This window comes from Syngnathus acus, chromosome 15 (genome assembly GCF_901709675.1).
Source record: "Syngnathus acus chromosome 15, fSynAcu1.2, whole genome shotgun sequence".
Classification (NCBI taxonomy): Eukaryota; Metazoa; Chordata; class Actinopteri; order Syngnathiformes; family Syngnathidae; genus Syngnathus; species Syngnathus acus.
In genome coordinates, this window is record NC_051100.1 from 9977112 (window position 1) to 10090862 (window position 113751).

At 41.2% G+C, this 113751-nt stretch overlaps 4 protein-coding genes across 13 annotated transcripts; 2 read left to right on the top strand and 2 right to left on the bottom strand.

Annotated features, from left to right (window-relative positions):
- Nucleotides 1-5561: 5561 nt before the first annotated feature.
- On the bottom strand, nucleotides 5562-67595 carry LOC119134463 (signal-induced proliferation-associated 1-like protein 2). 6 transcript variants are annotated; one of them, XM_037271145.1, is made up of 22 exons: nucleotides 67447-67595; nucleotides 41522-43279; nucleotides 38674-38807; nucleotides 36617-36805; nucleotides 33178-33352; nucleotides 32907-33010; nucleotides 31986-32143; nucleotides 30917-31493; nucleotides 28088-28362; nucleotides 22816-23070; nucleotides 21603-21749; nucleotides 20110-20213; nucleotides 19942-20030; nucleotides 18878-19251; nucleotides 16891-17166; nucleotides 16074-16127; nucleotides 14861-14999; nucleotides 11456-11675; nucleotides 10137-10268; nucleotides 7991-8108; nucleotides 7784-7859; nucleotides 5562-7068 (listed from the first exon to the last, which is right to left on the bottom strand). In XM_037271145.1, the coding sequence occupies exons 2-22, from the start codon at nucleotides 43020-43022 to the stop codon at nucleotides 6922-6924; spliced, it is 5244 nt and encodes a 1747-aa protein (XP_037127040.1). In that variant the 5' UTR covers nucleotides 43023-43279; nucleotides 67447-67595; the 3' UTR covers nucleotides 5562-6921. The 6 variants fall into 6 exon arrangements, with proteins under 6 accessions (XP_037127040.1, XP_037127038.1, XP_037127041.1 ...); XM_037271143.1 differs by having other exon boundaries at nucleotides 67442-67595; XM_037271146.1 differs by lacking the exon at nucleotides 67447-67595 and adding an exon at nucleotides 49067-49086.
- Nucleotides 67596-68543: 948 nt separating this feature from the next.
- Nucleotides 68544-71020, top strand: map10 (microtubule associated protein 10). Its single transcript, XM_037272426.1, has one exon. It carries the CDS (start codon nucleotides 68645-68647, stop codon nucleotides 70910-70912), a length of 2268 nt encoding a protein of 755 aa, XP_037128321.1. The 5' UTR covers nucleotides 68544-68644; the 3' UTR covers nucleotides 70913-71020.
- Nucleotides 71021-71394: 374 nt separating this feature from the next.
- On the top strand, nucleotides 71395-75099 carry ntpcr (nucleoside-triphosphatase, cancer-related). The gene is made up of 5 exons (XM_037271165.1): nucleotides 71395-71513; nucleotides 72115-72277; nucleotides 72353-72455; nucleotides 73983-74192; nucleotides 74649-75099. The coding sequence occupies exons 1-5, from the start codon at nucleotides 71480-71482 to the stop codon at nucleotides 74715-74717; spliced, it is 579 nt and encodes a 192-aa protein (XP_037127060.1). The 5' UTR covers nucleotides 71395-71479; the 3' UTR covers nucleotides 74718-75099.
- A 2678-nt stretch (nucleotides 75100-77777) lies between these two features.
- Nucleotides 77778-102309, bottom strand: LOC119134475. 5 transcript variants are annotated; one of them, XM_037271161.1, is made up of 35 exons: nucleotides 101617-102309; nucleotides 101156-101245; nucleotides 100650-100754; nucleotides 99997-100113; nucleotides 96933-97079; nucleotides 96423-96614; nucleotides 95554-95637; nucleotides 95224-95342; nucleotides 94713-94827; nucleotides 94554-94631; nucleotides 94367-94482; nucleotides 93582-93744; nucleotides 90810-90931; nucleotides 90620-90713; nucleotides 90189-90338; nucleotides 89943-90086; nucleotides 89383-89633; nucleotides 88454-88577; nucleotides 87915-88073; nucleotides 87428-87580; nucleotides 86625-86836; nucleotides 86163-86343; nucleotides 85938-86090; nucleotides 85472-85816; nucleotides 85197-85307; nucleotides 81953-83842; nucleotides 81393-81497; nucleotides 81235-81309; nucleotides 81058-81144; nucleotides 80889-80980; nucleotides 80712-80797; nucleotides 80584-80647; nucleotides 80285-80496; nucleotides 78979-79131; nucleotides 77778-78892 (listed from the first exon to the last, which is right to left on the bottom strand). In XM_037271161.1, exons 1-35 carry the CDS (start codon nucleotides 102115-102117, stop codon nucleotides 78654-78656), a joined length of 7029 nt encoding a protein of 2342 aa, XP_037127056.1. In that variant the 5' UTR covers nucleotides 102118-102309; the 3' UTR covers nucleotides 77778-78653. The 5 variants fall into 5 exon arrangements, with proteins under 5 accessions (XP_037127056.1, XP_037127055.1, XP_037127057.1 ...); XM_037271160.1 differs by having other exon boundaries at nucleotides 89937-90086; XM_037271162.1 differs by having other exon boundaries at nucleotides 88454-88565; nucleotides 89380-89633; nucleotides 89937-90086.
- Between the last annotated feature and the right edge of the window lie 11442 nt (nucleotides 102310-113751).

Consider the following 113751-nt stretch of genomic DNA (forward strand, 5'->3'; position numbering starts at 1 on the left):
GCTTGAGGTTATCAGTGCTGACACATGGCTGCTCCCATCTGCCAAGTCTGCTGCTCTTCTGGCCTGAACCACTGATATAGTTTTTCTTGCCCATCCACTTATTCCAGCTTACTAAATCCAAATCATATACTGTGCAAGTCATTGAAGAGACAAGTTCAGAACATTAACTACGTCATCGTATTCACCCTACTGTCACGTTAATGGACACTCCTTTCACATCTGGACCTCATTGGGTCTATGAAGCTATTGTATGTCGCAAATGCATTCACATACAGAATGGATCGAAATAGTAATGGCCCTGCAAAATGGTGGAGCTGATGGGTTTCTCCAGATATACCTTTTAAGTATAAATGTGTGTGTGTGGATGGCTGTCTGGATGGATACTTTTGAAATGTGGGGAAGAGAAGTGCTGGAAGAGAATCCGAAACTGTGTCGAGCACTTCCGGTCATGAGAATGGAGACTTATTACGCAACATTAATCGTCAAGATTCATTGTGTGGCATGAACTTAGAGTAAATTCAATTAAGTAGGGAAGGAAAAGACACAGGGGAGGCGTGAGAACTTACATCTTGGAATGAAAAGTGTTTAAAAATTTGAATTTATATTAAATCCATCCATCAATTTTATTCAGCAATTATCTTCATTAGGGTTGCGGGTGAGTTGGAGCCTCCTAAGACGCGCACTCCGAACTGGTTTCCAGCCAATCTGCAAGGCATATACAGTCAAACAACTCACTCACATTAGACAATTCAGCATTTTTAATGAACCTAATATGGAATTTTTTGGATTGTGGGAAAATGTAGTAAAGCTCCGGATGAAGCCCTCATAGGTTAGCCAGAGCTGAGATTCCAAACCCAAACCTCAGTCCTGTTAGGCAGATCTACAAAGCACTCCTGGGTGGTGATAAATCAACAGTCCGAATGGGACTATGACACTCCACTAATGGCATGCCGTGGTGGCTTTGACGGAGCTCCGTAGGATTTTGTGCAGAAGCCTGAAGGGTGAAAAATCAATGAGGTATTAACCAATCTGTTCGTGTGCACTTCCCACTATACATTTTGATGGGAAAGAACCCGTAAAAATGACATACCGTAATTTTCGGACTATAAGTCGCACCGGAGTATAAGTCGCACCAGCTATAAAATGCCCAAAAAAGTGAAAAAAACCCATATATATGTATATAAGTCGCTCCTGAGTATAAGTCGCCCCCCCACCCAAACTATGAAAAAAAACCGCGACTTATAGTCCGAAAATTACGGTAGTATTTTTCAGTATCACCTGATTTGCATCTGACCTTGGGTTCCTACGCGTTGGATCAATCGCAGCTCAGGTTTAAGCTTTTATAGCTGATGATGGGTAAGTGGGTCTTGTTTGTTATTCACTACGATACATCCCGACTCTCACACCTTGCATTCACCCCGTGGACATCGATATTCCCATGACCCAGCCAATCAGCGCGCAGGCTGGGGCCCAGACTACTGCATAATCAATATGTTGGGAAAAAAATGTGGAGAGTTTGAAGATCTCCTCAGCAGAGCCCAACCCTTTTCCTCAAGAGGATGAGGAGGCCAATTGAGAATCGATTTCATTGCCCGTCGCTTGAAGGCTGGAGAGGACAACAAACAAGGACATCCATGCGCACCAAGATAATTCCGCACCGTTGTATCTATTTGTTCCTGTCTCTCGAACTCATTTACACTTTCACCACAAGAGACAAGCGTGACCTTTGAAAATGTTTTTCCCCTCCCCTTTCATTCCTTCTGATGTGTTTGAGGGCAGGTGGGCCAGCAGGGTGGCTGTCACTTAGAAGGTGCTGCCCTTCTCCGGCCTCATAATTAAGGTGCTCACCTATGACTTGATTGACGTGTATAGGGACAACCTGCTGGGAACTGAGAAGCGGATGGAGTGATGGATGAGCTTCTTCCTCTTCCTTTCTGTTCTGTATGGTTATCTGTCTGGGAGGGGAGGGATGAGGCCTGGCTGGAGGGAATTTCAAAGTGGAGAGATGACAGATAAGCAGTCCTGCTGAGAGACTTAATCCTGCTGTTGAGCCTCCCAGGAACACAACACTTGAGAGTTCTGTCCCGGCCATAGACAAGAGGGTTATGATTCAGCCTGTGTTTGTATGTTTGTTGGCAGTAAGACCTAAAGACTACTCAGCAAATCCTTGCTAAAGCCATAGAAGTCCGGACCCTGGTGGTTTCGAGTTTTAGCACCACTCAGGGGCGGAGCTACACGGTGGCCATGGGCGTCTCTCTGCCCCCCCCCTCCCTCAACTGAAGGACAATTTTAAAACCTGTAACTTTCCAGTCAGTTTCACATCTGTGCAGTATTGAATAATATTTCAAGAGCAAATTTACAATGAACTTGAATACATACTCTTGGAGAATCTTTCATTAGGGATGAACATCTAATTCTTACAATTGATTAACATGGCTTGTTTATCATACCATCATCCGGAGTCATGGATTCATGAAATAAAATACACACATATTCTCAATGTTGCTCAACACATAATACAAGCAGCCCAGTTCCCGATATATAAGTAGAGTAGACTATGAGAAAGAAAGTAAATGAAAGCAAAGCAACGGATAATAAAATGGCATTATCTGGTAAATTAAGCCCAGCAAAATGTTGCTTTTTAATTGCTTGCTGCTGTGGGAGCTGGGACTCACATTCACATGCACACAGACAGAGTGAACAGCATTGAGCCAAAGATAAAGAAAGAATTAGCTAACTCAAAACTACATTTCCCAATGGTTGTACAATTGCATAAAGTGGCATGAATGAAATTTATTCCAAAAGAAATGTCACAATTGAGATTCAAGCCAGATGAACATAGCGAGCGGAGCCATAAATACCACTAAGTCAGTATTTTACCTTTATGTGCAGAAAGTCAAATCATTTAAGTCCATTTAAAACACAACCATTTCTTTAGATAGGGGGGAAAAAAAAGAGGGCCTGCTCGGTAAAGGTTATTTCTTGAGGATTCTTGAAACAACAACCCCATCCAGAAACCGGTTGGGTCCTCCTCTTACCGATGCTCCACTGAAAACATCCTAACGTGCTGCATCTGCGTGTGGTTATGCAGCTGCACAGCGGCAGACAAGAAAGTGCTCCTACGGGGCTTTACGGCCAAGAGGATTACCGGAGGCTCCTGCTTTCCTTGGTGGATACACTTCTCACTGCCTAAAGAAGGCCATGGAGACTGGCAGGATTTTGTCATTTGAAAATAGAGACCAAGATAAAGCACATTTTTTTTAACATTCATTTGAGCTAGTATAACCTACAGAACCATTTTTAAATCGACTCTTTTGGAAAGGCTGAAAAAAGATGTGAGGAAATGCACAAATGTACACACCCTCTTATAACTGGGGATGTTAATGAATCAAATACATAATATCAGGGGTGTCAAACTCATTTTTTTCGCAGGAGGCATCGTAGTCATAGCTTCTTTCGGAGGGCCATGATGACTGTCAACACAAATAAATGTATGAGCACCTCATATTATATACAGTAAAAGCTACAAAACAAACTGACAAATAACTCGTTTTCAAATCAGTCGAGTAAAAAACTGGTCAAATATTTAAAAAAAAAAAAAAGATATTATTAAAAGTGAAGACAATTTGCAATTCTAGTAATGACAATTTGTCTTCGCGGGCCACATAAAATGATGTGGCGGGCCGTATCTGGCTCCCGGGCCTTGAGTTTGACACCTGTGCATTATATGAATATAGACATAAAAAGACATTCTGGCTCCAAAATCCTGCAGATTGCATTTTTAAATTTAACATTGATACTGATATTTGACACAATGCCAACAATTAACATAGGCTGACCTTCACCCGGTCACCAAATACATGACCTCACCTCTTGCACGCCCTCGCTCCCCTTTTGCGCTGTGCCAGCTGTGCTTTGGGCACATTCTGGGTAACATGATCCGAATGATGGTGACACTCACAGCAGGCGAGCATCTGCTGAGGTACAACAGTGTCCCCCCTCAAAAGCTGTTTATTCTTTGTGTGTGTGTGTGCGTACTGAGAGCTGCTGAGGTTTGTCCTGAAAACTGCTGACACGACCAAATATTAAAATCGATATTTCCTTGACTGTAAGGTCTCGCTATCTTGTTAGATAAAGATTTTAGCCAATTGGATTGAACTTTTCTGCTTGTCAGCATTTGTCTCACTGTGTCATCCATCGCCTGTCTGAATTGGAGTCCAGCTTTCTCGCTCCATTTGGCACCTGGCTTTGGCTGCCGCTTGAACCCCCTGATCAGCGAGCCCGCCTGCAAATCTCCCTCATCTGAAACAACACTGGCAACACTTGCACCTTGGGCCAGCCCGGCCCCCCATCTGCTGTCCTGGCAGTGTGCTCACGCATGGAGATTATCTACTTAATCTCACCGTTCCAAACCAGATCGCCTCCACATGCACGCACACGCCCATGCTGCCATTTTGGCTGGACTGAGGTGATCGCGAGGTTCTCACGGGAGCGTCCGCAAGCGGCTCGGGAACCTGACCGCTGCAGGTTTGATCCCTGGGACTTCATATTTGAAGCTTCCCATTCATGTCATCAGCTCTTTCTCTTTGCGCTAAATGTCTTATGAGAGTGTGTCAACTCCATCACACACGAGCATAATGGAAGAGCGAACGGGACCCGTAAAAGACAAGGAGACCCACTCTTAATGCTCCAGCTGCCTGACGACGTGACACACTAGCACACTCCGGCTGGAAGCTCCTGGAAGGAAGTGGCTGGCAAATTGGGTTGTTTTTCTGTGAACACTCAGAAGGGCTTGTGATTAATTATTCAGCAGGTTCTTGGTGTCCCTGCAGCAAACCCAACATCTGCCAATTATTTAAAGCCACTCACATCTCATTAACACATTATAGCTTCATGTGCATCTATTTTGCACATCTTCAAATGAACACAGATGACTCATTTAAACTAGTTTCCCCGTGTAAATAAATGCAACTTGCATTTAAGACACTTTGAGTTCGACACATTTTGGCTGGATTGTCTTCCTTAATCAAAACTTTAACATCAGGTATCATCAACAATGGTTGGCAGATGGATTGGCTGCAATACAACAGTACAATTGTGCTGCAAATCCATTTTTACGAGCTTCTGAAAGCCATAAAAAAAAATCGTATCCCCTGAAGAGATTAGCGTGGATGTTTCCATAACAGCAGTTTTATCAGAATAGCACATTTTCTTTCTATGAAGAGCACTTGCGGCGTCTTCATTGTTTTTCGCATAAACATAAAAAGACAGCGGCTACTTGGAAAACGACTTTCTTTTTACTGACTGATCTAGTTGACCCAACAAAACAATTTCTCTGTCATTTTTGTGCCTGCTCTGTTTCCAAAGTCTCAGTGACAATGTGAGATTCACATTATTACCTGTAATTTACTATATTTTGGGAAATTCGGGTCCATTTAGTTAGCAGCCAGACTTGTTTGTAGTGCATGAAAGAACAGATGAATATTCTATTCAGACTCTCAGCACAGTAAATTAATCCTTTCTATTCATTTCATGAAATTAAATGAAACTGTAAACACAACTATTTCCATCTACATTTATTTAAAAAAAAAAAAATCAGAAGAAAACACAAAACAACATCCAGTGTCTCTCCCTGCCTGGGAATGAGACAGAGCAACATGTTTAAAAGCATACAAACCAGCAAACTGTAATCTAGCAGCATCCAAATGTTGGAATCTCCAAAGTCATCATTTATATATTTAAATATATAGAGTTGTTTTTTTTTTTTTCCTTCGCCCTGCCCAACTACACATTTTACAACATACACAGAGCTGTATCTCTCCTTAGTGCAGAAAAAGAAAATGAATTACCCTTAATAAAATAAACAGCTTTAGGTTAAATAAGCTTAAATAACAGTGTTAAATACAAGACACTTCTGTGGCCGATATGTACAGAAATAAACACATTTGGCATTGTAATTGTGGTTCACTGGCGCTTGCTCTAATGCTCTTGAAAACCACTGCATAAGAACACATTTTACTGCGATAAACGACACACAGTCACACACACAGGCACGCTCGCACACACGCACGCACACACACGTTTCTATCAGTGAGCCACAGACAAGGCATGTGTTTAGAAAAGCCAAGAGAAACAATCCGATTTAACACCCAAGAGTTTTAGGCACAATCCTCTGCTTTAGAATACAACTGCTGAATGTTTGTGCTAACCTCTTTCATAGTTTTATTCCTAACACAGTTTCATAACTACAACTTGTTATTGCTAGGACAGTGCGACAGTGACTGGAGACTACCGACAATCGTGTGTAGGGAAAAGCACCTTTGAACATCAAGACCGCTGCCAAAATGTGACACGTCATCACTACACTGAGGGAACAAAAAGGTGAAGTTGAAATAACAAGAAAGAAAAAGGCGCAAATGAAACCCCCTTTTTTCATCACTTATGGAACCCAAACGTCTCAAGTTGAGGTACATTCATTATTCCTCCAGCGCTCCTTTTTCACCCAGGAGTTGATTCCTCTTGAGCGTATAGCACTTCATGAAATCCTCTTCCCGAAGCGGCTGCGACAGCGTGCGGAGCTTAAGTACAGCTGCAGGTACAGTAGACTGACGTGACATAGGTAGGTTACAAGTTGACCACAGTAAATGAGCTTTACATTCCACTACTGTAAGAGGATCTCGTGGAAGAATTCCTCCCCGCAGCCGGGGATGAGAGGGAATTTCCCAGAAGGAGTCTCAGCTGGCGCGATGGACAAACTGTTAGCCAAGTCTGTACTGAATACGAGGAGGCCTGTTCACATAATGCGAGTCTCTCCACACTTGAGCTCTTTCTATAGTCTTCCCGAGACAATTCACAAGTGTTGTGGACTGGGAGCTTTCAGTACAAAAGTGTGCGCCGTCCACCTCATCCACCGTCTCTATCTCAGGGCTTCTTGTCGATGCTGTGAAAGAACCACTCGGTGAACTTCCTGAGCTGAGCCGACGCCGTCTGGCTCTCCTCTTGCAACCGCATGTTGTCCTGCCTCAGGTGCTGTACCTCCTCCTGTAGCATTGCCTTGTCCTCCTTCTCCTAAACATAGTTAACAAGAACAAGTTCTGGTTTGGAGAGGTGTGTAGCGATTCTGGAAAACAGCTGATTTGCGATTGGTCATGACCTCAGCCGAGAGTCTTCGATTAAACTAACATGCATGTTTTTCAGTGTAGCAGGAAGCTGGAGTAAACAAGTAACAACAGAACTATAAGGGTAGTTGTGCTAACCACGTGACCACTGAGCTGCTGAAAGAGCATAATGCATCCTTCCATCCATTTTCTATAGCGTTTGTCCACAGGTTCAAGGGTAAGCACAAATAGACAATAATACATCTATGGACAAATTTGAGTCTTCAGATAACCTAAGCCGAGCATATAGGTACATGTACCAACATGGAAAACCCACACAGGGAGGCTGGAGGCGAGATTTAAACCGAAAACCTCAGAACTGTGAGTCAGACGTCCTAACCACTCGAAGGGTATAATTAAAAATCCTTAAAAAGAGGTGGATGAAAGCGCCTCCGTTACAAACGGTTTTCATCATTAAAGGGAGATATTAACATAGCAAAGCAGCCTTTTTAGCTCGATAAAAGTACACTTGGGAAACATGAAGGCCCAACACAAAGAGGCAAGCAAAGCAAGCTATTGAATGAAGGAAGAACCACGAATATATTCTGAGCTGAGCTGGCGTGGAGATAGCAAGCAAATGCGATGATTGAAAGCTGAAGCAATACAACATTTGTGGGTGAAGTTACCTTTCGGAGGTCATGCTGGAGCTGCCTCAGGATCACCTCGAGCTGGTTCACTTTGCCAGTCAGTGTAGATGGGGAGCTGCAGAGCAAGAGATAGAATACAAGGTAGAAAATCTAATTAGTCTCACAGGGGGGAAATTTGGTATCACAGGAGACAAAACAAATACTATTACTATACGCTATACAATAAGTGCTCATGTCGGTACGTACTCCGTATCCAGTGCCGCTCCTTCCGCCTCGACAACCCTTCTGGTCAGTTCTCGAGATAGCTCCAGCGCTTCGGCCCTCTGCATGTCCGTCATGGTGCAGAAAGACGCCACACGCTGGTCTACAGACACAATGGGTCAAATATTAGGTCAGAATGTTACAAAAAAAAAACTAAAACACATGCCCCGCTTAGGATAGAGCAACTCATTCAAGCAAAGTATGAATATGAATTAATGTTTTGGGGGATATGGGGGGGGGGAACGCAGAGTCTCTCAGAGCGATCAGGATGCAGACAATATGGAACAAGGTGGTAAACAGAGTGTTGAGTCCAAGTTTTCCTCTGGCAGCTGTTTGCTTCTTAATGGGTTGAGAGGAATCAGGCATGCTTCTTTTCTTGTATCAGGCCCTTAAGCTTCCTAAAATCCCAGTGGAATAGCCAAATTTAGCATGTTATGCTCGGGACCGCTCCGTTTTAGAGGCATAATGCTCTTTTCTTAAGTAAGCAGCCTCTCTGTCTTGCGCCGATGGTGTGAGACACACGATAGGGGAATCTGCATAATTCACACGAGAGATTAAGAAAAATCCTTCCTTTAATGTAGCGCTAATCCACTCAAAGACAAAAAGCTAATTGAGTCTGGAGGTGGATACTCAGATGAGTCAGGAAAGGGACAGCGAGCTCTCATTTACATATGAATGAATATTTTCTTGATATTACGCATGTGTTTGAAAGATTAAAAACACAGAAAAGCAGTTTGTGTGTTTTGGACGATGCCGCGTCCAGCTTGAATAGACATTGAGACAAAAAAAAAAAAAAGCAGCCGCTATTAGATTTGACTGGAAAAGACATTTTACAGCCATCAACATTTGTGCAGTCTGATTGAAAAGAAGCCATTGAAATGTCATATTTTTGTTGCGAAAATGTAGTAGGCCCCCACTCTGGGGTATGTCTCGGGGTCCAAGTGAGCAGTGGTGGTAAATGCATTGCTCCAAGCTAGTTAAGTATACATGTACATGGCGCAACAAGAGCCCCGAGCCACGTTCCGTTCCAACGACAAGCCTCCATTCGTACACGCCGTCGCTCTGGTCCGGCCGGGCTGCCTGTCATTCTCACTGTTTCCATTCTACTTAAATGATTTGCTGCAGGGCAATGTGGCAGAAAATGCATCAGTGAAGAATCTGAATCAGGGGTTCTTATTAATTATGACAAATGAATGGTCACATGCTACATTGCCCGCTCAGTCGACTCGGGGTCAGGGAAAGTTCAGGCGTGCTGGCGTTTCTGTGAGTAATGGGGGATACTCTGCAAACAGGCTCGTAAAAAGGGGGAGGGGGGGGGGGAAACATGATGCTGACCATGACAAAATGATGACACATGTCATCACTTCTTGAATGCCATTAAAATACTCTGACTTGGCACGGACCGGTTGGTCATTTTGAGAAGACAACATCGCTTGTTGTAAACTTGTATGAGATGCTTTTTTTAGTATGTTAGCATTATAATGCAAAAAAAAATAAAAAATAAGAATTTCACATGAGGATTGGGCCAAGGTTAAATCTTATTGCATGATCTAGATCTAGATGAGCATCCAGGAATTTATTTACATAATTTTGAATATGGACACATTACAACCAGCTAGAGAAAATCGGACTGGAACAGTATCATATCCTTTGTGTTTGTCTTTTATTTTTTATGATTGCTTAATGTGTTATTTTGTCCATTAATATAGGAGACAGGAGTCTACCACAATATAGCACTATTTTTGGTCTTTTCGGAGAAAAAGCTACGCAAATAATTTCCAGAAAACGATCATGCTGTATAATAAAAAAAGGGCCAGAAGCCACCTGAAGGCTGATTACTTGCTGAGCAGTGAAACGTTGGGCTTACATTGTCAAAAACAGCCTCCAAGCAAAATTGCTTGACAGGAATCAGAATGAGGCTCAGAGCAGAGGGTAAAAAGCAACCATTCCCAAAGGTTGCCTCCATGAGCACTTTGGAGAGACGGGGAAAAAACAAGCACTATTCTAAGCCTACACATGCAAGAGAGAAAGTTCTTGCAGACTGCAGACAGACAAACAGATAAGCTAAGCAGCAAAGAGGAAAGGCAGCCGGTGTCTAGGGGGCGCTAGCAGCTTGAGGAAGGCAGGTTACCTTCAAAGGCTTTTGCTGCGTCAACCAGGTGAGACCAGTCCAGGCCTGTGGCAGTCTCTGGGAGGGGCATGAGGCCCGGGTCGCTGAACTTGGACCTGTCTGCCAAGAAGCCGTCAGAGAACCAAAACTCATCTGCAGAGACAGGCCCAGATCAGATCAGTGTCTGGTTCTGGTGCTGAGTTTAGGCCTTGATTTGGAGTCACCCATCAATTTGCAGAAGGGCATTACGTGAAGGGTTAAGGAGGGAGAGGACATCCAGGAAGGTGCGGGGTGAGGGGATCTCTCATTTCATTAGGATGTATATTATCAGCAGCTATCTTTAAAATATGCTTAGTTAAACAGCTCATTTAAAATCTGGCATTTAAGTCAATATTGACTCTGAATGCCTCAAACTGCAAACTAATTTTGTGTGCACAGTTGGGTGGAGTGACATAAACTCATTTCTCTGCATAACAATTGCAAAACACAGAGAGAGGCAATAAATAACCTGTCAAAATGAATGCCTCATGTTTCAATCAATATCGCTCTTCCCTGAAAATGTCTTCAGCCAAGTCTCGGCGCTAAATATATCCATTCAATCAACAGTCCGCCATTCCAAAGAGGCATTTTAAGCAGCATGAGATGGAGACCGAAAGATCTTGAGTGGATGCTTCCCTTCTATTTAGCCAGCAGTTTGAGGGATTCACTCTTTACTAAATTGGGCTGTTTCAAAATGGAAATAGCGAGAGCCGCTGTTCTCAACCACCCTTCAAAACAATCAGGAATCCATCAGGATGACAGCTAGACAAGGCTAAGAAGCCAAGCACACCCTTCCCCCCCAAAAAAGCTGGTTTCTGTCTAGCCGCGACAGCCAGAGACGACTGAGGAATAATGTGGAAATGAGACATGAGGGACAGAGACGGGAAGCAGACAGTGACTGATGAGTGAACGAAGCATCACGTCTGACACACACCAGCACGGAGACATGGACACGTTCTCGTCGGAGCTAAGCTCAAAGACCTGCAGTGGTGCGAGCAGGACACATCACAGCTTTTCCACTAATCCATATTGAGACGATGCTGCGGCAAGCACGGCGGGCCTCTCGTAGGCATCGCGCCGCCTAACACACACTTTCAATTAGGTGGCGATGCCAAGGAGTTTTGCTCAAGTGTTTTGCTGGTGGGGCCAGTGAAATTGTTTTGATAGAAGTAGCTCTTCAAACAAGTATCTATAAGATGACTCATCTGGAGCCAAGTGAGAAGAGACACTTGAATAAGATGTGTCGCTTGCATCAAAAAAAAAAATAATATTTGTGTCTTCTGTACTAAGCTTGTACTTACTCCTCAGGTTGGACTGGGGTTGGTTGTGGATCATGCGAGGGGGCAGCGTGCAGTGGTAAGGTGGCGTGGTGCTGAATAGAATGTCGTTAGGCATGGCTTGGTCCAGCATGGAGCTGTGGGAGCTGGCGTAGGAGGAGCCCTTGCGGTTGCTACATACGCTCTCGTCCGATAACGTCCGGTACAGAGAATGACGGGGTGATAGACTTCCCGTCACAGACAGCTGGGTGGAGCAAAGAAAAAGGACAGCTTATCAGGAGGGAGTCAATGACAATCTGAAACACTTTAATCAACAATGGGTGATTGAGGAAATCACAGAGGGAACAACATCAGGAATTAACGAGAAGTAGGAAGCAGTACGCATGCCTCAGCTGCTTGACAAACAATAACTAAAGTCAACATTCATTGTTAATGCAATATCACGTAAAGGGACATGTTTTGCCAGCATACGACCTTGTAATTTATTAGTCGTACTAAAACGTACTGAAACATTTTGGCAGAGCGCTGTGTACAACCAGTATGGATCAACAAATTCAGCAATTGAGCCATATATAAGGCGCTCTGCATTATAAGGCGCACTGTGTTTTTTTTTAGTAAATTTGAAGTTTTTAAGTGTGCGGAAAATACGGTACTTTGTTTAAAAGTAACATTTCATTGTTTCCACATTTTACAATTAACAGTGGTTAACTAGTTTTCACACTTGTATTGTAGCTGGAAGTCACAACATTCTACTGGTATTAAAGAGACAGTATTATTATTCCCTCAAGTGACAGAGTAATTTGTTACATGTGACGTAGTCATTAAACCAGGAAATTTGTGATCTGGTGATTTTCCCCCCGTAGCAGAAAGATGGCGGCGAGACATGTCAGTGTTCAGTACAGTGAGGCCTACCCGTATGAAACAATTAGCGAATATTACTAGACACAGGATTATATGAAAAAATATATCTTAATGTGGTAATACTTTTTTTTGCCTATTATGGAAATGAATGGTGTTTTTAAAATAAATGAACCCTAAAAAAATCAAAACATTCTACACTGTCCCTTTAAGTATTTAATATGTTTTGAATTCAGAGCCTGCCTAAATCTACAATATAGTACACGAAATAGTTTCATTCTTATTGATTATATGGTGCAACAAGTTTTACAGCACTGTGATATGCTTCTGGCTCAGGCTTTTTACCAAGGTACAGCCAATAGTGCAGTCGACTAAATCACTTTTTGCTGAGCCGAGTGCATACTTGCTCGAGAAGGCATATACTGTGCAAACATCTTTGTGTGTGTGCGCGCCACAATAGACTGAGAATGGACTCTTAGAGGCCAGTAACCACATACATAAGAGTAGGTAGGAGAGTTGGAAAAGCATTTTCCTCCTGAGGGCATGTATGTATGTTCGTGAGGCAGGATACATAGAGTTTCAAGGCCGTGTCCAGAATTTTGACAGGGATCTCCTCTCGAAACACGCAAAACCACACAGCGCAACCCAATCCGTCATTGCCCTGTTTAGCTTACATAAATATTGCTGGAGTGGCATCAGAAGTAGCCACAAATGATATGCAGGGCTGTCAGCCAGATGAGTAAATGTCAGCCTACAGTTTCCCGACTTTAAGCATCAATGACTGTCATCCGCGCGAGCCAACACCCAACCGTCTCTATTTCAAAGACGGCGTTGCCACGAATCCCGCAGTGCGAAGCTAACAGACAGCGAGTGCATCTTGAAAGTGAACATACATTGGAATTCAAAGGAGCGGACGGACGCACTCTGCTTCCTTAAAATCTCTCACGACATGTCAAATTCTCACTCATCAAAACATTAAGCAGGATTTAGAACTTCCCTTCATGTGAAGAGAAAATAGCCTCGATCACAAAGCACACACATGGACCAAAGGTCAGTGAAAACATTTGTGATCTAATGATTTGCAGAAGCCACATGTTATTGAAGCTTTAATCAGAAGAGGTGATTTGGGAACCTGCGGTGTACTTTAAATACCTTTAAAATAACATTTTAAAGTTGTTTCCAGGTGGCAAATGTTATCGTAACAGCCCAAAATTCCACGCCTGGTTTGGAGTATCGTGAATTCTTTACCTCATGCGCTTATCAGCCACACTAACACATCCACCTATATTTTCCCCTGAGTTATCGGAGTTTTTCCTCAATGGACAAAGCCAACGAGCGGCATATGGAACCCCTTGACGTGCCACTTGGGAGGATGTGTTGGACAACCAGTTTCTTTCCCACAAGAGGAGCCGTGCGCTAGACTAAGCTGCAAACGGCCTTTCCTTTACGTCAGCCGCACAATAGTCAGCCTGTCCGTGGAAGGGACGTCCCGGCGGACATGGTGGTTGCCAAAGAAAATCTCTCAGCACCTGCTCAACCACACAAAGAATGGCATCGGGCGGCTGCCGGAAGTGACACATGCGCTAACCTTTTCTGTAATACTCTCCTTGATTACATAGAGGCCCAACCACGTCACATTGTGTTCAATTAGAAACGACCCAATGTTTTTTTCCAACATTGTCACCAGTGCAATGTGCCAGCTGATGATTGAAAACATTCACCTCCAACAAAAGAGCCGTATGTATTCATTAGGATTACCCAGTTTGTATACAGTCGTTTGGGCATGCGTCTCCCTCCCAGATTGCTTTTCCACATGTTATCAGGCAGAGGATGTGTGCAAACAAAGGCTTACAATTTCAACTTGCACTCTGAGAGCACTTTTGGGGATTTCATGTCCAGCTTTACTACGACATGGAGGGGAAATGAAAGAAAATGACGCAGACACATCTGTGTTATGTTCATTTTTAGAACAGAAAAGAGCTGTTTTACGGTGTAAGGCTAGTGCGTGAAAATATGACAAACTAATCAGAGCCCCAAGATGCTTTGTGCGAGAACACGGCTGTGTGCCTTCCTCCTCTCACGAGAGGAAGTGGATTTTGCACAAGAATTGAGTGGCATCCAAAAATAACCCAATTGTGCATCTCTAGGGTCCCTTCCAGGAAGATAATAGATGGAGGACAGCAGGAAGGGGGTGGTGGGGCTGGGGGAGATGATGCAATTAATCGAGTCTGTAGGACCCAGCAACAGCAAACATCATTCCATTCTGCGCCTTTAATCCATAACATCCCAATAGAGCGGACTCAGGCTCTGTTATAAATTGAATTTACCTGTCAATAGCAAGCGAGATAAAGGCTCTGGTGTTGGGAGGGAGGAGTTGTAGCCGCAGATGTTTGCCCTGCTTTTTCTGTCTTTGCGGTTAGAGGTTATCTGCACGGGTTCACGCTTTGAATCCAGGAAAATGGCCTAAGGGGGGGTTGCTCATATCTGTGCTTGATACTGTGTTTTCTCATGTTAAAGTTTAACAGGTTCCATTTGCACGCACGCCATGAACGATATAGATGGTGGCCTCACCTTTTGACCCCTGCCTTCTCCTGGTGGACTGTCGGGCAGCATCATTTTCAGGTATTCTTTCTTTGAAAGTCTCTGCAATGATTTTCCATCTCGCTCGGTTGCCTGAAGGTGGCAGGCGGCCTCCTGTGCATACAGCTGCCTAAAGACAAACAACAGCAGAGCCCATCAGCAAGGTCATGCAAGCCAAGTCCTGCAGGGGAGGCTTGGAGCCAGCCGGCCTGAGTTCAGCTTTTGAAGAAAGTATGTCAGTAACACACAAGGCAACTCGGGTGAATCTGATTTAGCATGCCAACATCAGGCAACATCAGTGTTGTGAAGGAGCAGAGCTGGAAAGTGTGAAGAACACAGCCAAGCACCGTGAGACGGAGGGAGGGAGAGAGGGAGGGGAACAAGGAAGGATTTGTAGATGAATGACATCAAAAATATTGCACTCTGTGGGAGTGTACAGACACCACTGGAGGAGGACATAAGAGGTGCAGGACCCAGAAGAGGGAGCATGTTTTGATTTGTGGGCGGCGGGTTGGGGAAATTCAGATGCTTTTAGAGCAAGCACTCGGATGTGAGCGACCTATCCGGTAAAGTGAGCTGCCAGTGAGGATGGCACAGTGTCAGCGCTGCTCTTGGCACTTCTGTTGGCACAGAGTTCGATGGCTACGCTGGGAAATTACCACACACAAGTCTGGCTGAAATGCTACACATTGACACATGCACATGTGTTAAAAGATGCATTATATTTTGTACTAGAACCGTTCTGGTTCTTGACCGTGTGGCTAATTGTTTTGGGCACAACTTTTCCACATTAACTACAAATGTATTCATTATAGCTTCAAGTAAAACATCTGCTACCGCTGGCTTATTCTGTGAACGAATAACAATAGAGTGTAGTGTTTACAGTATGTTAACCCGCCAAACACTCCACAAGCTTGTCTAACATTAATGTTATTACCCAGCTGGAAGCTTGCAGTGTTGGCTAGGGGGCTGACACAAGGACTTTGGGGTAAGCAGTAGTGCACTGTAACATTAGTCTGCAGAGACCCGGAAGAAATGTCACAGCCACTGATGCACAAGTCATTAACCTCCACTTATAGCAAGCAACCATCTTGTGGGAGTGATGTGGCAGTCGGGGAAAGGGTAGAGTGTGTGTGTGTGTATGGGGGAGGTTCACAATGGTTCAGAGCTAGGGCCAGAGGGTTGATTTCCACTGATTGTGTACCTTGCACGCTCAGACAGCATTTCGAGAAGGAGCGCTAACAAGCTTTCAGCTCCTCTGGAAGAAGAAGGAGCAAGTGGAAGAGAAAAAAAAAAAAGATGGAGTTAGGAGCGCCATTACAAATACTGACTAGTGTTACAGCGGGTCAAGAGAAACATCATTATGTTACAACAATATCAACAATATTACACCATTCATCACGAGACGGGCTTATGTAAGGTAAAATAAATAATAAACAACCCCTTGGGAAGGATAAGTGAATTCGGGGGCTTTTTCATAAGTCTGCAGAAGATGACTTGAGCACATGTGATCAATCACAGAGCGCTTAAAAAACAAATATCGAAGAGTAGATTAAATTACTTCAAAGATGGAGCAAAGTTTTGCTCTCGCAAGTCCCCAAGCCCATTTCATCATCGGTGAGTCTTTGCAGGAAATAAGCTTCAACCAGTACCGAGTGATGGCATCCTTTTGCATCCCCGCACGACTGTTGTGTACTTGTCATCTCATAGCAGTGTGTGGCTCTCTCATTGGCATCCACAAGAGACGGGCTAGAAACTGAGGCCGGCAGTCCACGGGGATACGTCTCCTCGGAAACGATCAATAACCACAAGTGACATATGCCAAGTGTATGATGTCCGCGGCTTCATTGAGCGTATTTGTTCCGTAGCTGTCTGTCTCAATCAGGCTGAGTTTGTGCACACAAGGGAGTCCACTAGACAGAGTGGGTGCTTAGATCGGAACGGGTCTGGCAGTAATCGTAACCGGTGATTCTCGTGCAAAATCATATTTCTTTCTCCGTCTTGTTAACAAACACACTCACCCACACTGTGACATGTTGGGAGGTTCCTCATTGCTGTGATCATCATCACCGTCATTATTAGTTGTCTTCTCTGGGAGATTGCCATCTGGCTGTGGACGTGTCTGTCCACTAGCCTCTGAACTGGCATCCAGGCCACAATCGGGGCCTGGCCCCGGCTGGGGCTCGGGCTCTGCACCTGAGTTGCTGGTCTGAGGGATGGTGTACACCTTGGTGGAGTCGGCGGACATACGATATCTGGCACCACGGGCCAACGGACTGCCAGAGTGATGTGAGCCACTGACCAAAAAGCAAAACAAAAGAAAACAAAAAAATGCAACTCAAAAGTTGACCATGCATGAATTGAGTCAAAATATGAACGCATAAACAAACATGAAATGATCTCAGCATTAAGATAATAAATAAAAATCATACAAATATGATACATGTAGAAAGATAATCTTCCTTCCTAATTAATGTTTAGATTCAATCCAAATCTTGCGTGCAACTTAAAGTTGGCATTAGCTGGCGATAGTCTCCACTTGCATATTCATGACCATCTGGACCACACCCCTGCTGTATTTGCCCCTGCTGCACTGTTGGTTTGAATGTTCAAAAACAATTACATGAAAAAGATGGGAAGCATCAGGGTGGTTATGGCGCGATGATGCTATGGACTAGTTCCTTATTCAGGATGCTCTTGAGTTGGGCTAGTTCCCACAAACACTACTAATTAGAGCAAATTATGCAAACATAATCATGTAATGGATGCCATAAACACAAGACGCCAATTCTATGTTTTGGCCAATGAGACCAGTGAGTGCTAGACTAGCCTTCTTCACACCACTCCTCTTTCCCAGATGGGCAGCAGCCTGGTGAGGGGCATTTGGACAAGAATGTGATGAAGCACTCCCCCATGTTGCTCCAGTCTGACAACAGCTCCAGCAACAATCCTCAACACAGCTGGATGAGTCAAAGTGAGTCGAGAGCAAGGATGGGTGAAAAGTGTAGCTTTATAGCCGGTAAATAAAATATCCTTGTGTGTTTTTTTTTTTTTTTTTTAACAGAATGGGGCATGGCATGGTGTCTTGGTGGCGAATGTAACGCGGGATTGTGTGGCGAACCGTATAAGGAGGAATCATTTGGTGTGTTTTATCTCAGTAGTCAAATCAATAACCCAACACGCTAGAAATAAAGCCACAGCAGACTCAAGTAAGTCCAAAGAAAAAGAGGAAATAAAAATCCAGGAAGTTTGAGTGGTTTATCTCCCTTTGTTTCTGGGCTTCCTCAAATAATTATTTTGTGTCCTAAATGTTAAATAAAGATGTACATATAACTCCAGCAACACGAGTGGTCACATGGGTTGCGCAACATTTACAAAACACTGATTAAATTAGTCAGAGAGATACAATGTTGCATAATCTAAATTCTATTAGTATTATTATATAACGCTACATACATGTGAGTACGGGAGGACGCAGATCATAGTTTGGTGTTTGGAACAAGGACATTTTGTATGTGATTCTCCTTCATGTTCATCCCACCTCTCAATAAGACCTTGAATTTTTGTCATTCAGTGATGTGCAAAGTGTTTTTACAGAAAAAAAAATTTGATTTGGTATTTGTCCTTCAGCCGCGAGAATTGCAACAAGCCATATGCCTCAATTTAAATGACAACACTTTCGGCATGAGTACTCTTCATGCTTCTATTCAATTTTTGCAAGCGAGTGAAAATCCAAAAGTCAACCGAAAAATTGATATTTATGGGAACAAGTAAAATACATTTGGAAGTGCGCAATGATGTATACTCTTAAAATGTCCATTGAATAGAAATCCTTAATACATATTACTTAGGCTCAAATTTTCTCACTTCATTAGTCATCTACACATTTCCCCTCCATTTGCTTTAATATGTCGGCCATATAAAACAAATCAAACAATGTGTGTTAACACAAAAAATAGTGCCATTGAAAATAACATTTAGAGCTGTCGTTTCGGTGATGTGCCGTACCTCGAGTGTGAAGAGATCTCGCTGAGGTCTCCGATGCTTCCTTCTGCCACATTACTCGCCATTAAAGCAGAAGCGTAACACTGCGGCAGGTATGGTTTTCCATGATCTTCTTCAGATGCTCCGTCTTCATGGTGCTCTGACACCCATGGGTGTCCCTGCTCCCCCGCCCTGCTCTGCATCAACACCCGAGCCCCCGGGACCATGCAGGGATTGGTGTCGATGCCGCTGTCCGTGGAGGCCCCTTTGATGTAAGTAAGACCCAACATCTCCGGGTCCATCAAATCTCCTGAGCCAAAATGCTTATCATCACTGTTGCTGGAGGCGTTGCTGGATAGAGTGTTGCTACTTGAGTGGCTCGAGTTTTTATCGCCCATCTAGGGACGGCAAGAGAATCACATATACACAGTATATCAGACAAGGTCAGGCAAACATTACAGGCGTTTTTTTCGAGCTAGCTCTACAGAAGAAAATATCAGCCTTGTTCCTCCTAAGTAGTCCTACTTGGGGTGTATAATGTTGTTAGCATCATGGAACTTAGTTTAAAGTACCGTGACTTCAACTTTGCTACCACTCAACTTAAATCAACAGCCATGTAATTTATTTTGTTGACTAGTACAACGGGCGAAATGTAATTTGGGATCTTTGGGGAGGCAAATTAAGATCACACCATGTTACATCAAAAAGACCAACGCTACTCTATTTTCTTTTTTTTTTTTTTTAAATAAGATGGTAACTGCATTGTATTGGGGGGAATGTTGTTTGGCGTCAAGAGACCAGTTCCACTTTTTATCCATCTCCCCTGGGGTGATATGACAACATCTGAATTATGAACGCCTTGGTTGTTGTTAATGCTGTCACTGGTTTCAAAGTAGGAACCCAGTGGTTTGGAAAAGAATGCACCACGGACAGAAGGGCTATTGTTCGGAATATATTCAAGCTTCCGGGTAAGATATCTGAGCAAAGAAGGAGTGATGAGATAGGACATGACTGAAGCCACGCAGAACACGGCTCAGAAGCAAATGAGTCTTAAATATGTCCATTACTTGAGACAATTGAACTTTTACCCTGGAGAGCTTGTTGGGAGAGTCTTTGCTTCCTTCTCGCTGCTTCAGAGGGTTCAGGATCTTAGTGGAGGGGATGTGCCACTTGGCCTCTGCGGACCCACATAACGAAACGTAAACAACATTATCCAACTCGAGACTATGGCTACCATGGTTGGATCGAGCACTCACCTGCCGACCTGGTCCTCTCCAGAGTGGGTTCTCGTTCCCTGTGCATGTCTCCATCGCCTCCTTGGATATCTTCCCCATGCTCATGAAGGATAGGAGAGGGACATCTGCAGAGAGAAACACCAGACAGGAGGTGGTGAGCATTGTTCTCCACAAGGAGAAAGGCTCAGAATAGATTTTCAGCAGAGGTAACGCAATTAGTGCGCAATCACCGGGAGCCGAAACACTTGAGCTTAGAACAGAGAAGCAAACAAAAGAGCTTTCAGATGACTCGGCATTCTTTGTCTTGAGAAAAAGAAGAGCTATTGTTTTTCCAGCTGGCTTTATAATTAAAGCGAGTAGAACTAATAGGGGTTCCCTCCTCTACACTGCCGGTCATGCTGTCCTCATGATTTTTCCCAGCGATCCTAGCTGGAGATCAATGGACTCGTCAATGTGTCACGTTCTGGTCTGTCAGCTCTGACGGACCACAGCAACCCGCATCCCTGCAAATTTAGTGCACCATTGAGGCTTCTGACAGGAATGTAGCAGCATGGAGCAAGGCATTTTGTCAAGGGCTGTAATCTTTTAGAGAAGTATATTGGTCTCTGGTGCATTCTGCTCATATGTCAGTAACAGGTTGGAAAGTGGTAACCTACTGGTCTCTGGATTTAACTGAAAGTATAATTCATTTTTTCAATTTCATTCATTTCCAAACCAGAATTTCTGAGTTCAGCAAGCCAGACAGTCAGCAATTCATTATAATGGTTTTATCATTTCGTTTCAGTGTTCTGTGAAAAGAAGCTGGAAACAGTCTGAAATTACACACAAAAAAACCCCCAAAAAAACTTGGCTTTCCAAGTGAACTGCCTCCACTTCAAAGCAAGGACATTGATCTTTTAGGGATACTTTTTTTTTTATTTTATTTTTTTAAATGCTCCTCTTTCCAAAGAGACCTCATTTCCTCAGTGCGGTTCAACTGACTCTGTTTGATTGACATGAGCCAACAAAGGAATTACTATACTGACACATGTACTTGAATGTAAAACACCTGTTGAACCCATTTTGCAAGTTAGTGGTTATACTTGGCAGATTTTTTAAAATCAGGATCCATGATACAGCAGAAAACAAGCACAGCAAGGCCCGTTATTTAAACTAATACTAGGAACAGCCTCAACCAAGTAATTTGTCCATTCAAATTCTTCGCTTAAAGCTTTTGCTTGAACATAACGACTATGTATTCAATGCAAATAAATAAATAAATAAATAAATAAATAAATAAATAAATAAATAAATACATGAACCAACCAACCAACCAACCAACCAACCAACCAACCAACCAACCAACCAACCAACCAACCAACCAACCAACCAATAAATAAATAAATAAATTTGTGAAATCACATGTATTACTATTGCAGGAGCAAAAGAAATCTGCTTTGATGACCACAAACCTTCAAATAACTAGGATTAAAGTATGGGTTGTGAAAAGGAGTACCATTGATGTGGTCACCTACCCATCATATCCAGGCTGTTGGGACCAGGAGCTGCTGCCACAAGGTCCTGGATCGCTGGAGGAGGACTGGTTACTAGGGGAGCTGCGGTAATGGTGGTCTCCCTTGTTACAGGAAACAACCTGGGGATTCTCCAAATCCTGCATCATTCTGCAGAGCAAAAAGAGGCCAACATCTGAGGGATAATAATTACTCACTTAGATTGCCCAGTGAGCTTTAATCCATCTATTTTGTGTAGTGATTAACCTCATTTTGGCCGCGGGTTAGCTGGAGGCTCCTAACTGACTTTGGATGGGAGACTGGTCACTAGCCAATCGCACTCACATTTATACCATGGGCAAATTATTATTTTTTAATTAACCTGAAAATCATGTTTTTGAAGTGAGAGAAGTCAGAGTTCCCATAAATAATCAAGTATCAGTAACGCTAGAGTTATTAATGTAAGCTGATCAAAATTGTTTTCCCCAAAACATTTTGTTTACAGAGTTCCAATGCAGCATGAATTTTAAAAAAGTCTATTTAAAAAAAAAATCAAAAAGAATGCAATCTCAGCAAAATTCTATTCTGATTTATATTTCCTTCTTCTAAATTCTCGTGCCCCATAGCTCTCCTCTGCTCTCACTCCTCCATTAGATGGTTTAGAGTGGAAGTCTCTTTGTTTCTGCAGTAATTGGCTGAGATGAGCTGTGCCGTGCCAGTGTCCCGTCACCTCCTCATCAGTAGACCGCAGAGGCGCAGGGAGCGTGGAGTGGGAGTCATACACAGAGTAAAAGAAAGAATGGAAAATGGAGTGCTCCCACTGACAGAGACTGTGATTAGGCAGAGGAGATAGCCGTTATCCCAGTACAGTCAGAACAGGCCAAACCACAGGGGGTCATTTTGACACCGTGAAAAGGTTATCATGACTGTGGGGCTTTCATTAGGATGAACAAATCACTGCTTTACATGGCTGGATGGAGATGTCCTAAAGAGGCTGTCAGAAAGATGAGACTGGGAGCTACATTCAAAGAGATGAATTCATGGGGACTAAAAGGTTCCATTCATATTTATATGATAGCTCAACATAAAAGTGCTACTTCATGAGTTTTGTTTTTCCATCCATCCATTTTCTACACAAAATACCCGCCATCCGCAATTGAATCTCTTATCCTGGAAGAGAAATAGGTGTTCATTATTTTGCAATGCTTTATAGTATAAAATCAACAAGTGAGTGTACCTGGATCCATCTGGTAACTTCCTGTCAAAGGAAGTGCTTCGTGGGATGGCGGCCTGGTGCTGTTGCAGGATCTGCTGGCACTGGAGGCGATCAGGACCCTGAGTGGGCGACCCTCTGGTCAAAGGAGTACCAGCCGTCGCGGGGACCCGATGCCAGGTAGTGTTCCTTCTGAAAGGTGTCTTATACTCGCAGGGGGTACCCTCACTGTCGACTTTGTACTCCACCATGGGAATGCGATACAGCTCAGAGCAGCCCCTGAGAAGAAGATGGTAAGCCACAAGTTTGTGTTTTGTAGAAACAACAGCATAAATCATTAACAAAACAACTAACTCATAATTGCTTCGAGTAAAAGCTGTTAACAATCCATACTGGAATATTTCCATCATCCATCTTATCCATGGCTTTTGGAGAATCAATGGAAGAGAACCGATATGCTTCTGATGACTAATTAGCTGAGTGCTAATAGTATAAAAACAGAGTGGCTTAGTGTGTTTTTTAGGGGAAAGAAGACACTCTGCAAGACTGGAGAGAGCAATGAAACAGAACATAAATATTATGCTAAAAGATGCAAAACTGCTCTGTGGAGGTGAGGCTTGAACTCAAGACTTGATTACTAACAATATGGAAGATCAAATTCTTATTAACATGCAAATTAGTGCATATTTAATGTGAGGGATATTTACAATAAAGTCAGAAACTGTGCAGATCATTTCCAAATAATATTTCATAATATATCTATTAATTAAATAATGTCTGTATTTGTTAGATGGATTTGTTTAACAATTTAATTAACGTTTTTAATTGATGTAATGATGTGACTAATACCTTGCTACAATAATTATTGCATCATGTGTTATCATAATAATGCATTAGAAGAATGCTGGAAGTGTTACAACATATCACAACTGCTCAAATACTGTCAAACAAAAAAAAGATGGGTCGCTTACTTTTTTACTATGAATACTCCCAAATCCTCATTTCCATCCGTGTGCTCATACTGTATGCACACCAACACTTTATAATTATTTCAATGTTTTATTGTGAATAACAGTGAACTTCTCTGAAGTAGCCAGACCTCGGATGCTGTTTCATGCAACACTGATGGTGGAGCCTGGGCTCTGTGTATATTTGTGGGTGGAAAGGGATTATAGGGTGAAGGGTCAGGGTTAAACATTCTAGATGTTGTGCAAGCTCTCCACAAGCATCTCAAGCATGACCCTAATGATTGCACTTGTACTATTTTCCACAATCCACTGCGGGTTGAAATCTATGAATGCATTGCTGTGGTCAGAAGTACAAACAGAGAGGCTTGAGGAGGGTGAGTATAAAGGGAAGACACTCTCATCAGACTGGCTGGCTGTTTACAACTGGCATCTGAGTGGTGGTGTGGTTGTGTTACACGACACAACATTGAAATCATCCCCCACGTGTTCACCCGTCTCACACCCATACGGCCAATGTCAACATCACGTCATGTATGCACATCCTCCAGATCTTAGGGTTTGAATAACTGATTGACTTCATGTCTAGTATGTCACAACTGAAAATAAGAGATGGCACAGTCTCATTGGTGGCAGGGATGGAAGAAGTGTCGGGAATGAGGAAAGGCGTTAAATCCTCAACAATGTTCCAATCTTTCTCCGGGACTGCTAACCCACTCATTACCTTGATGAACTGTGTGTACATGGTAATGCCAGGTTGCCACACGCAATTATTTCCTCAAAGGCTAAATGTGGTTAACAGCTTGTCAACAAGAAAGGTCTCGGTTTTTGTTCCTAGCTGTGCTTTTAACACAAGAATGATTAAGAAGTGACAAGGTATGATCTAATGTTACAGCTCAGTGCCTGCCAGGCTGACTGCTGAAAATAACCATCAAACTGGACCGGGGTTACTTGCTTTGAAATATATAGGGGAATTCTGTCTTTCTGTGTATAAATCATAGCAGAACAGCAGGAAACCAGCACTAAACCTGAGCTTTAGCATAGTGTTGGAAAAACAGACTGGTAGATGCATTCATTCGACTGGAAGGAGACGAACTGGTGTGAAATGACATGTCTGCTTCCTCTCAATCTGCACAAGCTAATGCAGTTTTTCTTATAGGCCTACCATATTTTCCTCACTATAAGGCGCACCGGATTATAAGGCGCACCTTCAATGAATGGCCCATTTTAAAACTTTGTTCATATATAAAGGCACACCGGATTATAAGGCGCATAGAATAAATAACTCAACGTTGCTCAAACGTTAATGCAATCACAATATAGTAACACTCGAAATAGTGAAAACAATAACAATATATCAATAACTCAACGTTGCTCAAACGTTAATATCACACAACACACAAAATAAACACGTAAAGCTTACTTTAATAAATTAGTCCTCATCCACAAATCCATATTGGTCCATATATAAAGCGCACTGGATTATAAGGCGCACTGTCGGCTTTTGAGAAAATTGGAGGTTTTTAGGTGCGCCTTATAGTGCGGAAAATACGGTACATTTAACCACATCGGCATGCAGTCGATAAAGAAGGATGACATATACAATTTGCTCTCACGTTGTCATGTTTTCTTTGGAGGAAATCATTTGAAAGTTTCAACCATTTTAAACGCCGTTGCCAAAATGACATTAGTGCTTACTTGGCCAGTTGGGGAACAATCAGTTATTGGTGCCTAACAAAATAGAATAGATGAGTGTGACAAGAGGACCTTGGACCTCAGTCAGGGAGCCGTCACTTCAATGACATGGCCAGGGATTGAAAGACATGCTAATCCATTCCCACAGTCCATGTCACAGCAAAGAGCCAGAGAGGTTACGACCTCCACCAGCTCTTTGTAGAGCATCATTGTCCTGAGGTTCATTAGGAAGGTGTGATCCAAAGTGAATACGTTTGCAAAAAAAATAAAAAAAAACTCTCAATGATTTCTTTGCCAAGAAATGTGAATCAAAGAAGGGCTTCAGTGTAGAAAGTGAAGGGATTAAGAGGAGCTATTTGTGATGCAGGTTAGGAATGTTTTTGTTTAGCAGCTTTTTCTTTCACAGAGTGTCATCATGGGAAGTGAGAAATCCGGCTTAACGTGAGTCCAGATGAAAATCCGTGATGGCGACTGATGGCACTTCAAAGTAAAGGTCACGAATAGCCATCTAAATGTCGCGAGTAATACTTGTTATCAGCGGGGGTGTAGAGCAGGTTAAGCCCCCTTTAATTTCAGATAAACAGTAAATCTGGGGATCAGAAGAACCTACACAACGATAGACAGAATAAAATTCATTCCTATTATTATGTTTGTGTTATTTTCCATTTGTACCTCATGGTCATCTTGCATTTAAATCCAAATTAAACTAATTTGTACACTTAAAAACCCTGTAACAAAAAAACGGTCAAATGAGCCATTATTTTCATGACTCTTATTCATTTTGACATTTCTTCTGACCAATGGTGGACAAGCCTCTAGCACTGCTACAATTGGCTAAAAGCATATCCTGCCCCCAGTGTAAAGAAATCTAGTTATATGTACGTTGTGTCAGAGCCTTGGCTTCAGACACAGCTATTATGGTTTAATAAACATAAACGGCTCCAAAAAGTGACATAAGATCAACCTTGATACGATAGAAATCCCAAATGAAGAAGCTCTATAAATATTCTCCTTTCAAATGACATTTGGATATAAATAGTGCGATCGCGGGTGTATGAAGCGGGTCATATTGTCTAGAGGGCATGAGACTCGTCCATTGTTGAGCTTGCCCCCATCGTGCAGCTCACGGGGGACTGACAGAACCCTTCAAGCCCTGGCTGAATTCCTTTCTTTTGAGATCATTGGGGAGAAAGCAGAGCACTCATTGTTGACTGCTACATTTAAGCAACTTTAAAACTCAGCCAGCAGAAAGAAAGAAAAAACTTGAGAGCCCTTACATCTCTCCACCTGACCTCTCGCCTCTTATTTGACCGAGCCTTGGGAATATATTCACAAGACCTCGAGATGGATCCTTTTGGTTCTCATGAAACAGCATTAATTTGTGTTTGACAAAGGAGAGAAATACTCTGGTAAAGCTCCAAAGCACAGCACCACTATTTTCTTCTATGGTAATACACACTAATCTGCCAAATGTATCTGTTTGTAAATGCCACATCGGGATCAAATGAAGTTCAATATGTAAAGCATCGTGTCACCTTGTAAGCTTGTATGAATAATTTTCTTTGGGCCTAATGCTAAAATTAAACTGGCACGAGCACTTTAGTTTCCTATGTTTTCAGAGGCTGGAAGAGTTTTTGTAGGATGATTGTTTTGCACATATTCAGAATCCCTGAACTGCATTTATGACTAGTGTATCATCGTTTATGATCACTGATCTTGGTAAGAGGATTAGACGGCAGTTCAGCTAGAGGCTGCTGTGTTGAATTCAAACAGTTAGGCTACCATTTTGGGAAAAACAATATGTTGCCAACAGAGAAAACTTAAGTCAAAATCAGTGATGAAGCTAACACTATAATAAATATGTATGTTTTCCTCAAGCTTTCTCATATTTTATTTGTAACGTAAACTGTTGATCTATTCATCACAGCAGTGATTCAAAAATATTGCCCATATCTGGACAGTAAATTTTCAGACTCATATTTCTTATTTGCAACAAACCACCAGACAATTCTGCCTTGCTTATTTGTAAGTGAAAGAAAAGATTACAAAAGAATATGAATGTGGTATACCAAAAACAAAACAAAGATAATATGAGTGACAAAATGGGGAGATGAAGCCTTTTACAAACATTGATTTGTTTCTTAAATACTGTTATACGCTTGGGTTATAGAGAGGGACTTTATTTGTCAGCCACAGTGGTGATTCTGATTGTCTCTCGCAGAGCAAAGGCAATTTCACACAGCCCACTTATTCTCATCACATCATCTGAAATATGTTCCTCTTTCTGGAAAAATGGCATCTCGCCACGGGTGAATGTTCCCAAAAACCCAGCCCCTCCCACTCTAATTGCTAAAGTGAACAATGGGGGAGGACAGAAATAAAAGCAATCTGCAAAAGTGAACCATAGCGGCAAGACTTGAGGGATTAATCTAAATGATCTCATTATTAGCCTGAAATGCTGATTGTGAGTGTATTGTTGTACAGGTGCCTCAACAAACAAAGACTCTGCGGGGAAGCAGCTGTCAACATCTAGTAAAAAAACAAGGGAGTATATTTCTCTCCACTAATTATCTCAAATATGGGAGGAAATATCAAGTTAACACAAAAACATGAGAATGAAAAGTTGCATTTCTTACCTTCGAGGGGTCCCATCTTCATATGGTTGGATGATAACCACCTTGACAGCCACAGAGGTGCGCAGAAGGTCAATCATCTGCTCGTGGGTGAGGGTGGCCACAGCCACCTTGCAGATCTCAACCAGACGGCTGCCCTGTCTCAAGCCCGCCTTCCAAGCAAAGCCAAAGGGCTCGACATCAGCCACGATCCCCTCAAAGTTGACGTGGAAACCCAGCTGGCCCAGGCCGTTGCGGCGTAAAGTCATCTCTATGGTTTCACAGCCTCTGGTCGTGATCTTAAACAGGAATAAAAGTCAGTCTGTTAATCATGTGCAATATGACGACAGTTATCTACATCTGAATATAAGAGCAATTATCTGATTGCAATGACTCTGTTTAGAGAGAATGGTGTATGACGTTACATTGATTTGGATTCATTTCATAATTGTATGCTATCAATAACGCAAAAAAATTCCAGTTGTTAACACGAACGGCCTTAAAACAAAAGCAATTCCATTTCAGTATCATTATAGACGTACAAAAAAAAAAGGTCACATATAAAATCACACCATCTATTTTTAACTTGACAACATAATTCGACCAAGCTATTTGGAGGTCTCACTCGAGCGTGAGTGCACTGCGTTGCTGGATACTTTCCCAAAAGTGTTTTCTGTAGAAGCACTGGAGAAGAAATCACACCGCACTCAATGAGCTTTAATCACTGGTCAGATTAGTTGTGGTTGACTGGCTCTATAAACCTCAGAGTGGCAGCTGGCTTCAGGGACACATTAACTCAGACTTTGGCCTGTCAACACTTGACCAGATTCTCACACTCGCAGAAATCCTACCCTGCTGTGCGAGTTGAGCCCAGACAACCATAGTGGACCACAACAGATCAACTGGTGTTCACTAAGTGAGACGCAGAATTAGTTTTGTGGATTCACTCGTTTGTTAATCACCCCATTTCCCTTTTAGATAACAGTCTAAAGAAAAATATGAATGAGGAGTTTATGAAACACAAAAACTAAGGGAAGACTGAGAAACTTGATTCCCAAACTAAGCTGATATTCTGCAAAAACTAAGTGGGAAAAAAAAATGAAAATATGAATTTCTAAAACTCGCTGAGAGGATTTTACGAAATACAATACTAAAGGAAGACTGAGAAACCTGATTCCCAAACAAAGCTAATATTCTGCAAAAACTAAGTGGGGAAGAAAAAATACAATATGAAGTGCTTTTTCCTGCACATCAGGGGACACAAATTTGTGATCAAGTTTTTTTACACTTGACTGTTTAAAAAATGAGTAACAGCCTGAAGTATAGTTAAAAATGTCAAAACCTTTCTTGTAAGAAAAAAAAAATTAAGAAGCTTGATGAAGTCATGTAAAGTTCTGTTTCACATTGTTCAGCAGTACTATTTGAAGATAAATGTTGACGTTAGCATCAATAGGTACGCTTTCATACCAAGAATTCTCCCTAGTGTCAGTCAATTAGTTTCATTGTGATGTGCCGTGTGACCCGAGATTAAACCATAAAATAATCACAAAGACTATACATGATGAATAAAATTTTGTGACCAAAAAAGAACGATTTAGATTACAACTCAGCAGAGGAGATTAAAATGTTATAACCCCTACAATCCAATTCCATGCAGATTTAGCACACCAATATGGACCAAATATTGAAAATATCAAAAAATAAATGCTCTACTCACTCTTATATATATATTTTTTATCCGTGCACACACTGAAAAGTCAAAAGAAAAGGACCACACATAGGACAGTGATGACTTGTTCAATAAAATCCAAACATGGGGGCCCCCGAGCTCACTGACACCCTGGAGAGCAGGATGTTATCACAAAGCTTTTAGTGGTGTTCTCACACAGGCTGCACAGGCCAATCTAGTACTTGCTTCACAATACATCACTTACTCTTCTGTCTGGAAACCATTCAAATGAAAACGGAATTGGATGAAGTTCCAGGACAAAAGACTGACACCTTCTGGATTGATGGGCAGGGTCACCAGTGATGCACATTTTATAAGGCAAGCACAGATTGCCACGAGCATCTAGTACTTATTATCTTTTGTGCAAGAGCTGGCAGAAATCCCACGGGCAAATGTGAGAGAGATTAGCATGGGCAATGAGGAGGAGATGGATGTCCTTTGGCTAATCACAAATGCTAATATGGCCTTCTCTGTTCTTTCATGTCATGAATGTACTGACGAAGGTGACTACTTTGTAGAATTTTGGAATCTTCTGAGACATTTACATTATGCCAAATCATTGTCCTTGGGCTGCATATATTTTTTTTGGAACTGCGCTATTGTTCCAATATTAGGATATAGAATGTTAGTTTTTCAGACCCAATAGCTGTGACTTTATTTCCTCCCCAAAAACTGGATTGTATTCTCTTGGATGCATCCCTCATGACATCAATCGAAAAAATTGCCCCAAATCTCATGAATGTTGATCGTCAATTCCATTCAATAATGTATTTTTTCCCGCTAATGGTTTTACTAAAGTGAGAGCAACACATCTAAATATGTGACCTACTTAATGGGCACCCACGCTGACTGTGAGTGATAACTTTGAGCCCAAAATAACTAGGAGGGTTAAAATCCTCTTGGGGCTCTTCATTTTGGAGCCGGACCCTTTACAAATCAAAGGTGAGACTACAGTGTTAGCAATAAAATTCATAAATGGATGGTTGACTCAGTGGAATGAGACGGAGGAAAGGGGGTTATGGGAAATATTAGTTTACCTCGTTAGTATCGAGGATGCAGTATGGAAGGAATACAATGACTTTAAAATGAAAGAATTATTGCAATTGAGACTTTGAAGCATTTACCTCCAATCTTTGCACCATCTCTCGGATATCTTCTCCACAGTTGTCATGAGCAGACAACATGACACACTCCCCGCGCTCATAGAAGATCTTTATACTCATAATCCCTGAGGTCCATCCAATGACATCGCGACAAGAACAATTGAATACCACATTTTTGGATTCCTCCTCAATGAGCACAATGAACTCGTTGGATATGCCGAGCAAGCAGTCCACATCCGCTGATTGGCCGAAGTCCCGAGCCCGAACGCTCCAAGTGATGGCTCCAACGCTGAAGACATGTGCATCCTTCCTAGGTTTCACTTTCTCCTTCTTCTTGGCGCCGAGGTTAATGAAGCTGAATTTGACAGCGGAGTCAATGGTAGCAGTGCTAACAAAGTTTTCCGCGAGGTCCTTTAGGTACTCCTGCCGCGTACGGGTCGCCATGGCTCGGAACTTCTCGGACTTATGCGCTGCATTTTCTCCATTTATGACTTTGGCAAGCAGGAAGTCCCTAAAAACTGCAGACTTTGGAAAGGTCACAGACTTTGGAATCGGGGGGCCGAACGGAGGCACGTCTTTTGACCTGGACACGGCGACACTGGAAGACAAAATGAAATACTATAACTGAGCGGCTCATAGTATAAAAGACAGCTATTAGAAATGATAAAATACTGCTCATTTTAATCTTGCTCTGTCAAAGGCTGAGGTTTATGTCAACACTAGAAATACTCAGGGAGAAATTTCAAAGTCATAATTTCCAGGTGTCGTGATAATAACTGTATCATTACTGTGCAGATCAAAAGACTCACTCGTTATTCTTCTACTGTCAAGTAGCCACGGCAGAAAACAGAACAATTAGTTGAACATGATCATTATTCTTCCAAATTAATAGCCGTGAAAAAGGTGGCACAAAGACATTTATGTGAAGCCAATCAAAAGATAAATGTACCCACTTTGCCTTGAGGATATTTAATTGCCTCTCATTCCAGAGTACTATGGCTGCAATACTTGTCGATTTGACACGTTGCCACACATACTGCTTTCATAGATAGCTTTCAAGGAAGCTCTCAGGCAGGCTTGTTTTATTTACCTGTAGCAGACATTATCAGTGCAGGGATTGTGGACTTTGACGATGACAAACACATGCTGGAAATGGGAACGGATGCTCTTTGGAGTAAAAGGAAGGGCCCCGGGCTCCTGGAACACTATGGTGACGATGTCATTGCCAATATGCCTTTTCCGCAATAACTAAAGACAAGATAGGAACAGCAGTTTAATACAAGAAGGGGAAAAAAATGACAATCGTTGTTTTTGTATTTAATGATCCTCAAATGACTTCAGGTTCTTTTAAACTTAGAGTATGAGGTTGTTCACTAATGTAAAAGTTCAGTAAATTCAGGCCTAGAGAACATCAAACCCCAACCTACTTCAAACAGCCTCTTTTGTTCAATTGTGTACTGATTCTGTATTTTCAGGATTAAGCAAATTTAAATCAAGCTAATATTTAGGTTGGTGAGGTGAATGTGAGCGGATGAGAGTAAAATCTATTTGTCCTGCTGTAAGTTTATTGAGGTTTAAATTAAGTGACATAACTTGGTAATATAAAATAAGAGATACAAATCACAAATGGGTCTCTGTTTATTAATGTCAACACAACAAAAGGTGTGTAAAAACACAACTATTGGACCCTTATGATGGCAGATTTATGGCACCAATGGTTGTCAAGCAACGGCTACAATCATTTAATTTCACTTGTTAGGATAGACAGGCAGGTCCTGCCCCTGGGGATGCATTGATTAAAATCCTACTATGAGGTACCGTTGCCATGGCAATGCTCGGAGTTTCAACTGATGGGTTGTTACTGTGGCAAAATGATCTCGTCGAGGCGCGGGGGGCAACTGGCAGGAGTCAAGAATGAGGCTATCCAAATATGAAGCTGCTTAGAGACTACAGTCCATCGCAAAGTGGTTTACCATACGGACTCGAAATTGATGCTTGCGAAATTGCTGACCTGTTGTCTGTTGTTGGGTGTGTAGGGGAGCATGGTGGATACATGAAACATCAGCTCGTAGTCTTTATAGGTGGTGTAGAGAGAATGTGTGCCTGTGGAATCAGCTGGAACAACAAAAACAACCCAGTCTTAGATTCGTGGGAAAATTTGAATTGCATTCACAATAGAAATGGGAATTAGAGCATTAGGGTGAAAAGGAGACAGTTATAATTATTCATCCATTGCTCTTCATATGTACCGTCAGTTTACACCGTCCAATAATTTATCTTACTTTTGTTATCTAGTTGCGCTCTGTACTTGGTGAAGCCTTTGAGGCGAACTCTCTGGCCCAAAAGATCCAAGAACTCCTCCAGTGCTGGTCCGGCGCTCTCGTTGTTGTACATCTCTTCTTCTGTGCTTTGGCCGGCCTTACAATAAAGTACGCCAACCTTGTGCTGGAAACTTAGCTGGAAAGAGAGACATCAACACACGCACGTACTCAGTAAGTATAATTTCCTGTTGGAGCTGCGTAGCATACAAAACACTTGTGCAGACTGCGTGATGCACTCAAAATGCCGAGAGTGGCCACTCGTCACATCACAGCTAAGGCGATCGCTTTCATAACCTTTTCTAAGAAAGAGCTGAACTTATTTTGTAAAAGTAGAGCTATAACATCACATGGGCCCCCATAGGTACTATGTGCACAATAACAAACAGTGAATTTTTGAATTAAACCATGAAATGCAAACTAAACTGTCATGGCTTTCAAGTTATGCAATTAATTCCGCTTGAAAACCTTTGTTTTGACAAATATTATAATTGTGATTGTAATGATCTTAATTATTAGAATACTGTTTGACTAAAGCAAAGTCTAGCTGACAGTCAAAATATAATACTCCACTTTTGTTTTGCTTTGTTTTTACTGCGGGTATTATTACTGGCCAGGTCAAAATGACATGCGGAGCCTCCTCCACCACCATCATCAATCTTTAACGGCTCACTGCTCCTTGAACCTGACCAAAACAAAGAGTCAAAGGGGAAATAATAAATGGCCGCCTGACTCAGTATTTTGCTACCTGTTGCCCGTATTCTCCCTTTAAAGGCATCTTCTTGAACTTGACCCAGGGTCAATACATCTATACAGAAAAAATGGGTTTCTGTGGATGTGAAAAGTAACGGCAACAAAGTCGAATAGCTTTTCTCCTCGGTTACAGGTCATCAGCTCCTGGTGTACTGCTGACACTGTTGTCATGGTGACTTTCTCTATCAGGCAATCTGCTGTGCACTAAAGTGGCAGCACTGACAGAAGGCTATTATACCATGTCAAGCAGTGGCAATGGCAAAATGAGGTTCCTTCCTTTGAAAAAAAATATATCTATTGGGATCACATCACCTTTTACTCTTGTTAAGACATTGGCCAGTGGCAAGGACAATTACGTTGGCCTGGTGGGAAATGGTCAGTGCTTGAAAAGTGCAAACACATAAATGCATTAGTCAGGCTCCTGGGATATAGCTTCCAAGAGATTTATCTGAAGTAGTTTCAACTCATGAAAAACTGCAGACAAAATAATCTCCCTCAACCAAAATATAGAAAAAAAAATTATTCTATTAATATCCATGATGGCAAGTGATTGATTTTCTTAAGCAAGAGAAGTGACTGAAAGAGTAGCCTCAATAGTGTTGTTGAGCCCGTGAACAAATCATATCTCAACCTGAAAGAAATCTTACAATGCAATTACTATTGACTTCTCGGGCTTGCCCACTTAAGTATCAAATAATCAATGTAAACCATGTTTTTGATAAAAATTTAATTTGACATGACTTTTATTTGTGGTTCAAATAATAAGAGTTCTGGTTAAGATACGAATTGAAGACGATGGCAGTAAATGAATAATCACTGTAACATCTGTCCTTATCAAAATTAAATGTACAATGTTAGAGATAATGTAACAGGGATGGTAAAAGAAAGAGGTTTGTCATTTTCCAGATGGGAGCAACAGATATTTTATATTTTACATGAGCAGTTTACTTAAGAATGTAATTTATGATATATAATCTCAAATCATATCCCAAAATATCTAACAGGCTAATGCGTTTGCCAGTTCATCTGCACACATGTAAAGTACATTTACGCTTTTATCTCCTTTTCCATCCTGGCAACCCAACATATTGCTTTGAGGGATTTTCTCTCAGCACAACTGATCATGTAAATACTGAAGACCTTCTCTCACTAGCCATGCAAACACACAATTTAATCTGATAGACATAGAAAACATGCACAAAAAAAAAAATGTTGGACTCCTTCCTGTCACATTGTTGAGGTGCTGAAAATCCAGTTTGCTCGCCTTATCAACATTTACACAGCAACAATAATTTTAATCAAACCAGGAATGCATATAAATAAAAATTCTCAAATGTAAAAGTGGTCATAATTAAACATCTTTCAACAAAGTAAAGCCGTGATTATAAGCAAAACTATTATTTTTTTAATTACATTTAATTCGCCTTAGAGGGATATCTTGACTCTTTCTGTTTACAATGTGGGGGGAAAAATCTTGATATATCAGAGGGAATGCTCATTCACATTTTAAGAGGCTGTCCCCTGACATTTGGACAGAAAGCTAAATGCTAACAAATGTAATTACGCCGATAAGTAGCCATATCTCTCATAGGCAGACAACCAAGTGCAATGCTGCTTAATCCCTGCACAATTCTTCCTGTCCATCGTGTCTAACCATGTTGTTATCTTGAAATGACCACTCGCATATTGATAACATCAGGTATCATCCTGCACTATTCAAAAAATAAATCCCATCACACAGGTTAGGAAATATGTAACTAATTCAAATTGTGTCATTAGGATTTAAATTGATGGGGGGGCTTGATTTTTCACCACTTTGAGCTACAAAACTGGGTGACTTTTTCAACCATTCAAATCTAGCTGGGGATTTCAACAACACTCTTTTCTATGGTGTATCAAATTTACAAGACATTGTTTTGCTTTACATGGCCTTTAACGACGGAATCAGATGAATATAATATTGACAGGTGATGTGAAATATAATGCTAAACATTGTCGGCTCAATATGGTCGAAAGTGCAAGTGGTTTGCGACCCATACGCCTGTGTCAGCGGAAACATTTTTAAATGTCTTAATAGGCAGATCCTCAGCGTCCTCACCTACGACACATTTTAGTACATTGCGTGTACATTACAGGTGTCAAACTCAAGGGCCGGGGGCCAGATACGGCCCGCCACGTCATTGTATGTGGCCCGCGAAGACAAATTGTGCATCAAATTCGTGTCATTACTAGAATTGCAAATTGTCTTCACTTTTCATAATATCTTTTTTTTTTAATATTTGACCAGTTTTTACTCGTCTGATTTGAAAACGAGTTATTTGTCAGTTTGTTTTGTAGCTTTTACTGTATATAATATGCTCATACATTTATTTGGGTTGACAGTCACAATGGCCCTCCGAAAGAAGCTATGACTACAATGCGGCCCGTGAAAAAAAACGAGTTTGACACCCCTGGTGTACATCGTGTAGCTTTTCTGTCCTTTTGAGTTGAATATAGTTCAGCAGACCCATTACTTCAGCTTCTGTCCAATGGCTTTAATGTTCTGTTATGACATTCCATGCCAACGTTGTTAATAATGAATGCGGAGGTACTCCCAAAATGAGAGTTAACATCCGACTGCTTAAACGGCAACTAAAAAGTCTGCACTTACTCCTTGTTCATCCAATTTGAGCAGTTGCTCCGGTACTTTAGGGGAGTTGATTGCCAGCCTCAAGCATTGGATATTTAGCTCTGGGATTACATATTCAAGCACTTCCTTAAGTGGCAAGCCACGGGCCGTCCCATGTCGTGCTGTGGATGGGATTGCATCTTCCAGAATGGCTCCTCGAAGGGTAGTCAGCTGTCAGGATACAAATGGAAAAAGTTCAACAATTACACTTTGTTTCATGTAATGCTTACAAATTTGTCACAACATCGGGTACACATTTTGACAGTGTGAATCAAAATTGAATTGTTTTGTTGGCTGGATTTTTGTGTGGTATCTCTATATCCCTGCACAGGTGTACTTAAAGTTTTGGCCTGAAACGTAATAGGGTTAGGTCACTGTGTGCGCTCCTTCCATGTAGGTCAGCAAGTCTGGAACACAATGATTTGATGATGGCTTGAAACATTTTGTACCGACGTCAAAATGGGTAGGCTCGTGCTTGCTGTTGCGAACCCCAGTTCTAATACAATTTCATTTTATGCCGTGCTATTCAGGGCAATGGCTTATTACAGCTCCAATGGGCAGCATTAACATCTCCCATTGTAAATAATTAAAATAGTCTAACTGAACAGTAGATGCTAAGTGGTATTTTAGTGTTACGATCATTAATGTGCCGGTAATGGTTGAAGCAAACAGCTTTAAAACACACCACCGATAACGATGTGTTGCTGTTTGGAGGATTACAGACACGTTTACACCTATGAATCCCCGCTCCTATCTGCACGGCCTGCGGATTTAGATGTCAGCAGTCAAGAGAGGGGTATGCTATGCTGAAAAGCAGATTACTTTAACAGCAAGCCAGAGTGGGACACAGAGGAAAAGAGCGCTGGGGCTTAATGATAGGCGCCCATGCAAATAGACGCTCCACTGGTTCGGGAGTTAAAAGTGCGTGCAACATGCAGGGTTCGCATGACCCAGATACATTGCTTTATCAAGGGAGTGTCGCCCAAACCTAAGAAGGGTATGAGATATCAGTGACATTTCTTTGCCTCACACATCTGTTGGACCTGAATTATTCATTGCCTGAGACCACCAAGCATCTATCAATGAGAGGGTTCCTCTGCCATCAAGGGACCATGAGAAGAAGCATTTCAGTTTGTGGATTAATAATGTTGTATAGGTGAAGGAGCACGTGCAAGGACAGTGGCAATGAAACAGCAAGACTGAACAATTCAGCCAAGACTGGCAAAGAACCATTTGGGTCTTTAATGTAGATTTGGGGAGCGTGAGCTTCCACTTCTTTTCATGACCAATGAAGCGTTTCTGCACACTTACGGACTTGTCACAAAGGAAGTGGCTATAACTCACAAAGGGTGTTTGGCAAGACATGTTTAGCATGGCAACAACAAGGCTCAGGCCAGAGACCTGTTGTTTACTATCAATAATCAATAACACCCCTAAATGAAAACAATTCTACTTTTTATTATATTTGATATGAAGTGGCCATCTTATCAATCGATTAAAATGAACAGGAATAGGTAATCATTAAACCAAAAACTTCTTATGAAACTGACCATTTCCTTGTAAAGTGAGATAAATCCTCCATTTGTTTATAACATTGTAGAGTAAATGTAGCAAAACAATTTTGCTCAAATTAAATCGATAACCATCATTAAACAAAACCTTGGGCAAAATGTCAGAACAGTAAAATGTCCTCTAAAGTACAGCGGGATGAATGCAATTTCACTATCTCCAGTTGAGGTAGAAGAGCAACAGTGTTTATTCAATACAAAATACATTGTATTCACTGTTGAACAAAACAGTGTCATTCTCTCTCCCTGTCTGAGCAGACGTTTCATTTTATCTGAGAACAGCCTTGTAACTGCCTGAATGACCTCAGTGACTCAAACATGTTGTGCTCAAGGCAACATAACATTTAAAAAAATGTCACTACTTTATCAGGAAATGCAGTAGGTATCTCTGCCATGTATTTGTAAAAGTTCCCGTCCAATTTATAACATGAGGTTGTACGAAAAGAGCAATTATCAGAGCGTTATGTTTACCTGACTGGTTCTGAAGGTGACTCGATAGTTGTACTGCATTCCATCTTTCTCCTTGCCGTCATCCAGACGCTCCCTGCGGACGCTGACTGCCACAGGTCCCAGATGGTCGTCTACACCAAAATAGTTTTGGTGCTCTGGAGACACATTTAAAAGAGTACCAAATGAATCTCTCAGTGTTGGCATGTTTTCCAGACCTTTCTCAAGGTTCTAAGAAGACTTCTTTGGCAAGTGATCAAAAAGATAAAACCAGTATTTGCTTTGACAAAAAAACTTCAAAAGTCAAGTTTTGACAGATTGAAGTGCGCAGAGGAAATGATCCAAAACGTTCCAATTGATTCACTCAAAATTAGAATACAGGAGCTCTTGGATTAAATACATGGAAAATACAGAATTTCCATTCACCTGGTGGAACTCATCACCAGCAACAAACTGTATTCTCATGTTGGATATGGATGGATTTTCTATTCAGATAGTAAGAGCTTAGTGTGTGCAGGTTCTATTATTGTTTTTACATCTGGACTTGATGAATTTATGATCCCGTATCAAGCATACCCATATGAGATGAAGTCAGAGAATAGTGAAGATTCTTTGGGCTATTCTCACGATAAGGTTGCTGCAGATGGTTTAAATATTGCGTCCATGTCCATGCATCTTAAATGCACACCTCTCTTATGAGCAAATCATATTTAATCATAAAATAAATTTACTGAGTCAAGGTAAGACATAGCTACCCATGTGAGTAATGCATGACATGTTAGGGATAGTGAACTGAGGGGGCGGCATGCTCGGTTTGGTCGAAGGCCAAAACGCAACTGAAAACTGATGGTGTCAACCGCAGCGGAAAGTTTTATTGTCAACACTTTTTGCTTAACGTGTCACTTGGCGTTGACAAAATGCCAAAGGTTACCAAATAGATAGCTTGGGTTGTCATGTCAAATAACACATCAAATTTGTCTTCCAGCCACCTTGCAATACATAGCCATTTCAACCCTCTGCAAGCTCTAACATCAAAAAATCACTTTTGTTTTTACATGTATTTACTTGGTGCGAAGTATTGAGTCCCTTTAGTTTAACGACTCCCAATATACATGCTGTGACTATTAGCAAGTCCTGGCCTTTGGCGATGGATAAACACTGTTCATTAGTGCAGTCTTGAGGAACAACACCCCTGCTGATGATGCAAATATGGCTTTAAGCAATCAGTGAGATCAATGTCCAACAGGCCAAGCTGATGGAAGCATTCACGTCATGCTTGAGTGAGTGTGCGTCTTTGTGCATGTGTGTGTGTATCTGAGGTGATGATAGACTTGTCTCGCCAGTTAAACACCTCATAAAAAGGCTACATTCGCAAACTGTGCAAAGGCATCATCTTTACAAAAAGAGATGAGCAAGAAAAGCAATCTGACAACTGAACATGCTACTTCAGCTAGATACGCTATACGTGGTGACCTGTGTTACCCGAAAGGTTAAGCACTTTCAACACAACCATTTCATGGGAGAGTGAGTGACGGGAGGGAGTCTTTCAGAGTCAATGATTAGCCGATGACGTTCAATGGTACATCTAAACAATAATTGTGCCAGAAGGGCTTTGAGTGACGTTACAAACTGACAGCTTTATTTAAAGATGGGTATTTTTTTTGTGGACATTCAGGCATCTGCCAATGTTAAAAGGTGAAGCAGCTGTTTTCTGTGTGGCCTAAGGTTGGGAAATTCAATCTGCTGAGAGCAGCCAATCCCAAGACAGTAGGGAAACAGATATGTATGGATATAATGATGTGACGGGTTGGGCTGGCATGAGTATTTACAGCCATGCTCACAGGTGGTTTAATGGGGAGACCTTGGCATGGTTTTGCTGACCCCGACGTTTTATAAGAACGGTCCTCACACCCCGACTGCCCCCCATGGAGAACAGCTGCAACACAGCCTCTCGCTCACTTCTTACTTCACACATGACCAATCACAGCTTCTCACCAAAGTTGGGCGCAATATCCAGAGAGGACATGACCGCTTGTCTCTTAAGTAAGAGAAACATACACTCTTGTACCAAGCACAAGCCACCTATTGTTCTAGCCCGAATATCATCTGGTCCTGTAGCAACAAATAACTGGGATGTTAAGACATCTGATATGATGAGCTGAGGCTATTCCATTGGGAAACTTGCTTTCCCACTGTACTTTTTTTAAAGAAGGAAATATATATTCCAAGGAGTCATTTATTTTCAATGCATAGCACAGTCTGCGGCCACCATTTTTACCTCACTGTTAATCGGACAAGCTACCCTCAAAAAGTTGACTTTTTACCTAATTCTACCTTTATGTTTTTGATGCAATTATTTGATCAAAAAACAAAATTTAATCGGGTAATGCTCCAAAGACCATATTTTCCGCACTATAAGGCGCACCGGATTATGAGGCGCACCTTCAATGAAAGGCCCATTTTAAAACTTTGTCCACATATAAGGCACATAGAATAAATAACACAACGTTGCTCAAACGTAAATGCAATCACAATATAGTAACACTCGAAACAGTGAAAACAATAACAATATATCAATAACTCAACGTTGCTCAAACGTTAATATCACACAACACACAAAATAAACACGTAAAGCTTACTTTAATAAATTAGTCCTCATCCACAAATCCAATCCATATATAAGGCGCACTGGATTATAAGGCGCACTGTCGGCTTTTGAGAAAATTGGAGGTTTTTAGGTGCACCTTATAGTGCGGAAAATACGGTACTCAATTTAACACAGTAAAACCTAGATTGAGTGAAGCACTTGCCAAAGGCCATCTGGTAAAATAATAGACGGATAGCACAACTGGCAGACAAACAGATTTCTTACCTTTTCCATAGAAGAACTTGTGGTAGTAGTAAGCACCAAGGTCAATGTGCTCAATGATGTAGCGTTTGACCTTCTCCCTATGGATGGGCTGGCTTTCTCGAGGGACCTCCAAGACAGAGACGCCAGCATTGGTGCAGTGAGAGCTTAGCGAGGATTCAAAGGAGCAGCTCTCCGACAGTCCGCTGTAGTTGGCACTGTTGGCTCTGGAAAGTGAAATCTTTCTCTCGCCTTCACCGCCGATCTCGTTGCGAAAGTGCGGGCAGCCCAACACCAGGTTATTACTCTTTCCGTCCCCGTCATCAGCATCCAAGTTCTCCTTTGGATTCAAGTCTTCCCTACTTCCTAGTGGTGATTCAAAGAAGGCAGAATTTCCACTACCGCATCCCATTACTCCAGCATCTGGTCCAGGTCCCGGTAGAGCACTGGCTCCAATGCCGGACAAGCCCCCAGCTGAAGCAGCTGAAGCTCCAGTAGTGATGTTCTTCCTCTGGCTCAAGTTAGCTCGGCTAGCAACCGCTTCACTGATGTTAAAAAGCACGCTCTGAACATCATAATGGGCAAAGCATTTTTGAAAACTGAGAGGTCTTCGATCATCCTCCAGAGAGAGTCTCAAAGCGTCGCTTTCGCTTTTAATTGTCCGCAATTTCCTGAACAAAGATGTTTCAGATGACTCTGACTTTAGACGCCTCATGAAGGACTTCTCCCTTTCTCTGCTATAGAGGAGAGCGCTATCTATATAGTCGTAGCCTGGAATGGTGACAAACTCCCCTCTGGCTATCTGGGCTGCTGTCTGTAAGCTGGGGGAGAGGGAGGCATCACAGCGCAACAACTCGGGAAAACCCTGGGGTGGTACACTGCGGTGGTCCAAGGTATCTACTCTGTAGCCCCTGAGCATGGTGAAAAAGCCATCCCCGCTTAAACCTTGGCGGTCAATCGAGGACGTACTTCCATATTCACGATGTAAAGAGGCCCCGGTGTTTGGATTGACTGCTGTCTGGTCCACTACGTCTTCGGAATCAATATCGCTGATTGTGACATCACTGTTGCTGCGTTGTCGAATAGGGTGAAGGCCTTTCAATGGTGAGTGGCTGAGGAGGTCACTCAATGAATACTTTGCATCAGAGTAGTCGACCTCCAAACAGTCTGGTTCTTCTTGCGCATGTACATCCACAGTATGGTCCTGCTGGCCGTTCTGGAATACCGGTATCACACTCTGATAGTTTGATGATGGCCGTCCATCCCAACCATCTTTTCTTGGTGGCCATTCTGTTACCCTGGCTCTGACCCCCATTTTAGGCATGGCTGGAGTACCATTGGTTTTGCCCGGTCCTTCAAGTTTGCCTTGCATGTTGGAGCCCGGGGGTCCCATGCTGCCATTGAGGGCTTTGAGTTTCCTGCTAAATACCTCCTCTGACTGCATGCCTCTATGGTATTCCTCTGGGCCTCCCACGACTCCCACAAACTTTGATTTATTATCCGTCACCGGGCTCAAAATACTCATATCTTGTGAACAGACACCTTGAAGAGCAGACTTCTAGGACTCTTCATGATATCACGTGACCTGCTCACTGGTGAGACAAAGAGATGGGATCTTTTTTTTGTGATGCTGTTGTCATACCTTACAAAAGGCCACTGGCACAACTACTAACAACATTTGGATGTGAAGGACACGTGTCTGTGAAGTTCTGAGGCACCGCAGAGTGGAATCTTTTTTCACAGCCTGCCGCCAACGTAGAACGACAGCTGGAAGAGGTTGACCTAAAGTAAAAGGACAGAACCACAGAGTGAAATATTAACACACAGATACCACACCGATTAACTGGGACATTGTTATAAAATCCATTACAAATTTATTTGTATAGTGTACTTTACGTTTTCATGCAAAACATGGGAAAAGTAGATACTATTATGACGTATTTTATACACTGTTAAGTGACGTTGGACAGAATCAGCGGTTGTTTTGGTTTGTGGGAGTCATAGTGTTCACCAAATGTAGCTGATCGGAGGATTTAAGAGGAGTTGGTACAATTATGGCTTGATAACTAAACAGATGTATTGTGTATCAACTTGTCCAATGCCTAACAGATGGTGCTGAAGTGAATTACAGTAACAGGAGGCAGATGTTCAGCTAGATGTTTACATGTACAAATATCTGATGCTGCCTGCAGGATCAAACATGCAAATTATACAGCAGAGATGTTTTTGCATATTAAAACAGTTTTTTTTTTTTTGGTTGACGGAAAATAACAATGGGTTGAATTGGACATGATGAATGTTCATTTTTCATTCATCTTCTGAACCGCTTATCCGCACAAGGCTCTCGGGGTACTGGAGAGCGGAGCCTATCCCAGCAGTCGGGCGGTAGGCGGGGTACACCCTGAACTGGTCGCCAGCTAATTTTATAAACAGAAATATATTATGAGCCAAAATTCCTGATGTCATTCTACTAGCATAAACTCTCTAGGCAAGTTTATTCTATCACTCCCCTCTCAGCTAACTAAAAAGATAAACACAGGAACAATATTGACATCTGTATCCAACAGTTTCATAAATAGTAAATGGGTATAATTACATTGTGCTTCTCTCTTTCAATACTATTTGCCAGCTCATTTATGTGTGCTTATCCTGTTCAGGGGTGTGGGGGTTGGAGCCCATCCCAGGCAATTGCAGGCAATTGTGAATACAGTCAGTTTTATAGGCAAAAATGACAATTCACTCTATTACTGACAGCCTGACACAATTGCAATTCCCATAGATCAATTTTAACAAACCAGGCTTACTCAAATGTGCCCAAAAAATCGATAGTGTTTCTGACGTCACTTGGCCCGAAATCTCCCTTGTTAATGTTTCTAGAGAAGAACAGTTTGTTGATGCACAATTTAAAAAAAAAAAAAACTTGTGTTATTAAATGAATGTGGTTTTTTTTCTCTTGTGTATCCATCTTGTTTCTTTGTGATATATGAAATGGGGCTTTGCTTAAAGCGAGTCCACAGGCCTCAAACTTTGCTCTTTCTATTGTTTTTGTTTTTCTGTCATTTACCAATAAGCAACTTTGAAATGGAAATGTGGGTCAAGTCTAACAGCCATAGACATTTGAGCATGTCTATCTACTTCAACCAAAAATACCGGATGATACCATTTTGACAAAAAATTCTAGAAATTGTCAGTCTTTCTAAAACATGTCACTAAATGTTACCTAACGGCTTGTCTTGCTTTAAACGACTTTGTTTACAAGGACCAAATGGTCGGTGCTATTTAACACAAGCAGTGTGTCATGTGGCAGCAATTTAGAGGGAAAAAAAAGCCTGCTCTGGGAAATATGTCTGTTGAGTGTCGGTAACTGATGAAAGCCAAAATATACTGTATAATAAACAATCCCGAAAACGCTTGGTTAATTTGGGATTAAACTGCTTTTATCGTTTCTCGTCATATAATCATCCAAATTAGATCGTCTTTCACTCCAAAAGCGATAAAGACAGTGCCACAGTCAGCCAGTAATGACACAATTGTACTCGAAAATTAACATATGAAAAAAATAGAACATCAACAGGAGATTCTGTGTACCAAACTCATACTCTCTAACGTACTAATCTAATTTGTACAAATATACAGTTTATAATGAATGCAAATAATCAGCAACAAAAAACAGACCTTGTCAATCTATAATTATTTTCTTGTAGATCAAGGCACCTTGAAAGTGTCTCCTGCTGCTAGTAAATGTGACTTAAAGAACAGAGGAGTCAGCCTCAATAATTTGCCTGCTTCACCTTGTTTATGTTGCCATGAAGGGTCAGGACAGGGTGAGGGGGCTTTTATTTCACGCGGGAGACGAGGCAGCCTAAACCAATGAACATGGTGGTCTGTGTCCCCCTTCCCTCCATTCTATTAAGTTATTTCTCTGTGACATTGATTAATGAACACAGTTGCAGCACGTCTCACAACGTCAACTAATGGAGTGCGTGGCAGGATCCATGGTCAGCAGAATCTATTGTGTGACTTGAAGGTGGCTCTGATGTTCACTGCATAGCGGCAGCGTGTGCTAGGGAGGTGGCCGGTAGGCACGCTACGTTCCTGACAGGCCCTTATTACTGAAGTAATGTACAGTTATTGGAAATGTTTAGGACACAAAGCCTGGCAAACTATGGGGCTGGATGGAGAAATAAGAATAGAAGTGAGGCAAAAGAGGGAAATGCATTGTGGCCTCCTATCTAAACGGTGATGATTACCGTATTTTCCGCACTATAAAGCGCACCGGATTATAAGGCGCACCTTCAATGAGTGGCCCATTTTAAAAGTTTGTCCATATATATGGCGCGCCGGATTACAAGGCGCACCTTCAATGAATGGCCCATTTTAAAACTTTGCCCATATATAAGTCCATATATTTGGACACGCCTGCCGTAGTGGCTCAATATTGGTCCATATATAGGGCGCATCGGATTACAAGGCGCACTGTCGGCTTTTGAGAGAGTTGGAGGTTTTTAGGTGCGCCTTATAGTGCGGAAAATACGGTATGCAGGACTGCGGCCCTCGAGGACCGGACTTGGACATCCCTGGCTGAAAAAGATTTTGACAAGGAGGAAACGTTGCAGTTAAAACGATAAACAGCCATCATTATCACTCTATGATTCCATCATTTAGTTTTGCAGGAGGAAGATAAAAGTTAACAGCCCGACATATTTTTTTGCGTCCTTCCTACTTTAGTAATGATAATGTCAAAAAAGGCAGTAACTAGTCAGATGCAATGTGAATCGAATCATTGCACTTTTGATTATCCATGTTTCAAGCAAAGTGGCTATAAAACCTTCCCCTGAAGAATCCTTAATTTCATTTTTATTCCCTGATGTCAGATAGACATTGTAATAAATTTAGAAGGAGGCTGCAGTACATCTCATCAGCAAAATCTTAAAATAATCCTCCGACATTGTGGCCTTAAAAGTTAGGCATATAACACAGAGTGAAGAAAGTCAATATATTCTCTCCACAATCTTGAGATTAATACTTATCTGTCAGTGATATGCCTTTTTTTTTTGTGCCAGAGCAGAACATAATGTCAGCCAGGTCTGACAAACTCCTTATTAATCACTTTTGCAGTATGACTAAGCAAGAGTAGAAGTCACCCAACCCCAAACTATTTTTTGATAGATTTTTTTTCTTCTTTCTTCATACATTCATCATCACTATTAATTTTTCTTCTTGCTATCTCCAAAATGAATGCATAAATCAACAACTATTCATTATGCAGTTCCACTGAGATTGATATTGCTGATAACAACTGCAAGATAGATTTTGGATCTGAGACATCAAAATGAAGAGGGAGAAATACTAGCATATTTGAAAGATTAATTTTTTGTGAACACCTACTCATTTATATATTGAGCATTCTCCCCAGTCCTTTTTGCCCCAGGATGAAGGTCAAACATGTTTGTTTAGCTCCTACTATGCTGTCGAGCTACTTTGAACCTTGAGGTCATCACAGACCTGTGATCACGACCAATTATGTTTATTAAAGCTATGTGTAATTGAGCAATATTAAACCTGCCTCAGTTCCAACCTGGCAGGAAATAGATGTCCCCAACATGTTTCGACCTCCGGAGGCAGAGGGCAAGTCTTGATGCAATCATCCTTCCCTCCCACAGCCAAATTAGGGTGCAATGTAGGTTAAAGGCCAAGATGATTACACCAATTTTCCACCTCATGGACTTCATCATATAGTGAATCAGGCAGCACTGCAATGGGAAGCGAATTTCCAAGACGAACTGTGCATTTATTATTGGCCTTTGATTGTTTCATGGTGACAGGCTATGGCTAGTCATAAATTTGGATCTGTCACACAATGTTCATCAAGACCTGCCAGGAAGGGGAAAATCCAAGAGTAAAGCAAACAAACCCAAGGGCATGTTGCTTGTGCTTCACTGACCATTTGACTTCTCCATAAAACCACAATTAAAACAATGAGCCACATTCCATGTCACTCCACAGTCGAGTGAGATCACATTTACACCGCAAATGGTGTTTACGTTTTATCCTACTTAGGGGTGATTTAAAAGTCTGTGGTGCGCTCTGTTTTAAGATTTCAACGGAATTAAGACTGTTTAGTAACTTTCAAATAATGAGTCCAAATTAGATGAATGTTTTCGTAAGAGTAAAAATGTGCTTCAACATACTTTGATGACTCTTTCAGACTGTTTGTACTTGATGAACTTGTTTCGGATAATCCTTTTAAAACCATCAGCTATTAGATCAAAGCAGACAAAAGAACCTCCTCGACAGGTAGTACGAGTATGCTAGATGTTTTAAAAAATACACTTCTCGCGGAGTTCACCCCTCTCTCGTCGAGTAAATAGAGTGGCACGTGGCGACTACCATTAGCAATGTGCATTTTTAAAAATGCCACAGGCCTTGCTCTGTCGCCACGCTAGCTGCCCAATTCAAATTGCATTAAGATACTTGCTGAACAGACTGAGAAATCATTGTCAAACATAAGCTCTTCTTTGTGGTGTCCTGAAATATGTAAGTTGTAATGTACTTTTCAGTTTTTCTCATTGCGAGTTTCCTATGTGCAGAATGCGTACTGGGAAAAAAAAAAAATATATATATATAAATATATATAAAAAAATTAAAAAAGTACCGATACTGGTGTCAAAATGTAACAATTACTGAAAAAGCTACTCAAGTTACTGTAATTTGAACTTTGTAAATTTTCATCTGGACTGAGCAGGTACCATGCAGTGGGAAAGGGACATGCCAGCTGGTACCATACGGAACAAATTTTAAGGATCAATATGGCTCTAAAGCCATCAACTGCCACAATCATATCTCAAGACCTCTGCATGTAACAAAAGACTTCAATTCAGAACATATATATTAATTCATGTGTGTCCTTTGTTTTTTATTTGAAATGCCAGCCTTAATATAGGCTATTTAATAAGGAACGGGAAGAGGCAAACTTGTAGGTTATGTAGTGGCCAGATTGTGCTCCAAAATAATCTACGAACTAAGCATTCTGACATGACATCATTTCTTTTGTAATTTGGACATGGCTCACCCACAAATGAGATCATGAGATGGGAAGACAAAAGACTCCTGGAATGTGTGTGTGCAGAATTGGTTGAGCTAAACAGAGGAAGCCAGCAGACGGCAGGCAGAGACATTTTGTTTACGTCGCAGCACATACTGACCTTGGCCGCTACCACGACCGGCAAAGATGAATAAGCAGAAGAGATAAAAAAAAACAAAAGTCAAAGCATACACTGACTGTCTCCTAATTCCCCCAGCGCCTGCTTTCACTATGCACAGTGGGAAATACCCACATTGGCTCATGCCCATTCCCAGGTGCACATGCTTTTGGGAGAACACATCAAACAAACGCCCTAGCCTCCGCAAGAGTCTTTCCCCTTGCATAAGGTTAAAAAAAAACTTTGCACGCTCTGTCTGCATAAAATTCATGGTTTACTTCGGAATCTTGAGGATTAGACAGGAATTTGGAAATTGACGGATGCCGGAATTGAGCTTAAATACTGCCCAAACCCTCGGAAAACTTACTGCAGATGCAACGACTGTGACGGTTGAATACAAGACGCGTGAGGAGGTAGATGTTAGCAACTTACTCCTGTTGACTGCAATGCAATGCCAAGATCACTGAAGAAACCAAAAGGGATCTCGCCACACCTCCTCGGTCGACAGTTGTGCTCGCAAGCATAAAACGTAACAAAAGCCAGCCATTTGTTTTTTCTTCAGCTCTGCGGTCTGGCCTAGTGTTTATTTCAAATAGACCCTATAATGGCGGTAGATGACAGGAACAAGTGTGTGCTTCCTCTGAGTGCTTTTTAGCCAGCAGCCGCTCGAAATCTGGAATGTGCTGGGTTCAGATGAGTCTGAAGCGCATGGGTCACCCGTGATTGGACTCCATTTCATTTGGTTCAAGGAACAGTAAGTATTTAAAGAGCTGAGACTACATTCTCACTGCTCTTTATTCATATAGGACATTTTACAACAGCCAATGAGACAACCTCAACGAAAATGGAAACAGTTTATTTGATTATCTTTGTTTCCTTTTTCAAACGATCAAAAGCCCACAAAATATCTTGGGAAATTTGTTGCCAATTGTACCTGAAGAAGTTGAATCTGTGGCAAGAAAGAGCAACGTTTTCAACATAGACACCTGACAAACAAAGAATGTATGTGCACAAGAGAATGAGGAACAGTCAAGAATTAATTGATTTTCACCTGAACGTAACATGAAATGAGCACACTCGTTACATTTTGTGCACTAAAAGCCTACGGAGCAACAGATGCATCGCACTTTATACTCGCATGACAACAAATACCCACTGGAGACAATTTGCTGGGCAGTGTCACAAGATGATCAAGATTTTGCAGGATTGTAATGTTTTATCTTATGAGACTAGCTTTCCCAACATTGTTTATGTACCTGTCATGGACTCGTACAACCAGTTACCATGTAAACAAAACACTAATTTCAGTTCACAGTGGAAGTCTCGCCCATAATTCATGCAAATTCTCATAGGTTGGACTACTAAGACGGATAAAGCACATGAGTGCATTTAAAAGACAAGTGCTCGTGGGTTTGTCTTCCATATTAGCACAAGAGTGGATGTGAGCAATGGGGAGTGTCAAGCCCCCTCCTGGACTGATTGAAAAAGATAGTCTCCTGTCCACTTGGCCGGCCAGCTGGCTAACTGCCCAGCGCCTGCCAGGCAGCACATTGCCATTGTTCTATAGTTGTTTCAGTGGGAGCTGGGAATTAAAATAAACAGGACAACAGATTTTGCCTGTTTACTCACAAGAGAACAAAGCATACTGCTGCCACATCAACGAACGTTAATGCCTTAGACTGGTTGATGAAGTCCATAATTCCAACAATAAGCACATGAACTGTTTTTAACGATGGTGAAGTTGAAGTAATTGTTACACGCAGTTGAATGTACCTGTATGTGACAGGTAGCTTTAGTATCACAACTAAATCACACATGCATAGTTTTGGAGTCACTCCCTGTGTATTCAATTCTTGCAGGATTCACTTCCTGTATGTTCACAACAGAAGGAGACCGTGTTCACTTGTGGCTGCTCGAGCAGAGCCCCTTCCTGAAAACAGAAAGCTCTGTGGCCCCACTCCAAAAGGGACCATCTGTCTCATAAAGAGGTGGTGGTGGTGAAGGGGGGGGGGGGGGGGTGGGCACAACAGCCTTCACTCCAATGGGGAGATTGAGAGGGGACATGCAAGTTTTGATGTGGTGGTGGGTCTTCAGAATAAAACCACTATCTATTTCGATCTGCAGACTTCTCCCCTTCTGCTGATCCCCAGCCGCCTGCTGCCCACCCAGCTACTTCCATAATGACAGCCTGTCAGCAATGCACTACCCGGGAAGGTGTGAGAAAGAGAGAGAAACAAGATAGAAAAAAAAAAAATGAGGACACAAATGGTGGGAACGGCAATCTCATTTTGCAAATAGGGCAAACTGTCAACAGATCTGTGGGAAGTTTAATTATTTCTTTAAACACAACACATGTTCATGTTCTATATATTTTTGTTGTTGGTTTGGATACTGCAAATAAATCGGATTTGTTTCATATGCCACTCTTGAGCTGCAAAAGTGGTTGCACTTGCAAGCCAAGTGATGCACAACTGATGAAGCAAATTACCCAGAACTAAACTGCACTGCTCTGGCTGACATGTACTGCACTACCAAAGGGCAACATTGACCACTGGAGGGGCATGAAAAGACAGCATTGTGTGAGCCATCAGATGAACATTAGAACTTATGCCCATCATTTGGACCATGGTGCTATTACGGGTGCACACGATAAGTGATTGATCGAATTTTGTGATTTGCGTGCAATTTGGTTCTCTTCATTCAATTGCAAATAGAGGGCAGTCTGAAAAAAGAACATGCTGTCGGCTTTAGGAATTTAAATTAATACTGCACAGAACTATGCAAGTATCTTTGGGCTCTATGAAGCAATAGTAATGGCATGGGGAGTTATGAATGTAAAGCGATTTTACAATCCATTTAGAAAAAACAATCAAAAATTGATTATTTTCATAATCACGCAAGGTAATTTCAGTCAAGCTCAGTGCGTATAAAATTTTTACTGCATTTGATGATGTATCGATTCTAATTTATTGTATTGCAAGCAAAACTATAAAAAATTAAAAAATTAAAAAATTGAAAAAATTAAAAAAGAAATAAATAGTGTTAGAACTAAAAAGTGCTCAAGACTTTCCAAAGAATGAGAAGTGTCTCTTCCGCAGATTTAGTTCCATGACGCTATGTGCAACCCAACAAAAACAGATTTATACACATCATCAGGAAGCACACGCAAACTGAAATTATATCAAAACATTTCAGTCCTTTAATACCTGTTCACTCACAATGACGGCAAGTAATTTTCTTTTCAAAGTATGTTATTCAGACTGGTGTTGTTGACATAAATCTGGCAGCTTTAAGAATTCAGCCCTCAGGTCACATGCAGAAAGCTCCAACAACTGACAATGGGGTAAGTTTAGTCAAGCAGAAAATGTGAAGGGAAGAGGTGGACACAAGTAAGCACAGATACGGATGAATCACATTTATTACCCACGCAAAAGCTTCCTGTGTTGCCTCTGCCAAAATACACACACTTGTTTGACAACTACTCATTATTATTTTTATTTTTTTTTGCGTATAAATGTTTATAACTCTTTTGTTTGTAAATTCTGTACTTTTAATTATGTGACGCACATTGAGTTACCGTGTTTATGAAATACACAATATACTGTAAATAAACTGCCTTGCCTATAAACACATACATGAAAACAGAAATGCAAGTTAATGTTGGCCGGTGTGCATGTTTATTTAGACCTCAACATTTAAGACCATTGAATACCAATAGTTGACGTGTTTACTTACTTACAAGAGTCTTTTTTTACTCAAGCCATAAATCCTAAAAGGCGAGGATGTAAATCTCTGTAAGCCGCGAAGATAATGAGTCCACTGGGTAGATGCCATCCCTCTGCATTAAATCCACTTGTTGAGTACAAACCACCCAAGAACACACTCCGGCTAGGAATCCACAAAAGACAGGTGGAAAAAAAACCATTCTGCAGCTTTTTTCAAAGTAGTATGTGCCAAAAGTTTGATGAAAACTTGGGAATAAAAGGCTAAAAGTAATTAAGGGCAGGTCTGGAAGCCTTCAGGGAGTCGCTTTGGCGAACTGCATACAGCTGCTACTTAATGGACACAAGTTTCTACCTCCCCCTGTGACAAAGACACCAACAGCTGAATGACACTTTAGCATTAGCATATGTGAGAGAAAGTAGGTGGCTGCCCTGGGTGGGGGCAGAAATACTGCAGGGGGTTGAAGTAGTTTGGGTATGTGTGCAGGGGGGAGGGGATGGGTGGACACTGGTGACATTCAGCGCTCCTCTGCCTGACAGGAAGGACAAGGCAAAACAGACAGGGAGAAAACAATTCTATTTTCTTTACTAAAGATGCATGGGTGAAGGCAGTGAGCTTCAAAATTCTTTTTGACAGCTGACATTTGAAGTTACGGAAGATGGAGAAAGGCACATAAGTCATTCTTGTGAAGAATAACAACGATGTGGTCGAGGATTCATTCACACCGTGATATGGGTGCAAACTCACAATCACAATTGCCTTTCACTTTGAGAATCTCTCGTTGTACATGTGTGACAATGACAATAAAGATCTATTCTATTCTATTTGACACATAATGAGTTTGCATATTTAGTATTAAAAGGTTGAGATGGAAGAAAAGTCTGTCTATCAAGGTTGGTATTTTTTTCCGTGTCGACCTATTTGTGTCTGTAATACGAGCTTCGATTCATGTACTAAAATCAAAACGGTACCAAGGTGGCCTAAATGGATCCCTTTTATTCTTTTCTGACTGCGCAGGAGTGAAAGAGTTGACTTTTTTCCCGTGGTGTTCTTCAACACAGGCACCAGCACTCACTGGCACACACTGTCGCATAGGCTAAAAATATACTTGTTTTCTTTCTCATATAAACTCCAGGCAAAGTCCAGCTATTATTTGGATAAGCAAATATTGGCACCCTTCCAGAGGGGCCCCTTTATTTTGATTATTTATATAAACAATCCATGTTCAGCATGCTTTTCGTTTGTCACTAGTTGCACACAAATCCTGCAAGTTATCTATCCAAACGTATTCTTCGTACTCGTGGGTTTTATAATTCAACATTTGCAAGTAATGCATCTTTCCCGAACAGTGTGCAGGTTTACAGACGAGAAGCACAAACAACAACTGTGCTATGATGCTCCTTTGTTGTTCTCACGCAGGCCTACACACCTACTTTTAACAAGCATGCTTTCCGTTCTCACCGCCATGTGCATACCAAACTCACTCACCAGCTACTACATTTGATGAGATAAAAGTATATTGAAGGTTTATTATATTATATTGGGGTTGTATAAAAATATAGTGGAATTCCCATACTATTGCAATGTAGTTGTGAAGCAGGTTATTTGGGAGTAAGTCAATCTTTTTAAAACAACAGTACAGGTCTTATGAGGGATTAAGTTTTGATTACCGTATTTTCTGGACTATAAACTGCACCGGACTATAAGGCGCACCTTCAATGAATGGCCCATTTTAAAACTTTGTACTTATATAAGGCGCACCGGACTATGAGGCGCACCATTAATGCATCATGTCAGATCTTTAATCCAAATCAAATCATTCTCCATTTTATCTTTTTTATTTCAAATTCAGACGCAACAAATTACTTTATAATCACAAAATAATGATCCATAGTCTTTTTGATTTGTGATTCATAGTCTTCAGCGGGCCACTTATGATTGATTTCATGACACAATGCTTCGGCCAGTTTAAATTTGGTCCATATATAAGGCGCACCGGACTATAAGGCACACTGTCTTTAGGTGCGCCTTATAGTCCGGAAAATACGGTATATAGTTTTTGTACGATAAAACATAATTGGGTTTTAGTGTCCTTAATTGGAAAACCGTAAAACAGAGTCATTCCAACTACTTACCCATATGTGTTTTGCTCGGTTTTTACTGGTTGGAGGTAGGAGCATGATAATAGCAGGAAATGACAGACTTAAATTTAGTTGAATGAATGAATGGCAGCAAGTACGCATCTTTGTGCCACATTCTGCTTTGATCCAGCCTCCGCAGGCATGTTCCCAGCTTTGATTTGAGTGAATGGGAAGGAAGGAGTTTTATTTGAGGAGTGGGAAGCCGCAGGAGGTAACACTTAGATTTTCGTGTCACTGCATCTGCGCAGACTCACAAACTATTCATCAGCCTGCACACATACAACGGAGCCTTTGGAGGAGCGCACAAACTCAAGAATACTGCCCGTTTGCAAATTTGATGTGTCATTTACATAGCAAAGGTAGTCATTACAGAGATGGAAACACATACACAACGACCTACATTCACAAACACTGAAAAGACATCTTAAAAGCCCCGCTGAGATTCAAATAAACAGAGAAGTTGGGAGGTTTGTTTAATGCTCAACTGACCCCACATACAAAAATGGCATTTTAAGAAAAGCACATTTAACTGTGATCAGAAAAATGTTGAACGGAGGCAACTTGTTGCTGTCAACAAACAAGGGCAAGTCCAGGTACTGTGATTCATCTTTTTTAGATTATCATGACCTGGATAACTGAGAATCTACTCAGACATAATTTCATTGTGACATTTAGGTATACTTTAATTAACACACTTGTTCCTGTGGGATTCATTTTCACAAACCTTTGTCTAATTTCACAATTCACTTACAACACAGTGCATGTATTTCTTGAACGTCTCTTGTCATTTAGAGGTTTCTGCAGTTTTGGAGAATTGTTGATTCTTTTGGTCAACGCGGGGGACGAAGAAACACGACTCGGTGATATGGAAGTAATCAAGGCTTGCTATGCAATTACACTACTTAAACAGGTAGAACTGCATAAGGCAGCAAGGAACAAAGACTTGAGTCTGATTGCTTCCACCAGGGTCCATTTAATGATCTACAGAGACCCTAAGACACCTGTATCCGTCTCGACTGAGTATGAGTGACGATAAGCAGGAATGCGATGTATTTGCCGTCTAGTATTTTTAGTCCTGCTGATAACAGCATGCTGTGGAAGGACAAGGTTCTCCTTAGTTATGCAGAGTGGAAGAGAAGCTGTTAAAGGAAATGGCATTTTCTTCCAACAGAGAGGCTGAACAGCTGGCGAGCAACAGGCAGGACACTGCCACTCCTATCTGCTCCCTCATCCACGTCTCATTGTGTTCCACAAATTTTGTTGGATAGGGGAGCTGAGCTGCCACCATTTTCCTCCACTCTGCCACTCGGCACAGGAGAGCATGAAAGACAAGGGGGCTGTGGGCATGAGGTGAGGCGGTGGAGAGTAAACAGTGGCTCACATCCCTCGATCTCGTTGCTAGGCAACTTTTTGCCATGAGTGACAGCAAATGTCCTTTATGAACAAAGACAGAAGTAAAAGGAGAGAAAGGAGAGAGTGGTGCAGGGATGAACAGTAGACCAGAGTTGTGCAATGGGACAAATGCACTCACACTTGTATACTTGTACAATCTATCTAATATAGAATTGTACGGTGGTGTAGAAGTGCAATGCACCATTGTGAGAGGTGTTGCCAAATATGATGCCTCTGTAAAATAAGTTACTCAAATCTAAGAAATATCTGAGTTTGTGATGAAGTGTCACACCATTGTAAGCTAACAATACAAAATTAATATTGAGCAGCAGCTATTTGGAAGGATATACACACAAGAAAATCACCTAACAAAGATACACGATTCTAAATAAATGTCAAATTATGGAGAACACATTCAAAAACACTTAATCTTCATTTTCTTTCACTCAACCACACGCGAGGCTGAAAAGGTGCGGTCACTGGTTTGTCCCTGTCAGCTTGACACGACGACAGAAAGACGTCTGTTAATGGTTTGGGCAAATTTGCCACTACCACATTGAGAATTCATCCTTGCCAATAAGCTTGTGTATAAAGCTTCACATTTCAATGCATCTTTTATTGCAAACATATGAAACCCCCTGAGAAGTACTGGATTTCAACACAGCTAACAAACCAAACTGGCATAAATGAACAAACAACACAGTACTTGCTCACATTTGAACGGCACAGATGTTCGACCTCATCCGTAAAGGAGATTATTCATTTTCCCCCCGCTCACAATTGTAAGGGTTAAAATTAACACCCACATAATGATTGCTGCCATAGTGATGGCTTTCATGGGACTTTTGGCAAAGAAGGGAGAGCGGGTTGCCAGATTAGGAGTGTTACTCTGCAGATGTGTGCAGAGGTGGTTCGGAAGTAAAGAGAAAATGACACTGGAAACCACATTGTAAACAGCAGAATAGCAGCGGAGGCAAGATGGCCAATGTTGTTAAATGACAGCAGATGATGCCAGATGTCTCGAAAAGTGAAGTGTGCCTCAAATAAACAAGAAGCAGATATGGATTGTTTTCTGCAATTATGCTCCAGAAATGTGACAAAGCTTAACTTGTGAAAAACCAGTTCACAATGATAAGTGATTCTTCTTGCAGTGTGCTATGAATACATTTTAAAAAGCTCATTTAAATGCATCGGGACTACACGAGGGGCCAATTTTGTAAACAACCTGCACCTCGTGACGTCATGATGTGTGGATTAAAACAAATCATAGCCTAGCTGTATGCAGACTAAATATACTTTATAAAATCTGGCTAGAGCTCACAAATAAGTGACTGAAGGGGTAGATAGAAATGGCGCTGAAGGAAGCAATGGGGAAATGGCCTGAGTTATTTCCATTCCCTCTGCCCGTTTATGGAAACATTATGGGAACACGGCTCTGTTCTCATGGAGGACCAAGACGCTTTGGGAAGTGAGTTAAAGAAGAAGAAGTAAGTGAAGGAGAGTGTGGGTGAAAAAGGGAGGAGGGGCTGAAATAGTTCTTTTCCAAGTTTTCTCTTGAAAAGACCATGCTCTGTGTGTGTCCTGCATTGTTTAGCCCGCCCTCTGGCAAAGACCACAATAGCCTCCATTTATCTAGCCCGAGCATCCAGCCTTATTGAAAAAAAATGCCGTGAAAGGCGAGCAAGCATCACATGTGCCAAGGTGACATGGCTTTTCCCTTGTTAACACTTAAGTATAGCATCCAGGGTCCACATAGCACAGTCCTCATGGCCGTGAGGGATTACTCTGCTGACATACCGGCGAAAAAGAAGTGGTACATCTGTTCAATATATTTGCATTTCTATTGGTTGAGATCACAATGCACCACTTGACTCGATGGAAAGCGAACATTCTCAGTCAGGCGTGAGAAACCCTCCCCATCAATGAGGCGTTTTTTTTTTCCCATCCTTTGGTTTCTTTAGCCGGTGTAACGGCACATCGCAAGGAGCAGCTTGCGCACAACGCAATCTGTCAGCCTTGAGACAGACTGGCCCAGTTTGCCCTGATTGGCTTCCTATCAATTCCTATTTGCGCTGTGTTCTCAGAAGCAGAAAGGGGACCAAGTGCCGTTTCAGGACATTGCAATGTGTGCTATTCAGCAATCTGCAGCTCTAATTGCAGAGTGTGAGGAATTCTCCACATCTCGAGCAATGAGGCCCAACAGCTGCGGCGGGCATGGCATGCGCTGGGTGTGTTAAAGTGAGGTTTGGCTTCTAAAAGGGTGTCAAAGTCTAATACCCCACTGGGAGCCACCCACACCTAAGCATAAGTACGCACAAAAGCTCACATGCAAACACATCAAGAAGTTTCTAATCACAACAATGCAACTTTCAGTCCTTTTCCATGTCCCGCAGCCTTAGGAATCATTTAATATGCTTTCACACGTCTGACAAAAGTATTACCTTTTGTCATGATGATGGGCCAATAAAGTTTACACACCCCATAAAAGGTTATCTCATCAGAGTGTCACCCTTCCTGTTTGGAAAACCAAGATGTACACATGCATTGTACCTCCAGACGGCACAGTATTCACAGGACACCTGTTGAGGAAATGCTGCACCGAGAAATGTGTTTGGACTAACTCTTGACTAGGACCTGACTGTTCTTTTTTTAAATAAATAATGAAGTGGCAGAATCCATATGAATGTTCTAAACTTAAAATTCATTGAGAGTAGCAGAATTATGTTTCCCCAAAGTGGAAGTCAAAGGAGAAGCAACTCAACGCCCCTCCTCCCCCATGTCAACTCTTGAATCTTGAATCTTCTTCTACAGACTGCAAACTAACAGATTGATTTAAACAGCATCTCTGCTGGTTACAGCCAAGTACTGCACTTGATTTATCAACATTTATGTCCATCCCCAATATTGACAGAATCCAAGTATATTGTTATAGTAAATGCTCAGTGGCTTGGTATTCTCTTTAAACTTGACATTGGCAGCTTGGGAACACAGTATTGACCCAAACAAAGTCACCTAATAATTATTGGTACATTTGTGAAGATTGTATCTTGAGGGGCAGCTATCCTCTGAAAAATACATCTAGACAAGCCCACAAACCATACATTGACCATAACAAGTGCATCGGAGAGGAAGTCATGTGTGGGTGTTCTTCCCCCCCCCCCCCCCCCCCGTTCAACACAATGCACGTCCCCATCCTCCTCTTCCTGAATGCTAAATGCGTAAAGTGTCTCGAGAGATAAGTGCAGAAGAATTCATTCCGTCCACAAGGAGCCAAGTGCACTGATGTGACCTGATGTACATGAGGCCCACCTCAAGTGATTTGGTGACCTTTAACCTTGAGGACTGATCAAGGCCACTGATCTGATGAGGTGGACATTTGAGGCAAGGGGAGGGCAGCCAAATAAATTGAGGATAAATAAAAATAGGGGGGTGGGCTCAACAATAGCACAACAGTTGTAAAATGCATATCTCTTTTCACAACAGTAGAGCACTTCGGTATTATCTCTCCAAGGAGACCCCACTAGTGGAAAGTTCAAGCACAAAAGAATTGTTTTTCATGGGCTTGCTTGAGTCATTGAATGGACGTGACCTCACAGAAGTAGAAGAAGGCCCGTAATTATTTCTCTCGCTGTCTGTTTTTTTTTTGTTCCAGTAAAAGTATTCTGAGGAAGCACAAACTCCTTTCTTTGGAGAAAGAAAGTGATATTACAAAAGCATTGGACACAGTTCAGCTGTCTCTCAAGGTTATCAACAAAACTATACATTTGGAACGCTGCTATAGAAATATAGAAGTGTATGTTTGGTTGTTAATAACTATAAGTTGAAATTTGAAACTGCCGGTGAATTCAAAACTACCAGCACACCATTATGATCAAAATAAAAATATCCAAAACAAGAGATTTATCACATATCCCGCCATGATGACAAAAAATATTCAGCTATAACAATAGGTTTACTATTTCGGTTTTTGTGGTGTTGTGGCTCTCATTATTATGAGAGCTGATTCTAATTTTGATCTCCATCAGTCACAAGAGCTAGCATGTCATTTATCGCTGTCAACTGTAGAGTTTTGTGATTAAAGGCTACACAAATAAATTTGACTTGCCTTATTTTGACAAGTTCTTCATTGTGTTGTTACTTGTGTTACGATATATTATATATAGGAATGTGACAAATACCGCAAATGAAAACTAAACCGCTAACAACCATCAGGAAATAAATTCCTGAGGCACATCTCAGCAGGATCTCATCTTCTGAATCTTTGAAATAGTTTTCAAACAATTGAATTTTTTTTTTTTTTCTAACATGGTCACAAGCATGTTTTTAATTTTACACTGACAACAAAACCCACAGGATACAAATCCACAACATTTCTGCCTCTCAGTCTGAAATGCCTTTCAATGTCAATTAACCATAATGACAGGAAATAATTAACAAAGACTCAAGCTTCTATTTCCACCCTCCCTTAATACAAAGTCAAACGTTACCAGCACGTTGGAAAAATGATCATCCATCATGTGTGATCTGCTGGGAATGAGATTGTTTACGAACCTTACTGCAATGACATGGTTTATTTCAATAAGTTATCATCGACGAGAGGTCGAGAAATCCCATCTACTCTGTTTTAAGATTATTTAGGATTTTGCACTTAATCATATCTGAATTGTCTGTGACTATTTTTTCTCAGTGTCAATACATTAAAAAAAGAGATCTATCATCTTACTTTGTCCTCTGATGCTTGAACTTTTTAGTGTGGTTATACAGCTGCTCCGGTGGTCCTAGTCCAAGCACCTGGTTGAGCATGCATTTGTGAACTGTACGTGGCCCTTCAGCCTTGTTTACATTGTCAAGAGGTTCCACAGGCAACCAGTAACAAAGCCTGGGCAAGGAACACACTGAATGTAATGAGCAGTAAGAATTCAGTCCCTCTTTGATACACTACAGCCCAACATAGTACTGGTGACAGTTCCCGAGAATAAATTGCTCCTTCTTTTAAGCCAAATGGAAGATTTAAAAAGTAGCATTTGGTGTTAAATGTGTTGCCCCCTGGTTCTGGATCCAACTGGGTTCCCACCCACTGTGGCTGACATAGCCACAGCAGGTTTCAATACACTTGAGTAGAGGGGAGGAAGGCAGCAGTTTGTCTTGACCACACTGACAGAAGTGGGAGTAGGGTGGGGGGGGACAATCAGGCCACTGTCACTCTATATTATCTTCTATCCGCAATCGTCAAGTGACACCTCGTCAAACCCGTGTGATAAAAAAGGATTATAAAAGAAACAAGTGACATGGCATATACTGCTCAACTTTCACTTTGTCTTGAGTCACTAATGCACACGTGCATCGTGGACTTCTTTTGACGACAACATAATGCATTTTTAGGCCAAAGACATTCGTCATCATTCAAGTAAAGTTATTTTTGTGTTTCAAGATACAGTATTTTAGTAATGATGGTTTAATGGTCGTGTATGGTCAAAGCTTAACCAGAAAACAGTAAGGTGCGGATAAAAAAATAAAAATAAAAAAATGTAAAAATAATGCTTCAAACAATGAAATGAGAGAAAGGAAAAAAATGACACAATTATTTAATTTTAGATTTTACCATGATGTTTAAATTGAGAATACCCAGATCCATGAGTATTACTACTACATCTGTGTCACAATCAACATGCAAACGACCATAGTGTTGTTCTAGTCCCCCCCAAAAACATGCATTTATTTATTAAACAAAATTCATTCCCATCTGATTTATGTCAGTGAAAACATACAGGAATAACATCCTCCTACCCATGTGTTCCGTCAGTGCTTTTACAAACAACAGCCTACAGGCCATAAGCAGACGCTAATATGTCACATGCCAGACAGCTGGCAACATAAAAGAAACCCACCGAAAAAAAACAGACAGTTTCTCACGATTGATAAAGGACTGTTTGGGGAGAAAGTTCCTTCCTGTGAGAGAGGAAAAAAAGCAGATACCCACAAGATTTTCACATTCCCGACAATGCTCAACACAAAGCAGCTGAGCAACACAAAGCAAATTTACAAATCAGTATTATTCAACCCCACGTACAGAACGACACTTGATAAAGGTGACACCCATCTGATGTGTCACCTAGGGTCAGGGATTTAATTTCTATGCAAAACGTATTTTGCTTTCTCGAGTCACTTTGACATTGACATAGTGGTTGTGAAGGTGTCTATGCCAGCAATATCCAAATAGGCGGGCATGCACAGTGGCTGACCACTTCATGGCACATTAGTCAAGGCTCTGCTCTATTGGACTTGCTAATTACAATCAGGCACTATCAAAAACAAGCATTTTTTACGCTTTACAAGTCATCAATGGTTATTTACCTCGCTTCCATTTGAAACTAAAGGCTACAATTGATGTTGAGGAATCCAAAGTGTACATAAAGTCAAATATTTAAATACACAAGTTGTTTAAAAAAAATCACTGAAATAGAATAAATCACAATGTTTTCTTTGCATGTATATGAAAACAATAACCAATAAATAAATATAGAAATACACATTTTGCCTACCTTTTTGTAGGCACGCAAATATTTTGATAGCTTCCCTTTGCTTGGTCTTACTTCCGCTATCTCTTGTCATAGAAAACTGAAATGATCTAGCACCATTACACATTTGGATCAGACCGTTGCGCTCCAGGCCTCACCACCTCAACTTATAACGGTAATATTAACCGTCTGAAAATAACCGTTTCATCCATACTTGTTAGCTGTTGACAGCCTAAAGGGACAAAGGTGTCAACTGACTAAAAACTACGTTGATTGGTGTATTGAATGTTCATAGACACAAGAACATGTTCATATAATTATTATATTTCACTTGAGTACATTGAGCTGAAAGATAAGCCAGAGCGCCATTGGATCTCTAGAGACATACAACCAAACTCCATCACTGGGCCTTTTTTTAACAGTAGGAAGGTTGTATGCAGAGCAAATCCCTTCTTATCTTTCAATGGAGGCGAAGACCCCATTTTTTTAAGTCAACTGAAACACACGAACTCAAGTTAACCCAAAGATTCATGACTGGTACTTGGACTCTGTAGCCTCTAGGTTAATGACTGGCCAATGCTTACTCGCTCCATTGTTGCTGTAGAAAAGACGTCGAGACAAAACATGTAGGGAGGATCAGCAACTTCAAGCGGCCTTTCCCTCCTCCAACATTCCTGTTATGGACATTAATGAGCCCCAAAGAGACATGGAGGTGCAGGTAATTCATCTTGGCAGGACACATTTTCTTACATGTTTGCAAATCCATAATGCACAAGTGTGGCAGCTTTTTTTGTGTGACACTGTGAAACAACCCAGAATACAAAGAATGCTCAAAAACTCTGACCAAGGGTATTTTTGGCCGTTGACCCGGTAGATGTAATTTGGTGCTTTTGTTCATTTTGCAAGACTGAGGAATTAATAGCGATTACGGGTTAGTACGGCACGAGAGAGGCCCTCAGATGACCTCATTTTCACCTTTGTTCATGATAAGTAAAAAAAACAAAAGCGGTTGGCAGCATTATACATCATGGTGCCATCTGTTGCATGATTGAGTTTGGACTCAAAAATGATGTGGGATTTTAAAAACGCTCTGAAAGAAATGATTAAAGTCGATTGATGTGGCAAGATGCCAAAAAAAGTTGCAACTGAATATGTTGATGCTTACTGTATTTCCTAAAACGGTGGCCTCTGCTCAAATAGATCATGTGTTAATCCCTGGGTGGCTCACCCATTTGAACAAATAAACGCCTCTCCTCAAGGCATCGGTTTTCTTCACAGCAAATAAAAAACAATTCCTGCCACCAGTCACCTGAACGTACAATTACAACTGTTGAGATCTGTTGCGTCGTATCGACAGGTGCGAATATTATTTGTGGAAACTAAAGCAGGGGACAATTAGTTCCGGCCACAACTGTGCTTCAATATCAATAGGAAGCTTGAATAAAAACACACACAAATAGAAACTGTTAATGTGAAGCAGTTGTACATTCCATTCTCATTTTAACACGCAGGAATCAATTCTCTGCTAACCAACCAATGAATAGCAGCATATTTAGTTCCACTTCAACTCAAGCATATAAGCATCCTCTCAGATGGACATCTTTTTTTCAAATAGTCCCCGAGTACTCTCCGCATTTGAGTATAATGTCACTGTGTGAAGAAATACAGTTTTCATTGTCAGCAGAGTCAACTCCAAAATGGATGTCGAGCTCTGAGTGTAAAGATGAGAGGCCACATTTTCTATTTCCTCTGCAGTCAGGCCATGCAAGAGCAGGCAGGGATGGCAGCAAGCTCAAACCTTTAACTTCTCTTTTGACGCCACATTCCGACTTCTCCTTTGTTCCCCTGCATCTCTGCAATACATCCCCAGAGGTTGACAGGGTCCTGACCAGAGATGGCATGATAACCACTTGACATTTGTCGTTATACCATCTGCTACACCGAGCAAAACTTCCCTTCTGGCCATCACACGCCTTGTGCCTGGCACACAAATAAGCTTCCGGATGAGTGGCGCAGAAGCTACAGATATACTACAATTAAAAGACAGTGGCTAGATAAAGAGGCTTAAGATATTCCCCAAGTAGCCACTTTCACAAAAAAGCACTACTTCAGAAAGCTTTTAGTGACTATCTTTATCTATAGTATTCTTACATTTTGTAGACCCTGGAGTTGAGTTTTGCACTTGGTGAAAACAGAACACCTCAACAGTAGTCAGAATGCAGACTAGTAGTTTTTGTTTGCTTTTTTTCCTGCAGCAGAACACAAGTGGTAGTACAAAAAGTCCCTGCAGATGAGCTACTGCCACCCTTAAGTATACTCTTTGAGTCTGAATCATATCAGCAGAGTCAGATTAACCACCGCTTACTGTATACAAATAAACCAGCAAGCACAATATGACAGACAATATATCCTCAAGCAATGCATACTGTAATATGTCTTAAAATCAAATTTCTTTGCATCACATAAAGTGGTCATAATGCACAAGCTATGTGATTAATACCATGACACTGATTGACATCTACTCAGCTACAGGGCAATATCTGACATTTGTGAGGTTGTCTTGTGATACTCTGGGGTTGTCAACCTTCATCTCAGAGTACAACCCTCTTTTTTGGCCCACTTTATATATTAAATTAAAATATTGTTAATATCAACCAAAATTATCCTCATGTGATAATCTGGTGGCTAATCCAGGGTGCACACCACCTCTCAGCAAATCATCTTGGATAGGCTCCATGGAGGTCACCTGTGACTCAAATAGGGACGAGTGCTTGACTATTGGTGGGTGGATAAATGATTATCATTGTTAAAACTTACTAAAGAGGAACACCACCTTTTAGTAGTTTTTCAGAGTATAGCCAACAGCACCCACATTGTCTCAAAAGCTGACTATCGGTGGGAAAAAAAATGATGACACAACCCAACCCAATGACAACATCTGCTTTCTCTGACAGTGATAACCAGGCTTTAAATCTTCCCTAAATCCAGACTGCAATCAAAACAAAAACTGACAAAAAGATGAGGAGGGCATCAGGTTCTCACTACAGGAGCAGGCAACATGTGATCCCCAGCTGCTGGTTGGTTGGTTTTAAATCAACAAGATTTAGTTGGGGAGGCCCCTACTGTGACTCTCTGCCAGCCAGCCGGTCTGTTGGTCATGACCAGACTAAGTCTCCTGATCCTCATCACATGGAGAATGTGTGTGAGGGGGTAGCAATGTGCCACCTCGGCGAAGTTTTATTTGCCCCTAAAAACATGATGAGTCAGCACAGCAGAAGGAAATAACATCATGAAGAGGCTAGGTGCTGCAAAAAGCGTGGTTTGACAAGAAGATATACCTGTCAGGTAATTTCCCATAACAGAACCCTCCCTAAACAGCTCGGCGTTATGGTAACATCTTCATAGGGAAGTAGTGTGTCTCAAACACACACACACACACAACTAAGCAGTGTAACACTAGATGGGCGTTTCCAATGCCCCAAGGCCACAAGCCATCCTCAACAACACTGCAATGATAACTTGAAATGTCCCGGAGGCATGTCACAGGAAGCCGTCCGTCTCTCTGACAAACCTGACAGGTGTCTTATTGTTCGACTGAGCACACATTGTGCACATAACTTTATTTTTGAAAGGCATATCTATCAGCTTCAATTATCCATTGTGTGTTTATTCATGCAGAAGGTGTTTTTAGAAAGAAATGAGAACACAGTTCCGCTTCAATGGCCCTTTCTTCATGTTATTGCTGACTCTACAAAGGCATCTCAATGGAGGTGCGTGTGTGCTTGAGGCAGTTATTTACTCACTGTGACCCTATCTTCCTTTAAAAAAAAAAAAAAAAAACTCTGAAAGTATACAAAACACAGACATTCCAAGAAGATCATTTTTAAGAACAATTCCACATGAGCACACACATGCACCTCAACTCATTTGGAAGGTCACGTTTGAGTTAAGCAACCAAATTAATCTTTATCAGACATCAAACTATAAAAATAATTGTGCTTTAATGAAGATACTAAGTTAGGAACAGGAAAAAATATGTTTATTTGCCTGAAAAGCTAAGATGGGGAATATGAAACCAGAGGGAGATAAATGAGAGCACATTCAATTATGCAATGATAATTTGCATTTGAACTCTGGTGTACCGTTTGAAGCTCTTTATGAGGAATTGAGATCTCGTGGGGTTTTCATTTCTTAGAGGAAGAGATCAGTGAGTATACTTGATTTAAGATTAACATGACTTGACTTGTTTAGTCTCTCATGGGACATAGGTCACAAAGGCAGCAATGAAACATGCATATTGTGCTCTGCTAACTGACAGATTACAATCATGCGCGGACTCAACTTGATAAGGAGGAAAATACTTCCTTGACAGCTTATACTGACTACATACTATAGTCGAAATAAAGGAAATGAATCACATTGCAGTACAATTAAACGTCTACGAAAAAATAAAAAAGCAAATTTTACAGTCAAATCTTCTTGAAGAGGGAATTTAAAGGCTGAATTACAAGTGAACAACGAAATCTCTGTCGCCCTCTATTGCTAAAGCGACGACTGACTCCACGAAACAAACCCCATTCACAAATATTTCAAGGCGAATCTACCCCTTTTCCCCCCAAATAGTAAATACTAGTGTTAAACACCGAAAACAAAGTTCGACTCGAGTTTATTTGGAAGAATAACTATATTTAGTGAATGGACATTGAGGAAATAAGTTAAAACAACAAAACATGACATTTAATTTATAGGCGGAAATTAGTGATCAATCGTCCCATTTGTTTTGAAATGAAAACGCCCAAAAAATCACTTTAGCTTCAATTGTTGCAATTAAATTTGGAGTTTCTATCTCGTTTCGCTCTCGCAAGCGCTACACTTTTAATCTACACAACCACGTAGTCCTCCGTGCATATTTGTATTATATGCACAGAATTTTGTTCAATTAAAAGGGGGAAAATCCTTATGCCTTACCTTACATTGAGAGCGTCGCCAGTTCGCCAACAAAGTATCCTTATCGGCCTTGCGCAGGATGCACGGTCGGGCTTGTACCTTTCTCTTTCAGCCTGAGCCTCCAGACTGAAGCGAGCGAGTGCAGACATCCAGCACCAGCAGCACCTCGTTCGGCGATGACAGCACGCCGGGAGAAAGTCCCCGCCCACCGGGACTCCTGCTGCCCTGTGTGAGAAATGGTTTATTTACACGGTCCTCGTTTTGAGAGTGCGCGTTTGCGTGTATTTTGCGTGTTTCTAACCCAGACTAATGTGTTCTGCCTTAAATATTAATAACAACCCCATAGTGTGGACTTATGAACTGACCTCATTTCCAATCACCTTTAGTTTATTTTAGTCGGCCCAAACTCACTGTCTGCCACTAAAAGGTTCTCCAAAATGGGGAAAAACTTGTGAACCAGATAGCGTATGCGCTTTTAATCATTTTTAAGTTTGAAACCTGTAAATTGTCTTCATTATTCCTTCAAATTCATTTGAATATAATAAATTCCGCGTCCAAGTGAGAACTACTGAAATGAACTTCTTTTCCCATGAGCCCCCACTAACCTATGACGCCATAATCTTGCGACATCCGTTGCCAAGGCGACGACAGACGCCGAAAGATGACCGTCCTCAGGTCAACTTGGAGTAGTTGCTATTTTACTTTTTTCAGTACACTCTTCCATTCATTCTCATCGCAGGTCACAACAAACAAAAGGGGTTTCAAACTAACTAAAATTCAAAACCAGAAGCTTTAAAACATTCCTTTGTGAGCATTAAGAACAGTATAATGTTGAGTACCGTACAGATTTATAAAAAATAGTAGACCCCGTCACCCGTTTGCATTATTTCATTTCAGCTTCATGTCTTATAATTTATGCGCGCGCGTGTGTGTGTTTTTGTATATTTTTGGTCATACTTTTATTTATAGTGAGCACGTGGGAACTCGTATTGCCACTATAATATATAAATTAATCCAATCCAATTGTTTTTTTTGTTTTGTTTTTTATTTCAGCTCACAATTTACTGTCAAAATTGGTTATTTTGTGAGTTCTGATCCGGATATCCGGGTTGATGTGGTGCCACGGTGCTTTCTTTCCGACAGGAGATTCAAAACTCCCACTGTTTGAATGCAACATCAGCCAGCAGCTAGCTTGTGTGCTAGCTAATTCTCAATGTTGTTGTTATGTGTCGAACCCACGTCGCTACTATAATGTCACAACGACCGGATGAGAACCCGAAACGAGAGACTTTGTTTTCATTTGAGCTTTTGGTGGAATACATTCGAATTAACAGTGAAAAGGAGATCTCCGACAAGCTCGCTGTTGGAATACGACTGTTGGACTTTCCAACGCTGCTCATTTATCCGCCTGAACTGAGAGGAGATAATAGAAATAATCACCTACAGCATGAAAAGGACAAGCGATGGGTATATTCGTTTAATAAAGGCAAGTCGTGTTTCTTCGAAATGAATCTCGACTCTCTGCACAGGAAACTCACCAACACCCCTCTCTATGTTATGATTCTCGATGTGAAAGACGAGATACCCAAATTATTAGGGACGTCCCTCATCTCGTTGGCTTCCATCATTAACAGAATCAGACACGACTCCATTGAACACGATGTTGCTAGTTGCTCATCTTTTGGAGAGAGAGGGTCCGTGTGCGTAAACAACCTTGCAGAGGAGCCAGTTGGAGTTATTTCTCTGAGTTACAAACTGCTAATGGTGGGTGACAGTCTACCACCGCATGTGACAAAAAACATACCGGTCTCCGGTAAACAATGTGCTCAAGAAGACATCCTGAAGAAGAAGGCAAATGAAAAATTACGTTCTGGCTCTATGGGAGTTAAGTTTCCCACGCAGGACAATTCCGATGATGGATGGAATAATGTGGAGAAAAAAGCTGTGTTCACCCAAACTGGACATGACCCAATAAGCCAAATTCCTCACACAGTCCAAGAACATAAGAACTTGGATGAGGACCTAACTGTGTTTTGTCCCCCATGTCTGTACTATTGCAATTCTGGCAAGGAAAAACGTAAACCCCAAGGAAGTGAGTACAGATTAGTTCAATGCGAGTCACCAGTGGTATCACACAAAGCGACATTCTCCGACAATGAAAGTGGGAATTCCTTAGCAATGGACCAGGCATTGCAAAATGAGCCTAACGTATCTGCAAGTGTCACTCCAAAAGGCCTCGAGGAAGCTCTGAGACCACTGCCTCTCCTTAATGCTCTTTTTCTTGAACTGTCACAGTTAAATGTCCACAACCTGCACCAGCCACCTCTGTCGAATCATCCAGACTTGGCCGGGATATATAAAACGGCTTCTCCTGAGGCTTCGGGCAGACAATGGAGCGCGCCGAAAACAAGACCAGAGCAAGAAAGCAAGGTGGACACCACTTCAAAGCATTTGCATTCCCCCAGAATAGTTTCGCCCCAAAGTATGAAGGCTGAGCCCAAAGAATCAATGCAAAACAACCAATTTGAGGCTTTGATTGACAGTAAACCACACAGGAAAAAGTTAATGTACAGAACAACAAAAACATACAATCTAAGGCGGCAAAAAAACTGCACTGTGGTGAAAAATCGGGACTGTATGGCATTACACACAACCAATCAAACACGGTTAAGTGCAAGTAAAGGAGAGAAAAAAGTCAAAAGTTTCATTCCTAAAGAAAATATGAAGACGCAAAAAACGAAAGAGGTCTCTGTGGTGGAGGATACAACAAAGCAAAAACATGAAGATAGATCAAAGTTGGAAAGTCCTAAGCAAGAACTAGACACTTCATCCATTTCTCTCTCTTGTCTCGATGATGATGCCACAAGCAACCAACTCCCCAAAATGATCCTGACGTGGACGAAATCAGAGAGCCAAATCATGAAACTGGACTCTCCCAAAAGTAGTAGTCACAGCAGCCACAAGTCTGTAGTGTCAGACTCTGACAAGGAAGAAGAATACGCAGACGACTTTAACAGTTTTGAGGCCAGCGATGCGGACACATCCAGTAGTCCCGAGTCTGCCAAGTCGAAGCCTTCAAAGCCTCCTTTTCTCACTTCAGATTCAGACTCGGAACCCGTTAAGGAAAAAACTCTCCTCCCTGCGCCCATTAGAGGTCACAGCCCCGTGCAGCGGGTTCTGAGAGGCACGCACCTCATCCAGCCTCGAACACAAGACTCTGCACTCAGCTTCTCTTCTGAAGATGGATCAGCCTCCATGCAAATGGAATACTCCAAGAAACAAGAAAAGGAAGAGGATGCTGGAGTTACGTCCCCAAGAGGCCTAAAGAGTGAGAGCAGCAGCCTCGTTTGGCGAGGTTCTTCAGACTCAATGTGCTCTGACCCACTGGAAGCTAAGGAACTGGAAGATGACCTTGGATCCTTGGACTTCAGAAAAGAGTATCAACATATATCTGAGCTTGCGGCCGTCAAGCTCCCTGGTTACACAATGTAAACACAGTGCACCACAAAAATAAATACATGGGCTTTTAGTATTGTATTGAGTATTGTTTACATATGATTGTGTTTGAAATAAAGATATTTCATGTAGGAAAAGACTCAATTATGCAACTGTTTTCTTTGAATATTTTACATCCATTTGTTTGTAGTATATATTTATAGATAATATATGTAGATATGTCTACGTGTGTATCTTTGAAGCCTTGCAATGCCAAGGTAATGTTGAGCAATTTTTGCAATTTTATGCAGGACATTATCGTCATGGCACATGAATAAAGTGTTTTAGGTCGTGCTGCTTTATCCTTAGCCAGTACACCTCTAAGAACTATTTTTTTTTAAGTTTCCATGTATTCCAAGTATTTTCTAACCATTGAATTAAAACTGCTCGAATATAAAAAAAATATCATAAAAGTTACATTGCTTTTCCAAAACCAGGCGGCGTTTCCAATAAGTCTAACATGATCAATGTTTTTTGACTCTTTTCAGTCGTTTAAAGGATTTCTACGCATGCGCGGTCTTTGTTTGCGGAAGTGAACCAGCTTTGGCAGAAGGGAGCGACCAAATGCTCAGGCATGTGTTTTTGACAGGACCGCCAGGTAACAGTTCACACATTGGACTCACCACATTCAAGAAACTTATTAACAGCGACTTTGCTCGTCACTCCACCAAAATTTAGATGAGGCTAGTATAATCAGTTTTTTTTTTCTCCGATCAGAGTTTACGATCAACACGTTCAGAAGTAAAGATCTGCTAACCCTTTTCTTCCCACAATTAAAGAGGAAATATATTGATAAACAGAAGAAGTTATTGTAGTAAGTCTGTTTTCCTTAACGAGCTGCTAATGTCCATAGGATACGTAAGTGTGAGCGAAAAGATGCACGGATTTACAATGTTGTCAGGTGTCCTCGTTTTACGACGGTTACGAACAGCGCACCTCGAGTAACGTCACGGAAAGGCACGCAGTTATAGTCTATATTTGATTGTTCTACATGCAAGTGTTTGGCATATCAATATTAACTTTAATTATACCTTGGACAAACTAAGTGAAATTAGATTTCCCTCAGCATCCTGATTATATTTATGGCACTTTATGACAAAATTCTGGTTATGTCACCACCACAGGAACAAAACTCCATTGTAAACTGAGGACCACGTATGTGAGAATTTTCCCTGAGTTAAACAGTATTCTTGTTGCAGGTGTGGGTAAAACCACTCTGGTCCAGAAGGCGTGTGATGCGCTAGTGTCCTCGGGTCAGTCGGTGGAAGGCTTTTACACGGAAGAGGTCAGGGAAGGAGGCCGCAGAGTGGGGTTTGATGTGGTCACAGTGAGTGGCGAAAGAGACCACCTGTCCAGAATCAGGTCGAAGGAATGTCAAACAAGCTGCTCTTTTTGATGTTGTGTTTAAGTAACCCCGGCATGGATTTCATCCCACAGAGATGTTGCTGGTGACTCTCATGGCAGACGGGAGTACAAAGTAGGACAGTATGTTGTGGATTTGCCTTCATTTGAACGCCTGGCCCTCCCCCTCTTCAAGAAGGTACGCCACACACTGTTATCATCAACAGATCATTGCTGCCTTTTATTCCTGCTTAACAAATCATCAAACCTTTTGATTTTTCTCAAACCAAAGAGCATAATTGGAAGCCTGCATAAATTCCAGAGTGACATTTTTAGTAGCAGTGGTGCCGTCTGGCTCTCTTTGACCATGAATATCCTGCTTGTAAAGTGAGCCCGGAGCGCCGCCTACACATTAGCTGTAAAGAAAGGTGTCATGGTGCTCTTGTAAACGTTTCTCTATAATCATAGTAAACCATGGTCTGTGTACTACCGTGTCTTATTCACATAATGACATTTTTCCTTTTGTTAGATTGACAAAATGTTTGTTGTCATGCATTTAATACAGAGGTAGTGATAATTAATTGGCTGGTGATTAAAGAAATGAAGCCAATTTGGATTGCCGTACTTGACAGAAAACCAGCCTTGTTAATTTGGTCTCAACTCATTTGTGGCCTGATGAAGAACAACAGCATATCAGCAAAAGTGTAAGCGGGTTTTTTTTTTCAGAAAGGTTATGTGAAAACCCGGCAAACATTTGTCTTCTTTGTGGAATACCCTCCAAATATGTGCTCTTGCACAACCACTCCTCCAGGTCGTAATGCAACAATCACCGTCACGATAAATGTCCATCTTATCGCTCTAATGTTCTTGATTCACATCATGGCTCCAGCCTTGCTGTGAGGATTACGCATATTCTCCCAATGCTCGTGTGAGTTCTTTCCGAGGACTCCCGGCTTCCTCTCACATTCCAGAAACATGCATGTCGTGTTAATTGAAGACTCTAAATTATCCATCGATGAGAATGTGTGTTTGAATGGTTGTTTTGAATGTTCATGCCCTGTGATTAACTGGCGGCCAGCCTAGGATGTACCCCGCCTCTTGACCAAAGTCAAATGGGGATATGCTCCAACTTGTCCACAATTATAACGAGGATAAGTCGAAAATGGACAAAATGACACCACCGGCATGGAAAAAAAAGTTCTGAACTTTCAGCCATTGCCCCTCACATTGTTTTATTGCAACCCACTGAATGAAAGTAAGTAGTGGGTTTACATACAATACACAGAGAATACTTTGGTGGTGTGATTGTTCTCACCTATGCTATAGAGCAGGGGTGTCAAACTCATTTTTTTCGCGGGCCGCATTGTAGTCATAGTTTCTTTCGGAGGGCCATTATGACTGTCAACCCAAATAAATGCATGCAAACTGACAAATAACTCATTTGCAAATCAGACGAATAAAAACTGGTCAAATATTCAAAAAAAAAAAGAAGATATTATTAAAAGTGAAGACAATTTGCAATTCTAGTAATGACACACCAATTTGATGCACAATTTGTCTTCGCGGGCCACATGAAATGATGTGGCGGGCCGTATCTGGGCCTTGAGTTTGACACCTGTGCTATCGAGCGATACTACAAAACTGCTGCATCAGAGACATAACAGATCAACATGTCTGCATTTGCTTTATACACAGAACGTAAAATTCTGTGCTATCCTGTGTCCAGGTGAGCCCAGAAGACGGAACTAGTAAGAAAGTGTTTGTCCTTGACGAGATTGGGAAAATGGAACTCTTCAGCCAGCCGTTCATCAAAGCGGTGAGACAGACACTAGACGGCTCTTCTTGCACGATCTTGGGCACCATTCCCATCCCCAAGGGGAAACCGCTCGGCTTGGTGGAAGAGGTGCGCATGAGGAGCGACGTCAAGATCTTCACCGTGAGTACAAATACTATACAGTTGCTAGGAAAATTGGGTTGGGTGGGAGCAGGATATGTAGGTCAGTTTTCAGAGCTTCTTGTTGCCATAGGACCATGTTTACATTCGATCGCAGACACATATATGTTGTGTGTTGCATAGACTAGAGCCATTCCCTGCATGATCCTAAGCCGATAGCAGGATTAACATCAAATCATGCGTGACTGATTAAACAACAAAGGCTTGACTGAAATGTCCAAATAATTAATCATGGGGGACCCCATTATGGATATTGTCATGCTAAGTACCAGTATTTACTTATCCTGCATGAGGTTACAGTATTGAGCAGTGTAACCTCATGATGAACCGTTTCTCCCTTTGAGCGTGATCATCATCCATTGTATGTTTGGCGTTCATCATCAAATACCGTTTGTTTAGCTTCTCAAAGCAATATTCATTGTTTGCTGTCCCGCCTAGGTGACAAAGGAAAACAGAAATGCCATCCTGCAAGATATTCTCTCAGCTCTTCGGGAGGGTTTAAAATAGTAACGCAAACACAACTTTAGGAAGGTAAACATGCAATTAAATTCACCTGATACCGTATTTTATTTTTAAAGTATGCTTCCATGTATTACAGCAGATTTGTGACTTGTTCAACGGGTACACAATTTTTAGTTTTGCATTGTGCCTGCTCACAATGGATTCAGTGCAGAATGATTGATGGATCGCATAGCAGTGCATTGCATTGCCTTGTGTTGTCAAATTGCTCGTTTTCACAACTATTCCTGCACACGTGCAATCATTTTGATTATCCCCAATTAAAGACAAGCGCTCATTAGAAATCAATCAACATACTGTGCAATATTTTTTGTATTTGTATGCTTTATCATTTGGATAATAGGAAAATAAATGTTTTGGTTCTCAGTTGTTTAGGGTTTGGCTTCCATTCTTCTCCATTTTGAACTTTATATACACACACACACACACACGAATAATACTCGATGGATATTGAGCCATATGTCATAAACCTCCAAAGTTCTTGTTTTTTTTTTTTAAAGTTGAAAGCCAGTCAGAATATTGGCCCCTTTTCCAAAGAGTGTCCGGTCATTTCAAAGTGAAACTCGAATTTCGGCTTATTTTTAGTATCACTTGCGTAAGTGATGTAAGCTGTCAGGCCAGCCGCAGTGAGAGCAGCCAGCTGTGATGTGCGTCAGACATACTGCTGCGCCAGCATCTGCTCTTTGGCCACCTCTGACGTCTCGCCAATGGTTGGCACTCCAAAGCGGCGTTGCAATGGTGCCGCTTCTGTTGCGGTATGATAGAGTGTGTTACTTGGGCATATATTTAAAGGCTCATTGGCGTTGAGGCAGTCCACAGTGAGGTGGCACCCGCCACTCTGGATTGGCAAGCAGACAGCTGCATGAGAGCAGAGGGATTATGTAAGAGTGACCTTTTCCAGGTTTATCCCCTAAGTGCTGTCTGGATACCTTTTGATGTGTCATGATGTGATTATATGCCACGGTGTACTTTTTGGTTTTTTTTCTAAGCTTGAAGCATATTGATGACACTGCATAAAGAGCCTGCCATCATATTCAGCATTTTCACGCTCACCCAAAGTTACCGGAAATAGGCCCCAGTCCACCCACAATGCTAGCGCTAAGGCTAATGGATGGAAGATGGAACATCAACACAATGTGTTTAGTGACACTTCCCTGATGTGGCCATACCGTGCCCGCTCTTTCAATACTATGAATACCACATGTGACCATCGTGCAACTGTCCTCGGTGATTTGAAAGCATTAATGTTCCTTAAGCTTGGGCAGCATCGCGTTAAAAGCCACGCCGAATGGATATGCCTTAATATCCATATCTCCGAGGTACATTTGCTCCAAGCTGTGGGACAGATGTCTGTCTGGCACCTCGCTTTTTTTATCCCTTCACACAGAAATTCAAGGAGCTTACTGACAATCTAGGACTAAAGAGAGCTTGCAATGAGAGAAATGGGACTTGAAGATATTGCCGTCAAGATATGCTGGGTGACAGCAGCTGTAGTGCTGTGCAAACATAGCATTGTTACTTTTTTTAGGAGCATTTTTGTCACGATTTTTCAATTTCCAGGTGTCTTAATAAAAGGCCTGATATTCTATCAAAAAACTGCCAAGGATGAATAATTACAGCACACTTCATATCCGATTCATATCCACAACAACTTATTGTGTCTTCTGTTTTTATTTGATTCAAGTGTGATCCAAATTAATTGTGGGATGAATTAATTACAACCCCTTTAATTAAGTTGGATTTTCTTTTTCAAATTGTGTCCCATATGAGACCCTTTGAAAGCATACGCAGAAAGAATTTATTAGAAGCATATGCAGGCTGTGACTTTTCATTTTCTCCCCTACACTAAAACAGATAGTAGCAGCGAGCTGAATGTCCAAAAGGGTCCAAAGACTTAAATGTCATTCGACCTGGGTCCTTAACCACTATGCAAAGCTGCTTCCCATCTTAGTGATTCCTAAACCGCTCTTCCCATTCCATCATTTTAACAGGCTCACCCCAAAGGTTGCAGCCGTGGGGTGCGGATAGGCTTGAGTTTCCCAAGTAAGATTGTTGTTTGCCACTTTTATCCCTCATCTCACCCCTGAGCCTTAAATCCAGCAACAAGTGGCGGTGACACGGCAGCAGAGTACGTTATAATGTCAGTAAAGGGGGGAGGGGGGTAAGCCTTCGCAGTGGTAACTCAAGTCAGCATATGACACAGAGGTCAGAGTTCACAGGTTGAGTACAAGGATCAGAGCAGGGATGATCACTAGATAGGCTTTTGTCCCTGTGGATTGCAAAGGATGCGGCTGTCATTTAAAACTTGGTTGTCTTCATTGTGGTTACAATGTCATGCTTTTCCAGTGAGTTGAGGAATTTCATTTAGGCACTAAAATGCCCCAAGTCCTCAAAGAAGAGAATCTGCAAATCCTCACTCTTCTCTTTTTAGTTGTTTTCAGTGCAATGACCAGGTGTCCAATATTTTTGCACATGTTGTGGACCTGATGTAAGTACGCAGTTTTGAAAGTACATCGATGTGACACATGAATGTACTGTAGCTTATGTACATTAAACAAACTGCTGTGTGAGTCATGCAGCAGTCAGAGATGTGATAATGGTTCTCACATTGCTGACCTGCAATGATGGATGCTCCTGCCAGCTTAATTTGGCACATATGGACCGCAAATACAGATCTGTCTCCATTTCGTATGTTACTGCAACGGCCGTGTGCATGTATGCACGTTTAAAAGCCAAATTTTGGGAACTGACAGGTGAAGCATTTGTTGGAGCAAAACAAAAAGTAAAATGCATATCTTATTTTGGAGCAGCTGTTCTGCACCATCAGGGCAGATGTGAGGTGACCTTTTATTTGTATTCAAAAATTTCAAGTGTATCCCTAGATGCATTAGTCTTAAAATAATTGTCCTCTATATTGAGATTAAAAGGTTGAGGAACTCCAAAACAAATTCCTAAACCTTTTTTGCAAATTTGATCCACACTAATAACGACTAATATACCAATAAAAATGTTTTAATTACAGATTAAAAACACAACTGCATGAAATCATTACTGTTAAGTTGTTTTATTATGAAAATTTGCTGTAACAAAGCATCACAAGCAGTATCCAACTGCAGGTTTTAGTGTAAGAAGAAATTAATGAGTGCAAAACACACAGGAGGGAAACAATTGTGGGCGCCACTGTAATGACTTTAGTGTATTGTACGTAAGTGTTATTACTTTAGTATGCAAATGTTCTTTCAAAATGGACTTCCTGCAGTGCTGTTTTGTACACACACTGATAAAAGACAAACAACACATCCGTTTATTTTCTTTCTTTGCCGTTTATCTTCATTGGGGGAGCTGGAGACTATCCCAGTTTAGTTTGTGTGGGAGGGATACACGCAGGTCAAGGCCTAGCTATCAGTTTTTAATAAGGCTTCTGAAATTATATGTTGTTAATGATTCTTAAAGAAATGTGAAGACTTTGATCATGTTAATTATTTTCTACAAAAATTATCAGCTTGAATTAAAAGTGTAAGAAACATCAATATGCATCACCATTTATGCAAATCTCTGCAAATGTTTCCATTTTCAGCGAGCAATTTTTTTTTTTTTAACAAGCCCCATGTGGTCCTCGAACCCGGATTAAAGCGTAAATGCATGTTTTTGGTATTTGGGAAGAAGTCTGAGTACCTGCAGAAAACCCAGGCAAGCACAAAAATGCTAACTCCACTATTTATCGTGCTGCCTCATAGAACACAACAAAAATGTAAAATGAAGACAAGCGGCAAACTAAACTACATAGCACACACAGTATCAAAATCACACAGAAATCTCACACATTCAAATAAAACTGCGAAAGCAACTCTGAATATAAATATAGTCAGTAGTAGATAATACTCATAAAAACGTGCACTGCACATTAGAGCGACCGGTGCAAAGTCACATGTCCTTTTTGCCAAAGAACTTCTTAAAAACTGATTTGTTGCCAGGCCGGGGCAGGCTGGTGTAGCTCGTGGGTGGGCAAGCGTTCCGCTGCCATCCGGCCACCATCACCGGTGGCACGCTACAGGTCTCACTGTCCATTGACTTGTCTCCCAGCACTAGTGTCACACTGTAGTTAGACCCTTTCTCCAGACCTCCGCAGTTCTGCTGCGTGGGTTTGATCTTCTGATAGGTTGCTAGGAGACACACAGAACGCAAATAGTCGACACGCTCTCAGACGACGTATTGTCAAGGTCATTCAGGTTAATAGGCGTAAACTAACCAGAAGTGAAAGAGTGGGAGGGAAACTTGCTGCTCGGCCAGTCCTGATTGCTGTGTGGGGGAGACGGATGGGAGGAAGAGGTGTTGTCTCCACTTCCTCCCTGAGTCACCATCTGCTTACAGCTGCTGCCATCATAATCATCATCATCATCGTCTGTGAAGAAATGAAGCAATGTGCATGAGTCACAATGACGTAAAAGAGCTAGTCATGGCATGCAAGCTCCCTCTAGTGATACTTGAAAGAATCACTGAATTAAATGTTCAAACTGCATTGTGTTAGGGTGGCTTACAGTTTTGTTTGTTTGTACAATCCAGTACAATACATTTGTAAAGCACAGTTTGGTTGGAAGAAGTTTGTACTTTATACTAATGTAAAAACTCTGTTCCGATCCCTGTCACGTATAATTCTAAAACCGTTAGAGACCAACAGTATACTAATATTCAACTATTTTACTTATTCATGATGAAAGTTACTACTCTCTCATTGTTATTAATAAAAGACTATGTATTTTATATATGTATTTGTACTTTTACTTATACACTTGCTTTTTCATGTTAATATCTATAATAATAATAATAATAATAAATAGTAGTATAACATAGCCAGTGTTATTACAACTCATCAAGATCTTAATAAAAATAAAAAAGCCCAATGGCAATGACAGAACTGCGCATAAAACACATAAAATGATTTAATAAACTTTTGAGAGATAAAACCTCTGCCATGTTTTTGCCAAACACTGAGACCTACTACGCTACTGTATTTTAATGTTGGTCGTGGTGTAGCTTTATAGACAGCCAAGTAGTTTTATTTATTTATTTATTTATTTATTTATTTATTTATTTATTTATTTATTTATTTAACCAGTGTAGAAAATTGAATTCCTAATATTGATTCAGTCCAGGCCCGGGCAGCAGTAAAACAATACATGGGCTCCCCCTAGTGTAGAAGATCATAACTGCAATGACTCACCCATTATGTCCATCTAAAAGACAACTCCCTTAAAATGTGTTTTTAAAGGACCAGTTGTGTTAAATGGATATTCTTGTGTTCAGCAATCATAATAATAAAATAATAATACATTTTAAGTCTTAAGTCTATCTGTCCCAATCATTTTGCTCAACTAAAAAAAGGTATTTCATTACAAACTGTATCTGTAAAAGTTGAAATCTTAATCTATTGTCTCATAATCATCTTTTGTTTACTTGGCATTTCTGATATTTATATACGTCTACAGCAAAACTAGAGAAATCACTGTTGGAGTAGAGTGCACAGTCTGTATACATAGAAGACTCGAGGGCCTTACTGCAGGAGTGTCCATGTGTGGATGAAATGCTCGAATGTTCCTCCATACGTTTTAGGTGACTGTGCGGCAAGCACGTGAACTCTCTGGAGAGGACAACCATGTCTCTGGCTCGGTTCAGGGGTTTCCGTCTGGGAAACGTGGAGGTGACATCATGCTGGGAGGAGCAGTAGCATTTGGCCAGACCATAACAAGCTGAGCACAGAGGGGGGCTTCTGTTGGGAGGGACAGATGTTTTCTTTCCATTACAGAGTATTCGTTGCAAGAGCAATGCTGTTAGGTTGGACAGGATCTTTTCTTACAAGGAAACGAGGACGTCTTGAGCTACTGGGTCGCTTGATAACGCAGACACAGACTGACTTGCACCTTTTAAGATAGAACGAAAGATTATTGCATTGTCGTCTTACTGACATACTGTAAATCTCTTTACCTGTGATTGCTTGTATTTTGTTCATCCATTTATTCATCAGAAAGCGTGACGAGGCATTGAACAGATATTCAGAGCCATCACGTAGCCTGAAGGCCACAAAAGTTGGAGATATTCACACAGCTAACCTCCTTTGTTACATCTGAAATCATTGTAATGCATTATGTTTTACCATCTTACCTCAAACGGAAGCAGTTTGGTTTCTTGGTGTACTCTGGTGCAGATGAACACTCGGCTCCAGTGAGGTTCAGCGGGAGGCCACATGCAGAACTCTGCAAGGCAGCAAAAGTTGACCACTACTGAGCGTGTATTACTGTCTGATTTTATTATTCATGGAGATTGTACTCACCCTCAGTGTTTCCTTTCTATCCTGATAGAAGCATAAGGTGTGACGATATAAGACCGTATGGTATGAATTCCAGCCTCTGGAGGCAGCCTGTGGAAATAAGATAAAAGTATGCTGCTGACTGGGGACTTTACACTTGCTGACCGTGCTCACTTGAATAACAAATGGAAGCTTTCTTACTTTCTTTCCTCCAAGTTGAAGCTTTTGCTTCCTCTCGAGAGTTCCCTCCATAGATTGCAGATCAGGATTTTCATTCTAAAAGGCGTTATAAAAGTGATTCTGGTTCTTTCAATCGAAGGAGACTAATTTCTGAGGCAAAAAGATGCTTTCAATCTTACTAGGGTAGCGCAGCGCCCTCTTGTGGCCGTTGACGCGTCCTGCATATCCCTGGGTTCAAAGTTTTGAGCATCCTCGTTTTGGTAACAGAAACCGTTTGACTGACGCTGTTGAGAAGAAAATGTAAATATCAGCCATCCCGAAATAAACATAAAATGACGTTTTAAATGATGATTTATATTTACTACTATTTATCTTTTCATGACACTGTATGTAGGGAATTTAGATTAGAAAGTATTCCTACTTAAAACTGCTTGGTGATTATGTAGCGGAAACAGAACATTGTGGTTGTCAGTATTTTGGAAACTCTTTTATGCTGATTTTAACTAACATTAAATGAGTAGTGTCACATCGGCCAAAGAACAACTATTAAATTTGGAAGCTGAACGACTTGGCACTGCCTGAGAAAAGTTTTTTTTTTTTTATATTGGTTTTGGCAGAGGCTTGAACTCTGCACTATGCTGGGAAAATGTGGGCAAACACGGCAAAATAAAACAAAAAGTCACATTAACAGAAGTAAGATGAATTGATTCAACAATTCAGGTCAGCATGGTCACTTTACCTTTGAACTAGCTGTGTGTTCTCCAATCTCCTTCCCATCTTTTGACTCTTCCTCATCTTCCTCCTCTCTGTATTGGTAGACATATTTCTGACTGTCACCAACATCTGGAAGTTTCAACTGATCTGCAGCTGTTTCGTTCACAACCACTAAGGTCTTGTCAATTTGATCCCTATTTGGAAAAGCTGCCCAGGACCTTCTGTCTCTTACAGTTTGCGGCGGGCCCTGGAAACTCGGCTCCTTGCTGCCACCCAGGAGGCTCTGGATGCTAGACGGCAGCCTGAAGTCGGCCACAAAGAGGTTGGGTTCTGAAACCGTGGCCAGGTTTCGATAGAGATTAGCGGGCAGTTTGCTGGTGCATGAGCTGGGAGTGGGCTCACTCGGCTGATCCGATGAGATGGGCTCGTCTTGGCTAGGCTGGTACATGATATCTGAGCAGATACTCTGCCTCAAATTGCTAGTTTGATTCCAGATGCCTTCCAGCTCTTCTTCTTCCTCCTCAAACTGTTGATGGTCCAGGTGGACATGGTCTTGTTGTGGATCTTCTTTGGGTTTTGAAGCGCCCACATTTTCTGTCATCTTCATGCGATCAACGCGTCCTACTTGAAGGGACAAGAGCCTCCCAACCATTCCGGTAATCTGGGGATTATCTGGACAAGATGCATCAGGATGAAGTTTGATGCTGCTGGAGCTGGAGATACCCGAGTCTACCGAGTCTTGACGAACATTGATAGTCGATTTGACATTGACAATCATATGAGAAGCTTGGTGTGGACACTGTCCTGGCTTCTCATCATGTCCACCTCGCGTGATTGCACTTTTATGGTACTTGTGTCCATTGAGGTCCCGAATAAGTGTATGGACATTTGGGCACTGGTGTTTAGGAGCCGCAGTGCCTATGGCTAAAGTCGCTTGATTCACATAAATAGGAGGTTGGGAAAACTTGCAGGTGTCATCCTCGACAGTTTTGAGTCCTGGTGACATTTCATCCTTTTCCTGCTCGGCATCACCCTGCAGGTTGAACTGCCTTTTGGACGAACAAGATGCCAACTGAGCCTCGTCTTTTTCTGGAGGAGGTGTGTGGAAATAGCCGTCATTATCAGGCAAGTCTTTCACAATTTCTGTAGACATCTGTGTCCCAGAGCTGATTGCGGCTCTGCTAGCAGCGTTGCCTGGCGACGATCGGATTTGTTTGAATGAACTTAATTCTGTGTGCCGTTGGAAGTTTGGATCTGGATTCGTCCCGGAAGCCTTATTGGATTCTGGAGGAGCTATAGTTATGATTTCCTGAATGCTAGGGATGAGAGTCATGTCCTTTGTCAAGTCGAAGCTCAACACAGAGCCCAAGGAAAGAAATCTGCAGCGGCCTGCCCCTTGGGTGGAGGTGACTGGTCCCTCTGAAACAGCATATGGAGTAATAGCGTCCTCTCCAGTGCACTCCAACTCTCTCAGTGGCGGATTCTTTATGCCTTCCATAGAGTCAATTCCATCCCCGCACTGTGGCGAGCTTTTCTTCCTTCGACCGTCTTTGAGTGGCCAGGTACGCGTGTCATAAGTGACCGTCTCACCGGCATAAAGGGGCTCATCTGCTTCCTGGTCGACACCCATGACTTTCTGGATGGTATGCCTGCGAGTGTCGTGCTTTCTCTTCCTCTTCTTGCCCATTCGCTTAAGGCTGCAGAATATGGAGTTGTTGACATGTCTTCCATTCAAAGGGTGGAAGGATACGCTAGTCTGAGGTGCTTGCGCTGTGGAAGGTGGTGAAAAGAAGGATGGCGAGGCACTAGGGGAGGCCGAGGATGTCAAGCGGCTCTTTTGACGCGGGAGAGAGATACTTTCGTACACCGGGGCCACAGCTGAGTTGTTGTCCTTGACATGGAAGTAAGTACTCACCTACGAAGAGATAGAGAGACGTGTGAATGTTTTTTTCTTCCCTCCCATCAGAGATACGTGTTGCCATTTTACAGTCAGCAAAGAACTAGATCTGTTTCATGTGTTAATGATAGAATGAGCACTGAAAAAATACAAAACATGACTTATATTTGTGTGCGAACATTCAACCCATTTATTTATATGAACTTAATATTATCATGCAATTTGTTAAGTGAAAGCAAAGAAAAAAAATGTAAATCTGCATCCTTTGGAAGACCAAGGTGCAAGAGCACCAAGAAACTTATTTCGTGATGTACTGTGAATCAAAAGTGACTGTCTCTGAGCTACAAACACATCTGTGTGGGGACATCTGGAACTGTGGAGCAAAAAAAAAAACAACTAAAAATGGAACCTAAGCTACTTTGAAGCTGTACTTAAGGTTGGAAAGGAGAGAAAAAGCAATAAAGTGGGAAACTAAAAACCATTTAAAGAGGTCCGGGAAACTTTACTGAATCTGTCATCACGACAACATCAGTGCTTACTCCACATTAGAGTTACAAGAAGTTTGTTGGTAAAACGATAACCATCATACTTAAGAAAAGCAAGCTTATTTTTTCTTTGCTGTTGTTGACATGATGATGTGCTGACTGGTGGATATAAATTCAATATGTTACACGGTAGTTGATATTAAGCAGACCGAGTGAGAGGATTTTTTTTTCTCAGCCTGCAAATATGTTCGACAGTGAGCGGGCCAGCCAGCCCACATTGATCTCTTATGTTTTAGTATTGCGTTCAAATTTTGTGCATGAGCTGTCTGTGAATATGAAAACTGAAAATCATCCCTTCTCTCATGATTTTTCTTTCTTCGTAAGTACCGTACTGAAAGAATATTACTGATGTCGTCAGTGACCTGCCCACATCAACTTGACTTTCATCACAATGTGATTGACGTAAATCAAATCTGAAGTCATGGTTATATAGTAAAAATAACACACCCCTATTTCCCTCCTGTAAAATATCGCTCCAGTTATTGTGCATCATTAAAGCCGAATTTATAGGCTTCTTGTTTGCATTTATGAAGTTTGTGAGAGGAAAATTCTTAGCACTACCAATAAATTGTATTTTCACGTTTTTCGAACTGACACGTGAACATTAACCAAAAACAGAGATTTGTGATGCCGTGAGTAAAATAATATTTTGTCAGCGATAAGGTTTTCAAATATTTCGTCCAAGTGTAAAACGTCTCATCTTGGCAAATGGAGCAGGGCCGGCCGGCTGCACTTTATACGGTGTAAATAACTCCACACAGCATGCAGTCTCAGCACACTTGAAGGCGAGCGCAGCATGCGTTGTCAATTCACACCCTGCAATTTACCTCGTTTGCACTCTGCCGATAAATCTTTTTCTTTCGCTTTAAACTACCCAAAGTATTTTCCAAAAGCCCCTGGCAGCGCTTCCAGAATTTTTTACAGGCAGGCGCACTGGGCTAAAGGAGAGAGTGGGCAAAAAGACAATATATGACGGCCAAAGCAGAATGAGAAATGAACAAAAAGCAGATAGTCAAGGAGAGGTGCTGTTGCTGTTGGTAATATCATTGCGATGTCTGAAAAGCCATTTGCTGGATGACCCAAAACTATAAAGTGTACTGACCCTGTGGAGAGCCTCCGAAGTTTCTTCTACATCATCAATCCAAACAGGTCGATCGACCACCTGCACCTGGCTGTCCCCTGTGTTACCAAAGCTGAGAATGAGGTTGACCATGCTCCCTAAAGAGGAACTGCTGGGCTCCTTAATGACCGTGACGGCCGGTGTGGGAGACTCTGATCGTTGAATTATACTTTTCATGACCTCATAGTCATCTTCTAACTGCTTCTCGTTTGGTTGTTGTGCATGTCCAGGAAACTTTTCTGAGCTCTGGCTGTCTTCTCTCGCCTTGGATTTGCTTTCGTCTGAGATGATATTCAGAGACTGGCAGAATTCGTAAGAATTTGTTGACTGTTAAAAAAAGAAGCCAGAAAAAAGCCAATTAGTTATTACAAATATTTTCATTTGTTTTAAACAGTGAGTGTATCTTGAGCAAACTTTTAAAATTTCAGGTGATTTTTTGCAAACGTACCTCTGATGGGGAGCACAACGTGGCCTCGGAGTAAATGTTATCGATTGGGGACTCCTGCATACTCTTTTTGTCATTCCACTCTTGTTTCTTTGCTATCCAGTGCACAGAAATCCACCCAAGCATACTCCGCAGTTCCTCTATCCGCTCTCCTACCTGGAACACATTACTAAGGGTCAGAAGGAAAATCATCCGGTGATCCAGTGATACATATAAAACCCAGCTCACCATCTGAGTGAGATGGTGTTCTTTGTCTAAAATGTTTCTCCCAGATGCTGCCAGCTGGTCAAACTCTTTAAACTTCTGCTCAATTTGTATATCGAGCTCTGTGGACTGCAGGCTTTGTCCATCTTCCCTCAAATGCAAGGTATCGGAGAAAATGCATGACCGGGTGTCCTCTGTCCATGAGCTAGTCACAGAAGTGGAGGTGAGGTAAGAGTTGTTGGAAGAGACAAGGAACAGACTTGTGAGGATAGTCATTCACAGAATATGAGAATGACCAGACCTCCACCCAAAACGGACGTACATTAGCTTGTCAGATTCAGACCAGGAAATGAGTTCGAACTTCCTGAACACGTCACATTTTAAGTTAAGACCTTTGCTCTATACTTTTTATAGATGTCCACACAAAATGAAATATGGCAAGAACATCTGGCCTTAAAGAAGGGCTTACCCCTGCAATGAGCTTACATTATTGCGAGGTAGCTCCTGAAGAAGTCTTGGAGATGCAAGAATTCTTGCAGACGTGATTTGAGCTCCACCATACTTTTCCCCAGCTCCATCCAGACCTTCAGTGTTGCCCGAATCTTGGTCCAAAGTACTCTTTCTGGGCAGAGCTCCTTCAAGCGAGAAGCCTGGCTCTCCATCTCCTTGACTTCATCAGTAAGAACTTCATAGTCAATCTGTGAGGATCACAGAATCCCGATTACAGCATCATCTTTGGCACAGTTTTTGTGAGCATGTACCAGTTGTAATGTTGCCCATGACTTCATATGTTCTCTACAGCAGGGAAAACATATGGTCCACATATGTTTGATCACGCAATAGCAAACAAGCCATCGTGTCCACCTTTTTTTCTTCCTTTTGACAAGGCGGTAATTAATCGTGTTAAAGGTTCTCTGGGAGCGATACTTTATTCCGTCCGTCTGCAACAGTGAGCATCAAGAACAGTGAGATAGGATTCCTGTCTCCTGACGGTATATTTATTTCAGTTTGTGGGATTAGGTCATTTCTGCTTCACTGGTATTAGGTCCAGATAGCTGTGCGTGTGTGTGCGCACATGACTCATACAGATATTTAGTGTTTCCAAACGTACACCACTAACTCTGTTTCCTTCGGATGTGATACACCCATTAAACACACAAACATACACACACAGATCAAAATCTGGCAGGAAACAAAAATGCGTGTATCCTTAATCTAAAGTCAAAAATGATTCAAGACCATATTAGCCTTAGTGAACTTCTGAATTTGGAAAACAATCTTTCGCTCACCTCAAGGTGGGTGTTCCTCTCCCGCAGAGTCTCAAAGTCACAGTTATCTGGCTCACATTGGACAGCCAGATCTGTCTCCTTCTCAAGGATCTCCAGGTTAAGCTCATTGCAGCCGCAGAGGCACTCCTCCAAGCACACAGCCAGTCTGGCTTGCTAGTGTTACACACAAGTCATCATGAGAACTTGTAAAATTGTACTTTTTAGTCATTATTCCTCAGTGAGATAAACATTACAAATGTTATAAGGTGACGTCGATGCCCTTAGACATGTTTATGTGCTATCCTGACGTGCGCTGCATAAATCACATGACTTAAAAGAAAACGGCCCAAAAAAATGCTCATTTGTGGCCTTTTAAATCCATAGCATGCAAATCAAACCAGATGCTGCTATTTTTTTTTTTTTTTGCACAATTGTTGGCATAGAAATTCTTTTAACCTTTCTACCAAATAATACACAGGTTTCTGTACTTATTCTTATCTTGTCCAACCTGGCTCAGTAGCTCCTGTATGGATTCTCCCACTGTGTCATTCAGTATCGCCACCGTTTCTCCCAGTTCCTCCACATGGTCGCCCATGCTCAGATTAGCCTCACCGCTGCTTTGAAGTCCCAGCAAGTCAGGAATTGATGAACGCTTACTGAGGAGAGGCTATACAAAAATATCTATTATACTTTATGTACTTCAAAATAATTTTTTTTTCAAGGTACCGTATTTTCCGCACTATAAGGCGCACCTAAAAACCTCCAATTTTCTCAAAAGCCGACAGTGCGCCTTATAATCAGGTGCGCCTTATATATGGACCAATATTGAGCCACTACAGCAGGCGTGTCCAAAGTCCGACCCGTGGGCCAAATGTATATATCTTATATATATATGGACAAAGTTTTAAAATGGGTCATTCATTGAAGGTGCGCCTTATAATCCGGTGCGCTTTATAGTGCGGAAAATAAGGTAGTTCATATAAAGACAGAGGGGAAGACAAACAGGAAAAAAACAAGACAGGAAAAAAGTTATTTGGTATGTCTTACCTGATTGAAGCAATATTGACTACTGTCAAGCTCTTGACTCTCCTCAAGCTCCAAATGCTCCAAAAACTCAGTCAGCATTTGCTCGGAACTCTGCTGAGTCAGGGCGTTTTGAACACGTTGATACCTGGAAACATTTGAAACACTGGAAAATCAGGCACACCGAAATAATCACCTGCATTCCCAGTTGAGCGCTTTTCAGCAAGGATATTTGACACACAATGTATCATCTGAGTTTATTTTACTATGCAAGAACCATGTTTTGATGTCGTCATGTGTCACATAAACAAATCTAAATCAGAGCAAGGTTCTACCTACATGTGTGCAGAATTTACTTTTGAGATGGGAAACAGAGCCGTTTGAAAGGATATTTTTCCACATTAAACGGGGTTGAAGTTGCTTGCGTTCAATGTTAATAAATGACACTGGCCCAACTGCGGGTTCGTGAGAGTTTTCTTGAGGTGTCTATTCCAGGCCTTGCTCATTACCTACTCTGAAGAACCTAAATGGAAACTTTTACCACTCTTTGTTTTCTTTAGTCAGTTTGGTGTTCTTTGCAGCCTGGTTTTTATGAGTATAGGTACATCTAATGATACAGCTAAATCCCAAGTTGTATTTAGTGACCATGGCAACGACCTTTCATGCTATAAGTCAACCAAAGCATGGAAAGGCTGAGTCTGACATTCATTGTGTGGTGGGGAAGTAGATGTCAAGACAGGTTTAGACATCATGTGCTCTATGAATCAGAAATGACGAAGCCTTAAACGGATGAGCACATCGAAGAAAAAAAGAATCTGTGGTTATTCTGTATTTTTCTGTCTCAATAATAAAAACTCAGAAATAAATGAAATTACAACTGGCAAGCAGAACATTCATAAATCTCCCAGTTATGGGTACAACTTCTTTGTTTAAAAAATGACATCTGATCTTACTTTCTGTCCATCTCTTCCATACGCAAGCCATGTGCATGTAGGTGACTGCGGCCATGGAGACGCTCCACCTCTTGTCTGAGCGTATCGAGCTCGAGGCCACGAATGGCTACTTCTTTCACTAGCCGACCACTCTCTCGTTCTTTAATTGACGTGGTTTCAGGGTCACAGGCTAGCGAGGACTCCTTCATGGAAATCTCCGTCGACTCCAGCCCGGCCTCTCGGCTTCCAAGTCTCTGTCGTACTTTAAAAACCTTTACAGTAAAGAAACTGAATGTCAAAGTTTGCGAGAGCTGTACTTTTCATTGCAAGAAACCTGGCCCAGTATAAGCAATGAAAATGTGGCTGGTTCGCCACTTATACTTTGTAAAATACCAAAGTCATATTCACTTAATACCATTGTAAATCAAATTTGAATGAACTGCAGACACAATCAGCTCTGGACATGAACTTTCTCACAAAGGAAAAACATACTTAATCATCTGCCATGAGCCCATTCATTTCAAGACAATAATTTCTGTCTGACTTGAGAGTACAGGTTATGCGATGAATGTTACCCTCACGCCCAGGTCTTCCGAGGCCTGCAGGAATACAGCATTCCTCTGGTGTCTCCTCTGCAGTTCTTCCCAAAGCATCTCCAGCTGGCCGAGGAACTGTTCTATCCTGGTGCTGCCTGGATGCTGAGCGCGGACCAACCCATAGCCCTCCTGAAAATTGGACATTCAGATAATTTGAATAACTGTCCATCGATTGGGCAAATTACAAGTGAAAAATTCATGCAAGTTTAACTTATTCAGGCTGTAGCTTACTCTTTTGACCACCTCTATCCTGGCTTTGTTGGTGAGGATTTCTTGTTGCACTGCATGTTGGCACCTCCTGGCCTCCTCTGGTCCCTCGCATGTGGCTATAGAGCACACTTGTGTGGCCATAGAAACATTTTCCTTCAGCCAGGACAAAGTCTGCAGAAAGCAATTAGGTTAAAGAGATGGGACGTTAGCTTACGAGAATAGATGTTCACCATTCCAGACCTAATAAAAAAAATCTTTTGCATAGGTACATATGAGCATCTAAGTTTACTTCTACATAGCAGCATTGTGTCTGGAAGAACAAGCGAACACAAATGGAGTACCAACTAAGCGGGTTGTGCAATGAAATTTGATGGCTTGAGAACGAGATGTATACGTTTTTTCCCTTCAAAAAAAAATAATTTGGGGGGTGTTGCTGGCAGAGGTAAGTTTACCTTGTCAGCTGACACAGTGAACTTCTGGAGCTGAATATGAAGCTGTGGGTGGCCTCTCAAGGCAGTGGCTTGCTTGGTTTCACCTCTAGGGTCTCTGTTGGAAAGAACACACAGACATGGAACTCATATTATGACTTACATAAAGACTTTATTACATAAGAGCGAGGGAGTACAGCTCGGCTGACATTACCTTTCCCTCCCTGAATGATGACTGATGACATCATCAGGCCCATCTCTCATGGGTAAAGAGGTGTGGTTCACACTTTGCTGCGCCTGGCTTTGCTTAGTACTCCCACAACATTCAGATGTACCCTGGCGGAAAGAATAAATTATCAAACGTAAGATAAAATGTATTCCGCAAACTTGAAGCGAACTCATTGGCTGGGTTAAATGAAACACACAATGCTAATTACACAGTTGGACAAGACCAAGAATAACCCCCAAAATACTTCTCGCATGAAAACCACGACCACAAAAAGGCGAAGTATGACAGTTTTCGGAAAACAAATACAGAACAAGATGGCCGTTCAAAGTTGTCACGAAGCTAACCCCTGATTTAAATGCCACATCCCAGTACAAGAAGGATTAATGGAGCCGACATCCATTCCCAACACATTTGCTTCTGTTCTCCTTTCTTCTTAATATAAACAATCTGTCAAGTGTGCCCAACATCCAAAGATTATGAAAGTGATGAAGTCAGACAGTGCAAGTGAATCTTTTGAAGTGGTATTCTGCTTTTCAGGCCATCTCGTTTCACAAGACACTTCTACCGACAGTAGTGTTGAAGCTCATCTGTTTTCGACTTGAGTGTCTTCCTATGAAGTGATGTCAGCCAAAAACTATCACTTAGCACCGAGTCCATCTGGTCTGCAGGCCTAGCGTCTGACAGCACTTAGCCGGAGAAACAAATCATGTTCGTGTTTACCTCTAGCAATAGAGAGACCGTACTACTGGCATCCATACTGATAAGTGAGCGCAGGCGTATGGATGTTGATGTATACACGGGCAACTAAAATACTTTTGACAAGTGGATGTATTTATGCACGATGCATGCGGTCAACAGTATTTGCACACTAGAACGTGTCTGTTAACAAATTAAGTTGTCCAGCTGCAAATACTAAGTGCCGTATTTTCCGGACTATAAGGCGCACGTTCAATGAATGGCCCATTTTAAAACTTTGTCCTTGTATAAGGCGCACCGGACTATAAGGCGCACCATTAATGCGTCATGTCAGATTTTTAATCCAAATCAAATCATTCTCCATTTTATCTTTTTTATTTCAACTTCAGACGCAACAACTTTATAATCACAAAATAATGATCCATAGTCTTTTTGATTCATGATTCATAGTCTTCAGCGGGCCACTTATGATTGATTTCTTGACACAATGCTTCGGGCCAGTTTAAATTTAGGAATTTGGTCCATATATAAAGCGCACCGGACTATAAGGCGCACTGTCGGCTTTTGAGAAAATTTTAGGTTTTTAAGTGCGCCTTATAGTCCGGAAAATACGGTACACACAGGCGCCCGAGGTAAAACACAAAACAAGAGACAAATGACTTTCTACTATTTAACTAGTGGCTGTCTTATTGGACGTTTGGATTTTCTTTCAATTATCTTATCATAATGCGTTTTGATGTGGTCAAAGATGCACACAGACCTTGCTGCAATCTGAACGCCTGTTTAATAAATCACAAATGGCAATAAAAACACACGTGCACCCGAGAGCTGCTGGCGGCCACACACAGATTGAGTGAGCCAACCTTTCCCAAATCTGGCGCATCCCTTCTCCATGACGTCACTAACGACTCAACCTGCCCCGCCCTCACTCACAGCTCAACAGACATTACATTATTAATTGCACAACTAACAGTAATGACTCACTTGGATTAAACTGAACATAGCTACAAGCATTTTCTTGTCGAGAGAATGGAGAACATTTGAACTTTTATACAAATTACACAATACTGATGCTACACAGTCAAGTAATTTCTCTGCAGCATACTCACAGTTTGTCATTGTAAATTTATGTTCAGCTCTGTCTAAGTAGCAACATTGTCATACGCGATAGTTTTCTTACATGGTTGCCAGAATATAATTTCATTTTATGATCCACTCGCCTGCCATCTATGAACACATCAATGGCTGTAGTTTGCTCAGGGGGCAGAGCCAGGATATTATTCTGCCATAAAGTAAAAGGCTATGTAAACCAGTTGACTTTGAGGTGAAGGTAAAATTGTGTTTGCGCTGGCCCAGCCTTTACCAAGGTTTCATAGTCAGAGCTTGACAGATTTCATGGAACCTTGTGCAATACTTAAACCGGGTGTTCTTGCGGTAGCTACAAATTGGTATTTCAGGACAGAAGGGAATAAAAAGTATAATGTTAATTTTGGGACCGTACTATGAAATCTGACAATGTACTGCGATACATTACCGAATAGAAGAAATGAAAACATGCTTGTTGGGTGTCCGTGTTCACATCTAACCCCGGAAAACCCTTCTCAAACTATAAATAAGGCATTATCTAAGCCACATGTGTCAAACTCAAGGCCCGGGGGCCAGATACGGCCCGCCACATCATTTTATGTGGCCCGCGAAGTCAAATTGTGCATCAAATTCATGTGTCATTACTAGAATTGCAAATTGTCTTCACTTTTAATAATATTTGACCAGTTTTTACTCGTCTGATTTGAAAACGGGTTATTTGTCAGTTTGTTTTATAGCTTTTACTGTATATAATATGTGCTCATACATTTATTTGGGTTGACAGTCATAATGACCCTCCGAAAGAAGCTATGACTACAATGCGGCCCGTGAAAAAAATGAGTTTGACACCCCTGTTCTAAGCCATCGAACACTTTACGTGCAGATGTTTCAGGGACTGATGACACATTTCCACTCCTAGCTAAGAGCCACATTGTGGTCACGCTAGTATCATACGGTAAGACCTACATTGCTTACCGTATAGTCTTCCGTGTGACTCTGCCTTTCTCTACCCAGCTTTCCCATGCTCGTTTGAGTCTCTGTTCCCATATTGCATTGGAGTTCTTGGGTTGGTGTCAAGGGGTCAGCATCTTCCCTGGTGAATGTGGAGCCTGTGGGGGGGAGGGCTGTCCGGTCACTCCTGCAGGACAAGCAGAGCGAGAGATTGCTGTGCAGGGCCCCACAATAAACTCCAATTATGGTTGTGAATTTTCTGCCAGCGTTTGTGTCTTCTGGATTTAAATAGCCAAGGCACACGGCTTAAATGACAGCGGTTACGTCATTTATGGAACTGAAGATTGTCCCCGAGTAGGACATGCTGTGAGCATTTCATGGTCGGGCAGGGATGAGCATGATTCTTCCCAAAGATATTTCCTCATTTGGTATTTTGATGATGGCGGTGGAGAGCGTTGTCTAATGTTGATCCAAATTCTCCATGGGTGTTCTCTTGGGCTAAGATGTGGTGACTGCAGAAGTTGTTTCTGCATGAATTCATTCAGCCTTTCCTATTAATTTGGCATCCTATATATATAGTACATAAAACTTGTTATATTACTGTCAGCCTTGAAATGATCTTTTTATTTTTAATTATCCATTTACATTGTGGACATTATACTGATTTAAACACATTTTGTTTCCACTGATGATTGTCTGGTCTTATCCCAGACATTAAAATTGGTCCTTCTTTAAAATTTACTACAAAGTTTTACTGAGCTGTGCTCACAGGACCATCGTAGTTGTCTTATCCGGATCTGCTGGCTTACCTGAAAACCTTCTGAAGAGAAACCCAGCAGTCCTTCACCTCACTCTGCTTCTGTGTTACACCGGCAGCCAAGGCAGGGTGGAGATTTGAAAGCTGGGACACGCTGACATCTAACATCTAGCGCACACATGCATGTTGGTTAGGTGAGGAGTGTTCCTGAAAAATACTTTCAATTATGTTTTATTTACCATGATTTGACTGGCAATGTCACGTATTTCTCTGTCTCCGAAGAGGCCTGGCTCTTTTGAGGCAAATATGCTTTTCATCTGAGATAAAAGCAAATGTGTCAGTGATGTCATTTCCATGTGTTGGACAGGGAAAAACATCATGAAGATGAATTCGATTACCATGTTATTAATGGCAAATAACGTATTGTCAGCCTGCTGGTAAAATGAGGACACTTCCAATGCAAGATGAAGATTGTCTTTGTGTTTTTTCAGATGAGACTGCACCTTCAACCACCTGTAAACAGCAGAAAACAATTGAGAAAAAATATTTTAGTACATCTTGAACACGTGTCAAACTCAGATACGGCCCGTGGCATCATTTTATGTGACTCTAAAGGCAAATGATGTGTGTAGACTTTGTTTCTTGTAAATTGTCTTCACTTTTAACAACACTGAGATAAAATAGTTTTTTTTTTTTTACTGACCCCCCCCCCCTTAAATTCAATTGATAAATAGTTGATCAATTTAGTGGCTTCTGATTTCAAAACTAAATTTGCATTATTTTTCTGTGTGTATATAACATAATGTAAGTCAATCATACATTTAGTATATGGCTTCAACGGAAACTATAGCAACAATGTGTCCCATGAGAAAAACGAGTTTGAGACCCTTGATCTTGAAGGACACTCACATTTTATTGATATTTTTTCTCCTGCTGGAGATGCTTTTACTATCAGACTTCCCTTGTTTCTCCAGTTTTAAAGCCATGTGATTAATCTCTTCATGGAGGGTTCTATACAGCTGTTCGTCCTAAAGAAAGAAAATAAACCAACAAACTTAAATAATTACAAATGAAGAAAAGTTGTGTCCTCAAAAGCAACACAAAATACAGTACATCAAATATATACGGTGTGTTTAACCATCATAATAATTGTATTTCATTTAACAATTAACTTTGATGTAAAATGTTCTGCTTTGTTGTTTCTGAATATGACTATTCACAATTATTGCTAGCGCTCACCTGTTTTAAATCTAAAATTCTTCTGGTTAGCTGCATTTTGTCAACGTTTGCACCCAGGACATTAACAAGAGACTGCTCCTCTTCCTGTTGGCACACATAAAAGACGGCTCCATTAGTTGGGAAACCAGACATTTTTTTAGAGAGAACAGAATAATATCACATTGTACCTGCCATCAAGGAAAGGCATTAACAGAAAAAGTCCCCAGCATGAGTAGACAAGCGAATACTGTAAATAAGCGATCAAAATTCAACTTAAAAAAAAAAAAGCATCCGCCACACTATTCATGCAGTAAATGTCAGCCACTGGTTACAGCTACCCGATAAGGAAATAAATACAGGGAATAAATGCACGTGAATGAATGTGAATGATTTATAAATTAAATATTTAATGAGGCTCGGTGGCGCACTGGGTAGCACGTCCGCCTCACAGTTAGGAGGGTGCGGGTTCGATTCCACCTCCGGCCCTCCCTGTGTGGAGTTTGCATGTTCTCCCCGGGCCCGCGTGGGTTTTCTCCGGGCACTCCGGTTTCCTCCCACATCCCAAAAACATGCTTGGTAGGCCGATTGAAGACTCCGAATTGTCCCTAGGTGTGAGTGCGAGTGCAAATGGTTGTTTGTCTCTGTGTGCCCTGCGATCGGCTGGCGACCGGTTCAGGGTGTCCCCCGCCTACTGCCCGTTGACGGCTGGGATAGGCTCCAGCACTCCCGCGACCCCCGTGGGGACTAAGCGGTTCAGAAAATGGATGGATGGATGAATATTTAATGAGTTAATATCTGTAATTGTTGATCATTTAAATTTTTGTGTTGTCAAAAAATGGTAAAAACAGCCTAAATGGTATGATGTACAAGAATGAATAGCTCCACTTTACCTTCTCTTTAATCCATGTCTCAAGTTTGTCCACCTTTTTGTTGAACTCCTGCAGGTTTTTGGATCCTCCCAAGACCCTGGACTGAGTGGCAGCTGTCTGTTTCAGAATGTTCCATTGGTCTTTCAACTGGCTGAGCTGATTCTTCACAAGGTCAGAGGTGGGATTCAGTTTGCAGATCAGCTGATCACCTGTCTTTTAAAAAAGAGGTGAACAAAAGAAGCAATTTAATATCCTACAGAGTCTTTCATTTAGTGTTTTTGTGAAATTCGTCAACTCAAAAATAACCCCAACAACTCTCGATTATGCTTTTTTGTTGGTTTCTGAAGTTCTGGGTATGTTTATTATCTGTAATCTACCATTTCTGAACATTTTCTTCAAAAGATGACTATTCTAAACTCTTTGTGATTAATGGTTTCATTCAAAATGTTCTTAAACGTCAAGGTAAGTTTGCGTTTTATTGTACTGTAACATTGTAAATATTCACTGTCGTACAAAAAAAGAAAAAGCTACCTGATTAAGTTGAATTAGAGTGTTGTCAAAGTCTTTAAGATCTCGCTGAAGTATCTGTGAGGCTTCATCCCAGTCCTGCAGGGGGCAGCCCTGAATTTTCGAGTCGTCCTTCAGGTCTTGCAGTTTGCTTTTGCTCCACGTCTGAGCCTACAAAACCCATTTCCTCTTTGTTAATTTCATTCTAATCTCTTTTATAACAAGCAAATCCAATTTTCTTACACAATATACAAACACATTTTATAGAACTGTATAAATTCTGTTAAACGACTGTCGACGCCTACTGGTTGCATGACATCAGATGTGTTACCTCTCAAGACGTGTTAGTAAATACAGTGCTATTTCTGCTGATGAGGAGAGCAAAGAGAACTTGGCTTAGAGTGCTTCAGGCACATCAAGAAACTCTTTGTTCTCAATTTCATCTTATTCAGAGCAGTATTTTCACATGGCCGCTGCCAGGACACGATTGCATTAAGCTTTGTGGAGAGCAGACTTGTCTGGCTGATGACATAAATAGTTAGAACTCAAAAGTAGGTGACAAAATCCAAAAGCAGTTTATTGCCAGTTATAAAGTGCCAGCAATTCTTTCAGTCACAATGATTGATTTGCTAAATTAATAGTCTGGTACTGGCACTTCCAGTTCTAAACAAGACCAAAGTTAGAGCCTACATAAATCAGTAAAACGTTTATTTTCCACAGAGCTCTTCTTGTGTACTTTATGGAACGGCAAATTACAGCTCAGTGCACACATAAGCCATTACAATGTCAACACATTGAGCCTAAAGGAATATATATAGAATAATAAGAAATATTATAAACTCACTTCCAACATCGAGACCACACATGACAAGCCACTTTGCCCAAGAACGAAATGTGTGATGCCACTTGGCTTCAGAGAAGTTTGTGTTATGTTTACGGGACCCTAGAGGCATCTTAGGTATTTCGGTGTAGAACAGAAGGAAAAGAGTTTGACAAAATGTGCCTGCTGTTATCGCCTCAATCTGGAAGGCTCTCATAGCTCACAATGACCTCATACAGGAAGTCTATGATTCCCTTGTTTCTTCCTGTCCACTCTGCACGACAATGGCTTGTTGATCCCAATGTACAGTTGGGCCTTGGTCAAACCCCAAAAGAAGAGCGCTAATGTTGGCAGTTTAGATTCTATCACTGCTTCTATAATGTGAAAAATCTGTGACAATATTGAAAACAAAGAAGGCCTTTGGTGAATATAATTTGAAAGAAATATGGCCCAGTTTCAGACAGCCTTTTAGTCCTAAAAAGCCTCATTTTAGCAATTGAAGGTAAAAACAAGAACACAAGTGTACATTTTTACAGGTTGTAAAATGTTGACGATTCAGCTACGGTTTTAACTGCTGCAGTAATGTGGCTTGGCTCGGAAAACAACTGTGAGAGTGCAGGTTTTTAGACTTTATCATGGAAAGAGTTGGTGAAAGTGGTGTTTTGCAGAAGAAGCTTTCAATACAGCTGTGCTGAACGGCTTTGCGATCTTAACCTCAAGCATTAAGCCAATTCAAAATCTCCAACCCTAAAAAATTACATAACGCATGTAAATCAGCAACAATCAATTTCTTATGCTTGTTTCTTAAAAACTCAAGCATCACTGACCTTAAGGCTATGTTTGCTAAGATGAATAATGAACTACAGTATTGCATTGTTTTGAACACAAAAACATTTCCCAAACAGTTCATCTTATTAAAATGGACCGATTCATATTTGGCCAGATTGCCTGCGCAAAATGTCCTTCTGCCAAACTCACAGGTCCGCCGGCCTGGAAGTAAGGATGAGATAACGCGCCCCGTTCTGCAGCTCATAGAGCCTTGCGGGGCCATAGGCGTGAAGAGATGGAGCCAAACAATGATCTCATCCCTAAATAATTGCTTCACTTGTGGCGCTTTTCCCTCCTCGTCTCCCCTTAGCTAAACACGGCTCATTCAGTTCCTGGGACAAAATAAGAAGCAGTACATATTTTGGCTGATTCCATTCTTAGGCATAATATACAGCTTATAAAAGAAACACAGTCTCACACTATTCCTTCTGTGGTCACAAAGGTTTAGCAGAAAGCATTTGCCTGCATCTGACTGCAGTGGAAGACTGCACAAGTTGACTTTCAAGTTGTTCTCTTTTTTTTTTTAAATAGAAAATAGATAAAAATACTGTTAATAAGTTTAAAAAATCGCCTAAATTGTTTTCAATAGTATGAAAAAACTTTAACTGAAGATTATATTTTATATAAAATTTAACATTATGACTAAAAGGCAAAGTTAAAGTAAAAAAAACAAAACAGCAACTAGTCAACTTTGAAAATCCTTGGCAGACAGAATGGAAAAGGTAGAGTGGACCCCCACTCCCCCCTATATTTTTAGGGAAGATGCATATTGAAAAAGAAAAACAAAAAATACAGCCAGACTGATTTCTGTATTGCAGGAACTCTCATTTCTGGTTCAGGTCTTTATTATGACACAATTCCGCTCTACCAACATGAGTGCTGATGTATGATTTCATTCCAAAATAAGAAACAATAACAATTTAGGGGAGTTGATCTTTTAGATCCTCACTGATCTGAAGTCATAACAAAATTAGTGCGGTTACACATGATGCTGGTTTGGCATCTGAGGCATATTTCCCCCCAAATTTTGATTTATAAAATTGTATCATTTTTAGGGTGCTTGGAAGTTCCAGTGTAGTTTTAAAAACCTTCACAGTAATGTGGAAAAGTCTCTTCACATTAGAAAAGGTTGATGGATGATAGCAATGACATTCATTAGGATTCTAAATATATTCCATTTAAGTTTAAGAGGGGCAGCCAGGTTCCTGCTATTACTCAAGCGAGGGAATGTCACGCACAAGTAGTAACCACAATGCAGTTTTAATAAACTGCTTTTTCCATTTTCTATTTGTCTACCAATCAAGAGGTCTTTACAGCATCGTTAAAACAACATATTTACTGGTGATCGCAGCACGACAATTAAATCCAGTTCATAATTGTAAATTTTCAGTTAGTTACTGTCGTCAGATATGTAATGTGTGTTACAAAAAATATATTTACCTGCAGTACTTTCTTGTTGAAGAGAGATGTGTGCTGACTATAGCAGTCACTCTTGGATGTAACATTGGTCGGGGCTTCACTCTGTGCGTGATGCTGACATTTTTGAGGGTCTTTCTCCTGTCATACAGACAACGGGAAATTTAAATGTTAGTCTGAAAGTTCACAAAAATTTAGTCGTTAGGATTCAGGCTGCTTGTACGGATGTCAGGGGATTAACCAGTACATCTTCAGTGACCATGATTCCGACATGACGTTTCAGTAAGACTGAAAACATCCCAAGGCCAAACAACTCAATCATGTCAGCATTATATCTAATTTTAAAAAATGAGCAGAATGTTCCCACAACTCAAGCATTCCTGAACCTCTCCGGCCGGGAAACACCTGGGTACGTGGAGGAAGCAGGAGCTGGCAGATTCTCAAGTGTCTGCTATTAAACATGGGCTTGCAATGCCTGTTTCTATCTCCTGCTCAGTTTTTATCTTTGGCTACAAATAAATAAATAAATAAATAAATAAATAAATAAATAAATATAATGGAGCCAAGAAAATACATTGTTTGATTTGTTAGCATGGGTGGCAATGAAGATGCATCATGTAGTTGCATGACCTAAAAGGATGGGGGAGGCCATCGCTGTATTAGTGTGTTATTATTACCGGCCTCCATGTGGACTTTACAATGTCTTTTCTTTTGTTAACATCTTCCCTGACCTCATGTTTTCCAGTGAGCACTGCCTCTGAAGGGTGTGCTGTAACAGAGCACTACACACACACACACACACACACACACACACATGAAAACAGAGATGACTTCAACGTACACCTTGCCAAACATAACACACTTCGCCCAGTGTCATGCAACACACTACATACAGTAGGCTAAAGCGGATTGGCTTATTCTGCTGACTGATGACTTTTTCCATTTAGTGACAGCCAAACAAGAAGAAATTAAAGGACTCAAACTGCCTTTGTCATAGTGCCCCAGAAATGTGTCAAATATGGAAATGCAGAGGGCAAACAACATACTGTAAATTCACCAGCACTACTATAACAGATAAACAATAAATATTTTTTCCAAAAAGAAAAACCATGTATTTCTACTCATTTGAGGGAGGAAAAAAACAGATCAGTTTAACAGTCAAATTTTCAAAAAATCATCTTACCTGTTGGATGGACTTTTGTCGATTTAGTTTTGGTTTGGTTTGCCCCTGTATTGCCGGATAATCCTCGCCATTGCTTGTTTTCAATAAAACCTTATATTTTGAGACAAATTGCACTGTTGTTAATGATATATGTAAGCTTGTAAACCAGCATGATAAATCTATCACAAATATTCTTCAAATTAGGCTGCAGCATCATGATGCTGTTCATTAAATCTAAAGCTTTAAGGAGACAAATTAATACATTAAGACTAATACTCAAAGAGCATTTAGCGACTTAAATTTTATACATTAAAAAAAGAAAGATAAAAAATATGGATGTAAGTTTTGTAAAAAGAACACATTTAAATATGAGAATATAGCAGTTTTAGGGTCGTCTTAATCTGAATAAAACAAACATGGCTCTGGTGCGATCAAACAATCAAATACATCTATTTTTTAAATGTCATTTAAATGTCTTGTACCTTGAACTGAGAGTGAGGTTTATTGTCACAATCAACCCCAACGATCCTCGGAAGGCTGCAATCACATGTAGCGCTGATGTTGTTGTTGTTGTTGTGGTTTTTGGATGTGCTTCCCAAAATGGATCGCTGTCTTAGTCCCACAGAAATGGTGTTCTCTGGGCTTTTCTTACTCCCAGAAATTGTGATCTTTTTGATGGCTCTCGAAACAGCAGAAGAAGGCGCGAGGTTCTGGTTCAGGTGGTCTTCTGCGATCATGTCTTCCTGTTTGTGTTTCCCGGGGGCTACCCGCTGGTCGGTGGGCGCAACCAGGCAGGGTCCATGTGCGCAGACCTGCTGTCGGCTGAGGTAGAGCGAGTTCAGGTTCTGCTGCAGTGTGCAGTTATCAAGGTTCTGGCATTGCAAATAAGTCTCGGAGAACTCTTGGCATTTTGGCACGGCGGGAACTGACAGTTTAGTCCCAATTGTGAAGGGCTGTATCTTCCTGACAATACTCTCAGACATGGTCAGTGCCTTGATGAGATAAAAATCCTGGAGACCAAATTGCCGTTGTAAAGAAAAGTTTCACTCTCCTCACTCACCACGTCTGCTTGTCCAGTCTCTGAGCTGCTGACAAGTGGAAGGTTGAACGGCAAGTGAAAGGAGAGCTCAGTTGTCCACCTTCTTGTGCATGTTGAGAAGGCAGAGCACACAGCCTACGATGGCTTCCTTGGACTCTTGGGAGCTGACACGTTCCCAGACGTGGCGCAGAGCTGTGCCGATGTGCGTGACGGCTGAAGAGAGGCTTCTCCTGAGGAACTGGACCAATGAGCCAACCAGACTGCTACTGAGGAGCCTGATAACCAGGGACCGCAGCAGGATGAAAACTGCTGGCATGCTGCCTGAGTGACTTTCTGCTTGGAGTGAAAAAAAAAGCTCTTGGAAGGAGGGGGAGAGCAGAGGGTTGGTTCAAGAGAGGATGAAGTCACCACCTCTCCATTCTCTCTCTTTTTCTCGCTGTAAGGAGCTCGGAGGGGGCTGAGAAGCCTTTGGATGTCAAAACTCCAGCTGAAAAAAAAAGTTCACCAGAGACTGAGTTAAAAGTTTGAATACTCTTCAGAGTCCATCCTGTATGAGATAATATCCTCAGAGTAATCACACACACCTTCTTTCTGGTTTCGTTTGAGGAACAGAATCTGGGAGTAGACGAGGCTTTTCTGAAGCGTATCTGATGCTCCACTGAGCTCGGTCTGCCCACCGTCTGACCAGAAGTGAGAGTGAAGCCCACAGACACCTGCCTTGACCTTCCTCCATCTGCAGGAAACAGTTGTCACGCAGGTTCTCGAACACAACCTCCCGTCATTCATCTCCTCCAGCTTGACGAGCGGCTGGCAGTTGCACACGTGCGAGGCCGATAGCAGCCGAGCAGATGCCGACCCCGTGACTACCGCTCCTATGGCAGCGCACATGTCAGGCTGACTGATTGGAATGTTATGGGTGGGGTGCTTCTGTCCAAGCAGCGGGGGATTACTGAAGAGGGCAGAGAGCAGAGAAACTATTTGTGTTGCGTAAAAGAGACGTACTCAAAAAAGGAACTCTCACTTTTCACTCCTTTGCCCTCCCTCTGAGTTGAAGACATCACCAGGTCAGAAGGTCACCCTCTCAATAATTTAAGATGACACAAGATGAAACAAAAACAAACACATATATACATAGTACAATTAATTATATCAATTACATTGATCAAATCCAACAATTTAAGATCAATTTACAGATGTATAACATTTCTTTAAATCTTGACTTAGAAGAGAAATTGATTTGAAAACATTATGCTCCTACAAATGACACATAACTTTATTGATCCCGGTGATTAATTTTCGTTTGGATGCAGATTCATTATATTCCAACACATAACAAATAGTTGTTGTTGCTTGATACTGCTCTTATTAGCTATTACTTTTAAATCAAACTCAACCTTTTATATGATGCAATTTGGAGTGCATTTTAGAACATATAATATAGTGCTCATTATAAATAATGTTCTCCAATGATTTTTAATTCAAAATTGTAATACTGCACGTAATCTTTCACATTATTTTGGCATATTTATTTCAATATAATTCTAATTCTAGGTCACATCTCTCTCCCGGTTAGCACATTTTCCATGTAAATACACTTTACGCCAAATCTGGTTCAAGAACTTTAAGTAAACGTCATGACATTTCCTTATTTTATTGCACCGCACGGCTTGTACTTGAGCCTGTAAATATTTAGAGAGGATGGAAAGTTGTTTGCTTGCAGAGACACTGTCAGATAAGATTTGAACCAGGTGTGCTATCTCTCCCAACCAATTCCGATTAGGCTACTGTAACACCTTCCTTATGTTGTTTACACTGGAAGTCCTCCCTCGCCCCAGATCTCATTCCTGTGTCGAATTCTGCAGCCTAAATTTGTGAATAATAATTTGCTCTGAACTGAAACTTCTGTAAAAGTGCCATCTTTCTTCATTGCGGACTTTGAAGCTTTCAGCAGAGCAGCGCGTTTGCTTCTAGTCTGATGGCTGATATCACTGCCGCCCAAGTTGATAATAAAGTCCCGATGCGTTCTCACCACAGGCCTTGTGAGATTTTCTTACATTTTCCTCGAGCCACTAAGTACGACTTGGAAGACATGTCCGGGGGTGATGTCACCGTTACTGCCCGCATGAAAAGAGTGTGATAGCTGTGCTGTGGCTGAGGGGAAAACATGCAATGGCGCTTGAGAGGGGGTCTGTACTTTTCCACTTGCTCTATGTCATCTCAAAGGCATGATCGGCCTTCTGGTCAAATTTCATCATAGATAGGAAGTTGGGCCTCGGAGCGTGATTCAATTTGTTTTGTTAGAGATAGAAGTGGTTGTCGGATTTTTAAAAAAAATGACACGGACAGTAACAGCTGAACACCTGTCTGGCAACTCAGAATTTTCTATACTGCTTGTTTTAATTGATTTTTTTGGGCAAGTTGGAGCTTATGCCACCCTGGACTAGTCTCTAGTCAAACACAGACCACATAGAAATAAATGAAATTGTTTCACTAACCTAGCTTGCTTGGGTTCAGAATGTGGGATGAAGCTGGAGTAACTGGAGAAAATCAACACAAGCATAGGGAGGAAGAAAAAAAAAAGACATTTTTTAATGACTGTTATACGGGATGGCAAGACAAAAGACAGTTGTTCTAAAACTGACAAACATGAGTTACAACAACGGTGCATCTGAATTGTGAAGTCATCCATTCGTTCCAAAGCTTATCGGTGTGTCTCAACAGCTTAAAATTCCTTAATTCTAAGATCACACGTTCGAATCGACATCTTGACGATGACCTTTCACAAGGGTCGACTGCAGGCGGTTGTAATTCAACTCGGACATTTACAACATGTGTTTTTATAGAATGATTTTTATTAATTTTTATAGAATCGCGACAGCTGCAGTTTATGGAAAGCGGACAATAAAAACACATTACAAAAGCTACAAGTTTTACAACATGATCTTTCTTTTTTTGCCCACCTCAAATCTCTTTGTTGATGACATAACTTCATCAAGATAATTTCAACATTCACCTTTTTATGCAGGCCTTTGGCTATATTTGCCCTAATGAGACTGCATGCTTATCAGCTGACGTTCAGATCCGGGCACACACACATGCACACACACGCACAAACACACACCTTTTACACTAACACCGGCGGTCCTTTGACTATCTGATTCACATTTCTTCAAAACATGTCAACTCCTATCACACAAAGACTCAAGTGTTGAATGACATCAGATGCAATTAAGTGCCAAGTTAGTCATTGTTTAGAAAGCAAGACTGCCAGGATCTTCACATGGCAGGAAAAGGCAAGCAGGGACAATGCAATATTTCATCATGACGCATACGTCAAGTCAGTTCTCCTGGGTCATTGTGTTTAAAAAAAAAAGACTTTGAGTTGAGGTAAATGTAAAAATATTATCCTAAAATGACCAAGAGTTAAAACGCAATTCAACACTGCAAAGAAGACATTTGACCGGCCCTGTAATGGTGATCTACTTCCATCCCAGCTGACTTGGGGTAAAAGGCAGACTACAGGTCAATCACAGGTCACATAAATAGAGACATTCACACTCACAACGTCACCGAGAGTTGATTAAACCCACGCTGCCTGTACTGCAGTCAATGGAAGGCAACCATTACACCTTGTTGGACTGCCAAATTGTTCAATTTTCATAACATATTTTTCCATCGGAATTTGAATCTGTTCCAGACGAATGCATGTGCCAAGGAGGTCAGTTTCTTTCCAACAATGACGAAATCTAATTCACTTTGTGGTGTACGTTCTAGCATAATAAATAATGGTGCCTTAGTGTTACTTTAACCATAATGTTATGGTACTGAACAGCCAGGCCAGAGTTGTGTGTACAGAACCGTTGTGTTACTTTATTACTCACTTTATACAAATAGTATGTGTAGATTAAAACATCAAACGGGTTCTGTTTTGGGTTCAAGACTGTGTTTTGTGTTGGTCTTGCAAATCAATGTTCAGATCAGGGACACGCACATACTTTTCTCTGAGTTTACTTCCAAGAAACCCTCAGGTGGCAGTTAGGCTGGCGGGATGAGGTCACACCGTCATGTAACAGCATTGGTTTCCATGGTGATGGCGCTACAGCAGCGGGAAGCAATCTAGTCATATCAAAGGCCAAATAACACAAGACGGCTGTGTCTTATTTTTACCCCTCTAAAGGTATCAATCACATTGAGAGAGTGTGTTAACCTTTAACCTGTGATGTCATTCCAGCGGAAGGTTGGCTGCCTTCAAGCCTTATTGTGGAAGTGGTGTTGACCTAGTGTAGTGTGATGAATTAATCACATGAACAGACTCTAATCTGGAGCTGCGGTCTGCCTGGAGCGTATTACTTCACATCTGAGTCACTCGGTTTTGCCAAGAATGGAGGATTTTTAATGCAAAAAACATACGGACACAAACAAGAAAGGATTGAAGTTGAATATATTTACAATGACATGCATTTTTACACATTCACACAAGAGTTGCTCTATAATAAAAATAATAAAAAACGTTTCATTTGAATTTGCCTTCTGCAAGAGGACAATTATGAGCGAGCCAAAGTACATCTTGACTTCATTTTCAACATTAGCCTAATGTTTTAGGTGAGGTAATTCTTCCCTGTCATCTTCTGTCGAAATAAAAAACAAGTCATATTTAACTCACCCTTTTGAAATGAACTACATAATATCTCACTATAGAAGACAACTCATCAAAGCATAGAATTAGTTTAAGACAGCCAAATAAATTGTTTCACCTTTAAAATACAAGGTGGCCTCGGGGGCATTACATAACACCTTGGACCCACCTGAGAGTTTGGCTTTATTGTTTGTCTAACTCATGTCACCTCCCGTTAGAGGAATGGATGAGCTCATTGTTGACAACAGGCTGAGCAATGCATGCTTGTCGGCGCGTAACATCAGATGACAATGTAACAAATTAAGTTAGAACCGTGACAAAAACATGACAAAGCATATTTTGTTTTAAATAAGACTTCAGGACAATAATGGTTTATGCTACAGTTACCATTTTTGAAAAAAAAATACTATTAATAGCATCATTCCATGTTTTGACCGTATTATTACCACTGTATGTAAATAATCACAAGATTAAATCAATAAGATTACAACTGTGAAAACATCACTGTTCTTGCACTTGATGGATGTAATGAATTTGACCTTGTATGGCTTGTTTCAATTATAGTATTTGAACAACCGGTTATAATCAATCAATGGGAGTGGGTTTTCTCCAGGTATGTCTGTTTCCACCCACATGCCATAAACATGTTGAATGAGGACTTTGTGAACATCACTATGAATGGTGGTTTGTCTACGTGCCCTGTAATTGGTCAGCAAGTCCAGAGTCACTGATTTATAATCGTAACGAGGTCGAATGCTTTAATAAAAATGCTGAATTGATTTCATGCATTTACTGTTTTACTTCAATTCATCGAGTTAGCCTAGCAAACAATATACAAGTTCCCTTTTTTTCAAGTACTCCACAGAAGGATGCATTGCTTAGCAACATCAAAACAAATAGAGATTTGAATCACCTTGATTTATTTTCTTCCGCAGGGCACAACAAGCAGAGCCAATGAAATGCAATTAGAATCGAGCCTAAAATGCTCATCTGTGAATATTTTCAGATATAATTTAAGAGCTTTTGCATGTGCATAATCGTCAGTTGTACAGTATAAGCATATTTACGAGTGATTAGGTAGCAAGGTGCAGTATCGTCAACAACAAGTACGTGTGGTTGATTTGAAATGTTAACAGCCTATTCTTGGACGAGTCAACGCAAGGATAAGCATGTAAAACTGTACGTACAAAGTAAGATGCGACACAAATGTGTTTACGCACGTGTCGTTAGACCACTTGTGGAAAAAAAACAAAAAAACAATTGGCTTTCAAACAGTTGCCGTTTAATCATGGAGCAATGTCCCAACTGTTTTGGGGGAAGGAGGGTGAAATGCGGCTGCCTTTCGTCGAAAATAGAAAGTAAGCCACATAATTAAAGTCATTCAGGAGAAAATGCAACCAGTTGTCTCTCCTGTTGCAGTCAATCTGAGAGACTCTCACGGGTCTTCTGTCATATGCTACACAGTCTATTACTGTTGTAAAAATTAAATGGACCTTAAAAAGCAGGGAAAATGTAAAAAAAAGCTTATAAAAAAGTGTCACATCCTGAAAGAAAGAATAAAAAGTTGAAAGAAGTGTAGTGATCATGCACTCATTATCTTTAATTTAGCTTCGAAGCACTTTCCTGGACCTATTTACATGTGAAAATTGACACACAAGCCACAAAACAAACCACACACATTAAACAACTGCTCCTGAGTAGCATTAAAGACACTCTACAAAGATGACAAACCACAGAGCTGCATTTGTATGCTTAATAGTAAATGGACTGCATTTATTAAGTCCATTTTTCACCACAGCCTTACAATGTTACGTCACACAAACTGTATTCATACACTGACAGGGACATTTGAGGACTACTGCCTTGAGCTTGGTCTAAAGCCATTCATTTATTTTTTTTTATACTAAATTGAACTTCCAGTCTCGGTCCATTTACCGTAGAATACCTAATGATTGAATTCGAGTAGCTTTCACCCAAACCGACGCTGACATTTTATAACCAGCATGGAAATCATTATATATGGAATTACTCATTTATTAAGGATTTTTTGTTCAAACCATGTCCTTATGAAAGTCTTTCCTTGTAAAGAATGGATTGTTAGTTCTTAGGTAATTGGACACTATGTCTGGTCAATAAAATCTGCTACAAAGTACTAATTTTTCATAATTCTGCGCTCTTTCACTGAACCGCAAGCAAGAAATACGAGCAAATGTGCATACCAATCTTCATTTTAAGAAACGTACAAAGAGCTCTGTTCATTAAATAAGCCACGGATTAAAGGAAAATGCATGATTCAATCATCTGGCCACAGAATTAGATCATGTTCTATGACATCATGTTGGACCGCTTGTAGCTGTTGACTTTATCCAGCTATTGCGGAAGTCAAATCAGAGGATTTAACATCCTGGGAATATGTCTGCGCATTCACATTCTGTAGCTTCACGTCCTTTAGTGTGATCGTATAAACAGATCGTGGCCCTCACTGATACAAGCCTGACTGAGTTCCACGGCGGTACCGCTTACCTTATTATTATGTCATGGAAAGCCTGGACATTTCAAGGAGAGGGTCAGTAATAACAATGTAGAACTTGAAGATGCATCAATTAAGTCAGAGATTTTACCGTACTAGGTACCGTATGACCTATTTCAAGAGAATTCTGCAGTTGATTTAGTACAGTGTTAGTTGTGCTGCTTATATCAGAAGAAATGAAATATTTGTATGTGAAGCTGTAAGGAAAATAAATGGCTACATGTTATATATTTCACTGCCACAAACATTGCAAAGCGAATCCATCATGCCTATAAAATACCAAACAACAGTTGGTTTTAGCAGTTGTTGTTAACTCAGAGCGAGTCTACAGTTGGATAGTTCTCCCAACAACAGACGGACAGACACCACCTGTGCTGGCCATAAAGCTGTGAAACACACCACTAAGCAAATGTGACATTGCAGGGACAGATGGATGACGCAATGTGTGCAAACGCTGACAGGTGGGATGATATAGGCCAAGCTTTTAAAACAAACAGGCAGAATATACTGATTCAAAATAAAATATTTACTGATAGCCTCAAGAAGAAGCACTGATGCATTCTCTATTCTGAGGAATTACAATTAATTACCGTATTCTCCTCACTATAAGGCGCACCTTCAATGAATGGCCCATTTTAAAACTTTGTCCATATATAAGATAAATACATTTGGCCCGCGGGCTGGACTTTGGACACGCCTGCTGTAGTGGCTCAATATTGGTCCATATATAAGGCACATCTGATTATAAGGCGCACTCTCGGCTTTTGAGAAAATTGGAGGTTTTTAGGTGCGCCTTATAGTGCGGAAAATACGGTAAATGTAACATTGCAAAGTCCGCACAGTCGGGCCTGAACCGAAATTCAAACCAGGGATCTCAGACATGGCAACCACTAGGACAATGTGCTGCCCATCAAGACCCACATTTTGATTTCCAACCCAGAAGCTCAGAACTGAGAAGCAGACAGCTTTGTTCCAGTCTAACTGTTCTTTCATGCGTAACATCTACAATGTCTGCTGGAATACATTGTGGTTTTTCCATGACCCTTTTTAGCTTCTTAATATACTTAAGATGAACTCGTGTTAGCAATAACAGTGTGTGAATGCCTCAGTATCATTTCCCATATCATTCAGATAAATGAGACTTACGTGTGAACGGGTCAAACGTAATGCAAGTGACCCAGACATGATCGTCGTGTTTGCCACATCCAAAAACTTTTGGGACCTCTTCCAGACAATAACATCATCTAACTGTAATTGTGTAATATCAACAGTGTGAGAAAGTACTGCTGTGTGGACAGGTTTGGGAAATTTGAGTGATCACGGTTTGTATAAGCTTCTTTGTGTGTATTTTAGCAGTCACGACTGAGAAGCCTCTTTATTTATGTAGTCTCGTCTCATTCACCTTAGATCTTAGTGGAACTCTATTTTTTTTTTTTACTTGTGTCCTTCTTTTGTACGTAATCACCTATGAGAGTTCAAAGTAGCAGCTTTTGGCAGCTGTCGTTTTGCACAGTCTGGCCATTGTCCATGACAAGCAGCTGGCATGGGGACAAAATGCCTGCACACAACGAATCTTTCAAAGAGGATCAAACTGGGTCGTGATGCAAGCAGGTCTGCAGCAGCTGTAATATGTTCTCTCTTCACCATAATCCTTGGGCAAGTCTAAACTTTCACTATTTTAACATTTGAAAGCAGGTAGATAAGTCTCAACCCAACCCTCTGTAATGTAATGCTTTGTAAAATTAAAGTGCAACTGTCATATATTTTTTAATGTCTTTAAATTGCTGTTTTAATGATTCCAAAATGGCAAATAAAAGTGCTACTTTATGTTTATTCTAATGTATTCATTGAACCGCAAGCAAAAAAAAATGCAGACATGAATACCAAACCTAATAAAGTCAGTTGTTCATTTAATTAGCCCATGAGACCTAAAGGAAAATGTATGAGGTAATCCTACACAACAAGAGCAGTGTTAGAAAAACGCTACAACACTGATTGGAATAAGTCAGCACAACCAATCTGAACCTTCTCTGAGGTTGAAAAAATGGTTATAAAATCTAGAATAATTTGTACTCTATTACTGACAGCTTAATGATTAATGGTCTATATTTCAGGCGTTTTTTTAAATGGATAGCTGCAGTGGAATGCTGAAAAAAATTGTGATCAACTGGAGCTTCTGCTCATGTTATTTGCCCAATATTAGAAGAGGTGTCATGTTACAACGACAACAGTTGAGGCAAGGGAACTGCATGCTGCAAAACCTAGGAGCAAGGATTAATTGGTGGGCGCCCTCTATTGATTGTGATGAGAGACAGCTTTTTCATAACATTTTCATTATTATTCGAATATTTTATGACGTTTTTTATAGAATTTTTATTAAAGACCTTGTAAAGTGAATTTAGAAATTGTTTCTAAATACATTATACAGTGAGTGTTTGGGGGAAAAAAATTCTGAAAACAAAGACTGAAAAATGTCATTTGTGGAGCTGTATTATTAAACTTGGATACACACTTCCTAAGTCTAAAAAAATGATAATTACCTCAAATTATGTTATTATTAATAACTGATGGTATTCACCCATGCGAAGACAATCTTGTTAAGGATTTTTGAGGTAGGAAACATTTTAATGTCAAAATGAAACACTATTCCTAGAAAACTTTGCAAGTGTTTATATTTTCATCTTTTCTACACAATTACGAGGAAATCGCAACGCCCCATAACCTTAAAAAAATTATATTATTTAGAACAGGTCCACGAGCTCTTCACTTGTCCCGTTCTTGGGGTCACTAAGGACAGATAAATTTGGGAAGCCAGATATGTGCAAGACAGCGATCTCCTGCTCCTGGGAGGGGAATATTGGAGGCTGATATAAATATGAAACTGAAGACATGATCCACCATTGTTAGCAGTCTCAATGACCAGTGATGAAATCAATCTACTAGTTCCCACCTATCAATTGATTTCATCACTGGTCTGCCACCCTACGGAAAAGCGCTCGAGACTTACTAAACACCTCCCCTGAATCGTGATATTCAGGAGGAACCAAAGAGAGATCAGGAGGTGAATTCTCTGATGCAATTGTTAATCCAGATTACTACAGAGATTCATTCAGGTTCATCTCTGGAAGCCATCTGATTTTGAAGACAGTCAGTCCGCAAATTAAAGCTTTTTTTGTCCAGCCTCTTTCCATCCACTTTTAGAGGCTAAAATCCTGAACTCGATGGCATAGTCTGCAGCTGATTGAGAGTCCTGACGTATTAGCTGGATTAATGAAAGGCTGATCAAAAACTCTTTGCATCTCCTCGGAAAATGAAGCAAATGATTCCAAGATTTCTGACTTTGATTCCCATAAGGCGTTGGCCCATCTTCCTGCTCTTCCCCGAAGCAAGTTGATGACATAGGCCAACTTTGAGCCATCGTCCAAATATGCACTTGCTTGTTGCTAAAAAAACAGGGAGCACTGTAACAGGAACCAGCCACAAGCTCCTACATCCCCGGAATATTGTTCAGGCGATGGAATGTTGGGCTCCCGGTGAGGAAAAGAAGCTTTTGTCAGTGAGTTGGTATCTCCCAGATTAGAGATGCGGAGCTGAGCAGGTGATGAAATCAGCAATGGGACGTCTTCAGAAGATCGTCCCGTTGACCGAGTAATGGTCCTTGGTGCCTCACGGCTCGGTGAATTGGGTCTTCTGAGTCTGCTGGGTCCATGATGGTCAGTACGTACTGTCACGTTTAATGCAGGATTTGGATCCAGAAGCAAACAGTAGACATGAGTGGGAAACCAGTCTTTATGGACAACATTTCAAAGTAACAACAGAAACGTAGAAGGCATAGAAGGCAAACATTTCTGACAAATTGTAACTGAGTAACTCAAGTATATATATAGAAAATGATGTATCTAATCCTATGTGAACAAATAAGGAACTATGTCACTAACATAACTATGCGACCAGATAAATGACCTACAGTCATAAAGGACAAAGCCACTAACACAGTGGTTCTTAACTTGGGTTCCATCGAACCCGAGGGGTTCGGTGAGTCGGTCTCAGGGGTTCGGCAGAGCTCCACTGTGGCGGTCCGAACATACCTGCTTTTTTGTGTCAATTTATGATGATGCATATCTGAACTGGTCTCGCAAAGGCAACAGCAGAGGTCCCACTGATTTGCAGGTGTGTAATTTGTTGTGAGTTGTGTTGGTTTTGTTCTTTGAACAAGGTGATGTTCATGCACGGCTCATTTTGTGCACCAGTAAAAAACATCAATGTCTTGAATTTGAAAAAAATCCTTTTATTTTTCACTAAAGAGGGGTTTAGTGAATGTGCATATGAAACTAGTGGGGTTAACCACTGCACTAGGACAGTGTCGCCCCCATCTGGTGCCTTACCAGGCTTATGATAGTCATGATGACAGT

Excerpts from the sequence above, each read along its gene's own strand:
- LOC119134463 (XM_037271145.1), bottom strand. The coding sequence starts at position 43,022 with ATGAGTATTTTGAGCCCGGTGACGGATAATAAATCAAAGTTTGTGGGA. Across the intron at positions 15,000-16,073 it reads ATGCTGTCTGAGCGTGCAAG|GCAGCTGTATGCACAGGAGG; the intron begins GTACACAATCAG and ends GTTTGTCTTTAG. Across the intron at positions 10,269-11,455 it reads ACCCCAGTCCAACCTGAGGA|ATGAGTTTTGGTTCTCTGAC; the intron begins GTAAGTACAAGC and ends CTGTCTCTGCAG.
- map10 (XM_037272426.1), top strand. The coding sequence starts at position 68,645 with ATGTGTCGAACCCACGTCGCTACTATAATGTCACAACGACCGGATGAG.
- ntpcr (XM_037271165.1), top strand. The coding sequence starts at position 71,480 with ATGCTCAGGCATGTGTTTTTGACAGGACCGCCAG. Across the intron at positions 71,514-72,114 it reads GTTTTTGACAGGACCGCCAG|GTGTGGGTAAAACCACTCTG; the intron begins GTAACAGTTCAC and ends TTCTTGTTGCAG. Across the intron at positions 74,193-74,648 it reads GCGACGTCAAGATCTTCACC|GTGACAAAGGAAAACAGAAA; the intron begins GTGAGTACAAAT and ends TGTCCCGCCTAG.
- LOC119134475 (XM_037271160.1), bottom strand. The coding sequence starts at position 102,117 with ATGTCTGAGAGTATTGTCAGGAAGATACAGCCCTTCACAATTGGGACT. Across the intron at positions 86,837-87,427 it reads AGAGGAACACCCACCTTGAG|ATTGACTATGAAGTTCTTAC; the intron begins GTGAGCGAAAGA and ends TGATCCTCACAG. Across the intron at positions 80,981-81,057 it reads ATAGAAAGGAAACACTGAGG|AGTTCTGCATGTGGCCTCCC; the intron begins GTGAGTACAATC and ends GCTGCCTTGCAG.